We start from the raw sequence: 121,454 nt of genomic DNA on the forward strand, positions 1-121,454 counted from the left end.
TAGGGGCAAGAGATATGGTGTAGATGTATCAGTTCAGGCTGGGAACCATACAGTCAGCTGTTCAATACAGTTTGATCAGTGTGGTTTTCTGTAATGGTCTCCATCTGTGACGAAAAGAAGTTTCATTGATGAGGATTGAGAGCTACACTCGTTGGTGGGTATAAGGATAAATACTTACAATGTTGTCAGGAATTATGCTGCTCTAGCACAGTGATGGTACGAAGTTCTCTTCCAAGATTCATGACCTCACTAGCCCCAGGTGGTTGGCTAGGTCTCCAGTACCAGCCATGATTTCCCTCTTATTGAGCAGGCCTTAAGTCCAACTAGACAGCTGTTGGTTACTGCCAAGATACGAGAGCCTACAACTCAGGGTCAACACGCCATACTTCTCGTTATTGTGGATCATAGGCTTTATGGCTGGGCAGGATTGTTGGTTGCTTTCCTCCTTCTAGCGTCGTGAATGCTAAATTTCAGGAGGCCCTTGGGTCAGATCCAGCTCATATCCTCTGACTCTTATGTCTGAGTGTATGTGTCTTTAGCAGTAGGAACTTACCTTCAACCTCTGGGGGACAACCAAAGGCAACAGCAATACCCCGTTTAGGAAGTCTCTTGAGCTCCCCTCACCAATTTGAAAGAGCTTCTCATGCTGAGAATTGGGATTTTTTGTTAATTACTCTATTGTCAGTCCAGGTGGGAGAATTTCAGTTGTCCATACTCTTGTCTAGGGGTGGGGCCCTGTGACTGGGAAAGTAATTTTTGTATAAACTATCTGGAGTGTATTTTAGATGAATGAAGGAACCTAGGAAAGATCCAATTCACTACTCTCTCTCTCTCTCTCTCTCTCTCTCTCTCTCTCTCTCTCTCTCTCTGTGTATGTGTGTGTGTTTATGTACACATGAGAATGGTAGAGACTAACACATCAGGTGTCTTTTTTCTATTTTTAAGATTTATTTATTTATTATATATGAGTACACTGTAGCTGTCCTCAGACACACCAGAAGAGAGCATCAGATCCCATTACAGATGGTTGTGAGCCACCATGTGGTTGCTAGGAATTGAACTCAGGACCTCTGGAAGAGCAGTCAGTGCTCTTAACCCTCTTAACCGCTAAGCCATCTCTCCAGCCCCAGGTGTCTTTTTCAATTGTATCCATATTACTTTTTCAGACAGACTCTTACTAAACCTGGAGCTTGTGGATTTTACTAGACTGGCTAGCAAGCAAGCCCCTGTGTCCTCCTCCCTCTGCCTCCCCAGAGCTGAGATTATAGGCGCAAGCTATGGTGCCACACTTTGTAAGTGACTGTTAAAGTTCAATTCAGATCTTCACGTCACCCTTGCTCCAGGTCATCCTTTTTGAACTAAGTCAGGCTACCATGACTGCATTTCCTAGAGCCATCTGGTCAACCTCACATCCACGGAGTAGAGAGCAGAGAATACTCCTCAGAGAAAAGGAAGCTGAGTTCAGGTGAGTTCCAGTCTGAATCCCAGATTAAGAAAGTTCAAGGACAGTGCTTCAAAGTATGGGATTTTAGAGGGATAGGGCTGGGGCAGAGGCCCCTCATACCTTTACATCGACAACAATATATGTTACCGTCATCAAGAAAATGTTTCTTTCAACATTCTTTGCTTAGTGCTCATTAGATTTTAGGAAATGCATGTTTATTAAACTGGACAACTGAGAAGAACTGAAATAAACTATTTCTTTAACCAGCAGTATGAAGAACGTCATCTCCTCTAATTATCTGAGTACTTAGCTCTGGACAGTTTTCATATTTTTCAATTAGATAGACAAGAGCTTTTCATACCTGCAAATTCTGCTTCTGGCATACTCTTCCACCTAGCAGATCAAATTCTCCCTAGGAGAGTACTTTCCTCACTTCCACACTTCTATTTCTGAGAAATGTCTTATTTCTATGTTGCAACAGAGCATCCATCCACCCTTCACACTTACCAGCCCAGGGCAAATGTTACTTTCCTGTCGTGCATGTTGAATATCTTCCACACACAAACCTCTGGGTGGCTCTCCATAGAGTTACTCCGTTTTCAGACAGGGCATACAGCCCTGTTCTCTGTGCTGTGGCACTAAGTAGATTTTGCACTTCTGCCCTCACTCAAAGTTGCTTTGCCCATTGGTGTCTAGAGGTCGGATCCCACCAGCAAGCAAGCAGAGTAGCAATCCCTGCCCCAACCATTCACCTCTCCCACCATGTTGATTTCGTTTCCCCCGTTTTCCAGTTTGCTGCTGTTGACAGTGATTTTGCCTGTCTCTGAAATGTCCTTGCCAACCCTTGCTGCCACCTCAAATGATGTACTAGCCTGGTTGCAATACCACCTTTTCCAAGAAACTCATTTTGAAATTTCCTTTGACAGAAAATTTTGAGATTGGGGTGTTTTTTATTTGCTTGTTTGCTTTTATGTTTGTTTTGCTTTGGTTTTTCCTGGAATAAGAAAAAGAAATAAAAATATTTCTTCAACCCAGGTTTCTTATTTTAAGTCAGTTATACAAAACAATGGATTATATTGTGGAACTTTTACGTATCCCTTGTCATTCATCCCCTTCCCCTCCCTCTGTGGTTCTCTTCTTCTTTCCCAATGACTGCTACCGTGTCACATGCATTTGTATTCCGTTCCACACACACATCCTCGCTTAAGCTCCCTTCTTCCTCTCTTACGCTCCTCATTCCAGTTTCATGACTTACACTCAGACCCAACCCATTCACACGCATTAAAATCTGGCATCCACATATGAGAGAAAACATACGGTGTTTATCTTTATAATATGGTTTATTTCACTTCATATAATGACCTCAGGCTTCATTCATTTTATTGCAAATGTCATGATTTCTTTTTTTTTCTCCTACGTTTAAAAGAAATTAAATAGTTTCATGGGCCCCTGTGCTGGCTAGTTTTTGTGTCCACTCAACACAAGCTAGAGTCATCTGAGAGGAGGGAATCTCCCTTGGGAAAATGGGCTATAGGAAAGCATTAGGGGAGTCACCCCTAAACTGGTAGCCCTGAGTTCTATAAGAAAGCAGGCTGAGCAAGCCATGAGGAGTAAGCTAATAAGCAGCACCCTTCCAAGGCTTCTGCCTCAGCTCCTGCCACCAGGTTCTGTCTTGAATCCCTTACCTAACGTCCATCAGTGATGGAATTGTGAAGTGGATATGTAAGTAAAATAAAGCCCTTCCTCCCCAAGCTGTTTTTGGTCATGATGTTTCATTACAGAAATAGTCACCCTAAAACATATCCCTAAATATATCGTGGATTCTAGACATCCTACCTAATCAATAATCAGTTCTATAGTTTTACACAAAACAAATAGTTGGCCTGGTTGTCGCCAGTGGCGATCAAAATACAAATTGTCTGGGTTTGAGACCTAACTGGCCTGGTCAGACTACTATGGATGTCACTGTGACTCAGTTTCCTCATCTGTAAATTAGAGAGAGTATTGGAACCTTTCCCTCTCTTTTTTTTTTTCCAGAGCTGAGGACCGAACCCAGGGCCTTGTGCTTGCTAGGCAAGCGCTCTACCACGGAGCTAAATCCCCAACCCTATTATAACCTTTCTTACAGGGCTAAAACTATTCTTAAATGGGCTAAAATGTTCTGAGACCAATGACTGACACCTAACCCTATATATGTTTACTATTACTCTTATTATTAATTGTTGTTGATACTATTAAATGCTCAACCAATATTATATTGAATACAATGAGTAAAACAATGAAAATTCTTCTTATGCCAAGATAGTAATTTTAATAATATTAAGGTCCTATAAATAAATGCTTAAACTCTGCATGTATTATTTATACTTTTGAGAAAAGAGGAGGATTTAAAAAAAATCATCTCTGGGAGATGAGTCATCTCCTTCACAGTGCATGAAGGTCTCAAGTGGGCATGTAGCACACCTAGCCCAGCTTTCCAAACAGTGAAATCAATTCTTTCAAAGGCATAGCTTTCTGCCCACTTGTGTGAACGTAGGCAGAAAGCTTACTCATTTATCTCATTCTGCCGTTGACCACATCAAGTTTTTAAATATTGTCTTCCAGCAACTTCTGTCCACCTTGCCCTGTTTCCACATGTTTGAAGCCATTGAGAAACAGGACCTGAGTGTGGAACCATGCCTGGCCATGTCTCCTCCAACTCATCCTGTTCAGCTTTCAGAGTCTCCTGTCAACCTTCATTTTCTCTGGCAATCATGTGCCCCCACACGCAAAACTTTTACCACCTACAACCTTGAAAAGCATGTAATTTTCTTCAAGTCACTGACAAGTTCTTGCCTGGGGCTGGGTCAGGGCAACTGTTTAAGGAGTGTTTCTGGGTTGAATACTCTTTGGATGGAGCTTTATATATTAGTAGAAAATATCAAGAAATTTACTTAGGGCCAGAAAGATGACTCAGCGGTTAAAAGCATGTATTGGTCTTGCAGAGGGCCCAGGTTATGTTCCAAGAACTCCAGTTTCAGGGACTCCAGAGCTCTCTTCTGGTCTCTGCTGGCACACACACACACACACACACACACACACACACACACACACACACACAGAAAGAGAGAGAGAGAGAGAGAGAGAGAGAGAGAGAGAGAATGAGGGAGAGAGAAAGTATAGGCAAAACACTTGTTTACATAAAAATAAATCTGGAAAGAAAAATCAAATTACTTGTGGGCATGTTTCTGAGTGTGCACATTTGTATGTGTGTGCATGAGCAGTCCAGAGGTTGATGTCAGGTGAATTATTATTATTATGTTATTATTGCTTTCCACTTGATCTTTTGAGCCAGGGTCTCACTCGTTGTGGAGTTCATCCATTCAGTAAGACTAGCCAGACAGCTCCAGGGATCCTCCTGTCTCCAGCTCTCCAGTGCTATTATGATTATTTGCGCAATGCCACACCCAGATTTCTATGTGGGTGCTGGAGATGCAAGCTCAAATCCTCATGCTCTCGAAACAAGCAAATATATATATATATATATATATATATAGATATAGATATAGATATAGATATAGATAGATAGATAGATAGATAGATAGATAGATAGATAGATAGATAGAGAGAGTTTTATTCTCACCGAACTCAGTAAAGTTTTAGATTTATTTATTTTTCTGTTTTAGAAACTTTCATCTCTGTGAAACACATTCCCTTGGAGAACCTCTGGACACGGAGCCATGCTGAATCTATGGAGGGCAGAGGAAGTCCACCACATGAGCTCTGGGGAGTGAACTCGGGGTGTCAGCTTTGTAGTCAGTGCCTTTAACTGACCTATCTTATTAAACTTTTAAAGTTCGTTTTCTTACAGGTGGAAAGAAATGTGTCCATTCACTCATTTAATGTTTTGATTATCATATATGTGTGTGTGTGTGTGTGTGTGTGTGTGTGTGTGTGTGTGTGTGTGTATAATCATTACACAGATCACAGACCACAACAAGCCACATGAACTCCAAAGGATTGATAGCACAGTGATCAGCTCTGAGATAACCCAAATGCTCTGAAAGGAAAGAACTAAAATATTCAAGTCCAATAATTGGGGAGAAGCAGACAAAAAGACTTAAGATGTGGGCGGAGCTGAAGGAAACAAAAGATGGGCGTGGTAGTTCACAACAAAGGACTGCTCCAGGCTTGGGTGGGGAAGAGAACAACCCTGGAGTAAGGCAGGCTCCACCCCGCATTTGGCAATACCAATCTTCAGCCTGGCAAAGAGGAAGGGGGTCAGGTGTGATAAACATGCCGGGTGATTAGCACTGTGTGTCAACTTGGCTGGGCATGGGAGCCAGATTTCCCATAAACACTGGATTTGGAATTGTTGCCAATATTTATGAGTGCGATTAATATTTATTCCATTTGTAGATGTATTTATTTTATGCATAAATGTTTTGCCTGCATTTATGCATGTGGTACCCTCAGAGGTTGGAGGTAACTGGAACTGAGTTAGAGATGATTGTGAACCACCATCTGGGTGCTGGGAATTGATCTTGGGTCCTCTGCACGAGGAGAGAGCACTCTTTACCATCGCTGAGTGCTGTGTTAATACTTAAATCAGTACGTTTGAGTAAAGCAAATGACTCTATAGTGTAGATGATTGGATAATCAACTGGAAGCCTCAGAGGAAGAAGCAGTTCCTGCAAGGAGGCACCATCACCATCCATTTTCCGAATCTTTAGTAGCCTGCCCTGCAGAAATCAGACTTCCGGGATTCACATTTTCAAGAGGCAATAACTGCAACCCATAGGGGAATGCCGAGGCAAGGAGGTAGGAGGGTAAGGGGAGCACCCTCATAGAAGCAGGAGGAGGAAGGACGGGATGAGGGTTTCCGGAGGGGAAACCGAGAAAGGGGATAACATTTGAAATGTAAAAAATAAAATATCCTATAAAAATTTTTTCCTGGTTTCTCTCTTCCTCTAGTCTACCAAGTCCTCCCTTTCTTTCTCCTCCCCTCTTACCGCTCCCAGCATCCCTCTTCTTCGTCCTCACCTCACCTCTTCTGTCTCTATCCCTCCCTTCCAAACCCCTCTTCTCTCCCCTCTCCTCTCGTCATCTCCCTCTATTAAACAGATATTAAGGACTTCCCCTGGCCTCGCCCCGATTTTCTAGTTTCTGGCTAATGTCCATCACTTGAAGTCAACTGAAAGGGGGCGGGTGAGTACTGACCACAGGGGCCAGCAGCCCCAGGAGCAGGGGCACATCTGGCAGCATGGGCAGCCGATCTGGAGGGTTGACTCAGGATTGCCAAACAGCGAGATCAACTTTTCCAAGAGGCATTTGTACAATACAACCCTAACCACTCTAGTTACTCCCGGTCTACGAACTTTTTGTCTCAAATGAAAAGCGGGAATAGTCCCGCACAACCGTACCTTTCTCATTACCCCTCCACCCGGTCCCGGGAGGGTGGGGGCCTTCTCTCTCACTTTTCCCTGTATGTTTCCAAAGAAATCCCACAAGATTCTGGAATTCTCTACAAAGGGGGCAAGGTTTTTCACGGGGCTGTGTCTCACTACACAGCGCTCTGCCCCATCTGCCTATTTTGTCCTTTGCCCCATCCATTAGCAAAGCATTGCGGGTTTCGATCAAACCCACAGTCACTGCTTTGTGAAGTCCATGAGGTCTATTGTTTGATGGCCCTAGAGACACCCCCACCCTCACCCCAGCTTTTCTCTATTACTGTTCTGTGTTTTTGTTACTCCACAGAACCCCAAAACTCCAGCGGTGTGTACACCCACCCACTTTCCCCTCTGCACCATTAGCATCCCAGGAACAGAGGCGCTACGTGACCCCTGTGCTTCTCTCCAGTCCTTCTCAGAGCTAAGCAAGTGCGGTTGGAACACACGTGACCTGTGAAAACTCTCGGGATTCTCGAGGATGCAGACTTGATGCTCTTTGTGGAACAGTGGGAAACAACGACAGTTTTCCAAGCTCACTTCGGACTACGCCCTCATTTAGGAACAGCATAGATTCTTGAACAACATAGGAAATGTACTAAGATTTTTTTTTTTTGGGTGGTGGTGGTGGCGAGTACCTGGTTTCAACCTCACTCATACCAACTACCCACAGCATGTCCAAATTACTGTGGACAGTGTTCTTATCTGCCTCGGTGAGAGCAAAGAGCAATTCAGCAGGGGACAAGGCTCTGTTATATGGGTGCCAATGTCTGGACAAGCTGTTCCAAAGCCTTTTCAATACGACTACATCACTTGTATACTGGAGACTCAGCTCATGGAGCGTCCTTCCTGAAAGGATTGCGTTTGACCACAGATGTTTATGTGTGTTTTGAGGAATCTGAGGGGACCATAAACATGTTTATTTAGTCCATTTTGAAGTGTATCACTGTTATTGTTGTTGTTGTTGTTGCTGTTGTTGTTGTTATTATTATTATTATTAATTATTATTTTAGAGCAGTGGGAAGGAAGAGGCTATTTCAATTTACAGGTTGCGATCTATCACTGAGGGGAGCCAGAGCAGGGACTCCAGCAGGACCCTGAAGCAGAAAGCGTGGATGAACATTGCCGGCGCATTCTCATGCTCATGATTATAACACTTTGAAACAAACAAAAACCAAATAGGGTCTCACCTAGTAACCTGTATGCATTTTTATCTTACCCACCTTGACACCTACTCCTAACTCCTCCCAGATTTATACCTGTCTCCTCCTCCTCCTTCCCCTCCTCCACCTCTCCTTCCCCCTCCTCCCCCCTCCTCCTTCGCTTCCTCCTCCTCCTCCTTCTCTGCTCTTCTCCCCCCCCCAGAGCACCCAGGGCCTTGTGCTTGCTAGGCAAGCGCTCTACCACTGACACTGAGCCAAATCCCCAAGCCCTTCTCTGCTCTTCTTAAATAATCAATCCATTGAGTGTGATTTGTACTGCCCATAGCTGCCCACATACTCCTAGTTGTGAGACCATTGACTGAATGGCTGCTTTAACAAGGCCCACATTCTTAAATAAAACTGATTCTCCTTCCACTAGAATCCACCTGACCAGAGCTTCTCAGTTAGGGGTGAGTGCTTGCTGGTGAACCCCTCCCTCCCCCACCCATCACAGAATACCGATTTGGCGCATTCTTGTTTGGGTTTCCCTTTAAGTAAAGCAATAATGTTCAAATTTTCACAGCAGTCTCCAGGATCTCCCCACATAAATGCTGAAAGATTGAGTTTCAAGCCAAAATTCTGGGCAAACTCCCAAAATCCACCAAAAACAAACCTCTCATGGATTGCTCAGGAGAGCTGGGGCCAAGAAGAGGCTGGCCAATACGGTTACACAAGAAGGAAAGGGATCTCCAGCAAGTACAATCTCAAAAGATTATTCACCTCTGAGCACGTTGCATCCATTTGAAGCCTGCAAGATGTTCTTTGGAAGATACTTACTTATCGACTTGTGGGCAGGAGGCATAGAGCTGACTGATTAAAAAACAAAATGACAACTTGATAAGGTATATCCCCCACCTTCAAGGGGCCCACCAGGCACAAGGGTGTCCAGTTCCTTACAAGGAAAGATGTCCTGGACAGGGCTGACAGATTGGTAGAAGTGGGGAGATCTGAGGTGTGAAGATTAATGGGTAGAGCTGGGAAGGTGTTTTGAGATCCCTGTGACCAAAGTGTAACCATCCTAAGCAGACGGAGACCATGCCTGTGGAAGTAGGCTCACTGGGACAAGTGACCAGAAAGGTGTTTCTCAGAATATGGCTTTTGGGTCATATACTAAGAGTCTTGAAGGCTTCCGTGAACTTTAGTCAGGAGACTTCAGAAGGACATGTGAGAATCTGAGAGAAGGCATGAGTGATTCCACTGTGCTTGGCACCGGTGATTCTTGGGAGGGATGATGTGATGAGTCAATTCAAGAATTTAAAAATAATTTGAGGACAAATAACTCTTTTGTGCTTTCAACTTTTCTTCTTCGACACATTGCTTAGGCTTAGCGAGACGTTACACATTAACAAGTCCACGGGGCTGCATAGCCACACCCTTTCCCCAGAATGTTCAATTCCTGGCTGCATTAGGAGATAACCTCTACTATTGTGATATCTGCTGATTCTTGTAGGCAGCTGACTTGACACTTTTGCCCCTGCTAATAAGGTTGAGTGTGAAGTATTTACCAGGGCTGTCTAAAATCGTGCAAAGTGAGCTCAAGTCTCAAAATGTTTGGTACTTTTCGGTCTCATGGTTTTATGGAAGGGAACCTTGTCCTCGGGAAATAAGATGGCTCCAAAGATTCATCTTTTAAAAATTCCATCTATGCACTACTGCTAAAGAGTTGGAAACAGCCAAGCTCTCCAGAAAGAGAGGGGCAAACAAGTTATGCAGCCAGTGAAACTTCATAGAAGAATATCTAATAATGTAGGGAAATGTGTTAAATTAAGGTGCAGATCATAAAACAGATAATTTCATTAAAACTAAAGGAGAATTCATAGAAAAAGAGCCTGCATGTTCTTTTGTTTGATGGATATTAGGAATAACTTTTAATCTTTTGGACTTTTTTTTCTATTTTGTTTTTTGAGACAGGGTCTCTCTAGATACTCCTGGCTGTCCTGAAACTCACTATGTAGACCAGGCCTGCCTCAAAGTTACATTGACCTGCCTGCCTCTACTTCCCAAGTGCTGGGATCAAAAGAGTACACCACTATGCCTGGTCGATGGCCTTTCTTATATTTAATAAATCTTCTACAGTGAAGATGAACAGGTGAAATTGAATAGCAAATATTTTTGAAAAAAATAGTATTCTTGGTAGATGAGGGAAAATGGTATTTGAAAATTACTTTTATGCAAGAGTGTTAAAATGCAGTTCAGAACCATCCCTAAGGTCACAGCATGAGGTCAGAGTCTAGATGTGAATGAGGTGACTAGCACAGATAAACTCTAGGCTCCTTCAAAATTCCAAGGCAACAAATCACATTATCTGTCACTTTGGGTGACCACATAGCACCGGGCATGGAAAGAGTCTGATTCCCCATCACAGGGCAAATGATTCTCAATCCCATGCCTGCCTCTCCTTGAAGCTAATGAAGTGTTTCTCATGCATGGCTCATCTCACGCCTTCTCTATTGGTTGGGACCATTCTAGTTTTGAGTGACAACCAGAGGAGAGAAATAAGAATCCAGTAAATGAATTCTTAAAAGGAATATCACTAATCTTATTGGGCAAAGGATAGAAATTAGTATGAGCTCTTGCCTTTCCAGAGAAGCAGACTTCACTTGATTCCACTCAAAATTTATCTCACGCCACATTATTTCATTTATGTTGGCCATTTTGTCTAGTTACAGAAGCCCGGAGGCCACACCTTCCTGGTTTCAGCCTCCACTGAGGGGGTCATCCCCTTAATGATGTTTTCACAAAAGTCCCAAGATTGTTTTCTTAGCTCCCATTTATAGCACTGGGATTTGGGTTTAGGATGTGCCAGCTGCCTGCCTTGCTCCTGAGGCTGTCAATGATTACAGTGGATGGTCTAGCCTTTGCCGGAAGACATAACCTGAACCAAGAGTAGACACACTAATGCTTTCCTGAAGGAAACCCAAGTCATGCCACTGGGAAAGGAGGACACGGATTCCACAGAAGAAAAAAGTGCCAGCTAAGCTTCCACACGCAGCCCTAGCACCTTGCGTATGTGTGCCGTCAGCCGGTAAGAACCTGCTGAATGAACGAAGGACCAAAGAAAACCACTACCCTTCCTCCATGCGGAAATGGAAATCTCATGCAGTTATGAGAAGGTAACATGAAACTCATGTTACCTTCCTCCACATCTCCTCTGTCTGTCTGTCTCTGTCTGTCTCTCTGTTTCTGTGTCTCTCTGTCTGTCTCTGCCCCACCCCCTTTCCTTCACTCTCTTCTGACAGGATCTTACCATCTAGCCCAAGCTAGACTCAAACTCACAGTCCTCCTGCCTCAGCCTCTCCAGTACTAGGATTACAGACGTAAGTCACCGTGTCCTAAATACTCACAGAAATTTGAACGTGTTTTGGGGAAATCACTTTTCCTACTCCTACATAAGGGGAAATACATATTTATTTTGTGTGTCCCGTGAGAATGTGTACTGGGTTAATAGGAGTGAGCCTCCCTGTTCTGACCCATGCACTGTCATTAGCTGAGCTATATTTGATCTTTGAAAGATGACTGTATGCTTCTGGGTTTGGTATGTGAAAACCATTCAATTCAACCTTTGGTTACTTGATTGTAAAACCCAGAGAAGGCCAGGGCAGCAGGAATTCCATTGCACACCTCTCTGCTGGTGAGATAAAGGAACAATATGTGGTGTGGGTTTCCTTTTTGTTTAAATTTTCCTTATAGTTACATTTTATATTATGTTTTTGTTTCACGTATTTGATACGAGCACACACAAGATATTTAAACAGCATAAAAGAGTATGTCTTCTTTATGGAAGCAACAGCTGCTGACCGTGTTTTGTGTATCTTTGTGGAGATCTGCAAAGCAAATATAAACACGGGGGTATTTGCTTATCATGGCAGCCTCCTTCCCTTTTCCTGTCTTTCCTGTGTGTTGCTTTTATTCCCACCTCGCAGCATGTCCCAGCGTCTGTCCAGTATTAGAACAATGTTCTACTGTGAAGATGTACCAAAATGGCCTTAACCACTTCTCTACCAGTAAATAGTTAACTGATGCAGAATGTGTGTGCGTGTGTGTGTGCGTGTGTGTGTATATGTGCATGTGTGTGTGCGAGTGTATGTGTGTGTGTGCATGTGTGTGTATGTACATGTGTGTGCGTGTGTGTGTGCGTGTGCGTGTGTGTGCACATGCATACTATGGCATAAATTTGGAGGTTTAGAAGACAATTTTGTGGAGTTGGTTTTCTCCTTCAATCTTCATGCAGGCTCTAGGGGGTAGCATTCAGGTCCTCAGGTTTGTGAGGCAAACACCTTTACTCACTGAGTCAACCCACTGGTCTAGAACAGTCTCTTACTCCAGAAGACAGTGAGGAGGAGGAGAAGGAGGAGGTTATATTCTTGCCTCTCACCATTGCTACTGTTGAGAGTCAACTCCGAAGCCCTGGGTCCAGTTTGGTTCAAATGTGCTCTTTCCCAGCCACCATGACCTCTGGCCTGGCTATCATGATCTGTGTACCGAGTGACAGGCTAGGTGGAGCAGACCTGGGAAGGTTTCCAGAAGAGCAGCTATGGGAAAGGCCACCACAGGAGCCGGCAAGCAGAATTGGGTGCTAGATGGATGCTGCCATGGGGAATTCTGCTCTTCTCTCCTTTTCTCCTCGGTCAACAAAGCAGCTTAGATTTGGGTACTTGGACATGGTGAACACATGTTGAGAAGGTCTTTCATGAGGATTTCCTAAGTGCTCTGCTAAAGAGCTTTATGTATCTCACGGAGGAGAACCAGCATCTACACATCTAACTGGCAAGAATTCTACATGAGTGCTTAAAACAAAAGAGAAAGGAAGTGTGGGGATGTCTTACTTGTCACTGGATGAGCCTAGGACGAACAGCCGATACAGCCCCACGTGAGAGCAGCCTCACTTGTGGGCTGAAACCTTCAGAAAGACTACAGAGGTGATTATCAAGGTTCAACTCCCCCAAAATTTATTTCTGCCAGAGCTATGAGAGTGTTCAGAGAGGAAGGCAATGCGTATAATGAACAAGGCACTGAAGGAGCAGGGTCTGAGGAAACTGTATTTAGCATTGTCTGCATCGAACTCCATACTTGGAATGTACTCGCCTTCAAACTTGAAGAATTTTCAAGGTTATGATTGACAATGTATGGATTCCATCCTTAGAAATCACTTCTACCATGATCCACATTAGACCTGAACCCCTCTGTATCTCACCTGAGCTTGCCTGAGGCTCACAGCGGTAAAGTGGATGCCAAGATTCATAAGCCACAAATAAACAGCCAGCATAGACTTCAAAGCCATGAAGTTGGCACAGCCTCAGTCAGTGCTCAGCCAACGCACTTCATGGCTTCCTCATTCATGGCCCTGTTACCTATATTCCTAGGAGCATGAGCTAGGACTGGGTGGCTGATGGCCATCTTTAACCAGGACTCTGGTTTGTCTCAGAACTTTCAGAGAAAACCAGAACAGACCAAGGCCACTCATATTGGTAGGTTAACATTTGGTGGTTTTCAAAGACCCTGAGCTCCACCTTTTCTTTAATTGTTTTTCTTTTCTTTATTCTAGATCCTTCACCTGATATTCCATGAAAGGTCCTTGTCCTGAGTTATAGCCCGGGGAATAAAGCCCCAAAGGCTCAATGGTATCTTGGTTATATAAACCCTCTTAGATATAAGACCAATCCATCTGCAGTGAACTTTGAATTCTTGGAGTCTTGATTGAAGTCATGAACTCTGAAAACTAAGATGTTAATAAAGCCAAGATCACATGGTTTACGGACCCAGCTTACCATTTCCTGGAGGTTATAAACTGCAGTGAGGCAAGCGAAGCCAGGGGCTGGTTACAACAGCTTTTCCCAGGAGAGGAGAAATTGAAGCAGGTAAGAAATAGTGACAGAAAGCTCTCCAAAGAATCAGTACAAACGGCCAATGAGCGCAAGAAAAGATACTTAACATCAATAATCAGGAGGTGAAAAAAGCACAAGGTACCAAGTCACGGTCACTGGGAGATTCATAATAGATTTTTTAAAAGCCAACGGTGACGAGTAAGGCTGCAGAGAATTGGAATCTTCCCACACTGACTGATGGGACTGGCAGCTTGCTCAACCACCTTGAGAAATGGTCAGTTGTCCCTTAAATGGTTAAACACAGATGTTATGCTCTCCCCAGTGCGCTGTCTCTCAGCTCTGAGAGTAAACTCCTGTTGTTGGAGGTACATGAAAACATAAATCATCAAAGACTTCCCAACCTATCTTTTTTGCATAGTCACCTAAGCTCCTCCTTCACTTATACAGAATTACTCTTCTACACATGATTGCAAGTTGGTGATCTTCTTATTCTGCTTAAAATGTTTAAATCAGACTGCCTGCACAGAGGCCGGGCCAAAGCCACGATGAACGTGGGCTGAGAAGCCAGCCTCTGCATTTAAATCTTGGGGTGTCCTTCACTTAGTCCCCTCACCTCTCTGTACCTCATTCTCCTCCCTCACAGAGTGGGACAGCAGCGTAGCCTACAGAGGGCTTAAACCCACGAATAAAGCACCCACAGGAGTGCCCAGTGATCAGACTGCCAGCTTCACTGTCTGAATTGGCCAACTCTGCCTTAGGCCCAGAACAGCGAATCCTAAGAACTCACTGTCAAGAGCTTGGGAATTTGTATCAGTAAAAGAACACAAGCACTGGGGCCTTGGTGAGTTCCTTTGGTGCATTTTCAATACTTCATGAAGCACTGACCCCTCAAGACAATACTGCTACAGACGCTGTGTATCTCCTTCAGTCTATAAAGTTTATTCTTACTAAGCATGAACTGAGACAGCGGATTGGGCTGGACATTTGTGGGACAAGTGTCACGGGAGCGGCCGGATATTTTCTGATCAGAATTAAGATCTGCTGCACACAATTAAAGTCAAGAACCTGTGGCTATACCAGAGGAGAGCCTGTTATTATTATTCTGCTAAATGGATATAGTACTGAAGCGTCTCCTAATGACCTACTCTAGCCATACCCATAGGTTAGTGTATCTTTCAACCTTTGTCAGAGACGCTTCTTGTGGTAGATGGCAATTAACACAGAGAGACCCATAACTGCTTAAATAGGAGGCTGTAAAGTGCTCAGCCCTGAATAGAATATCAGACTCTTCCGTGCAAGGCTCAAGGATTTCCACACAGACAGGGCTTGGCAGGCTGTAAGGGGCAGAGGCAGCAGATGGTCACAAAGAAACAATGCCTTCAAAACACAACACATCAGTTGCTCATGGGAACTCACGGTGGTTAGAATAGCTGCACGAGACCTGGGTCAACTCCAGCCAGAGAAAATCCCAGTGTGGAGCAGGAAAGAGGATATGACACCCTACCTGAAACTGAGGTGCTACTGGCAATTGCTAACTTCTGGGAGTCAGAGTAAGTGTTTAAGGATAGACCTGATAAGTCAACCATGCTCCAGACTAGACCTCAAACCCAAGAGTATTTGAGCGCACAAATTACTACATTTTTTCTCAACACAGGATACAAAAGTGGGGAGGGAACCTGGGAAGGGTGGGGGAGACAGGATGAACCTGATCAAGATACATTGTATGAAGTTCTCAATGAATTAAAAAATATATTTAAAACAATAACTCTGATTCATAACTCAGAAAAATGTGTGGTGATTCTCCCAGAAGAAAAGAAAGAAAGAAAAGGTCTACATTCTCAGTCTAAGCGTTTAATATCTGGATCTCCTCAGGGACCATGCAAATAAAATTGCAAGCAATGCAGGTATGGCAGAGTGGAGATAGAAGTTTTCTCGAGAGGCAGAGGGAAGTTACTGGTTGAGCTTTTAACAGAGGGGAGGCTGTTCTTGGTCTGACGATATCACTGATTTGATGGACTGCTCACCATTATCAAAATGTCCCGAGGGAAGCAGAAGGGCCATTCAGTGGTGACAGCTGGAGTCAAAATGAAAGCCCAGGCCCCACTGAGTCCCAGCTGAGCCATTTGTACCTGGGCATTCCAAACTTGAGGAAGGTAACCACTCGGAGCCATTCACACTGTCTGCAAAGGGGACAGATTAACATCCTGTTTATTTCCTGTAATATATTCAGATACTTATCTATATCAGAAAGAGTGATCTGACACAAACATTTATAATCTCTGTTTATGTAGGTCAGCGTTCCAGACATGACTTAGCTGGACCTCCATGCCTCAAAGCTGTGTCTGGATCAGGGGACAGATATTGCACGTTAAGGATTTGGTGATATGTGACATTTTGTCTCAGGGACTGACTAAGGGAAGCTCTACTCCCAAACTCTCTGGTGTGGCTAGTGACAGGTCTCAGGCGTCACTGGTGGTAGGTACAGGGATCTGTTCCTTCCCAGGTAGGTCTCATTATAAGGCGGCTCAGAACACTGCAGCCAAAGAAGGAGAGGTGGTGAGAAAGAAGAGAAGTAACTAGGAAGAGTGAAGTCTGGGTGACAGGAGTCTGTCTCTTTGTGACCTAATCTTGTCTCATTACCATCCTTAGAAAGCCAGCCATCAATCCAGCCCATTCCCAAGGTGACACAGCAGGAAATGAGAACAATATGTTGTCTCCCATATTCACAACTTTTTGCCCTTTCTGATCTCTGGCACCAGTCCCGGAAAAGAGCCCTCGGGGTTAAAAGTTCCTGGCAGCAGTTGTCTCCTCTCAAAAATTAAAGACAGCTGACAATGACCTGCCGTGCATCGTTCTGGAACTGTTCTGTTCTTGGCATGTTAAGTCGGCAACTTAACTCGTGGATAGAGTTTTTGTTGTTTCAAGAAAGGTTTTGTTGGCCAATGAGAGGGCTCAGTGGATAAAGGCCAAAACTAACTAAATTCAATCTCAGGAACCTACATGGTGGCAGAGAATCAACTTCCGCAAATTGTTCTCTGACCTCCACATGTGTGTGTATCCATACACGCTCGAAGTCCAAAAAGAAAGAAAGAATCTGGAGGGATGGCTCAGTCGTTAAGAACAAGTACTGTTCTTGCAAAGGACCCCAGTTTCCTTCCCAGCACCCCACATCAGCTGGCTCACAACTCCCTGGAACTCCACGGGGTTCCTTGGGCTCTAGCAGTATGGAAACACATATAACATGGCTTAAAAATAACAAAAATAGGCTGGACGTGTGGTGAGTGCCTTTCACCTCGGCGCTCAGGAGGCAGAGGCAGGTAGATCTCTAAGAGTTCAGGGCAATAGAAAGAACATGTCACAAAAAAACCCCTAAAAGTCATCATAATAATAAACCTTTTCTAAAAAGAGAGGAAAAGATAATTTTATGGGATAATGCATATTAATTTAAAGATGTGTTTGTAGGATGTAACATTAAGAAAGCAAACTGAAGGCATTCTTCCTGTTTGAAGGTTATCTTTGTTTCTTTATTACTGTTGTTGTTGGGGAAGGGTTGGAGCCCAGGGTTTTGCACTCGCTCAGCCAGCCCTTTACTACTGAGCTACATGGTTCCCGCCCACAAAGAAGTTGTCTGTGACCTGGATGAGCAAGTGAAGGTCTCACAGGGCAGAAGCTGGAAGAAGGTTCTCTTTAATGAGTGCAATTTGCATAAAGGTGAGTAGTAGTTTAATTGATCTGTTGATAATAAATTGTTGGGGACAGGAGTGGAGGATTCCCATTTGCGAAATCGTGTCTGGATTATGCCTGTCAGTCAGCTATGGATTAAAGAAGCTGTCAGAAATTAGGGAAAATATATCACCTGGCTGTGTGGCAGTTACAGTAATATAAATATCTGACAAGATTTATATATTGGGATCTGACTGACAGGTGACAGCTTATCCTGCTAATCCCAGGCCTGACTTGGTAAGACAGAAAACTACAGGCAGTGACAATTGGTGAAATCTGAGCGTGGTGAAGTCCTGAGGACTTGGTGGTGCAGATGTGGGGCAGGGAGCTACCTAGTATTAGGGAAGAGGACACAACACAACAAAACCTTTCCTCTACTTTTTTAGGTTTAGAGGGTGAGTCTTGGAGTCAGACTAGCTAGAAGGAGGGAGAGGAGGAGGAGAAGGAGAAGGATAAAGATAGAAGGTTTGTTCCACCCGAACATTAGTGAAAATGTCTTTCTAGAAAAATGAGGGAAACTTTCCCAGTAGCAATTAGGTGGGAGGTGTTCTACACTATATTAAATGGAAAGGAAAACTGACTGAAGGAAAAAAGTCACTTGAATAGGATTTATCTGTGCAGATTGATTTTGGTGCCCATTTAGCATCATTAATGTTGGGGTACTCTTGTTTTCTTGGTGTAGAAGAGAGGAGGGGGACCCTTTCACAAGCAAAAATATGTTACCTGTACAAAAAGCGATGTAGCCACTGCTCGTAGGTAGCAAGAGAGAGAGCTGGTAGTTTCCTGCAAAACTAGATGAAAGCTATTGTCCGACAACCTGGAAAATTCTGTATTACAGAGGGTCTGCAAATTTTGAGGAGAGCTCAAGTCATATCTATTCTATGCCATAGGCTATCTTCTAACTGGCCCTGGGACTTCCTTGGGCTGTGGTCCCTGACCACTGTTGAGGGAACAGGAAAGAGAACAGAAAGACAGAATATAGGTCTTCTGCTTCTGAGACTAGGATTCTTTTTGGTACATAACTTTTTAGAAGTTCTAGCCTACCTTTGTATCATCTCTCAAAGAGAAGGGCCGTGTCCAGGCAACCACTCCCCAAAACAACTTACCTCACTGCCCCACTTGCCTCTGACACTTACACCACTGATTCTCCGGGTGCTGTGATAGTTATGCTTACAAAGGGAGAGAAAGACTTGTTACTTTGCTAACTAATGAGGTTTAGTAGAGTAAACATACAGAGTTCTTCTCAAAATCTGTAGCAGCCTTCTACAACTAGAACAATAGTGTTTGTTGGTAATTCCACAAAGATGGCTTCTGTGTGAGTGTAAGAAACCCGAATAGAGACACAAGGCAGAGGAAGCTTGCTCTTCTTAAATGCATGTAAAATGATCAGGCCATTATAATTATTAACATTTTAAATCGGATGCCCTATACAATTTGAGGAAGCATGGCAGAGAGCCGGGTAAAGGTGGCGACACATAATTGGTCAAGAACGGGAACAATTTGAAAGGCTGCAGGTTGCAGAACCACACTGCATCTCCCTCAGGACCTATGGTCTGCTGTGACAAAGACTTGGTATCAACTCAGTTGCTGCTGGGGATGGCGCCTGACAGCTAGAATTGTGTGTCATGGGGAAGGCACCACAAGCCATATAGAAGAATGCAGTATTAATAAATAAACAACATTAGAAAAACCGCTATGGCTCACAGAGGATAAAAGGAGAATTCAGTAACAAGAGAAACCACAGAAATATACCACATGAATGACCAGTGGGCCACTGAAGAAATCAAGGAGGGAAAAGTCAGAGAACCAAATGAAAAATGTGTTCTTCTTGCTCTATGAGCTCCAGGCATGCACATGGGGAACATACAAAGATGGGGAAAACACAATATACACAAAAGAAAAATAAATAAATTTTAAAAATGTAAGTGTAAGACAGTAGATAAATACACTAAGGGTAGGAATTACACAACCATCTCAGATACAGAAAAGGCTTTTCGACAAACATCTGTATTCTTTTATTTTAAAAGCCCTAAAGAAATTAGGAATAGAATGTACCTCAACATAATAAAGACTATGTATGACAAACATATAGCCAACTTTATACTGATTGGGGAAAAATTGAAAACTTTTCCAATTAAATCAGAAGTGAGACAAGGATATTTCAACTCTTTTTTTTTTTTGACATTTTCAAAAATTTTTTAGTTCTTCTCTTGTATATTACATCCAGCAGTTTCCCCTCACCTCACACCCCTACTTCTCTTCCCCAAGCACCTCCTCCCGTCCACCACCTCCCTTCTGAGGAGAGCAGGCCTCCCAGGGACGCCAACCAAATATTACATAACAAAGTTAGAAGAAGACAAAGCACATGCCAAAACATGACGGCTGGACAAGCAACCCGGTAAGGGGAAAAGAGTCTCTCAAGTAGGCAAGAGTCAGGGACAGCCTCCACTGCCACTGTGAAGATTTCCACAAGAACATTAAGCCATAAGCTATATGCATAGGACCTGGGTTAGACAGGCTCCATTTTCTCTCAAGTTCCTCTGAGTCCAAGCCAGTTGATTTGAGGGCTGTGTTCTCCTGGTATACTACCCTCCATCCCTCTCCTCCACCTAATGCCTTGCAGTGGGACTCTGCATCTGCACCCACAGTTGCTGGATAAAGTCTCCTAGTCTCTCTGATGACCACGATGCTAGGCTCCAATCCCAGCACACTCTTCAGGTAAGAAAAAATATAGGTCAAATGTTTTATGACTGGGTTGGTGTTCAATCACTCCACTTGAAGCCTTGCCCTGGCTACAGAAAATGACTGGACAGGATCTATGTCCCCCATTATGAGGAGCCTTTGCTAAGGTTACTCTTGTGGATTTCATGGAGTATCCATTGCTCTAGGTTTCCGCCTGCCTCTGAAATGCCCCCCAATGCCAGCCGTTTCTCCCAGTATTCTCCCCCTGACCCCGCCACTTGATTCCTCCTGTTCCCAACCACACCTGTCCCCAGTCCACCCCATTGATTCTATTTCCCCTTCCCAGGGAGATCCTCACATCATTCCTTAAGCCCTCCTTGTTCCTTAGACTCTCTGGGTTTGTGAACTGTAACATGATTGTCTTTTACTTTACAGCCAACATCCTTTATCGGTGGGCACACACTGTGTTTGTCTTTTGAGTCTTGGTTACCTCATCCAGTATAATTTTTTTCGACTTTCATCCATTTGCCTGCAAATTTCATGATGTCATTGTTTTTTAACAGCGGAGTAATATTCCATTGTGTAGATGTACCACATTTTCTTTATCTAGTCTTCAGTTGAGGGACATCTAGGTTGTTTCCAGTTTCTGGCTCTTATGGGAAAAAAGATGCGACGAACATGGCTGAGCAAGTGTCCTTGTGATGGGATGCAGCATCTTTTGTGTACATGCTCTGAAGACGTATAGTTGGGTCTTGAGGTAGGCCAATTTCTAATTTTCTGAGAAACCGCCAGATTGACTTCCAAAGTGGCTGCCTAAGCGCACACTCCCTCCCACCAGCAGTGGCAGGGTGGTCCCTCTTGTTCTCATCAGCACAAGCTGTCACTTGAGATTTTTTGATCTTAGCCACTCTGACAGGCAGACTCTCAGTGTCATTTTGATTTGTATTTCCCTAATAGCTAAGGATGCTGAGCAGTTCTTTAAGTGCTTCTTGGCCATGTAAGATTCCTCTGTTGAGTATTCTCTGTTTAGATCAGTACCACATTTTTTTTAAATTGGATTATTTAGTTTGTTGATGTCTAGTTTCTTGAGTTCTCTATATATTTTAGATACTAGCCCTCTGTCAGAGGTAGAGTTGGTGAGGTCTTTTCCCATTCTATAGGTTGCCATTTTGTCCATGGCTTTACAGAAGCTTTTCAGTTTCACGAAGTCCCATTTATTAAGTATTGATCTTAGTGCCTGAGCTGTTGGTGCTCTGTTCAGGACGTTGTCTTCTGTGCCAATGCACTCAAGACTATTCCCCCACATTCTCTTCTTTCAGTGTACGCGGTTTTATGTTGAAGTCTTTGATCCCCTTGAACTTGAGTTTTGGGTAGGGTGATAGACATAGATCTATTTGCATTCTTCTACATGCCAGACATCCAGTTAGACCTGAATCATTTTCAACTCTTGTTCAATATAATACTTCAAATCTTAGCCAGAGCAAGCAAGAAGGAAAAATAATAAATTAGATAAAAATAGGAGAAGTTAAGTGATCCCTATGAGCTCATGACATGATCCCATACTCTAAAGACCCTAAAGATTTCATAACAAAACTCTTAGCTATAATAATCATTTCAAGAAGTATAAAATCAACTCAGAAAAATCAATAGTCTTCCTATGTACCAGTAATGAACTTGACAAGAATGAAATGGTGAGGGGAGGTTCCTGATTCAAAGATTTACAAAATCCTTGAGAAGATTCCCTGGAATAAATATAAATAAACATGGAGGTAAAATATTTCTACAATGAAAATTTTAAAATGCAAAGAGCCAGGTTTGATGGCATAAGCCTTTGATCCCAGCATGTAGGGGGCAGGGGCAAACCCCTCTGAGTTCAAAGCCAGCCTGGTCTATACAGTAAGTTTCAGGACAGTCGGGGCTATATTGAGAAAATCTGTCTCAAAAAAACATCAAAATAAATAAATGTAAGATTCAGAATTATTAAACAAACAAACAAAGCTATGAAGAAAGAATTGAGGAGAGACTGGAGTGTGGAAAGATTTCCTGTGCTCTAATGGCTACATTACAAAAAATGACCTATCCATTTAATTCAATATTCGTTAAGTTTCCAATGATACTCCTCACAGAACTAGAATGAAGATCTCAAAATCCATATGAATCACAAAAGACACCAAGTAGCAAGAGTAGATGGAGAATGTTGGAAGTATCACAATACCAGCCTCAAATTACACCACAGAGCTACCGTAACACCACCAGCATAAAGGCAGACAGACACATGAACCATCGAAACAGGACTGAGGAAAAACCCAGGCATCTGCTGCTTTTTATTTTTTGTTTGCTTGTTTTGTTGTTGTTGTTGTTGTTGTTTTTAATTAAAACACTCAATTGGAGGAAAGACAGCCACCGCAGCAATAGTTGAAAGACTAAACTCGATCCCTTTCTCAGCTCATACAAAAGTACGCTCAAAGTTGGTCAAGGACCTTGAGACCTTAAGCCCCGGCGTTGCCAGAGGGAAACAGGAAGAATACCCTAAGGTGCAGGCATAAGCAAGGACCTTCTGAAAAGGGCTCTCCTGCCTCAGGAAATAACTCTAAGAACCGACAAGTAGAATTACACGTAACTTAGAAGCATCTGCAGAGCAAAGGAAGAGACAGCTTAAGGAGTGGGAAGAAGTCTCTGCGGACTCATCATCTAACTGAGGACTAACATGTAGACTCTGGAAAGAACTTGAAAAACTAAATATGAAAAGCACCCATTAATAATGGGCCAGTGAACTGAACAGACGGTTCTCACAGGAGGAGATACGAGTGTCAGTAAATACTTCGGAGATAAAAGTTCAACATCTTTCTATGTCACGAGAGTGGGGCTATTTGAGTAGAGAAGAACTGAGCGGGACATGGGAAGATACAAACTAGGTATGCACAGGAGGCACCGCCATTCTCACAATATTAATTCTTCCTCTCCATGAGCATGGGAGGCCTTGTGGCTTCAGATTTTTTCTTCACCATTTTAACTTCTCATTGTGGGGGGTCTTTCACTTCCTCGATTACATTTATTTTTAGGCATATATAATGATAAACGTGTGAAAATGTCTTAGTGAAATCATTATTTTGTATGCAGGACTACAAATTAAAAATGCTAAAAGCATCAATGTTTTAAAAACCATTAATGGGTTTTTTGAACTTTCTTTTTCCTTTCCCACCATTCAAGCAAGAACATTCTGGTCTCAGAGTGGTAAACAAAGAAAGTAGGGTCTCCTTGTGATGGTGTTATGAATTTAAAGCTCTCCGGGGACTCAGACTAAACAAAGCACTTGGAGAGAGAGCTCCCAGCCAAATGAAAAAGTCCTCATGTTAATTGGGCCTCAATGACCTTGTGGAAGAACATCAGGGTGAGAGTCAGGAATGCATGCTTTTGTAAGCACCCTCAGGAATTTCTGTACGCGCTATGGTTAGAGAGAACCGGTGGCTACCTTTGTGGTTCCCAGCTGGCGCACAGCAGAATCATCCCAGAGTGTGGCATATTCTATGGCAACACTCCCCACCCCCCATCCAGACAGCTGTGCATCTGGGGAAGGTAAAACCCAAGCAACAGGATTGTTTTGGGGTTTCCTTGCTTGTTTTAAGCTTCTGGGGGAATCACAATGATCAGTATATTGTATTCCTAGGAATAAACCTGACTGATGTCAACCTTATTCAGATCTCACCTCCACCCAGATTCCTCTCACTGATCTCTTGCTTCCTTATAGCCACTCTTTGGCCTTTATGTCACGAAGGTGGCTCTCCTTATATGCTCATGTTGAAATCTAGATTCTTCATGATTCTTGGTTCCTATCAAATAAGCCTGTTAAATTTCGTGTCATTAAAAATCCAGCGAGTACAGGAGAGACCGCCACTTCTGCTCACATTCCTGGCCCACGAGGAACCTGCCTAGTGCCCTCTGGATACAGGAATATAGGAGCTGTCAGTAGCAGGACCCTTCCGGTTTCTGCCTGTGCCGAGAGCCAAAGGCAGTCACCAGGAGCTCTGACACACCTGAGAGCAGAGGTAAGACCAACTATTCTGCTCCAAGTGACCTGCCTGGTGGCCTCAGGACACGCAAAGGCAGAAGTCATCTGGGACAGGACTCTTCCGGTTTCTGCCTGCACCCAGAGCCGAACCGGTCCCACAGCTCTCTATAGCCAAATCCTGTGTGGGAGATAACTGGACTCTCAGAAGTGGGGACAATCCTGAGAGCTCAGAGGAGACAGCCACTTCTGCTCACATTCCTGGCCCAAGAGAAACCTGCCTAGTGCCGGCTGAATACAGGAACTTAGGAGCAGTCCGTGGCAGGAAACTTCTGGTTTCTGCCTGTGCTTAGAGCCAAAAGCCAGTATCCTGGAGCTCTGACACACATGAGAGCAGAGGTAAGACCAACTATTCTGCTCTAAGCAATCCTCCTGGAGGCTTTAGGTCACACAAAACCCAGGAGCATATCTCTGTTCCTAGATATGCTGAAGGAAAACAGATCTATAGGAGAGCTGACACACAGGCTTACAGGAGGGTCAAACCACTGTCAGAGACAGCAAGACAAGCTAACACCACAGACAACCTGATGGCGAGAGGCAAGTGCAGGAACCTAAGCAACAGAAACCAAGACTACTTGGCATCGTCAGAGCCCAGTTCTCCCACCAAAGCCAATATTGGATATCCAAACACACTGGAAAAACAAGATTTGGATTTAAAAATCACATCTCATAATGATGATAGAGGACTTTAAGAAGGACATAAATAACTCCCTTAAACAAATGCAGGACAACACAGGTAAACAAGTAGAAGCTCTTAAAGAGAACCACAAAAATCCCTTAAAGAGTTACAGGAGAACATAACCAAACAGGTGAAAGAATTGAACAAACCCATCCAAGATTTAAAAATGGAAATAGAAACAATAAAGAAAGCACAGAGGGAGACAACCCTGGAGATAGAAAACCTAGGAAAGAGATCAGGAGTCATAGATGTGAGCATCACCAACAGAATACAAGAGATAGAAGAGAGAATCTCAGGGACAGAAAATACCATAGAAAACATCAACACAACTGTCAAAGATAATGTAAAGTGCAAAAAGCTCCTAGCCCAAAAACATCTAGGAAATTCAGGACAGAATGAGAAGACCAAATCTAAGGATAATAGGTATAGAAGAAAGCGAAGACTCAAAAATTAAAGTGCCAATAAATATCTTCAACAAAATTATAGAAGAAAACTTCCCCAACCTAAAGAAATAGATGCCCATAAACATACAAGAAGCCTACAGAACTCCAAATAGATTGGATCAGAAAAGAAATTCCTCCCATCACATAATAGTCAAAACACCAAATGCACAAAACAAAGAAAGAATATTAAAAGCAGTAAGGGGGAAAGGTCAAGTAACATATAAAAGCAGACCTATTGGAATTACACCAGACTTCTCACCAGAGACTATGAAGGCCAGAAGATCCTGGGCAGATGTCATACAGACCCTAGAGAACACAAATGCCAGCCCAGGCTACTATATCCAGCAAAACTCTCAACTAACATAAATGGAGAACCAAGATATTCTATGACAAAACCATATTTACACGATATCTTTCTACAAATCCAGCCCAACAAAGGATAATAAATGGAAAACTCCAACATAAGGAGGGAAACTACACCCTAAAAAAAAAGCAAGAAAGTAATCTCCTTGCAACAAAACCAAAAGAAGAGAGAAACACAAACATAATTCCACGTCTAACAACAAAAATAACAGGAAACAACAATAACAATTCCTTTATATCTCTTAACATCAATGGACCCAATTCCCCTCCAAAAAAGACATAGACTAACAGACTGGATACATAAAGAGAACCCAGCATTTTACTGTATGCAGGAAACACACTTCAGTGACAAAGACAAACACTATCTCAACAATAAAAGAACTTCTGGGGGAATCACCATACCTGACCTCAAACTTTATTACAGAGCAATAGTGATTAAAAAAAAACAAAGACAAAAACAAAAAAACGGTATGGTATTGGTATAGACACAGGCAGATAGATCAATGGAATAGAATTGAAGACCCAGAAATGAACCCACATAACTATAGTCACTTGATTCTTGACAAAGGAGTTAAAACCATCCAATGGAAAAAAGATAGCATTTTCAACATATGGTACTGGTTCAACTGGAGGTCAGCATGTAGAAGAATGCAAATTGATCCATTCTTATTGCCCTGTACAAACTTTAAGTCCAAGTAGATCAAGGATCTCCACATCAAACCAGATACACTCAAACTAATAGAATTGACAAATGGGACCTCATAAAACTGCAAAGCTTCTGTAAGGCAAAGGACACTGTTGTTAGGACAAAATGGCAACCAACAGATTGGGAAAAGATCTTTACCAATCCTACATCTGATAGAGGGCTAATATCCAAAATATATAAAGAACTCAAGAAGTTAGACTCCAGAGAGCCAAATAACCCTATTAAAAAATAGGGTACAGAGCTAAACTAAGAATTCTCAGCTGAGGAATTTCGAATGGCTGAGAAGTACCTAAAGAAATGCTCAATGTCCTTAGTCATCAGGGAAATGCAAATCAAAACAACCCTGAGATTCTATCTCACACTAGTCAGAATGGCTAAGATCAGAAACTCAAGGATACCACATGACTATAGTTTTGTGTTTAATATTAAGAGACTGAAACATTGCATGAAAACTAAGAAGTGAATTTGATAAAATTTTAAATGACTGTGAGTTATTCTTCCAGAGCACCTAAGAGCATTTTAACAATATTAATACATATATAGAGCTATATTTCTTTTGAGAAAATGTATAGGATTACGTAAAGCCTTATAATACAGGAACCTAAAGGATATGGTCTTGTATTAAAGAAAGATAAGACTTGTCATGGTGGTGAAAGCCCACAAACCTAGCACTAGTGAGATCTGGGCAGGAGGATTGAGAGTTCGAGGCCAGCCTGAGCTACTTGAGAGCCTGTCTCTAAAGACATTCTATCTTTCCACTATTCAAGATAAATTTCTTCTTCAACACTTGGATTTCTTCAAAAGTCATATTTTGACATATTTGTTCAATTTTAGTCTAGCATTTCCCCCTTTCTTTTTTCTTCATTTCTTTGGAATGTAAGCCCCAAAAGGTCTATATTTAATAAATTATTTAAATGAACAGTCAAGTAATTTAACAACTCAAGTCTAATCGAATATTTTTCAATTGTTTAAAGTCCTAAGTGTAACAAGCTAAGTGCTTTGCCGCACTGCTAAGCATCCTTTCAAGGAATCTGTTTGAGGCTAAGAGATTCAATCAGTTAATGAGCGGACGCCATTTGTTTATCTGACAGTTGACAAATACAGATCTTGTCACCACAGTTCTTTGAAACATGGAATTTCTATAATGATCTGTTTGTATTTTATGTGACGTTTGGACATGATAAGAAGTATACTTGTTTTATTTTGCTCTGTGTGTGTGTGTGTGTGTGTGTGTGTGTGTGTGTGTGTGTGTGTGTGTGTGTGTGTATGCACTTGACACTGCACATACACAAAGGCCAGAGGATGACTTGGAGTAGTTGGTTCTATCCTTCCACTATGTGAGCTCTGGGGAATCGAACTCTGGTCCTGGGACCTTGGAGCACGTATCTTTACCCACTGAACCATCTCTCTACATTAATACAAGGACTGCATAATACCTGTTGCCTGAGATAGGGAGAAGAGCATTCCTTCTGCCTGGGAGACATATATATATATGGAGGAGCTGGTGAGTGGCGAGGTCCACTGTTGGTGTTCCCCATCTAGTTTTTCTCTGTAGTCTGTACTGAACCATTAGTAACAGGCTTGATTTCTTCAGAAAGAAGACTGAGGAACAGGAAGATAGGAAGTGATCGTCTCACAGAGCCACAACTGTCAGTCGGGAGATGGTATGTCACATGTACTGCAGCCTCCTTCTACTCGAAAACTCAGATCAAATGAACGTCTTTCAAACGTCTGTGGCCATTGCCCTAGTTTTTAGTTTTTTGCTGTTGAGCTGCATCTGTTTCTCCAAATACCCACGCATTCCAGTTCTTCTGGCCTTAAACTTTCCACTCTCCCCTTCAGCCTCTCGATTAGACAGAATGACAAACCTGTGGCACTAGGCCCAACTAGACCGGCTCTTAAGAAATTCTCCTGAGGGCTGGGGAAACAGCTCAGCAGTTAAAGCTTAAGAAGCTCAGAGCAGATCTCCCAAAGACCCAAGAAAATAATGGGTGGGCATGGTCGTCTACCTGTAACTCCAGTCTCAGTGTGCAGGCACAGATTCCCAGAGCAAGCTGGCTATTGAGACTAGCTGGATTGGAGAGTTCTAAGACTGGTTGAGAGACCCTAATGTAAAGAATTATATGGAAGAACAATTGAAGAAGATTCTCCACATCAACCTTGAGCCTCCATGTGCTTGTGTGCACACACAAACATGTATGTACACCTTATGTACATATCATGAGAAGAAGAAAAAAATGTATTTTCTTGGAGACACACACACACACACACACACACACACACACACACACACGCCCTTCACTCACCAGACTTTGGATACCACAGGACAGTTAATTCCGATCTCTGGGCCTGCCAAGCATCCCACCATCCCAGTGAAGACCAGTCACACAGCAGACACAGTCCAATGAGCGTGAAAAGGAAACACACACAGATTCATGTTGCTGTCTGATTGGAACAGCATGTTCTCCCTTCCAGCCTTCTCTCCTCTCCTGTCGTGTCTTCTAAAATCAGCAGCAGAGATCTTGGTAAGCTGCTGAACATACCATACGATTTCATGCATCTCCCTGCCTTTGATTCCTCAGAGTTTTCATACCACCCACTTTGGAGGAGAGAGAACTCATAAAGCTCTACCAGATCTTAAAGTTCCGGGTCATGTTTAATCTTCCTCAAGGCAACTTTGGCAATCAGTTCCCACTGTCCTTTGTGCTTCTGCAGAATTAGCTGTAGGCCTGACGGAAAGACAGATAAAGATACAGTGCTATCTCTCGAAGGAATCAAGGTGGTTGTTGCCTCTTAGACTGATTTTTAAATGTTTCTTTTTAGTTTTTAAAGGTATCTTTTATTGGTATCAGCTTACTTAGGGATGGGGTGCAGGTGAGGTGGTAGGAGGGCATCTGTTTCCCTGGAGCTAGAGTCACAGGAGACCGCCTGACACGGGCACTGGAAACTAAACTCTAACTGCCCCGGACAGCAGCAAGCACTCTTACGTGCAGACCCACCTTTTCAGGTCCAAATGCTCTTAACTCTAAGCTCCAGTTTACAAGACTCCAAGCTGGAAATTATTGTAAATATCTAATGGGGGTTGGTATGTAAATTCCCATCAGAAGACCCCACACCATGATAGAAGCCTATAGCCCTGCATCAAAACCTTTTTGACATATATATGCTTTAAGTCAAAGTAGAACAGTTAAGGCATGCCTTCATCATTTTTTATTGGTTCCAAACATGCATTAGTTGAAATGACAAGATTAAAGAGGATCTATTTTGTGTCTTGCTGTTGCCTGTATCTGGGAAGACTGTTCAGAAGGTACAGGACACGACTTCTTAATGAATGGAATGCTACATATGTAAGGAGTTTCAACAATTCAGTTTTTTTTTTCCTCAAACACTTACTCATTACAGCCACTAGGGGGCACCGCGGTTGAATTCCTTTGTCCTGACCATGCATGGGTGGTGCCTCCCTGTTAGATCCTTGATTAAAATATGAGAAGCACCCCTAAAATGTATTGGGGAACCTGTGACACCAAAACTGGAATTCTTGTGTTCTCCCCGTTGGTTTCGATTAAGTTGACAGATTCCAATTTCTCTAAACAATAAGAGGCTCAATCTTTTTAGGTTTACTCAAACCTCACTGATTTCTAGAAAGAAAAGAACGTGGGCAAAGTTGGACCCCCGGGTGAATGCTGTGAGTGGTCTGGAGGATTGTAAATGGGTACCACGTGGCTCAGAGTGATGAACACAGACTTGGGGAGAATGTTAGCATAGGAGCTGTGAAGAACGCCACCTACTGCTCAGCCTGCCCTTAGACGTTTGCTTTCTGGTTTACTTTTCTTTGCCATCTTCCCACGCAGAAGGGACACTAGTAAATAACTCTTCAGATGTAAAGAAAATCGAGTGTCTTCTAGAAGTAAATTAGGTGTGGAAGAAATGATTCATCCCACGCCTAAACTTCTCCAGCCCTGTCATAGAAAGGCGGTGGAATGGTTGAAGAAGCAGACCTTGCAGGTCTTCTCGGGTCCTTTGAGGGCTCTGTTCTATAGGCCTGTTTGTGTCCTCAGACAGGGAGACAGGGTACTGGAAAGCCAGTGACTGCTCCCAAAGGTGCCGGTCAACGTAGCTTCTCTCTGGCTTACTCATCCTTGACATGTGGATCTTTCCAGAGAGTGGCATCCCATAAAACCTAAAGGCCATAATCCTCTTCAGCTGGCATGGTTTCTTCCTCGGGGCCCACCCCACGGGCAGAAGGGCTGCTGTAGGGAAATGTCTGAGATAAACGGTGAGGCTTTCTGCCCTCTCGTTGCCCATCCTCTCAGTCTGGCCCCCGCAGACTTGACTTTTTGATGATATGTAGCAGTTAAGTCCTCCTCTGGTCAGTTTGTGATGTTGTGGGTCAGAAAGGACAGTGACCACCATGTCATGCGCATAGGGCAGTTAATTGATGAGCTTAAGGTTTTCCTTTTTCTTGCTGTAGTGATGCTGGGGGGCGGGGTCACACTTTGCACTAACAGGCGACGTTGGGATCCTCCTCGCTTGGAATATAATCTGGTGAAGCCCCAAATACCTCGATGACCTTATATACCAAATGAAGAGAAAGAACGGACTGCCTGAAGCCAGACTACGATGGCAGCACATGAGGAATAAGGCAGGGTTCACTGAGGTGCGGAGTAAGCATCCTAAAGGTTTAAGTGAAGTCTGGGCTCTGGTGCTGAGGTCCACATCAGCAAGCCTGATGGCCTCAAATGCGCTCGCCTTTAACTCAGTACCCGCTAGGGTCCCAGAGACTCTTGCGGGGTGTGAAATGTGGTGGGAGGTGACGAGTGCTCCAGCGGCCGAGGGCAGAACTGAGTGTCAGGCTTGTCCTGGACCTGAGCTGGCGGAGCGCCGGCGGGGAACCCCGCCCAGGCGGCTGCCGGGTCCCCGGGGCTGGGCGCTGCTGGCGGAGCCGACGGGGCGGAGAGGAGTGCGACGGGAGGAGGAGTAGGAGAAGGGGGCCGGTCAAGGGAAGTGCGACGTGTCTGAGGAGCCTTTTTATACCTCCTTCCCTGGAGCCGGGCAGCCACCGCCGCCATCCACGTCTCTGCACCCTGGACCCGGGCTCCGTCCCAGCCGCAGCATGTCGGAGATCAAGAAGCAGAAGACGGTAGGCTGCCAGCCGCCCGCCCGGCCCTCCCCTCCCTCCTACCCTGCCGAGCCTCAGTGGGTCCCGCCCTCCCCGGGAGGCTCCCGCGCGGGACCCGGAGCCGAGAGGGAAGACACGGGTGTCCCGGGACGTGCAGGGACGTGGACGCTAAGTCTGCGTCCCCCTCTCTGGGCCACCCTCCGAGCGCCTCTCGCTGTGCGGTGCCACTGGGCACCTCTGATCCGTAGGAGTCCTGCCCTCCTGAGCCTTCTCGAGTTTGCGAAGTGGCTCCTAACCAGAACCAGGACAGGATAGGAAAGTCCCTTCTTCCTCCAGTCTTTCCACCACCCGCCCTGTCTTCCACAGGACCTCCGCGCACGCAGAGTGGGTGGTGGTCTGAGCTGACTCTGCTTCTGCCAGATCTGATCGCCGGCCACACGTTAGCGACAGACACCGGGGTTCTTCTAACCTTAGGACCTTTCTTGGAGTGGATTTTAATGGTAGACTTTCATAGAACTGCAATTAGCTAGGAAATTGCATTTCCATACAAGGTAGATTTTTAACCCTGTAGCCTGGTTCTCTCTCTGTTGACATGTGGTGGGGGGCAGAGTGGAGGGCGGGGGGGGGGGGGCGGGGTGAGGGAAAAGGCATCATTTGATAAGTGGAGAGTTTACAGACGCAATCCCCTTTTAATGGGGAAGATTAGGGTAATTAATGTATCTTTCCTCATAATAACCCTGGCTCTTAACAAAATTTATATTCTTAAAAATGTCCAACTATATTCCAAGAAAAGTGTGGGGGTGGGGGTGAGCAGTAATCATAGACTCTGAGTTAGGAGGAGCCTTACAGACAGCATTTGGGTCCCCTCAGATGTGGTCTACAAGCCATAATTAAAATCCCACCCAGCTAACCGGCTGCTGAACACTGGGCTCTAACCACCACACTGCGTTCCTCAAATGATTGTGGGGGGTGAGTAAATGGGAAGTCCTCTCCAATGATTAAACATAGACTCGGCACATAGTAGGTGTTCTATAAATGGTTTTCATGCTACTCATTAGTGTACTTTGAAGCATACCGTGCTGGTGAAGGGCAGAGAAGAAGCGGAAAAGGAGGGAGAGTGGAGGAGTCATGCGGGAACTGGAGGTGTGGCGATCGATCGGAAAATACAGGTCATCTGTGTCCTTGGTGGGGGCGTCATACTGGACCAGCGGGAGAGTCCAGGAGGAAAGTGGCATCACTCTGGGATGGGACAGCAGTTGGAATCTAGCTGCCGCCTCTGACAGGGCAATTTCAAAGTAGAGGGAGTCTCGGTAGTGTATGTTGTGATGAGTTTTATTGATTATCACATGGATTCCTGTTCCATATGATCAAGCTCTGTTAGTGCTAGGTGGCGCTTCCTGCAGTGGCCCGCAGTTTTTGTTTTGTTTTGTTTTTTTAATGGCGGTGGCATGTTCGTCTCACCTCCTCATCTGCATCAAGAACTTCCAGTGCCTCAGAGGAACTTTGTGAAGTATCAGTCAGCAAGTGACCTCTCCTCATGCCTCCGGTTAGAAAGAATCTGTGAAGTACAGACAGGACTGAGGGCAGGGCCTTAAAGGTCCACCCTGGGAGGCTGCACCATCAGCAGTGAAGAATCTGATCACCAGAGTTTGGGTTTTATGCTTACTCACTTTGACATTTTTAACTTCTGTTTCTATTACTGTTGTTGCTGCTCCCCTCCTCCTCTTCCTCCTCCTCTCCTTTCTCCCTCCCCTCCCCCTCCCCCTTCCTTCTTTTTCTGAGACAGTGATTTCCTGATACCCTAAAGAGCTAACTGAAGCAGGACTTCCAAATATTTCCTTAGCCTAAAAATTATTTTCCAACAACCATCCCAAGTTCCCAAAAGGCCAAGGGCTTGCTGTTAGTCCTCTAACAGGCTGACTTTGAGTGCACACGAAATCTCTCAAACTGTGTTAACTCAAACTGGGTTTTGACACCTTACAGAACAGAACAAACCTCCCCATACACGTGACCTCTGAACTCATCAGTTACTTAAGAAGTGAGTCTTGCCCATCTCCGAAGGCAGCCTAGGTAAGGGCTTTCGTCACAGACTTGAAGAGACAGACCCTTATTTGTTAGCTAAGGGCTTTATGCTGCTTTCCGCCTGGTTAATTCACCTAGCAGCCACTGAGAAACTTCAGGTGCTTGCAGACTGGACCCCCTTCAGTGCTTGATGATGGTGAGTGTGAAACCCAGGCTGGAAGACGTGGGTTGATGACTAGGAAGGCTGTAACCAAGCAGCCCAAATAGTGCATTAGCAAATTGTTGTCAGCAACTCTTTTTTTTTTTTTCTCAAGGCTTCGCCTATTTACTGGGTGAATACAGCCTTTTACCTTATGCCATTCTAGAACCAGTAACTCATAAAGCCTAAATGACAGGGTGCACCAAAATGATTCATCAGCTCTAGGAGGAAAAAGAGCGGTCTTTTAATAAAGGGAGGTAGTGCACCCGTTCTGTGTTAGCCATGGAGACGGAAGAAACAGCTGTTGGTCACATCACTCTTCTACCCCTGACTTAACTCAGTCCTGGCTAATCTCCATCCCCATCCCCTGTATACACAGATACCTGGAGTAGGAAAGGCAGGCTGTCTGAGAGGCCAGCAAAGAAGGGAAGGCCAAGTCAGGGCCTCTTTTCCTGCACTGTTTGCTGGGTTAGCATTTTCCAGACCCACGGTTGATGTTCTGGTGTTGTGGAGACAGCCAAGTTAAAAACTATGACTGAGACATCACGACCTTTTTCTGAAGGATGAAATAAGTCAGTGTGGGGAGTGCATGGAAGGGGTCCTGAAACCCCAAAGTCGCCCTGTGGCTAGAGCAGTGGTCTTCGTTTTCATTAGTCTAAAAATTCTGCACAGTGGTGCTCCACTTTCTTGGAAGAAACTGCCTTTTAAACTCATCTGAAGACACTGCCTAAGTCAAGACGTGAATGAGTAGATGAGGCATCTCTAATGGCGGGGGAAAGCCAGCCCTTGCTAGAACTGTGCACTCAAATGCACAGGACTTCCCCTCTCATCCCCCACAACACCCTTCACCTTGGAACATAACTGAACCTCATCCAGGTGAGGAAAACTGTTGGCAGAGCACGGTTTAACTCCAGGTTGGCTGAACAGGTAAAACGAATTCTCATGCCCCTCTGCGCCTGCTTCAGGAAGTGTCTCTTGCTCATTGTCTTCTCGAGTGTAAAATGGGATGAGTGACTTAACCACTCTGAACATTTGAGACTCCCTCTTACTGCGTAGCCCAGGCTGGTCCAAAGCTCCCCATCTCCTTGCCTCCACTTCCTGAAGGCTGGGATGACAGGCTCATGCCACCTTCATGTTGACTCACCATTCTGTTGTGGTTTGGCATAAGTAAGGAGAAGGCAGTGGGTTCCTGGAGGTGGAGTGAATGACACTTGACAGAATGTTTAATAAGAGAAAACAAACACGGAATTGTGGAGGTGACAGTTTGAATAGTCACCGTGAGAACCTGAATAGACGATACGGGTTAATAATTACTACAAACACACTTCAGTAACTAAACGTTGTACTACTGATATTTCTGCTAGCACTGCGGTGAGCACAGGCAGTCCGTGTGAAACTAAATATTGGTCTTACGTTCACCCACCCTTCCTATCCCTTTGACTATTTCCAGATGTACCTTAAAAATCAATGTTTTCCAGTTCGTGCTATGATTCCCAGTAATAGGCCACCTGTTTGGGCCTTTCACAAAGTTAGGGGTGTTTACCCTTGAGGTAAGATCCTTGAGGAAGGGTTCTGTTGCATGGCTTTGTGGTTTTCTTCAGGAGTAATTGGGCTTAGCTCAGCCATAAGACCTTCGGGGAATAAGATTCCGAGAAAGGAACCAGTGATATCAACTTTAATCCTAAGAGACTTCTGTTCATTTCAAAATCTACCACTGGACGGTAATGGGTACTCATTAGACCTTGTGTTTGGACATCTTTGGAGAACTCACAAAAGAAAGGCAAATTCAGCTCCAATCTGATGGCGGGTCAACAGACTTGCTGCCTAGACGATTCCTTCCTGTGACACCGTAAGAGCGCATGCGTCACTGCCTGCCACAGAGGAAGCGCCCAAGACCTGTAGAATGAATGACTGAACTCGGAATTACAAAACTCACCAGTCCCTCCACTTAAGACGTGTGGTTTTATAGAATCCATAATTGACGCTTTTTTGTCCTTATATGTGTGTTTGCTTATTTTTGATCAAGGATTTCTCATTCCTGCCCCCTAAAAAAAAAAATATTTCCAGAGATACGCTGCAGCCGAGCGGCCCTTATCAGGAAGGACTCGCTTTGGGTCCTGGCTGCACTCCGTATCTGGGCTCATTAAGCCCAAACCTCACTCTTTTGGAAAATACCACCCAAGTGGTATGAATTTGAGTTTGAACCTAAGACCCTCCTAGTGGATACAGCGTTTAAAGCAGTTCTATCCACCCTAACACACCCTTCAAACAACGCAGTTAGTGTACTCGGAGGGCTAGACAGTGGGCTTGCTCTGGTCCACACTGGATACAACTCTACTGCTACAATCACTTCAAATATATTCCTGTCTGCACACATGCCCCATAAGGATAAAAGTGCCCCTGACACCTGCTCTCTGGGGTCCCACTTTGTTCCAGATTTCAGCCTTGTAGTTTTTTTCCCCTGTTTTAGGTGATTATCAGAGAAGTTAGTACTCATCACTGTAGGAGACCAGGCCCCTTGTCTCTTCTCAGTTCCTATCATCACTAACATGCCAAGTCCTACCTGTATCTGACCATGCCTTGTGTCAGTCTTAAAATGAACAAAAGATTTGTTGGGTTCTTATTTCTGTGGAGATGTGTTTTCCCGTGTGAATATACGCCACATGTATGTGCAGTCCAGAGAATGTCAGGGCCCCTGGAACTGGTGTGTTACAGGCAGTTGTGAGCTGCACAGTGTGTCAGGAACCAAACTCCTCTCTCTGTAAGAGCAGCAAGTGCTCTTAACCAGTGAGCCATGTCCCCAGCACCCCTGTGTCGTTTTTAAAAGGGCATAATCCATGAACAAGAGAACTTGAGTCAGATGAGTCATCAGAAGTAGGAAATTAAATTCTCTTTTCCTCTACAAAGATGGGGTGGGGGTCGTTCACGTGACCTTTAGTGGCCTTAATTCTTAGAGCTGTGCTTTCTCTGCATACCCTCTGGTTCTCACCTGAGAGAGGTCCCTTCAGTTTCAACACCTCTCCTCCCTAGCCTGCAATGTTCTTGTGTTGTTCTGATGTAGCCCTGGGACTCTGGGGAAAGCAGGTAGAGCCAGGTACGATCTTTGACATTTCCACACGAGGCTCAAGAGTGCGGGTGGCAATCCCTGCTCCACTGTGGCCTTGCTGGGACTTTGAGGAGTCCTGGGAATGGCTGAGGTTCACCTAGGACTCTTCCCTTTGAGATCATGAACTCAACTCCCTCACCCCTCATCCCATAGCTCGATGAAGAGGACCCCAAGCACACTCCTTCCCTGGTTTACTCTGACCTCTAAGCTCTCCTTGCCTCCCTCCCAATAAAGTTTAAACAAAACCTTCCCAGAAGGCAGAATTGTTTGTCATAGGCCTAGGATCTGTGACAAATTGTTTCTTCTGTCATGTTCCTGCTTTGTAATAATTATTTTCCCCCAAGTAAGGATAAATAGGTACCCAACATAAAAGTTTTTTCTCTCTCTCTGCAAGAGCACAAGGTGTGTAACCAGGCCCTGGTGGTACCTGGTGTGAGAAGCATGCCCCTTTGGCTGTGACAGCTCTTCCTGTGTTTGTGAATTTTACTTGCTGAACAATAATCAGTATTGCGAAAGTGACTACAGTTTAAACATAGTAAACTCAATCTGTCTAGTACAAATATTAATGTTGGTAATAAAAAGATATAGCCTATGGTCTGCTATAAAATGTTCCTAAAGCAGCTATCTAAATGTTTTCTATAAAATGCTGCTTCATACATAACATACATTTCTATGCTGGATTAATATTAGCTTTAAATAATTGGTTAATATATCTGCTTTACATAGTTTATTATTAAAATTTCAATTTTGCCAGGCACGGTGATACACACTTTTAAACCCAGCACCCAGGCAGTTCTCTGTGAGTTCCAGCCTAGCCAGGGCTACTACACAGAGAAGCCCTGTCTCAAAGAAAAAAGGTTTTTGTCAACTAAGCAACTACATTAAGCACAATAACATGACAATTACTTTCTTTAACCTGGATCTTGTAGATTCTGTTTCAATTCTTTCCAAACTTACTGATTTTTAAACACCTATGAGAAAAATCAGAGATTTTTGTCCCCTCTGCCTCTTATGCCCTGCTTCAATCACGGTCAATGTATGGACAACTGATATACCCCTCCAGTTTCCAAAGCGACTGGCATCTTATGGTGCAAGTGATAGGGTCAGAGAGGCAGAAGATGATCTGTTAAGAGTGTGTACTGCCTTTCCAGAGGACCCAAGCTCAGTCCAGCACCCACATCAAGTGGCTCACTCCAGCTCCATGACACCCAGTGCTTTCCTCTGCTCTGTGGACAGCCATGCTCATGTGGCAAACACATAAAATCAAAATAACATTATTTTGAAACAGACATTGGTGATTTCCTTCATTTTCATATTGTACCTAGCATTTAAAACCCTGAACAGGTTTTTACATCCCTTGCTAACAATTCCTGGGTATGTGGCTCCCTTCTCACCTCCCAAGGCCTTTCTTTATGCTGTCCCTCTGAAGTTCCGGTTAAGATTCTCGTTGATATATTTGTCTGTCGACTATGCAAATGTGTATTGAATGAAAGCCAGGATCTCCTTTTGCCACAGTTGAATCCACTGAATCCCTATCTTCCTTATTTATAGAGTTCAGTCCATTCAAACAGTCTAAGTCTATTTTAAACACAGCATTTGCTTTTTTCTAAATGATGTGCCTGCACCCGCCCCACCCACAACCTTTATGCTCTTTAAGTCTTCTGTCCCATAAGCCTTGCCATGGCCTTGTACCAAAAGCAATAAAGTCTCCAAGTGGCTTTCCTTATTTATTTAATCCTTTCTTCTACCAAGTTAACTCTTACGAGTGTGATATTGAGGATTGAATCCAGTACCCCGTGCGGGGCAAGGAAACGGAAACTCTGCTACTAAGCGATATCACTGTCTCTCACTGTCTTTTCTCACTTTTTGAGCAAGAGTCTTAATAATGTTAGGCTGTCTTTCTAAAAAAAACTTAGGTTATCTATACTTTAAAAGTGTGTGTGTGTGTGTGTGTGTGTGTGTGTGTGTGTGTGTGTTTCAAAGAATAGTAACATTGCAGAAAACTAAGAGTCTATCTCTCTAATGCCTTGTACTACAGCTGAGTCATTGTACAGACACTGAAAGTTTTGCTAGGCCCGGGAGCCATCCTCCTGGCTGACAACTTGGTAACACCACTGATTATGGAGCATATACCTTATCATATGTCCTTTGAAAATGGCCCTACCCTTTCCCTGCTACTTGGTCTTGACTTCTGGTCCCCAAGAAACGTTTTCCATAAATAAGATAAATATTCCCTCCTAGTAGCTTTATCAGTGAGTCACAGCACACTGTCTACTCTAGGTTAGCACTGTGTTCTAATAGTCTCCAGATAGAAATACAGACCAAGAGGCAGTATTTGAAAGATGTCGCTTGGCAATTCCAAAGTATTCTAGTCAGTTAAACCCTCTCAAGCAATTGAATGGCCTTTTTAAAAAAAAAAATCTAAAAAGAGATATTAGGACCGGTGGTAAAATTCCGTTGCTAGAGTGCTTGCCAAGCATTTGGAAGCCCAGGGTTAGACGCCAATGGGTGCTGCATAAACCGGACTTGGTGTTTAGAAGCTAGCAATCGCAGCATTTAGGAGCTGGGGGCAGGAAAGTTCAAGCTCAATTCACAGCTACCAGGTGACGTCAGCCTGGGATACATGGACCCTGTCAGGGAGGGAAGGAGGGGGCAAGGGCAGAGGGTGCGAGAGAATTGTCCCATGGGCAGCACAGATCAGATCATACTAGGCAAAAGACGGACCCCGTTCAGTTACACGCTAAACCCCGAGTTCCCTGTTATCTGCAAATCCATCCGTTGGTGGTGTTTCTCAAGATCATGAAGCACCAGGAAGTCGATGACAGCGGTCACAAGGCTGCTGGGTAAATCTGCTTAGCTCACCGAGTCCCCAAAGAACATTTTCCCCCTCGTTTACAGCACTAATTACAGCTCTCAGTCCATTGGGTCCCTATTACCACAGTGTTTTGAGCAGTGACTAAAAAATAAGGGAAAAAAAATCACATTCACCCCTTGACAAATAAAACCCAGATAGTCAAACACAGTTACGTGAAATCTGCCTGTTTTGTTATAAAATTCTCCTGTGCTGTGATTTTTTTTTTAACCAGTGTTTGTCAAGTACTTATTTGCCTGGTACCCATACTGGGTCATCCTACACATGAGCTCATTTAGTCCTTCCCAGGTCACCAGCGAATGTGTGAACAGTCTGCTGGGAGCTTACTCAGCTAAAGTGAGTCTTTAGAGAGGCGCTCACAGGAGCAGCTGAACGCTTGGTAGCTCTCCATAATTAAGATGTTGATTTCACAGAGGGAGCCAGGCTTATCGCCAAGTGGCAAACCCAGTTGGCTCAGGTAACTAACGATATATTACGACCTCATTTGTACAATATTTTGGCAGCCGTCTATCAGTAATATCTCAAGACAATAATAATGGATTCAAATTAGAGGCATTCCTCAGCATTTAAAAAAAAAGTAAATGGCACAAGCAAGTGGTTATATTCTGTTCCCACTGTCAGACACATCCTCTCTCAGGATGATAGAAGTGAATACATTTCCCTCATGTGGGCAGTAGTTTTTATACCTTAGCCTTGCTACCTTGCCAGTGTTCAGTGAATACACAGACTGGTTTGTTTCCATGGAAGCTGGCAATATGTGAAGCAAGTTGTAAGCATAATTTGTAGAAACTAGAAACTACACCACCAGTAGATTTTATTTATTTATTTATTTATTTATTTATTTATTTATTTATTTATTTATTTATTTTGCAAAGTAAGAATTTGACCCAACTAGAACGTGAGGCTTAAGTGTGTGGGCCACCAGATCTCTTTCCCTTTCATTGCAAGTCAATGAAGAGTGAGTAGAGCCATGGCTTATTAAAGGCCTCTCATGTCATGTTTGGAAGAAATATGGGGGCGGGGGGATCATTTTCTTCTAGCATAGCACAGGGAAGTCGAAGTGGTTTGTCAATCCCAGGTCAGCATTGCAAGGCTGCATGCTAAGAAGGTCTGGGTTCCTGTTCCTAGAAGTCTGCTGTGGAAGAGCATGGAGTCCATGCTTGTTGTGCAGGACAACAATGGCTGGATCTATTCATGGAGTAAAAGTGGAGTTTTCACTTGGGAAGATCTGCTCTATTTAAACTAAAAGGAGAGTGATCATAAACAGTGACTTTCTCTTCCCATGACTTCACAATGGAAATGTGGCTACACACACACACACACACACACACACACACACACACACGCACACACACACACACACATACTCACAGATATACACATACACACACACACATACACATGCACACACACAGACACACATGTACACAGACATACAGATATACACAGACATACAGATATACACAGACATACACACACACACAGACACACATGCACACACACATACACACACAGACATACTCACAGACCTACACAGACATACACACAGACATACACACACATACACACACATGCACACACACATACATACACACAGACATACACAAACATACACACACATACAAACACACATACATACACACAATGCACATACACACACATACACTCACAGACACACATGCACACACACATACACACACAGACATACTCACAGACATACACAGACACACACACTCATAGACACACACATAAGCACACACCTGTCTTCTTTCATACTTTCCTCAGTGTTGAAATAAAGTGTTATAAACATCCCTTGTGTAATTAATTCTCCCAAGAACATAAACTCCCTGGGGATTCAGAAGGGTACACTGTAAATCTGACAGGGTTCGGTAAATAGAAAAAGCACTTTTCTAGAAAGTGCCCAAGCTCTTCCTCCAGGTACTCTGAGGAGGAGTTGGCATTCTCGGACTCATTTGCTCCGTTTTCAGCCAGCCTCCCCACCTCCCGGTTAATAGGGTAGATATAAAAGACACTATAACTGTGAGAAAGGAGACTATTTGGCTGTTTAAACACATGTTTTAATTTTATCTCTGTAGGTGCAGATTAACGAAGTGAAGACATTTAAAGGATGGGGTCGCACTGGAAATTATTTTCCTTGAGGGCTATTTAGAGAGTTGTATAAACTTTAGAAGATGTGGATTTGAGCAAATGCCATTAATAGGCAATAGTACCAGCATGGATAAGGCCTGTGGCTAGGGTTAGTAACAGTAGTCTTTGGACTCAAACCCAACATTTCACCTCAATAGCACAAGGCCTTATTGTTCCAGTGAATGAATGAGCGTACTCAGGAGAGAGTGTCCCTAGAAATAACGACTGCAACTTACATGTAACTCTAGACTTTGACTTGTTCATTATGTAAGTGCTTCACAGTTGTGCATTCACGGGTTACGAGATCCCAAAGGCCAACAAGCTCTGAGCCTGTTCTGGGATGTGCTAGAGGTTACACTGGCATTCTCCTGGCTCAGCAAAGAATTTTAATCTTGTGTGGTTCAAGGAGCCTATGTCATATACACAGCCTGACGCTCAGACCCAATTGAAAAACAAAACAAACCAAAAAAACCTTAAGAAAATACACAGAGGTAACAGCACAGCCTACAGTGGTACAGCAGCAGGGTGAGTGTTGGGGGCCACAAGGATCCCTATTGAGCTCTGTGTGGAGGGAGTCACACATTTCAGGAACCTCAATTTGATGTGTACACTGTAGGTGACAGTGTAACTGTTACCTTGAATTAGAGCAGGGTTCCTCTGGTGTATGTGATCCTTCATTTCCACACTTGCTAAGACTTTATGCAATTTACTAATTGTCCCAGCAACAGTTCACTGTAAGCATCTCCAGACCTAGATGAAGACACTGAAATATAAAAAGTTGTCACCCAGTAGATCGTGGAAGAAGCCAAGCCTTCACTTCCTCTCAGAGCAGAGAGAAGCTGTAGCTATCTGAACAATATTCAGAAGGAAGGACTCTAAGTTCATTGTGAACTGGACCATGAAATGGCCTCATTTTCTCTTAGAAGGCCTAGTGTTACAATCTGTTATAAACACGTGAATCGGTTCCCCCAGTTATGCATGTTTTTATGCAGATCAAATGCAGTCCCTCACTTCTCTTGGAAACCTAGGTATTGTTTCTCTGTCTTTAGAAGAGAAGATGTAAGGGAAAGTTTTAAAGGGGGTGGGGACTTCCTACACAATTCATGGTGTATGAAACATGTAAGAAAGTCAAATTTCAGAGTCCGTAAATAAACCTCACCAGAGCCCAGGGTGCTTACTTCACAATCACCAACCACAGCTACCACGCCCCACAGTTTGCCAAAATTCCTGCCAAGCTTGGATGTGAGCTTTTGGAGACCTCAAACATTTTGCCACCTCCTGCTGTGGGCTGTTAGGGTGTCCATCTTCAGTTTGGAGGAAGAGGTCTACCGGGCCATTAGCGCTCAGCTGGAGGCATCTGCATTTGGAGAGTTGAGAGCTGAACTGGGCATCACCATGGCACTGAATGGCTTGCTATTTTGCCATTGCTTGGGGTTTTTTGTTTGTTTGTTTGTTTGTTTTAATTATATATATATATATATACATACATATATATCTTTAAATTGTTTTTGTGAAACATTTTCCTATTTCTTTTTCTTTTTTTCTTTTTTCTTTTTTTCTTTTTTGGGAGCTGAGGACCGAACCCAGGGCCTTGCGCTTGCTAGGCAAGCGCTCTACCACTGAGCTAAATCCCCAACCCCCTATTTCTTACTAGTATTGCTACGCTTCATTATTTGCAATATTCTCTTTGTAAAGATCTGTGGTATTCTGTCTTTAATTTGTGGGAGGCGTGCAGTGCTTTGCCATGCGTGGAGGCCAGAAGACAGCTTGTGGGAGTTAGTTCATGCCTTCCCCCATGTGTATCCAGGGACTTGAACTCGTGTCCTTAGGCTTGGTAGCAGACACCTTTGCCAACTGAGCCATTTTGCAAACACACTTCATGAAGTCAGTCTTTCTGTAAAGATCCATAAAGATCCATAGGAGGAATTTCTATCTTAATGCAGAGGCTAATATTTTCCTAAATTCTCTGAGTATTCAGGTTTTCGATTCTAGATGCATGGCCAACGGCTGCCCAGAACTGAAGATGTGGACTACCTCTTTTTTGTGTGTTTGTGATCGTTAGTATTCCATTTTATGTCTCTGGCTTACTTTCTCTAAGCTTCTCCCTTCCGATTCATGAGCTTTCACCATGCATTTTAAAGGAACTATGCAGAACACTAAATGTGCAAAAATGAATTATAAACACATTTGTATTTTAATTCAAATAATACATGTATTTGAATCTTTGAGGCAGAGCTTTGCAGAGGCTTTCGTTGCTGTCCTGTGTCTAAGAGCTCTTTGCTTTCTGTGTTCTCTTTGAGCCTGGCCCAGGCCTGTATTCATCTGCAGGACCAGAGCCCAGTAGGTAAAGTTACTGAGTACTGAGGGTTTTCTGGCTGAGTCTCCCACCTTCTCCCAGGCCTTTCAAGAGGGCTCATGACACAGGTCAGAGGTTCCTCGATTAACTCCAGAAAGTTCAAAGTTGCAAACGTAAAAGGGGACAACAGATTTTATACCTATAATTGAAATTTAGCCCATTATAATCAGAGACAGCAAACTATAGCAGTGTTACTAGTATTTATAACCATGTTGCCAACAGAAACCCATGGGTGTTTTCACATCATATATAGGGTTACAGATAATAACAGAGTATCTGAGCTCTTTATCACCACAAAGTAAAGATTGTTGCTAAGCTCTCTATAAGCAGTTAGATCTTGTCAATAATGTTGATAGGTAAGTATATTTATTACCCAGCTGTAACTTAAATGCTTTGACATTGTAACTCAGTCTTTGTTGCAATCCTGTGTGTTTTATGCACTTAGAAACATTTTTTCCTGGGCTGGAGAGATGGCTCAGCTGTTAATGGCTAGGCTCACAACCAAAAATATTTTTTCCGTAAGAAGGGGTCCTAGGCTGACAAAGTTTTATTTATTTATCCATTTATTTTTGGCTTTGTATTTTATTCAGGCAGGGCCTTATTTCATCTTCCAGGCTAGCTTCAAGCTAATGAGATTCTCCTGCCTTGGTACCCTTCCCTTGCAAACGCTACATTACAGACATAGGCCACCACTCCCAATTCCCAAAGAGATTTCTGATTCAAAAATGAATGCAAACAGGTAAGCACACACATACTTTATACATAGTTTCAGGGGTTCACAGAGCTCCCTGTTGAGGCCAGTCTCTGGGAACTGCATTTTAACACTTGCTCGACTTACTACGTCATGGTGGTAGGTCGTATGAAGTAGAGTTTTGTTTACTTTTTTAAAAATTATTTTACATGTGTAGATGTATTGCCTGCAGATACTCCTGTGTGCCACATGCATGAGGTTCCTGCGGTGGCCAGAAGAGGGCGTTGGAGGCCCTGGAACTGGTGTTAAAAGTGGTTTGAGCACCATGTGCGCGCTGGAAATCAAAATTGGGTACCCTGGAAGAGAAGCCAGTGCTCTTAACCACTGAGCCATCTCTCCAGGCCCTCGTTTACTTTTTTAAGCCCCCATTCACATGATTCCCTTACAGGAACTGACTTACTCCGCCCTCAGAGTCGCTGCTGGTGGTGGTACTCACTGAGGACTACCCCTTTAGTACAATAACGCCCTTGGCCTGTATCTTGTGATGCTCAGTATTTTCCCATCACTTCACAACTGAATTATAATTTTATATTAAAAGTCTCTCTGTTTTGGATTTCCCAATACGCTATGCATCTATTTCTTCCCTCTGCCATTGGTAAGAGTTACAAATGCTAGCACACGCATGCTAGCACGGATCGGTCACCTGAGACCATTCATGTCATTCTGCGCCCGTACTCATGCAGTCAAGTCTATTTATTACTCGTGTACGAAGAAGCTGAGGTTTATCTGGGAACATAATAGCACACTGTTGTGTGTTATTGTCTTGAGGTCAGAAAGTGCATCTACCTGATGGGTTTTTGCACTTTCTTCTATCTGTTCATTGTACTGGCTGTCAGATTGAGTCTTTTACTTTGTTGAGACCCGGCTGAGAGCAAAGAGATTGGTTCCTGTGTTTCTCAATCCTACCAAGCCTGGATCCCATTCCAGGAGCATCTGACAGAACTGGTCTGTGTTGGGACAATTCGACAGTCTTTAAAAGCTGATAAGGAAGTTCCTCAGTCTGGCCTGGCTTTGTTTCTCTTAGAGAAAGGAAGCTCTGGAGTACACCAGGGCCTGGCTAGGTGGTAGCTTTCTGTGCTATGGAATGCCTTCTCATTCCCTTCCCAGATCTCTCGGGTCGCTCACCACATTCCTCACGGAAGATGTAAAACTAAACACCCAGCTAGATCATTCCCTGGTTGCCTCTTCTTGTGCTGCCTTACGGTGACCAGAGGCGTCCTTTCTGCATCGGCTGTCCTTGAATCTTTCTCTGTAAATTTTCTCTATTCTGCTGTGACAGTTAGAAGTGACTTAAGTGAGTAACTGGGACCATTTATTTTTTTTTTCTTTTAAAGATTTATTCATTTATTATATATAAGTACACTGTAGCTGTCTTCAGATACACCAGAAGAGGGCACCAGATCTCTTTACAGATGGTTGTGAGCCACCATGTGGTTGCTGGGAATTGAACTCATGACCTCTGGAAGAGCAGTCAGGTGCTCTTAACCGCTGAGCCATCTCTCCAGCCCACTGGGACCATTTATAATGGAACATGGAGGATCTCACTATCAACCGGTCAGTGTTAGGATGGGAATAAATCTAGAAGAATTCTCATAGCACATCTGGCAGGTTGAAATGAGAAAGATCCCACAGAAAGGCGCTTCTGGAGGCAAGCTTGTCTCCCCTCTGTGAGATAGTTTAGTACTGGCATTTCCAAGGGGGGAAATGTGTAAGCACCTCAAGGGCAGAAATATTACTCACTTATGCCTGGTACCTCTCATCTAAAATTACTTACAGTGGATAAAATTAACGTATAATCCTTGGACCTTCTCATCCAAATTAATAGGTATCTGGCATTACTTTAACTGATCATGGTTGTTAACTTTGTCTTCTGAGGTGTAAAAATTAATGTTACCTTATATGGCTGGGATCTTCGAAAAGATTATTGACTCTCAGTGCACGAATAAAAACAAAAGGCAGGTATTTAGCGTAGGTATTTAGGCTTACTCAGATTAGATAATTCAAGTTTGTAACAGTTTTTGTTTAAAAACGTTTGTGTGTGTGTGTGTCTGTGTCTGTGTCTGTGTCTGTGTGTGTGTGTGTGTGTGTGTGTGTGTGTGTGTGTGTGTAGACACATTGCAGGCCAGAAGAGGTGCCACGCCTTGGAGCTGGAGTTACAGGTTGCACCCTGCCACCCAAGGCCAGAGCTAGGCATTGAGCTCAGGTCCTCTGGAAGAACAGCAAGCACCTTTTTTGCATTCTTGTTTTATTTATGTATCGATTTACTTTTACACTCCAAATTTTATTCCCCTCCCAGTCCACCCCCACCCCAGAGCACCATACCCCATAGTTCCTCCTTGTTCCCCCTCTCCCCATCTCCACAAGGATGCTCCCCCCACCAACCCCATTAGACCTCTAAACTCCCTGGGGCCCCCAGTCTCTTGAGGGTTAGGTGCATCTTCTCTGACTGAACCCAGACTCGGGAGTCCTCTGCTGTACATGTGTTGGGGGCCACATCTCAGCCACTGTATGCTGCCTGGTTGGTGATCCAGTGTCTAAGAGATCTCAGGGGTCCAGGTTAATTGAGACTGCTGGTCCTCCCTACAGGGTTGCCCTCCTCCTCAGCTCCCTCCAGCTTTTCCCTAATTCAGAGGGGTCAGCAGCTTCTGTTCGTTGGTTGGGTGCACACATCTGCATCTGACTCTTTCAGCTGCTTGTTGGGTCTTTTAGAGAACGGTCTTGATAGGTGCCTTTTTGTGAACACTGCATAGCTTCAAAAAAGGTTACAGGTCTTAGGGCCTCCCCTTGAGCTGGATCCCACTTCGAGTCTGTCACTGGCCCTTCTTTTCCTCAGGCTCTTCTCCATTTCTATCCCTGCATTTTTTTCAGAAGGTAAGAATTATGGGTCAGAGTTTTGACTGTGGGATAGCAACCCCATCCCTCACTTGATGCCCTGTCTTTCTTCTGGAGGTGGGTTCAATAAGTTCCCTCTCCCCACTGTAGGGCCTTTCATCTATGGTCAACCTCCCTTTGAGTCCTGAGAGTCTCTCACTCACCAGGTCTCTGGTACATTCTAGAGTGTCTTCCCAACCACCACCACCCCCCCCCCCCAGGTCACCTGTTTCCATTCTTTCCGCTGGCCCTCAGGGCTTCTTCTAATGCTGTGCCAAGTCTCAAGCTCCTTATATCAGTTCCCAATGCTGAGTTTCCTCTCTCTATGATTATTTGCATGTTGGGGGGGCACCTTCCTTACCTTCTTCCTTTCCTATTATTTTGAAGTGAATTTAGTTACACTATTTTGAAAAACAAATACGTGTATGAAAGGTAAAATCTGTGCTTTCTCTTTTGTTTTCCTATGTAAGTCTCTGAATGTAAAATGAATGTCAGAATACTTTGGGGTCAGATGAGAGAGATGAAACAGCTGGGTACACAGGAGCGAGGGTAGACATAAAGAGAAGGCACTTCCTTGCCAAGTCCCTTTACAACCCTGTGTGGAAAGAAGCAGAACTGATAACTAAGTGAGTTGCCTCCCCGGGGAAGTTCTGTCTCCTCTCGGTCATCTACCTTGTTGTGAGCAATATAATTCCACATTTTTGCACAGTAGACGTTCTTTGTGGAGTTTTCTCCTGGAAGACTGAGCAGACAGCTCCATGTAGAGACACTCACCCACCGGGTGCTCCAGTTCAGTCTTCAGCGAGTACGAGAAAAAGAAAGTTAGCCCTGGAAGATTATCTGTCTTCACAGGATAACCGCATTCTTTATATAATGTTAATACTGTGTGTGCGCACACACGTGGTGAATTGGACTTTGAGTCATGCTATATCTTAGTACATAGGTCAGTGGCAACCAAAAGATGAAGGTTAAAAGAAAAATCCATTTAGCTGAGGAAAAAAACTGTTTTGAAGAAATGCTGCACCTCATTAAATGAGGTCAAGCATTTCAAGAATTGATTTTAAAATGAAGTTTGCTCTAAGAAAACGACAACAACCACAAAAGTACTAAAATAAATAACACAGAACTGAAGAAAACTGATCTATAGTCTCAGAATGGCTATGCCCTACACTCAGATACCATAGCATGTTTTTAATATGAAACTATTTTAGAAGCCAGTGCGATGGCTCGGCACAAGGGCTCTTGCTGCCAAACTGGACAATGGGAATCTCGTGCTTGGGACGGACATTTTGAAAGACCACCGACTCCCACAAACTGTGCTCTGGCACTCATAAAAACTGATGAGTGAAATAAAAAATATTTTAAATACTAAAATTTTAAAACAGAAAAAAAGCAAAAGATAGGGACCCTGAGAAATAATAAGCAGCTCCTAGAAGATATGGGCTGTTTCCAAAATATCAAACGTCCTTATAAGCCAATGCTTCTAAAGTATGCAAAGTAATGTATAAAGTGCAGGAAGAATGCAAATATCAGAGTGTGATGTCACACAGCCACTCGAGGCTCGAAGGAGGGACAGTCACTGCCAGTTTTCAAGGAGCCCAGACCACACTGAACACTCCCGTCTCAAAAGCAAATAAAAAACCATATATACATTTTTAATTAAGGAAAATCAAAGCTTTAGAAAAGAAAATTAAAAAGTGTCTCTAAATGTATGAAAAATATTGAACCTTACTATAAGAAATGACGCTAAAAGTAAGAGGTTTGCTTTTTGTTTCTCAGTGGACAAAGGTAAAAGCTTTTAGGCAGCGTGTGGTATAGGAGGGGCTGTGGGGGAACATCGGGACTCACTCCTAGCAGAGCTGTACTGACACAGCCTCTACAGAGATTTGGCAAAGCCCATCACAATTTAACTTTGTGTGTGTGTGTGTGTGTGTGTGTGTGTGTGTGTGTGTGTGTGTGCTCCTTAAGCTAGCAACTCAAATCCTGGCACATAGAGATCTTGCAAGCAAGTGGCTTACGGTTGTCATTGTGCGATTATGAAGGCACAGGGACATAGCTGAAGTCCTATAACGACAAAACGTTGGAAGCAAGGTAAAACGTCAACGAATAGGATGATTGAACCATCCGTATACTGTGCTGCTGTAATAACACGCGCACGGTGAGAATTGATTAAAAATGATTCAGTGGGCTAATATATCAGTGTTGGAGACTCTCCAAGCACATTTAGGAGAATCTAAAATGAAACCTACTGTCAAGTAACATTTTAGACAAAAAAAAAAAAAAAAAGAAAAGAAAAAGACATAAATCCATATGCTATCTCTCAAAAGATAAGGATGAAACTAACCATATTATTACTTCCAGCAGAGAGCAGTGTGGGTAGATAAACTGTTCAAGGAAAATAATTTAAAAATGTAGAGAAAGTAAACTTACACATCTAAATAGCTTTGACATACAATGTATCTATACGGATATTGGAGAGGCCAAGACAAAGGTTATGTACGCAGTCAGGAATGTGGAGAGTCCTCGGGATTTTCTTTTAAAATTTTGTTCTTTGCCAGTTTTTGCATGTATATGAACAGGCTGACTACCCTCCCCTAGTCATCTAGCTTCCTCCCACCTCAGTCAATCCAGACTGACTCCCTGTCGCTTTTGGAGACTATCGATTTTGGTTTTGTTTTGCGACCCCATTTAGTGCAGCCGGGGCCATTTCTGAGACCGTTAGGATTGTCTGTTGGAGACTGATGGGGTCTCCAGTGGGTTTGTAACTGAAGAGGTTCTCCCTTTCCCTCAGTTAGTTTAGCGAGGATAAGGCAGGGAGCTGAGACTTTCCCCCTTTACAACGAACTTGCTGTACTTTCCTGGATGATAGCGGACCACGGGAACTTTCTGGATCAGAAGCACGGGGCTTTGCTGCTCATGGCCTGGCAAGCATTCTGATCACCTACACGCGTGTCGTTTCTTCATTCCCAGCCTCCCTAGAGGCAAATGGACCGTAAAGTTCACATGCCATAAACACTGAGCTCATTTCGGGAGAGAAGCCACAAATACAGCCTCATCCTGAAACTGGTTCTGGAAAAACAGACTAGATACCAGTTAGCCCCGTTCACAAGATGTGCAGGGACACGATATGCCTGTGAGAACCATTTGTCCATCTCTAATTTATGAACGATAGCTCGCTCACATGCAGAGTTCTCAAAACATAGGCGAGGCTTAAGGGCTAAAAGTAACTCTTGGTGCCTTAAGGTTCTTAGCTGAGTAGTATGGGGTGTGTGTTGATTTGTTATTGATTAGATTATTAGCCCTGGATCTTGCATCTCTAACTCAGTTGGGGTGAAAGGTCACAAACTCCATTTTCCTATCTGGCCCACTGTTGTAAGGGCAAGTTATTGATCAACTGAGATCAAGAATGTAAATGAATCAGAACGCCCCTAATTAGTACTAACAAGTACTAACATTTAACCACAGCCGTCGGAAGGTCACCTTGGCACTCCCCAAAGGGGCTTAATTAGGCTCCCAGGTTTGGGAAGTGGCACTCCCCAAAGGGGCTTAATTAGGCTCCCAGGTTTGGGAAGTGTTTTCTTTCTCACCAGAGTGAGTCTCTCACGTTTGTTCTCTAACTCAGTGTCACACTGAAATCTGTTTGGAGCCTGTGCTTTTCCAGTCAGAGCTGAGCTGGAATCGGAGGTTCAGCCTTGGCTTTGGCACCTGGCTAAGTGTGAGGCAAGAACAAGCTTTCATTCATCAGCGGAGCACAGTGGGTTTCTGTTTCAGTTTGGGGTGGGCCAGTAGGACCTGTGGTGGGTCTACTAAAGGATGAATTGACACCCTGTTAGGAAGGTGTTAAGTCCCTCCTGGGTCACCTTGACATGCCCCATTTTTGTAGCACCATTGACCCACATTTCATGGCTTTTTATTTCAAGGTAATATACATGAATAAAAAAACTGTAAACCTAAAGGATACTGTTCAGGAGATTTTCATGAGGTGAGCATGCTTGTATAACCAGCACCCAGGTGAGGAAACAGGGTACCTCCTACCTCCCTAGTGCTTCCCTCCTGCTCAGCCGTGGCTGCTTTCAGGCCTCTCAGACAGAATTGAGCTTTGCAGACACTCCTGGGCACGTCTCCCTTAGCTTCATATCGCACCTATGAAAGTGTGTCACACACACTGCTTGTGGGTGGTCAGACTCTCTTCATTCCTGTTACTGGTCCTCAGCTGGACTGATTTTGTCCCATGTCAAATGGGATGGAGATGTTGATGCTTGGATTTTATGGCCTTCACATCTGAGCTGGGGAAGAGGTCACTTCTGACCATCCGACAACACAAGCAAGAATTGTCAGGCAGAAAACACAACCGGCATTTGGCTGGAGACGCAAGTCAGTAGTCTTCCATGCCGTGGATATTTTTCTACTTCTTTACCTGTGTATTTCTCAGAGCTCCTGGCTTGTGCACTCAGGAGCACTGTGAAATCCAGACACAGCTTTGCTATTCCTGAATGCATGCTTACACAAAAATTAAAGAGACTACCAAGTAACCAGGTGCCATGGTGGGTGCACACCTGTAATCCCAGCACTTGGGAGGCAGAGGACAGAATAGTCACCAGAAGGGGGCTAGCGTGGGTCATATAATGAGATCTCTATCTCAAAACGGAAGAGTGTCCGGCAAGAGGTTGTAATGTCAAGAACAAGTGTCCGGGTGAAAAGAAACTGTCATGTGTGATCTCAGTCATACTCAACATTTCAGAGTTTTCGGATGGTTACGAGAATTTTGAAGAGATTCTAAATGAGCAAGTCTCACAGCTTTTCCTCAAAGAATGAAGAAGCCTCTCCAACCCACACGCATATGCCCATGTTTGTGGTATGTTCATGTTCATGTGGGTATACATGTATGCATGTACATGTGGAGGCCAGAAGTAAGACAGATCTCTCACTGAACCCAGAGATCACTGGTTTGGCTAGACTGGCTGGCCAGCAAGTCCTAGGGGTTCTCCTGCCTCTGCCTCCCCAGGATCACCTGACAGGCATGTGCCACCATGTATGGTTATTTGTATATGAATGCTAAAAAATGAACAAGAACTTTACCAATGGAGACATTTCTCCAGTCTCTAAGATGACAGTCACCACTTGAATGTGCAGTACATGCTCATGTATGTACATGTTGACTCACATGCGTGTAAAAGCCAGAGTTTAGCATCCAGTGTCTTCCTCAGTGGCTCTCCATCTTAGTTTTTGAGACAGTGTCTTAGTGCACATAAGCACACCCACTGGACTCCAGTCACTCGCTAGAGCGTCAGAGATTCTCCGGCCTTTGCCTCCTAGCCCAGGGGTGACAGGCACTGCCATAGCAGACGTTTTATGAAGGTGCTGGGGAGTCAAGCTTCGGTCCTTGTGCTTGTGTAGCAATCACTTTACCACTGGAGTTCTCTCCCCAATACCGAAGGGACTTTCTTAAAGATGCCTTCGCTGGGGAGGGTCATTTTCATACCATAAATCTACTCATTTTAACTAGAAAATCCAAAGATACCTAGACAAGCTGCAGAATTGTGCAGCCTTGGCTCAATTTTAGATCCTGTTCACACTCGAGTCCCCAGGGCCTTGTACGATTGTTCCCCTCCCTGCCCCGAGACCCAAGAAACTGCCAGTGCTTTCATCTCTGGGTGTCTTCCTTTCCCGTTAGTGGAATGGTGGAGTATGTGGTCTTCTGTGTCTGTCTTAGAGTGTCTTCAACGCTCAGCACACGGAACCAGGTGCCAGGAGTCACCTTATATGGTGGTGTGGATTCCATTGTGTAGACAGACTGTCTTTGGTCCAGTTACAGGTTGATAGACATTTGTGCTGTTTCCACTATGAGTTGTTGTGAGGAAAGAGAATCAAGGATTTGGGAGCAGAGCTTAATGCTGACAAAGCCCTCTCATTTGCCCCATGCCTTCTACTCTCTTCCCCTACCAAGCAAACACAGGGTTACCAAGAGGAAAGTCAGAAGTGATTTGTGAAGCATTGACGTCAATAACCTTTATTTAAACTATAGATTGAAATCTTAGTAATCAAATCCATCATCTTTCAGTTTAAAAGTGAAGTGGTCCTTCACTGCCATTCACAAACCTCTTCCTGGTTTTTGTTTGTTTGTTTTTGGTTGGTTGGTTGGTTGGTTGGCTGGCTGGTTGGTTGGTTGTTTGGTTGGCTAGCTGGCTGGCTGGTTGGTTGGTTGGTTGGTTGGTTGGCTAGCTGGCTGGTTGGTTAGTTAGTTGGCTGGCTGGCTGGCTGGTTGGTTGGTTGGTTGGTTGGCTAGCTGGCTGGTTGGTTGGTTGGTTGGTTGGTTGGCTGGTTGGTTGGCTGGCTGGTTGGTTGGTTGGCTGGTTGGTTGGTTGGCTGGCTGGTTGGTTGGTTGGTTGGTTGGTTCGTTGGTTGGTTGGTTGGCTGTCTGGATGGTTGGTTGGTTGGCTGGCTGGCTGGCTGGTTGGTTGGTTGGTTGGTTGGTGGTTGGCTGGTTGGTTGGTTGGCTGGTTGGTTGGCTGGTTTTGTTTTGTTTTGTTTTTGTAGTGACCGATAGAAGAGTAGGCTCTAAAGTTTCTGAACGTTAATAACGTGCCATCTCATACAAGTCAGCAGCCAACTGCATTGCTTCACCTTAAAAAGCTGGCATGCAACTTTACCCTTCAGGTTTCAGCTATTCAACTGTGTTCACTATCTATTCAGTGTCTCCACTACATGCATATTCCATCAAGCACTCAGAAAAACTTGGCTTCCATGTAAATAATGGAGAGGAGGACTTAGTGTAAATGCCTCTTGTTTCTTAAATGATATTTTGATCTGGCCTATTCAGTGGAATTTAGGTTGATATTTTGATCAATAAACTGCCTTATCCATTGCAGAATAAAAAGAAGAAAGAAGGAGATGAGAGTTGGGGAATGAAAACACTGATTATCTTATCTGTTTCCATTTTGGCATTTGTCTAAGAAAACAAAATCTGTGCTTCAGGTCAGCTGGGATAGCCTGATCCTCAGTTTACAGAAACGCAAAGGGTAGCTCTCTCTCTCCATTTTCTCCAGTCTTGCACCACAACCTGTCACACTAGCACTGCTGAAGTGGTAACAGAATAACAAATTCGAGGCTAATCTGGGCTACACAGTGAGTTCAACAAAGGCTAGTACTACCCAGCATGGTGGTGTTGAGATTTTTTTTCAAGTTAAAAAAAAAAGTTCTTTCTGGGAAGATTTCCTACCTCAAGTCCATTGGAATTATTGTTTAGGATTAAGACCTTAAAATCACTTTATTAGACAAAAAAAAGTGAAATATGACCCTTAAAAATGTTTCAAAAAGGGAAGAAAATGCTCACCACAAACAAGCCTGAAAAAGTGAAGAAAATTCCCACCTCTGGTGTCAAGCCATCTGCCTCAAATGAAGATGTGGACAGTATGGATTTTAGAAGTGGGTGGTGACGTTTCTCTTTGTCCTCCCCCAGTAGGTGGCTGGAAGGAACCATTATAAGAGTGTGTAGGAAGTTGTTGGCAACTTGAGACATTCTGAAATGGAGCTGAACCTATAAAAGAGAAGCATCTAGAAGCTTAGCCTCGCCATTCAGGATTGAAAGCAAAAAGAGCTTGAAGCTCCTAGATATCATTTGTGCTTCTTCTCTTGGGGTCTGAGGATAGGGCAGGTAGGTGTGTAGCTGTTCATAAGGAACCTAGACCCATACCCACATGAGCCCACAAGTATGCTTCAGTGGTCTCACAGTAAATGCCAGGGACTATGCCTTGGTCCACCAGGCTTCTGTCACCAGCCTAGGAGTGGTGTTCAGTGTGCCTTTGCAGTAGAGAGCTAGGCGACTACTCTGTGTGCCTGCAGAATTGTGGTTGAAAACGTTTTGTCTCTGGTGTGGATTGTCGAAGGTTTAAACCCAGGGTGTCATTACAAGCTATTTTAAGCTTCTTCCATTTATTCAGATGCAATGGCTTTTGTCTATTATATGCCAGTGGAGGAGAATAAAGTTGAGCTGTAGCCTGCACAGCCTTTTGGGTCTTATTTATAACCATAGTTACGACCATCATACATAAGTCCATGTTAAAAGTACATGTGTCACAATGTCAACCAACCAGGACCTCCAAGGACTAAGTCACTACACAAAGACCATACAGGGGCTGACTCTGGGCTCCAACCTCATAGGTAGCAATGAATAGCCTAGTAAGAGCACCAGTGGAAGGGGAAGCCCTTGGTCTTGCCAAGACTGAAGCCCCATTGACCGTGATTGTTGGGGGGAGGGCGGTAATGGGGGGAGGATGGGGAGGGGAACACCCATATAGAAGGGGAAGGGAAGGGGTTAGGGGGGATGTTGACCTGGAAACTGGGAAAGGGAATAACAATTGAAATGTAAATAAGAAATACCCAATTTAATAAAGATGGAGGGAAAAAAAGTGTGCGTCAGTACATTGAGCAACTAGAGTTGTTCAGATGTTTAATTGTATGATCAATGAAGACTGAAGCCAGGGTACTTGGTTAATCCTGTTTGAGTGTGTTGTTGCTGCTGCTATCTTTAATGCTCTAGTCCTCACCTTTAGAAGCCCGGTTTGTGTCTGCAATTGGAGGAGTGAGTCTGTAAAAAGTTTCCTCTTGTTAGCTGTTAGACAGTAGGCATTGTGGTTCTAGCCTTAATGGTAAGCACATTTTTCATGTTGGAGTCTAGCCTCCTAAGACCACCCCAGAATCCCGAGGGAGCAGTTGTCACATCCCCATGACATGTCCCATTCACGGTCTAATGCAGTCAGATACTCAGGGGATCTGCCCATGGTTTGAACTCTATGGATAACTTGCTTAGGCTGTTCATGAGGTGCAGATAAATGGAATCTTACAGTATTGTTGTAGTGACGCATCTGTCCTTAACAGTCGTGTTCTTTGGCTATTGTCACCTCTGCGCAGGATTCCATAGACAGCATGGTTTATTTCTGTAGCCTTTGTTGATTGATGGTTGGGTCCTCGCTGTTATTCCATCCTTTCTGCTTGTTTCTTTGTTTCGATTTGTGTGGTTGATTTTGGGGGGTATTTCACCAGGTCTTACTCTGTCAATCAAACTGACCTCAAACTTACAGCAATCCTTCTGTCTCAGCTTCCTGGGTGTTAAGACTAGAGGAATGAGATAAAAGGATTCAAGCATGAAGTTTTGCTGGCTCAATAGACAGAGAAATCCAGCTCTTACAAACTCATGTCTAACCTTGTGTTTTAATTAGGGTTTTACTGCTGTGAACAGATACCATGACCAAAGCAACTCTTATAAGGACAACATTTAGTTGGGGCTGGCTTACAGGTTCAGAGACTCAGTCCATTATCATCAAGGCAGGAACATGGCAGCATCCAGGCAGGCATAGTACACGAGGAGCTGAGAGTTCTACATCTTCATCTGAAGGCTGCTAGCAGAATACTGACTTCCAAGGAGCTAGGGTGAGGGTCTTAAAGCCCAGGCCCACAGTGACACACATACTCAAACAGGGTCACACCTATTCCAACAGGGCCACACCTTCTAAAAGTGCCACTCTCTGGGCCAAGCACATACAAACCACCACACCTTGTCACTAAAGCCTTGTCCTGAAGTCAAGCTTTGGGTTTAGGGAAGGGCTCCCGAGTGGCTCCACTCGTTCAACCAACATGACTGAATCCTGAGAAGTCCTTTGCAGATGGACTCAGGAAAGATGTCCCATTTTCAAAGCATAGCTGAAAATTGGACCAGCCCCGACAGGAGACCGGCATGTCTTCAGGCCGTGGTATCTTTGCTCCTTCTGTTTGGTTCTGTCTTTACCACATGGAGAATGAAGAAACCTAAGGACATTTTTGTCTTGCTTCAGCTTGTTCTGTTGATCAAGGAATCCCCTCAACCCACGTGGCACACTTGTTTTAATGTTTTTAGGAAAAGAAATACCAAGTCCATATTTTGTTTTGTTTTGCTTTGTTTGTAAAATCTTCACAAAAGCATGGGTTTTTTTTCTTTCTGTTTTTTTTTTTTTTTTTTTTTTTTTTGCCATTTCATCCAGAGGCACACTCAGGTGGGGAAGGCTCTGGGGTATAAGTGAAGGGCTATGAACATGTCACCATCTGTTCCATTCACCGTATGACATGAGGTCCTCCGTTCTTGTGTCTTTCCCCAGGCATTTCAGGAAGTTTTCTAATTCTGTCAGTGTCCTGTTGGCTTGGTGTGATGACAAGAATTCATGGGGCACCCCAATGCCTCCACCTGTCAGGAGTCCACACCTTATCCTACCGAAACCACAAGCTTGCTAGGCACCCCAGAGTGTATCATGGTCCTTACTTCCTGATCTAGAAAATAAGGAGTAATTTATTCCTTATGGATTCCAGGATAGAATTTTTTAAAAAAATCAATAACAGAGGTGATTAGGTATACATGAGTAGGTAAGCTTTAATTATTGTCCTTCTCCAAGCAGTTTATTGGGAGTGTGCAGGCTGACCTACGTAGGACATTGTCCTTTCCTTCCACACTAGAATCTGTGAGTCGTGCCAGCCAGAAGGGGAATGGCAGGTTTCCAAAAAAAAAAAAAAAAAAAAAAAAAAAAGATGGGGGAGGGGAGCCTCTGCTCATTGGTTGACAGAGGGGGAGGGTGCTGCGGTAGAAAGTCTGAATTCAGGGTTCTGGAGTGTGAGGTTGCCTTCTCTTCCCCAGTCCCATTCACACCCCACTCACAGACCTTCACAGACGCCACAGCCCATTCATTCACCTCCAGGCAACAAAGCCAGTTTGTAACTAATTCCAAGGCCGTGGGGTAGAAGCTGAGTAGTCTCAATATCAGACATCACTTCTGAGGAAGTTACCTAAACTCTGAAGAATTATCATGTCTGTGATTTCAAAACGGACCATGGAAGAGTAAGCTCTTGAGGCCAGGTGTATCACTCTCCTACAATGGTGCTGTCGCCGTTTAAAGCGGTCAGGAGATTGATCAGCATCAGTAGAGACAGACTTTGCTCTGAAATCCGTTCCTAAAAAGAATTTTATCAGTGGCATGACAGCGCAGGTGAGCGAGGCCAGAGGGAACAACTCCAGTGTCCAGAGGGCGTGTGTATTGAACGGAATGAGCACAAGTAAGGTTAACCCTTACTTGGATGCTAGATAAGACACCAGAATATCCGGCTGGAGAGATGGCTCAACGGTTAAGAGCACTGACTGCTCCTCCAGAGGACCTGCATTCAATCTCCACATGGTGGCTCACAAGTGTTTGTATCTCCAGTGCCAGGGGCATCTGGCATCCTCATTCAAACACACATGCTACCAAAACACCAAGCACATAAAATAAAAGTAAATACAATTTTAGAGGAAAAGAGAGAGAGAGATACAGGAATGTCTGGTTAAATTTGAATTTCAGATTAATAGTTTCATTCATATTAACTGTGTCCAGACAGATGACATATTAAACATATTTTAATAGGATGATTTTATCCAGATGTCTGATGTTTCGCCGCTATATTCTTAACAGTTTTTGTTGAGGACTTCCTGCTGGTATAATAGAAAGAATCAGAAGTGGCCTTAGGGGCTGTGTGTCTGAGCTGCTTTCTGAAGCTCCAGACCACAATTCTTAGTAAAACAGCTGGTGCTTAATAATTTGTATGCTTTTAATTTTAAAGGAATAGAATAGCTTAAAATAGTGTGACTTATTACAATATTATTAGTATGATTTTTTTTTATTAACTTGAGTATTTCTTATATACATTTCGAGTGTTATTCCCTTTCCCGGTTTCCAGGCAAACATTCCCCTCCCCCCTCCCCTTCCTTATGGGTGTTCCCCTCCCCACCCTCCCCCCATTGCCACCCTCCTCCCAATAGTCTAGTTCACTGGGGGTTCAGTCTTAGCAGGACCCATGGCTTCCCCTTCCACTGGTGCTCTTACTAGGATATTCATTGCTACCTATGAGGTCAGAGTCCAAGGTCAGTCCATGTATAGTCTTTAGGTAGTGGATTAGTCCCTGGAAGCTCTGGTTGCTTGGCATTGTTGTACATATGGGGTCTCGAGCCCCTTTAAGCTCTTCCAGTTCTTTCTCTGATTCCTTCAACGGGGGTCCTATTCTCAGTTCAGTGGTTTACTGCTGGCATTCGCCTCTGTACTTGCTGTATTATGGCTGTGTCTCTCAGGAGCGATCTACATCGGGCTCCTGTCGGCCTGCACTTCTTTGCTTCATCCATCTTGTCTAATTGAGTGGCTGTATATGCATGGGCCACATGTGGGGCAGGCTCTGAAGGTGTTCCTTCAGTCTCTGTTTTAATCTTTGCCTCTCTATTCCCTGCCTTGCCTCTCTTGTTCCCCTTTTAAAGAAGGAGTGAAGCATTCACATTTTGATCATCCGTCTTGAGTTTCATTTATTCAAGGGATCTAGGGTAATTCAAGCATTTGGGCTAATAGCCACTTATCAATGAGTGCATACCATGTGTGTCTTTCTGTGATTGGGTTAGCTCACTCAGGATGATATTTTCCAGTTCCAACGATTTGCCTACATGAATTTCATAAAGTCATTGTTTTTGATAGCTGAGTAATATTCCATTGTGTAGATGTACCACATTTTCTGTATCCATTCCTCTGTTGAAGGGCATCTGGGTTCTTTCCATTTTCTGGCTATTATAAATAAGGCTGCTATAAACATAGTGGAGCATGTGTCTTTTTTATATGTTGGGGCATCTTTTGGGTATATGCCCAAGAGAGGTATAGCTGGATCCTCAGGCAGTTCAATGTCCAATTTTCTGAGGAACCTCGAGACTGATTTCCAGAATGGTTGTATCAGTCTGCAATCCCACCAACAATGGAGGAGTGTTCCTCTTTCTCCACATCCTCTCCAGCATCTGCTGTCACCTGAGTTTTTGATCTTAGCCATTCTCACTGGTGTGAGGTGAAATCTCAGGGTTGTTTTGATTTGCATTTCCCTTATGACTAAAGATGTTGAACATTTCTTTAGGTGTTTCTCAGCCATTCGGCATTCCTCAGCTGTGAATTCTTTGTTTAGCTCTGAGCCCCATTTTTTAATAGGGTTATTTGTTTCCCTGCGGTCTAACTTCTTGAGTTCTTTGTATATTTTGGATATAAGGCCTCTATCTGTTATAGGATTGGTAAAGATCTTTTCCCAATCTGTTGGTTGCCGTTTTGTCCTAACCACAGTGTCCTTTGCCTTACAGAAGCTTTGCAGTTTTATGAGATCCCATTTGTCGATTCTTGATCTTACAGCATAAGCCATTGGTGTTTTGTTCAGGAAATTTTTTCCAGTGCCCATGTGTTCCAGATGTTTCCCTAGTTTTTCTTCTATTAGTTTGAGTGTATCTGGTTTGATGTGGAGGTCCTTGATCCACTTGGACTTAAGCTTTGTACAGGGTGATAAGCATGGATCGATCTGCATTCTTCTACATGTTGCCCTCCAGTTGAACCAGCACCATTTGCTGAAAATGCTATCTTTTTTCCATTGGATGGTTTTGGCTCCTTTGTCAAAAATCAAGTGACCATAGGTGTGTGGGTTCATTTCTGGGTCTTCAATTCTATTCCATTGGTCTATCTGTCTGTCTCTGTACCAATACCATGCAGTTTTTATCACTATTGCTCTGTAATACTGCTTGAGTTCAGGGATAGTGATTCCCCCTGAAGTCCTTTTATTGTTGAGGATAGCTTTAGCTATCCTGGGTTTTTTGTTATTCCAGATGAATTTGCAAATTGTTCTGTCTAACTCTTTGAAGAATTGGATTGGTATTTTGATGGGGATTGCATTGAATCTGTAGATTGCTTTTGGTAAAATGGCCATTTTTACTATATTAATCCTGCCAATCCATGAGCATGGGAGATCTTTCCATCTTCTGAGGTCTTCTTCAATTTCTTTCCTCAGTGTCTTGAAGTTCTTATTGTACAGATCTTTTACTTGCTTGGTTAAAGTCACACCGAGGTACTTTATATTATTTGGGTCTATTATGAAGGGTGTCGTTTTCCTAATTTCTTTCTCGGCTTCTTTCTCTTTTGTATAGAGGAAGGCAACTGATTTATTTGAGTTAATTTTATACCCAGCCACTTTGCTGAAGTTGTCTATCACCTTTAGTAGTTCTCTGGTGGAACTTTTGGGATCACTTAAATATACTATCATGTCATCTGCAAATAGTGATATTTTGACCTCTTCTTTTCCGATCTGTATCCCTTTGATCTCCTTTTGTTGTCTGATTGCTCTGGCTAGAACTTCAAGAACTATATTGAATAAGTAGGGAGAGAGTGGGCAGCCTTGTCTAGTCCCTGATTTTAGTGGGATTGCTTCAAGTTTCTCTCCATTTAGTTTAATGTTAGCAACTGGTTTGCTGTATATGGCTTTTACTATGTTTAGGTATGGGCCTTGAATTCCTATTCTTTCCAGGACTTTTATCATGAAGGGGTGTTGAATTTTGTCAAATGCTTTCTCAGCATCTAATGAAATGATCATGTGGTTTTGTTCTTTCAGTTTGTTTATATAATGGATCACGTTGATGGTTTTCCGTATATTAAACCATCCCTGCATGCCTGGGATGAAGCCTACTTGATCATGGTGGATGATTGTTTTGATGTGCTCTTGAATTCGGTTTGCCAGAATTTTATTGAGTATTTTTGCGTCGATATTCATAAGGGAAATTGGTCTAAAGTTCTCTTTCTTTGTTGTGTCTTTGTGTGGTTTAGGTATAAGAGTAATTGTGGCTTCATAGAAGGAATTCGGTAGGGCTCCATCTGTTTCAATTTTGTGGAATAGTTTGGATAATATTGGTATGAGGTCTTCTATGAAGGTTTGATAGAATTCTGCACTAAACCCGTCTGGACCTGGGCTCTTTTTGGTTGGGAGACCTTTAATGACTGCTTCTATTTCCTTAGGAGTTATGGGGTTGTTTAACTGGTTTATCTGTTCCTGATTTAACTTCGATACCTGGTATCTGTCTAGGAAATTGTCCATTTCCTGAAGATTTTCAAATTTTGTTGAATATAGGTTTTTATAGTAAGATCTGATGATTTTTTGAATTTCCTCTGAATCTGTAGTTATGTCTCCCTTTTCATTTCTGATTTTGTTAATTTGGACGCACTCTCTGTGTCCTCTCATTAGTCTGGCTAAGGGTTTATCTATCTTGTTGATTTTCTCAAAGAACCAACTTTTGGTTCTGTTGATTCTTTCTATGGTCCTTTTTGTTTCTACTTGGTTGATTTCAGCTCTGAGTTTGATTATTTCCTGCCTTCTACTCCTCCTGGGTGTATTTGCTTCTTTTTGTTCTAGAGCTTTTAGGTGTGCTGTCAAGCTGCTGACATATGCTCTTTCCTGTTTCTTTTGCAGGCACTCAGCGCTATGAGTTTTCCTCTTAGCACAGCTTTCATTGTGTCCCATAAGTTTGAGTATGTTGTATCTTCATTTTCATTAAATTCTAAAAAGTTTTTAATTTCTTTCTTTATTTCTTCCTTGACCAGGTTGTCATTGAGTAGAGCATTGTTCAATTTCCACGTATATGTGGGCATTCTTCCCTTATTGTTATTGAAGACCAGTTTTAGGCCATGGTGGTCCGATAGCACGCATGGGATTATTTCTATCTTTCTGTACCTGTTGAGGCCCGTTTTTTGACCAATTATATGGTCAATTTTGGAGAAAGTACCATGAGGAGCTGAGAAGAAGGTATATCCTTTTGCTTTAGGATAGAATGTTCTATAAATATCCGTTAAGTCCATTTGGCTCATGACTTCTCTTAGTCTGTCGACATCACTATTTAATTTCTGTTTCCATGATCTGTCCATTGATGAGAGTGGGGTGTTGAAATCTCCCACTATTATTGTGTGAGGTGCAATGTGTGTTTTGAGCTTTAGTAAGGTTTCTTTTACGTATGTAGGTGCCCTTGTATTTGGGGCATAGATATTTAGGATTGAGAGTTCATCTTGGTGGATTTTTCCTTTGATGAATATGAAGTGTCCTTCCTTATCTTTTTTGATGACTTTTAGTTGAAAATTGATTTTATTTGATATTAGAATGGCTACTCCAGCTTGCTTCTTCTGACCATTTGCTTGGAAAGTTGTTTTCCAGCCTTTCACTCTGAGGTAGTGTCTGTCTTTGTCTCTGAGGTGTGTTTCCTGTAGGCAGCAGAATACAGGGTCCTCGTTGCGTATCCAGTTTGTTAATCTATGTCTTTTTATTGGGGAGTTGAGGCCATTGATATTGAGAGATATTAAGGAATAGTGATTATTGTTTCCCTTTATATTCATATTTGGATGTGAGGTTATGTTTGTGTGCTTTCATTCTCTTTGTTTTGTTGCCAAGACGATTAGTTTCTTGCTTCTTCTAGGGTATAGCTTGCCTCCTTATGTTGGGCTTTACCATTTATTATCCTTTGTAGTGCTGGATTTGTAGAAAGATATTGTGTAAATTTGGTTTTGTCATGGAATATCTTGGTTTCTCCATCAATGTTAATTGAGAGTTTTGCTGGATACAGTAACCTGGGCTGGCATTTGTGTTCTCTTAGGGTCTGTATGACATCAGTCCAGGATCTTCTGGCCTTCATAGTTTCTGGCGAAAAGTCTGGTGTGATTCTGATAGGTCTCCCTTTATATGTTACTTGACCTTTTTCCCTTACTGCTTTTAATATTCTTTCTTTATTTTGTGCGTTTGGTGTTTTGACAATGATGTGACGGGAGGTGTTTCTTTTCTGGTCCAATCTATTTGGAGTTCTGTAGGCTTCTTGTATGTCTATGGGTATCTCTTTTTTTAGGTTAGGGAAGTTTTCTTCTATGATTTTGTTGAAGATATTTACTGGTCCTTTGAGCTGGGAGTCTTCACTCTCTTCTATACCTATTATCCTTAGGTTTGATCTTCTCATTGAGTCCTGGATTTCCTGTATGTTTTGGACCAGTAGCTTTTTCCGCTTTACATTATCTTTGACAGTTGAGTCAATGATTTCTATGGAATCTTCTGCTCCTGAGATTCTCTCTTCCATCTCTTGTATTCTGTTGGTGAAGCTTGTATCTACAGCTCCTTGTCTCTTCTTTTGGTTTTCTATATCCAGGGTTGTTTCCATGTGTTCTTTCTTGATTGGTTCTATTTCCATTTTTAATTCCTTCAACTGTTTGATTGTGTTTTCCTGGAATTCTTTCAGGGATTTTTGCGATTCCTCTCTGTAGGCTTCTACTTGTTTATTAATGTTTTCCTGTGTTTCCCTAAGTGTGTTCATGTCTTTCTTGAAGTCCTCCAGCATCATGATCAAATATGATTTTGAAACTAGATCTTGCTTTTCTGGTGTGTTTGGATATTCCATGTTTGTTTTGGTGGGAGAATTGGGCTCCAATGATGGCATGTAGTCTTGGTTTCTGTTGCTTGGGTTCCTGCGCTTGCCTCTCGCCATCAGATTATCTCTAGTGTTACTTTGTTCTGCTATTTCTGACCGTGGCTAGACTGTCCTATAAGCCTGTGTGTCAGGAGTGCTGTAGACCTGTTTTCCTGTTTTCTTTCAGCCAGTTATGGGGACAGAGTGTTCTGCTTTCGGGCGTGTAGTTTTTCCTCTCTACAGGTCTTCAGCTGTTCCTGTGGGCCTGTGTCTTGAGTTCACCAGGCAGGTTTCTTGCAGGGGAAAAGTTGGTCCTACCTGTGGTTCCAAGGCTCAAGTTTGCTCGTGGGGTACTGCCTAAGTCCTCTCCGCGGCGGCAGCAACCGGGAAGATCTGCGCCGCTCTTTCCGGGAGCCTCCGTGCACCAGGGTTCCAGATGACGTTTGGTGTTTTCCTCTGGCGTCTGGATGTGCACAGAGTGCAGTCTCTTCTGGTTTCCCAGGCGTGTCTGCCTCTCTGAAGGTTTAGCTCTCCCTCCCCCGGGATTTGGGTGCAGAGAACTGTTTATCCGGTCTGTTTCTTTCAGGTTCTGGAGGTGTCTAAGGCAGGTGTCCTGCCGCTCCTGGGCCCTCCCCCACGGGAGCCCAGAGGCCTTATACAGTTTCCTCTTGGGCCAGGGAAGTGGGCAGGGGTGAGCAGTGTTGGTGGTCTCTTCCGCTCTGCAGCCTCAGGAGTGCCCACCTGACCAGGCGGTTGGGTCTCTCTCTCACCGGGTCTGGGAGCAGAGAGCTGCTGCGGGCCGGGATCCTCCTTGCTTTTCAGTTTTATGAGATCCCATTTGTCGATTCTTGATCTTAGAGCATAAGCCATTGGTGTTTTGTTCAGGAAATTTTTTCCAGTGCCCATGTGTTCCAGATGCTTCCCTAGTTTTTCTTCTATTAGTTTGAGTGTGTCTGGTTTGATGTGGAGGTCCTTGATCCACTTGGACTTAAGCTTTGTACAGGGTGATAAGCATGGATCGATCTGCATTCTTCGACATGTTGACCTCCAGTTGAACCAGCACCATTTGCTGAAAATGCTATCTTTTTTCCTTTGTCAAAAATCAAGTGACCATAGGTGTGTGGGCTCATTTCTGGGTCTTCAATTCTATTCCATTGGTCTATCTGTCTGTCTCTGTACCAATACCATGCAGTTTTTATCACTATTGCTCTGTAATACTGCTTGAGTTCAGGGACAGTGATTCCCCCTGAAGTCCTTTTATTGTTGAGGATAGTTTTAGCTATCCTGGGTTTTTTGTTATTCCAGATGAATTTGCAAATTGTTCTGTCTAACTCTTTGAAGAATTGGATTGGTATTTTGATGGGGATTGCATTGAATCTGTAGATTGCTTTTGGTAAAATGGTCATTTTTACTATACTAATCCTGCCAATCCATGAGCATGGGAGATCTTTCCATCTTCTGAGGTCTTCTTCAATTTCTTTCTTCAGTGTCTTGAAGTTCTTATTGTACAAATCTTTTACTTACTTGGTTAAAGTCACACCGAGGTACTTTATATTATTTGGGTCTATTATGAAGGGTGTCATTTCCCTAATTTCTTTCTCAGCTTGTTTCTCTTTTGTGTAGAGGAAGGCTATTGATTTATTTGAGTTAATTTTATACCCAGCCACTTTGCTGAAGTTGTCTATCACCTTTAGTAGTTCTCTGGTGGAACTTTTGGGATCACTTAAATATACTATCATATCATCTGCAAATAGTGATATTTTGACTTCTTCTTTTCCGATCTGTATCCCCTTGACCTCCTTTTGTTGTCTGATTGCTCTGGCTAGAACTTCAAGAACTATATTGAATAAGTAGGGAGAGAGTGGGCAGCCTTGTCTAGTCCCTGATTTTAGTGGGATTGCTTCAAGTTTCTCTCCATTTAGTTTAATGGTAGCAACTGGTTTGCTGTATATGGCTTTTACTATGTTTAGGTATGGGCCTTGAATTCCTATTCTTTCCAGGACTTTTATCATGAAGGGGTGTTGAATTTTGTCAAATGCTTTCTCAGCATCTAATGAAATGATCATGTGGTTTTGTTCTTTCAGTTTGTTTATATAATGGATCACGTTGATGGTTTTCCGTATATTAAACCATCCCTGCATGCCTGGGATGAAGCCTACTTGATCATGGTGGATGATTGTTTTGATGTGCTCTTGAATTCGGTTTGCCAGAATTTTATTGAGTATTTTTGCGTCGATATTCATAAGGGAAATTGGTCTGAAGTTCTCTTTCTTTGTTGTGTCTTTGTGTGGTTTAGGTGTAAGAGTAATTGTGGCTTCATAGAAGGAATTCGGTAGTGATTCATCTGTTTCAATTTTGTGGAATAGTTTGGATAATATTGGTATGAGGTCTTCTATGAAGGTCTGATAGAATTCTGCACTAAACCCGTCTGGACCTGGGCTCTTTTTGGTTGGGAGACCTTTAATAACTGCTTCTATTGCCTTAGGCATTATGGGGTTGTTTAACTGGTTTATCTGTTCCTGATTTAACTTCGGTACCTGGTATCTGTCTAGGAAATTGTCCATTTCCTGCAGATTTTCAAGTTTTGTTGAATATAGGCTTTTATAGTAAGATCTGATGATTTTTTGAATTTCCTCTGAATCTGTAGTTATGTCTCCCTTTTCATTTCTGATTTTTTTAATTTGGACACACTCTCTGTGTCCTCTCATTAGTCTGGCTAAGGGTTTATCTATCTTGTTGATTTTCTCAAAGAACCAACTTTTGGTTCTGTTGATTCTTTCTATGGTCCTTTTTGTTTCTACTTGGTTGATTTCAGCTCTGAGTTTGATTATTTCCTGCCTTCTACTCCTCCTGGGTGTATTTGCTTCTTTTTGTTCTAGAGCTTTTAGGTGTGCTGTCAAGCTGCTGACATATGCTCTTTCCTGTTTCTTTCTGCAGGCACTCAGCGCTATGAGTTTTCCTCTTAGCACAGCTTTCATTGTGTCCCATAAGTTTGGGTATGTTGTACCTTCATTTTCATTAAATTCTAAAAAGTCTTTAATTTCTTTCCTTATTTCTTCCTTGACCAGGTTATCATTGAGTAGAGCATTGTTCGATTTCCACGTATATGTGGGCATTCTTCCCTTATTGTTATTGAAGACCAGTTTTAGGCCGTGGTGGTCCGATAGCACTCATGGGATTATTTCTATCTTTCTGTACCTGTTGAGGCCCGTTTTTTGACCAATTATATGGTCAATTTTGGAGAAAGTACCGTGAGGAGCTGAGAAGAAGGTATATCCTTTTGCTTTAGGATAGAATGTTCTATAAATATCTGTTAAGTCCATTTGGCTCATGACTTCTCTTAGTCTGTCTACGTCTCTGTTTAATTTCTGTTTCCATGATCTGTCCATTGATGAGAGTGGGGTGTTGAAGTCTCCTACTATTATTGTGTGAGGTGCAATGTGTGTTTTGAGCTTTAGTAAGGTTTCTTTTACGTATGTAGGTGCCCTTGTATTTGGGGCATAGATATTTAGGATTGAGAGTTCATCTTGGTGGATCTTTCCTTTGATGAATATGAAGTGTCCTTCCTTATCTTTTTTGATGACTTTTAGTTGAAAATTGACTTTATTTGATATTAGGATGGCTACTCCAGCTTGCTTCTTCTGACCATTTGCTTGGAAAGTTGTTTTCCAGCCTTTCACTCTGAGGTAGTGTCTGTCTTTGTCTCTGAGGTATGTTTCCTGTAGGCAGCAGAATGCAGGGTCCTCGTTGCGTATCCAGTTTGTTAATCTATGTCTTTTTATTGGGGAGTTGAGGCCATTGATGTTGAGAGATATTAAGGAATAGTGATTATTGCTTCCTGTTATATTCATATTTGGATGTGAGGTTATGTTTGTGTGCTTTTCTTCTCTTTGTTTTGTTGCCAAGACGATTAGTTTCTTGCTTCTTCTAGGGTATAGCTTGCCTCCTTATGTTGGGCTTTACCATTTATTATCCTTTGTAGTGCTGGATTTGTAGAAAGATATTGTGTAAATTTGGTTTTGTCATGGAATACCTTGGTTTCTCCATCTATGTTAATTGAGAGTTTTGCAGGATACAGTAACCTGGGCTGGCATTTGTGTTCTCTTAGGGTCTGTATGACATCAGTCCAGGATCTTCTGGCCTTCATAGTTTCTGGCGAAAAGTCTGGTGTGATTCTGATAGGTCTGTCTTTATATGTTACTTGACCTTTTTCCCTTACTGCTTTTAATATTCTTTCTTTATTTTGTGCATTTGGTGTTTTGACTATTATGTGACGGGAGGTGTTTCTTTTCTGGTCCAATCTATTTGAAGTTCTGTAGGGTTCTTGTATACCTATGGGTATCTCTTTTTTTAGGTTAGGGAAGTTTTCTTCTATGATTTTGTTGAAGATATTTACTGGTCCTTTGAGCTGGGAGTCTTCACTCTTTTCTATACCTATTATCCTTAGGTTTGATCTTCTCATTGAGTCCTGGATTTCCTGTATGTTTTGGACCAGTAGCTTTTTCCTCTTTACATTATCTTTGACAGTTGAGTCAATGATTTCTATGGAATCTTCTGCTCCTGAGATTCTCTCTTCCATCTCTTGTATTCTGTTGGTGAAGCTTGTATCTACAGCTCCTTGTCTCTTCTTTTGGTTTTCTATATCCAGGGTTGTTTCCATGTGTTCTTTCTTGATTGGTTCTATTTCCATTTTTAATTCCTTCAACTGTTTGATTGTGTTTTCCTGGAATTCTTTCAGGGATTTTTGCGATTCCTCTCTGTAGGCTTCTACTTGTTCTCTAAGGGAGTTCTTCACGTCTTTCTTGAAGTCCTCCAGCATCATGATCAAATATGATTTTGAAACTAGATCTTGCTTTTCTGGTGTGTTTGGATATTCCATGTTTGTTTGGTGGGAGAATTTGGCTCCAATGATGCCATGTAGTCTTGGTTTCTGTTGCTTGGGTTCCTGTGCTTGCCTCTCGCCATCAGATTATCTCTAGTGTTACTTTGTTCTGCTATTTCTGACAGTGGCTAGACTGTCCTATAAGCCTGTGTGTCAGGAGTGCTGTAGACCTGTTTTTCTGTTTTCTTTCAGCCAGTTATGGGGACAGAGTGTTCTGCTTTCGGGCGTTTAGTTTTTCCTCTCTACAGGTCTTCAGCTTTTCCTGTGGGCCTGTGTCTTGAGTTCACCAGGCAGGTCACTTGCAGCAGAAAAGTTGGTCTTACCTGCGGTCCCGAGGCTCAAGTTTGCTTGTGGGGTGTTGCTTATGAGCTCTCCGCGGCGGCAGCAACCAGGAAGATCTGCGCCGCCCTTTCCGGGAGCTTCCGTGCACCAGGGTTCCAGATGGCGTTTGGTGTTTTCCTCTGGCGTCCGAGATGTGTGTGCAGAGTGCAGTCTCTTCTGGTTTCCCAGGCGTGTCTGCCTCTCTGAAGGTTTAGCTCTCCCTCCCATGGGATTTGGGTGCAGAGAACTGTTTATCCGGTCTGTTCCTTCAGATTATGGCGGTGTCTCAGGTGCAGCGGTCCTCCTGCTCCTGGGCCCTCCCCCACGGGAACCCAGAGGCCGTATACAGTTTCCTCTTGGGCCAGGGACGTGGGCAGGGGTGGGCAGTGTTGGTGGTCTCCTCCGCTCTGCAGCCTCAGGAGTGCCCACCTGACCAGGCGGTGAGGTTTCTCTCCCACGGGGTCTGGGAGCAGAGAGCTGCTGCGGGCCAGGATCCGTGGGTTTGGGGCTCCCGGTAAACACAGGAAGTGCCCGGTCCTAGAGGAATTCTGCCTCTGTGTGTCCCAAGTTCACCAGGCAGGTCACTTGCAGCAGAAAAGTTGGTCTTACCTGTGGTCCCAAGGCTCAAGTTCGCTCTCGGGGTGCTGCCCACGAGCTCTCTGCGGCAGCAGCAACCAGGAAGATCTGCCTAGTATGATATTTTTAATAGTATAGAACTATTGAAAATAAGATATATTGATAGTACACCAAGTTATAAACACCAACATATATATATGTATATATATATGTATGTATATATATATATATATATACATACATATAGCAGGAAATACTAAAATCACGCTACAGCTGGCGGGCCTGTCCTGTTCTCATCTCAGCAGACTCTGACGGGATCCGAAATCTCTCCACCCAAGTCGTTAAGTTCCCATGGTGGGTCCCTGCCACGCCAACCCCACACATCCAAATTCACCAGGTTAGCTGGTTTACACTTTTTGAAAACCCAGCTCTGCCGCAGTATCTTTCTCTCTGTAACCCAGCTAAGTCCCGGCATGAAGGAAAATACCACACAAACTTAGTTTAAAATCAACAGGTTACACAATCGCTGGGCACAACTAACATCCTAATTTGTAAGCCATTCTACGTTAAATCCTCTGGTGGTGAATCCTGGCGAATACACCATCTAATGGGGGGCCTCTTGTTTGTTACATCTTGTCCTCCCAGTCCCCACCCCCATCCCCACCCCAACCCCTTGTCCAAAAGCAAGTTCTCCTTTCCTGCCTCCTCTTTTCCACCCCCTGACCCGGAAGTCATGCCAACTCCTCACCCAGTGATTGGTCCCCTGAAGTCTTTATTCATTAGGGGAAGGTTCTGCCACATATACATGAAAAGATAATGTAACTAGTAGTATATTTAGAGTCATAACTGGTTAGCGTACTTAATAAATTAGATCATGTAATTAAAAAGAATTTAATTACTAAACAGGCCATGCCTGCTTAAGTAAGAAGTGGTGAACAGCCAAGATTAAGTAGTGGTTAAACAATAATAGGCTTATCACAACTTAATATATTCTTCTCTTAAGTTTAAATTTTGTTTGCTATTATTTATTTGATATACACACTAATTTTTACAGCAGCTTGATTGAAATATAATTACTATACAAATATTTTGATATTAGATGTGTTTCTTTTGCTGAGTTTGGAATATAGAAGTTGGCTCTACAGGTTTTTAGCCATAAACTATATTCAAATCCATAGCTATCCTTTAAAATACTTTAAAATATTTCTTAGTCTGGAGAAACATCTCAAACATTCAGGACCTGGAGTCTGTCCTCAGCAGCCACCTGTGAGCTTACAACTCTCTTCTGGCCTCCTCAGACACCACATGGTACACTTCATACAGACAAAACACTCATACACATAAAATAAAAATAAATATATCTTTAAAAATAAAATGTCGATTTTTAAGAATTTTATATATGTATACAATGAAATATGACCATATCTACCCCTCACCTCCCCCTCCAACTCCTCCCATATTGCCCCAACATACCCCCTCCCAACTCGTAAGTTTTATTTATATGTGTGTGTGCATAAGTGTAGATGTGTGTGTGTGTGTGTGTGTGTGTGTGTGTGTAAGGGGCACATCTGGAAGCCAACAGAGAGCAATGGACTCCCTGGAGCCACAGTTCCAGGTGTTTGAGGGACGCCTGTCTTATCTATGAGAGCACGCTGGGACTGCAGGATGCCTGCCTTGTCAGAGGATGCTGGGATCTGAACTCTAGGCCTGGTTACTGTACAGCAGGTGCTTTTCACTGCTGAGACATTTTCCCGGCCCTCTATTTGGTAAGTCCGAAGGACTATTGCGTTCCGGGCACATGAACTGGAAGGCGGATGTGAGCAGAGAAACCCCTGAAAGCAGACAGGTATGTCAGGAAGCAACTGTTTGTGACCTACGTTTGGCACATTAGCCAGTGTTTGTTAGCACTGCGCTTGCCTGAGCACTGAAACCCTCTGAGATGCTTCGTTATGGTGAATAAGACCTTCCTACAGTCCTCGGACTCTGCTTCTCCCCAGCTGTTAGAGTGTCTTGGTGAGGGCCCTAGGAATCTGTATTTCCCAAGAGGAGGAATTAGGTAAGGTGGAGAAATGATCCGTCAGGCCAAACCCCTGTGGGGTTAGAAGATGTCATCGTGCAGTGTATTGGTGGTGCTTAGCTGTGATGCATGAGCCGTGATGAGTCGGGGAAGAAGAGGATATTCCAAGCAAGAAGAATCCTGGCAAAGGTTCAGAAAGGAATATCTTGTTCTAGACGTCAATAGAAGGACCGAGCATGGGGCCATATACCCACAGTCCCATCACTGGAGGCTGAAGCGGGATTAGTCCCAGTCTGAGGCAAGTCTAGGGTGCTTAGACAACAAACAGATGGGGGAAGGGTGATAGGACAGAGGCTGTAATCTTTAGCTCGTGTCCCAAAATGAAGTCTACAGACATTGTTCTGAAAGCCAACGGTCTATTGTTGGATTTGAAGCAAGGGAAATCTCTTACGTTGCCAGTAAATGATAATGATGAGAGACACAAAATCCAGTTTGAAAGGTGTCAGGGCAGCTCCCAGGAACAACTGACTAACAGGGGCAGAATGATAAGAGTTAGCGATAAGCTGATAGCTTTGAAAAGGAGAGTGAAATGTGTCAGGATGACTCCTCCTCGGATGATAAGCAGCCGTTTGAGAATGGGAGAGGCACTAAGACAAGAGGATGAATTCCATCTTGATTGTGCTGTTTCCGTGGAGAGGAGCACGAATGCTGGGCATTTGTATATCTAACGATACTGATTTGGGATTTCTAGCATCCTGGTGGTAGGCATTGTCTTGGGATCAGGTGAGATCAATGAGTGCCCACTGGAAGTTCTGCAGAAACCAGGACAGAGAGAGCCCTGCTATAAAAGAGGCTGGGTGTCTTATAAAGAACAGAAATCAAATTAGATCTGCGCTAAAGAGTCCTTTCTGGGATCTGAGACTTGGAATCCACGAGCAGAATTAGGTAATGGCAGGAAAGAGATAGGTGGAAGTGAGAATAGATGCCCCTCAGGTCTGACCTTTAACAAAGAGGAAGGGAAAATCCGTGATTCAGCACACAACTGGAAACCTTAATAACGGTCCAGTCCCAGACGCTGTGATAATTAGGGAAAACCCTGCATTTGAACTACTGGAATTGGGGGTAGCTTTTTAAGCATTAGTGAAAGAGCCTCTTAAAGCCTGGCTTGTGGAGACGTAACATGGGTGCAGATGGGATCTGTGTGCTGTGAAAACAGAAGCCGAGCAATATATCTACCCACCCCTCCTCGAGGAAAAGCATGTATAATCTGAGGTACTGGGAAGAAAACCAACCCATCACGGGCTTATCCGAATCATTAGGAGTTCTTGGCTATCACCATCTGAAGTTCCCACTGAGGTGGACGTTTATGGTTTTTTTTAAAAACTCGTTTGTGTTGTGTGATGTTTTGCTGAAACGGACGCTTGAGAGGGTACGTGATGATTAAAAAGGCGACGACTAGAACCCCACAGACAGGGAAAGGACACTCTTGCATCGTGATTTTGTTGGTCTTCAATGGTCTTCACTTCACATCGAGAAACCTGCCGAAGAGCTTGTGGTATTCCGGCTGATTCCAGCTGCTTTCGATAACTCAACCAATTCCTGCCAACCCGAAATAAAATAGGCTTTGAAGAACTCCAAGCCTAACATACACGCTACACAAAACACAACGCAGTGAGCATACCCGAGCGCTGTTCTCTGTGCTAATAGCCAGAAGAGTGTTTAGTCTTCCTGGATAGGGTTAGCTTGAAATGTCTTAGGTGGTACATCTGTGTTTCAGTTTGTTTTTTTATTCTTTAATCTTTTCTTTCAGTCCAGACTTTATCCCCCCCCACTGTTCCACATCTCATACCCCCCCATCACCCCTGTCCCCACCCCCCACCCCACCAGGCCTCCCCACTCTCTGGGGCCTCAAGTCTCTTAAGGCTCAGATGCATCTTCTCTGACTGAGTCCAAACCCTAAAACTTCCCATTTGATCGCAACTTTTGCTTAATAAATTCTAGATTTGGACCATTTCTACATTGTGCAATCACTTTTTTGAGCAACGGTTTTGATCTGATGTTTAAGTGAGTTGTCAGCTTTTTTGTCCCAGCTGTCAGCAGTGGTGTTTTATTTCTCACAATTCAAAAGTGTTTTAACACTTTTTCAGGAATATGCCTAGCTTGATAAATAGTGCTCTCTGAAGGCCCAGATGTCAATGTCTGTTCTACAACTGTGGCTCCATAAGGAGGTGGAAGATGTTGATTGGAAGCAGTTAGGTCATTCAGAGGTGTGCCCAAGCAGATACTGGGACCTTGGTCCCTTCTCTCTGCTTCCTGGACATCATAGAGTGAACAAACATACTTGTTATGTTTTGTACCGATATGGTCCGATGCCACAACCACAAATACCGTGGAGGACCAACTCTAACATCCAAGTAAACCCCTTCCTAATAAGACACATCTCAGGAATGTATCCTAACAGAAACCTGAGGGACATAGTCAGTGAATACACTTTATGTGAAAACTGTGCCTGTGAACTCAGACTGAACGGGGTCCCTTGTCAACTTCGTTTATCTTTGGGCTTTTTACCCACAACCGTTTAGAACCAGATTGTCCCCTGTATAAACTCCTCACACACACATGCACACACACACACACACACACACACACACACACATGCACACACACACACACACACACACACACACACACACACACACACACACACACTGTTCTAAAATTAGTGACTCGCCAGGTGATAGAGCTCACATCTTTAAATCCCAGAACTCAAAAGGCAGAGGCAGGCAGATCTCTGTGAGTTTGAGAACAGGCCTGGTCTACTGAGTGAGTTCCAGGACAGTCAGAGCTACACAGAGAAACTGCCTCGAAAACAAACAAAACAAACAAGCAAAAAACAAAAACTAGTGACTCTTATTCACTTAAAACTTCCCTGTCCCCCAGTAACTACAAGATTGGAGCTGACCGTTAAGTATCCAGTGGGTAGTAACCGTACCAAGGGGGAGCGAATGGCCTTGGTGCTAAGCTGCTACCAAGCATGCTTTGGGTGAAGTCCCCGGGGGTGACCACAGCAGACGAAGACTCTGAAGGAAAAGGTGAATCGCTTACTGAGGAGAATTTGTAAGGAGAGGTACACCTGTGGTAGCTGTTCAGAAGCTGCTAGGCCTGCGCTAGGGACATTCCCTTTTCTCTTAAGGAAACAAAGACTAGATGTGCCTGGTTAAAGGCAACCAGCACTTCACCACGTGAGGGATTCCGAGCTCAGGGAAATGGCTCCTCTAGTGTCAGGGTTAGTGTCAGGGTTATCAGCTGTGGGTGTGCTTAGCGATTGCTTTGTTGGCTATTGTTCTATTGGTTGAAATTTACCTCAGACCTTGCTTTTCCCTGTATATCGGGAATCCCGGAAAGCTTCATACTCCTTAGTCACAAAAAATCTTTAGATTTAAAAAACATATTACTTCCACATTTAATGCTGAAAAATCAGAATATAGAAATAAGAGAGAAAATTGTCTGACTTCCTAAACACCTAGATGATTCCTACTAGCATTTTGTCATTAAGTTTCCAGACTTCTCTGTAGCCGTATACATATGTTTAAAATGTGAGCTTAAAAGAGCCGGGGAGATGGCTCAGTGGTTAAGAGCCCTTGCTGCTCCTTCAGAGGACTCAAAATCAGTTTCTAGCACCCACACCAGGTGCTTACAATCTCCCGTGTAACTCCAGCTCCAGAGGGATCCAGCACCTCCCTTTGGCCTTCAGGGACAAACCCTTTCCCATTTGTGCCTACAGCGTGACGCAGGTACGGGTGGAAATGCACTGACGTCACGCGGGGGGGGAGGGGTGCGGTCATCGGGTTAATTCACAAGCCAATTTGTGGTTTCTAATTTTCTGATTTAAATGACGTTGCTACGAATAAATAGTTTGGAACAAGAATCACATTTCCTGCTTTGTGGTTGTAGCGATTCTTTAAAGCCAGGGTCGTAGCAGAGAAAAGCGTCAGAAGGACGCTTCCATGTTCTCAGGAACACGTTCCAGCAAGAGAGCAACAAGAGTGTGGTGAAATACCTGTGCCGGTCAAGTTCAAAAGCCAGTGGGTGGTTTTCCAGGGATGCTGTGGGGTTCGTTTGCACTGTGCAGGGTGAGCTGGGGTGAAGGGAGAAGTCGGATGCACTCGCTCGCTGCTTATACATTAGGAAACTTACCACCGCAGTTTCTGGATGGCTCATCCCACGGGCAACCTCCCCTTTGTGAGGGACGTGTGACGCCAGCTTGGCTCTGGGACTGCCACACTCCACCGCGAGTATGCTGAAGTCTTTCCCCCAGGTTACTCTCTTTTGGTCAGCCTCTCTGCCTTGATCGAAGGCTCCTCACCCAAAGTTCAGAAGTTTCTCTGCTCTCCCTTTTTAGCACCGCCAATGGGAGGAAGGGGAGTATCCGTAGAGGGACAGGACGACTAGGTTGTGTGATGTGACCTGAATTCTGAGGAGTTCATGAAGTTGAACTTGGGCAAAGGCCTCCTCCTACTCTTCCGGTAACAAAGTACCACTCCGAGAGCACCCAAACAAGGGCAGTACATTGGGCAAAACAAGGTGCCTTTAAACTGGGGTGGGTCAGCTTGGAGTGCTTCCTGGGTGAGCTTTTGTAATCAGACCTGGTCGTCTGTGTGAAATTCTTGATTCCTTATAAGATGTGGTCTTGTCTCCTGTCTGATGTGACCAAGAGTCCTACTGTCCCAGATCTGCCCCAGAGAGAACTCACATCCCCAGAATCTCTTAGTGAATTAGACTATCATCACGTCTCCACATGGTTCTCACTAAATTCAACAGCCTACCCCATGTCTGGGTATCAACCACAGGAGGGGAGCATCTCATTATTAAGGGAAGTGGATGGAAGTTCAGGGTTGTTAATAACTCGCTTAGGGTCACAGCACAAGGAGACTCTGAAGCCACCTTCCAATCCAGGTTTGCTTGACTCTAGTTCCAACTTTTTTTTTTTTTTTTTTTTTTTTTTTTTTTTTGCTTATTGAAAGGAAATTTTCTTGGCCGGGACTTTTCTTTTGAAAGAGTTTTTTTTGAGAACCAATATAAAAGCATGTCACCAGCTAGGTGACAGTGTTAGACAGGCACCAAGGGCAAGACTGTGTTCCCTGTACACACAAGGAGGCAAACAGGGGCTCTCTTTGTATGTGTGTGTGTGTGTGTGTGTGTGTGTGTGTGTAGTCTGTGTCTGTGACTCTGTGTGTGTGTCTGTGTCTGTGTCTCTGTGTGTATGGGTCTCTGTGTGTGTCTTTGTCTATGTGTATGTCCGTGTGTGTATCTGTGTCTGTCTGTGTGTGTGTCTGTGTGTGTGTGTCTGTGTGTGTGTGTAAGTGTATGTATGTGTGTGTCTGTGTGTGTCTGTGTGTGTGTGAGTATATGTGTGTGTGTCTGTGTGTGTCTGTGTGTGTGTCTATGTGTGTGTAAGTGTATGTGTGTGTAAGTGTATGTGTGTGTGTGTGTCTGTGTGTGTGTGTCTGTGTGTGTGTCTGTGTGTGTGAGTGTCTGTGTGTGTGTCTGTGTGTATGTGTCTGTGTGTGTGTGTGTGTGTGTGTGTGTGTGTGTGTGTGTTCCTTTTCCAGACCAGAGATTTTCTTTCCAAAGCTTGGAACACCACATGCTCTTCACAAAACTACAAGGCTTCCAGTGAGGAAGGAGCCCCCTTAGTTACCCCACTCCTCTGCAGTTCAAATATCACCCAAAAATCTATTCTATTTTATGTATTTGCCTTTGTAAAACACCAAGATTGATTTTGAAATAAGCAAAATGTTCTACTGAACCTAAAGAGCTCAGTGCCTGGCCACATGAAGTTTTGCTTAAACTTTGCTATAATGAAAAAAAATGTATAAAACCCACAATTAAAACACAGCTATAGGAGCTGAGAGATGGCTCTGTGGTTAAGAGCACTGGCTACTCTTGCAGAGAGGCTCTGGGTCCAGTTGCCAACCAACGCCTACATAAATTAAAGGGCTCGCAACCTTTAATTTCATTTCCAGGGATCTTGCGTTCTCTTCTGGCCTCTCAAGGTACTACATACATGTGGTGCCAATACAGACAAGTGCGCACACATACACGTAAGGGAGAATATTTTTAATTCTCCTTTTGAAAAGCCAGGTATTGCTTGTGGGGGAATAGCAAGTTGTAAGCCACACTGGACTGCACAGCAAGCTTCAAAGCCACCTTCAGCAATATCAGATGAATTGGAGGGACTTACCCAGCATGTGTGAGGCCCTTGGCTCAAGCTTCGCCACTGTTAATTATATAAATGAGCAAACGCAGTAAATGAGTAACTAGCTGGTTTTAAATGAAAAGCTTCTGGAGACGGCATTGGTATCGTGTCAGAGCACCTACAGAAGATTAACAGAATGCGAGCTGATTCTGGATTTCTGCTTACGTGCCGAGAAAAAAATAGCCAGAAAGAGACAAAGCAAACTGGGGGTGGGGGGTGGGAGTGGGGCATTGCACTGTAGTCTAATGTCCTGTGGTTAGAAGCTAAGTCCTCTTCCATAGACACATTAGCACCCAAGAAGGGGTTCCTCTGTCTGAAATCTTACATACTTTTTGTTTCGTTGTCTTTAAAGCACACAGCTAGAAAGTACATTTTATGTATCATGAAATGCACACCCTAAGCCTGCCTTCAATGGAGAAGACATAAAGACCTACCGGGCCTTTATCAATACAGAAGTATCATAGTCACCACGGGCAGCGTGGCTGATTTGTTTCCCATCTCTTGTGACTTCCTATTAAGGGAATCACACGGATGTCATTTCCTATAAGAATATATGAATGGCGCCTAAGACCATTCATTCCATTCATGTTGAACACATCAGCCATCTATTCATTTTGGAATCTGAAGAGTGTTCCACTTTTTAACCCTTCTGCCCTTTGACCTGAGTTTTCGTCAGGGGTATTTGTTGTTGTTGTTGTTTTATTATTATTACTATTATTATTATTATTATTATTATTATTATTATTATACAATCATTTCCAGTGTGCTCTTCTCTCCTTAGGGAAGTAAAGATACTTCAGTTTTTTTCCCCACTCATCTTTCTACCCAAATTGATGTCAAGGATTCTGCTAGCTTAGTGCCTAGGATTTGTCTTAGTACAGAGCAGGAACCAAAAGAGTCAACGAAGGATCTCGTGAACAGCCTTCCAGTCCTGATCATTTAGACATGGTGATCTCAGTTTAGTGACATAGCAAAGATGGGGCAAGGAGATGTGAACACTGTCTTTGACTTACAGAGTGACTGGCGCTCCCTCTCGTGTAACCCTGTCTAGCCCATAGTGGACTGGAACTGTATCTACCCCTGCCAAGTTCTGACTAGATTGTCTGATGGGGCATTAGGACATCCACTTTAGAAGATTCGGTAGCTAACCTGGCTGATACCCCCTTTCTCGCTCTGGGTCTTGGGGCCTCCTTCCCTTTTGCCCACCTCAGACACCTCGGCTTTGCTCGTTCCTGCCAACCGCTCACAGAGGTGGGCTCTGCCACATTGGCAGGCCTGCTCCCAGTGGGTTCCCCATTGCCATCGCTTCAAGGGTGTTGAGGAGGCTCCTCCTTCTCTCTAGCTTTTGACGGGAATGGTTACTATCCAATGTCTGCAGCCTCCTGTGCTGGGGTCTGCACTGAATCCTAGCCAGTAGCACCCATGTTTGGTATGGACAGAACACAATCACTTCATTATCCCATGTCAACCCTGAGACAGCTCTACCTGTAGCCCCCTTTGGATCTTTAGTTTCTAAGGGGTGTAGGCATGATGTTTTTGTGTACTGTGTGAAGGTTATCCTTGTGTTTTTCAAATGTTGATTTCTCTTCCCTCGTATTTTGTTTCTATCTAACACAACACTGTAATGCTTATATCAAGAATCTCCTGGCTCAGGTTTGTGTAAACAATTGTTACCGTTCATCTCTGTCTTGCCAATAAATGCTGATCACCCAATGGCTGTGCAGAAGAGAGAATAGGACGGAAGCTTCTGCCAGCCAGGGGGAAGGTATACACACACACACACACACACACACACACACACACACACACACACACACACACAGAGAGAGAGAGAGAGAGAGAGAGGGAGAGGGAGGGAGGGAGGGAGAGAGAGAGAGAGAGAGAGAGAGAGAGAGAGAGAGAGAGGGAGGGAGAGAGAGAGAGAGAATTTCAGGTCTGTCAGGAGAATGAAGAGATTGGCCCGAGGAGAGGGTCCAAAAAGACACCATGAGAAAAAAATCTGAAGGCCTAAGAGCCAGATCAATAATAACATGCAAATATCACGGGATGGGGGCGGGAGGTAGCTGGATTAGTTTAGGGAGTTATCATCAGTCATTTAATTGCCCAGTATTGGAGTGCAGCTTGGAATAAACCTTTGTTCCTCTGCATGGTTACTTGCAAAGGTAAAGAAATAACAGTTGATGGATTAATTTACTATTTAAACTTATATTAAAAAATCATTAATTTTACAAAAGGGAGACACAGAAAAGAGGCGACTTGATTTGCTCTGCATATAAATGCTGCCCCTGCATCATCCAGAGTTTTTTAGGATCCTCTGGGCCTTCCTCAAAAACTTTGGTGCTTTCTCCACTCTAAATGTATGTTCAGCTCATAGAGGGGCTGGGAGGGTGGCTCATGGGCAAAGTGCTTGACATGCAAACTTGAGGAACAAAGTTTGGATCCCCAGTGCCAACACTGAAAAACTGGGTATCCCTTGCCAAGGCTCAGAGGACATTGCCAAAGGGGAAGCAGAAAGAATGAGATGCAGGAGGACTGGGAGGACAGATGCTAGAGGTGTGGGAGGACAGGTGCAGGAGGACTGGAAAGACAGGTGCTGGAGGACTGGAAGAACAGGTACAGGAGGACTAGGAGGACAGGTACAGGAGGACTGGGAGAACAGGTACAGGAGGACTAGGAGGACAGGTACAGGAGGACTGGGAGGACAGGTATAGGAGGACTAGAAGGACAGGTTTGGGAGAGCTGGGAGGACAGGTGTGGGAGGACTGGGAGAACAGGTGTGGGAGGACGGGGAGGACAGGTGCAGGATGACTGGGAAGACAGGTGTGGGAGGACTGAGAGGACAGGTGCAGGAGGACTGGGAGGACAGGTGTGGGAGGACTGGGAGGACAGGTGTGGGAGGGCTGGGAGGACAGGTACAGGATAAGGCAAAAGGTAATAGAGGAACACACTCAACATAGATCTGTGTCCTTCACCCATACATACGTTCACACACACACACACACACACACACACACACATACAAAGAGACAGAGATAGGGAGACACAGACACCAAGAGAATAGATTTTTACAGTTCAGAAATGACTACATTACAGGCATATATGGGTAGTCCAAAGTCTGTTGATTTACTAGGTTATATTTTATCAACGTCCATCCCAAACTGTGCTGGATCACTGTTCCTTTTATTATTCATCAAACATTGTACCTGTTGATTGATCAGAATTTATGGCAAAGATCTGATAGGCTATTACCAGGCTAGGCTGCTGTTATAACACACATGCAGATGTATGATGTGTGAATTGATACATTTTCATTTCTGTTGGGGTCTTGAAATGTTACAGTGTTCACGTGCTGGCCTTGGGAAAGTAGAAAAAACACAAAGTCGAATTCTAGTGAGGCAGTGGTCAGTGTGCTTAGAGACCAAACTCTTACCCATGGCTGAGTAGGGAGGAGTCTTATTGGTTTGCTTTTGTATCTTTGTGAGACATTATACACTATAGCACAGGATGATCTGAAAAGTCATTATAAGCCCAGGCTGCCCTTAAATTCCAGGAAACCCTCCTGCCTCAGCCTCCAAAGTGTTGGAATCACAGGTGTGAGTCACTACGCCTCATTTTGACTTTATTTAAGCATTTCCCATGCCACCTGGCTTCACGGGGACAGGATGGGTCAACCGGCCCCACTGTAATTCATTCCCCTTGCTGCAGGGGTATTAGGTTGTTCTGTGTTTAAGGCCACAGACTATGAGGAGAACTTGCATTTATAGAAGCAGACATTTCCCTCCGCCTCCTATAGAAGGTATGCAATTTTAACTGCCACGGAATCAGAGCTATGACAGCATCTAAATAGTCCAATTTGAAGAGTCAGAAAGGAGCATGGAGGTTTGGAGACAGGGTTTGTCTCTAAACTAGTAAAACTGATAGCTGGTACTCTGTTTTCCTGTTCTAGAAAAGGGGATGTAGTTAGGGAAGGCCAGAGCCATAATTCTATTACTTATGTAGCAGATTGTGTTGTATGGGTTAATGCATACAATATAATTCTATATTAATTACATTGGGGAAACAAAAACTCTCCTGGCTCATGTGTAGATAAATGAGAGGGATAAAGAAAGATCAAATACTTGGAAAGGAGGGTAGGACTTTTCCAAAAACATTTTATAGGCACTGTTGTATACTGCAACTCTGTGATTTAAAGTTAAAATGAGCGTATATGCTCCATGTAATGCATACACATTTTATTAATCAAATGTTATGCTCGATCTTACCTTGTTTTGCAGGACCAGCAAAAATCCACCAATGTGGTCTACCAGGCCCATCATGTGAGCAGGAACAAGAGAGGACAGGTGGTTGGAACCAGAGGAGGATTCAGAGGATGTACCGTGTGGCTAACAGGTATAAACATACACACACACACACACACACACACACACACACACACACACACACACACACACACACGCACGCACACACGTGCACACAGAGACAAATTTTTTAAGGAACTTTTTTTAAAATAGAAACCTGATATGTGACATTATTTCAAGGAACTCAGGGTTTATTTGACTGGTTCAAAGAGTGGAGTGGCGAGCCATGTAGACACCCGCCTGTTGGTCATCACTCTCTAACCAGTGAGAACCAGCGTCTGACAAGCTGAGAGAGGCCACTAGCCGTCAATTACCCTTCTTTGGCAGCACGAAATGAGACAAGCAGATTGTGACACCTTTCAACTCCAAGGAGCTTCTCCTGTTCACCACTAAACGAATTTCCTGCCACGACAAAGGGGCTTTTGCTAATTGGGCAGGGAATATTTGGCAGCCTGTCGGGCTGTGGATGTTTAGAGCTGGCTCTCTGATGTTTTGATGTTCTGGAGGCCTATTCCACTAGCAAAGTTAAGAATCTGTGTGAGAAAGATTGCTAGAAATCTCATCTTGGTCAAGGGTTGTCTTTTGCCTGTAGAAACAACTTTCTATCTCTGAGATGACACAGTGAATGTTCCCTTTCCTGTTCTTTTGGACCCAGGAGTTCCAAAGCTGGAGATTAGCAATGAACTTGCAGTTACGCTAAGGTCCCTGATAGCCCAGGTCAGAGCCCTAACCTGATAGATGCAGTTGATATAGCCCGGATTCAGGAAGGGAAGCCCAGGTTCGCTTTGTAGACAGGACTTTCTGCTTATTGGGTCTGAGAGAGGCATTCGTGCTATTTTCTGCTCACTCAGCAAAGGTCTAACCTGAGAGCAGCTAGGAAGAATGTGGCACTGGAGGACTTCCCTGCAGTTCCTCCTGCTTGTTTCCTAGTTGTCCAGTTGCACTGTTTCTGCAGCCCAGGTTGGCCCAGAACTCACGATCCTGCTGCTTACGCCTTCCAGTGCTGGGACTCTAGGGCGTGGTACACACCCGGGTTGGCTTGTTTGTTGTTTTCTGTTGCTATTCTTGATTTTTCCTGGTGCGGGTGGTTTCCTGGTTTTATTCACAGCTGGGATTTGCATCAAAACAACTTTATCCGTCCTCTAACAAGAGGCCAGACAATGCACACGGAGCCCCAAGTGCCAATATGACAGACTTGCCTGGTGGGACACCCGCAGTGTTCCCCTGCTCCTTCTGTGAGATGGGGGTTTTAGTAGCAGACACATCTGGATTCCCCAGGCTCCTGCTTGCCTTCCCCAGCTCTTTATTGGGGGAAGTTCACTCTAGGGTTGAGACACTCACATAAAGTTCATGTTCTCTAATGTACACTCTTTTGAAAAAGGAATGCCTGGTAGGTTGGAGATGGGGGAAGTGTAAAGGGTTTATTTCCTCCGACTTTTCTTCTCTTCATCTTTCCCAAATTTACTTTTCTGCTGTGGTTCAGAGGTTTGATATCAGCCATGTAGACCAAAAGAAATCCATTACTCCAGAGGCTCAGATTTGAGAACCCAGTTCACCCCCATTAGTAGGTGGCTTTCCGCAAGTTGTTTAACTCCCTGAGCCCAATACCCTGGTTTATAAAGTGCTCATGCATATTGGACACTGACTGATGGGTGTTGTAGACAGAGGTAAATGAAATATAGCATCAATACACTCAGCCCAGGGCTTGGCCCCTGCTAAGACCACACTACTCCACACTGTCCCACAGGATAGCCAACACCCAGCTCCATGGGGACTGAGGCGAGGCCTTTGTTCTCCAACAGCTGAGGCAAATGGAAGGAAATGTAATTTCATTATTCTGAAGCAAGAGTTCACACCAGAGAGTCAAGGTTCCTATTTTTCATTGCCTACAAGCTGACATAAATTCTAAGAGGAATTCTGAGTTGAACTCTGTTCCTGAGTTCAAAAGAAACTGTGGTGATTTGGTAAAGATTTTCAGAACCTTCTGTGTCAGAGTCAAGAGTGCGACTTTAAAAATGAGACCAAAACTGAACTGAGAACGGGACCCCCATTGAAGGAATCAGAGAAAGAACTGGAAGAGCTTGAAGGGGCTTGAGACCCCATATGAACAACAATGCCAACCAACCAGAGCTTCCAGGGACTAAGCCACTACCCAAAGAGTATACATGGACTGACCCTGGACTCCAACCTCATAGGTAGCAATGAATAGCCTAGTAAGGGCACCAGTAGAAGGGGAAGCCCTTGGTCCTGCCAAGACTGAACCCCCAGTGAACGTGATTGTTGGGGGGAGGGCAGTAATGGGGGGGGGAAGGGGAAGGGAACACCCATAGAGAAGGGGAGGGGGTGGGGTTAGGGGGATGTTGGCCCGGAAACCGGGAAAGGGGATAACAATCGAAATGTAAATAAGAAATACTCAAGTTAATAAAGATGGGGGGAAAAATGAGACCAAAAACCTAGGGACTATTTCTCTTCCTCTGCTACCAGAAGAGGTCAGCTGTCACCGCAGCTTTGATTTCTCCAGAGCAGTCAGCGTCTCATTTGTATAAACAACTTTCTAATCTTTAAGATGTTTGTGGGCAAAACAGCACATGGTCTACGACCCCAGGTCTCCCTATTTACAAACCCCAGTTGCTCACAAAAACCTTTCAAACTGTAAAACAAATGCAAGTCCTCAGGCTTTGTACTCCCTTTAGATTTTAATGGTCTTCATTTAAGCCTACAATATTCTCATAAGAGCTTAGCTATATATAAAGAGCTTAGCTATATATATATATATATATATATATATATATATATATATATATATATATAAAGGTGTCAGGTTACCTCACCGTTTTTCATCTTTTGAGGACTTCGGGTTTTTTGGTTTTTTTTTTTTTTTAAGATTTATTTTATTGCTTATTTTTTTGCCTGTGAGTTCACTGTCACTCTCTTCAGATGCACCAGAAGAGGGCATCGGATCCCATTACAGATGGTTGTGAGCCACCATGTTGTTGCTGGGAATTGAACTCGGGACTTCAGGAAGAGCAGTCAGTGCTCTTAACCCTCTTAACCGCTGAGCCATCTCTCCAGCCCAGAACTTTGGTTTCTTGAGAGACCAGCCCCATGCTCCTGATCGTGCTGTCCCCACCTCGCCAGCACTGGCTTGCAGACACGCACCTCTGTTCCTGAGTTGGTCATTTTTATCCTAAGTCTGCCTTGCCTGTTCTCAACAGGTCTCTCCGGCGCTGGAAAAACAACCATAAGCTTCGCTTTGGAGGAGTACCTTGTGTCTCATGCCATCCCGTGTTACTCCCTGGATGGAGACAATGTCCGTCATGGCCTTAACAAGAACCTGGGATTCTCTGCCGGGGACCGAGAAGAGAATATCCGTCGAATTGCAGAGGTGGCCAAGCTCTTTGCTGATGCTGGCCTAGTGTGCATTACCAGTTTTATTTCTCCATTTGCAAAGGTAAAAGATTTGGCTCAGGGCAGGAGCTCACAGGCTCATGTCCTCCCTGGGCTGTGGCCCTCAGCCAGTGGAGCAGGGGAGATCGAGAGCCACTAGACTTTCACTTTCCCATCCATTGCCCCCTCTCCTCACAGGGTCCTCTCATTTCCTCTATTGGCTATGTAAAGAGAGTTGCATCAGTGCCAGAAGCTAGTGCCCCAGTTGACAGGAAGCTGCTATGGGTGACAGTCACCAAGGCCATGTGGTCAGAGTTGAAAGAGTTGAGCAAGAACTCCACAGCCTGTAATTTCACTTGTCTGAACAGGAATGTTTAGCTGGCCCAAACAGAGCAGTCCAGTGCACAACACTGGCTTCTGTGGGCTTAGAGGGGACAGCGCTGACCGGAGTATCCCTGCTCTGGTCTAAAGCAGGACGTTTCTAGCAAAGTCTTCCTGTGTTAAGAGCTCAGCCCTTGCTAAGGGGGAGTTGTGTTCTGTAGCTCTCTCTAGAAGGTCTTCAGGCAGTGTGCTTATGAGAGGAACATCTCTGGGCTTGCTGAAAGGACTCTGCCAAGCACATAGCTCCTTTTACCCCAAGGGTATTAACTTTTGCCATGAAGACTCTCATTAGGAAATTTTGCCCTAGTCCATTTCCCCTTATAACAAAATACCAGACCTGATGATTTATAAAGATTAGGGGTTTATTTGGCTCATGACTCTGGAGGCTGCAGAACCCAAGAGCATGGTGTCGGAACCTTTGTCTGATAAGAGCCTCAAGGTGCATTGTATGCAAAAAAGAGCAAGTGCTCAGGCTCACTGGGGCCTGTGCCCCCCACCCCCTTCTCCAAGCTATCCTTGGATCCTTTGATCCTGCGTCTACTTCCCTGGTGCTGGGTTTATGGGCATACCCCTCCCCCCTTACTCTCTTTTATATTTTTAAACACACAATCTTTCAGGATCGTGAGAATGCCCGCAAAATCCACGAATCAGCAGGACTCCCCTTCTTTGAGATCTTTGTAGATGCACCTTTAAATATCTGTGAAAGCCGAGATGTAAAAGGACTCTACAAACGCGCTCGGGCAGGAGAGATTAAAGGTACGGCACCTTGGACAGTTACGGACCCTGCCAGCCTTCTGATTCTGTCTTTGGAAACATGTCTGAGGCTACACGCTCTGTGTCCCGGCTGCAGAAATCACACACTTTCCAAAGCTTGGTGTGTTCAGAATGGCCAAGGCTTTACTAAAATGTGGGGATTATCTTTGAAGAATTGTCAACTCAGGCAAAAGGAGTGACATTGAGAGAAAGAAGACATACGTGCAACCAGATTTAGGAATGGTCTCGTTGGATCTCTTCCTTCCTTTCCTTTTGTATTCTAGTCAGCAGTAGAAGGCTTGGTTTCTGCCACATCATTACTAACATGAGTCTTTCCCTACTGAAAACACAGCTCTATCTTTCTTATCCACAGCAAGGGTTCCAGGATGGAAGTCTTAAGTTTTCAGTCATCAATCACATTGTCAGCTTAACACATTCTTGCGTTCTATGCTCTGCCCCCTTGGCTGACAGCCATCTTCCACGGGCACAGATATGATTTCGATCTCATGCTCTGCAGGGTTTACAGGCATCGATTCCAATTATGAGAAACCCGAGACTCCAGAGTGTGTGCTGAAGACCAACTTGTCCTCAGTGAGCGACTGTGTGCAGCAGGTGGTGGAGCTTCTGCAAGAGCAGGTAGGCGGGTGGTTCCTGCTCGTGTGTGCAGTGTATGCATGCACGCTCACGCCTGTGTGTGTTTAAAGGTAGCCTGAATTCCTTTCTTAAAACTGTCCCTTACCAATCTCATTTGTAACGATCGCCAACTCCATTTCCCTGCAGAGCATTGTTCCCCACACCACCATCAAAGGCATCCATGAACTCTTTGTGCCGGAAAACAAAATTGATCAAATCCGAGCTGAGTTAGAGACTCTCCCATCACTACCAATTACCAAGGTAAGAATACAGACTGGTCAGAGACTCAGGCTTTAAAACTACCGTGAGTGTGTGTGTGTGTGTGTGTGTGTGTGTGTGTGTGTGTGTGTGTGTTGTACTATACTGCATGAGTGGAGTCAGGACAACATGTAGTAGTCAGTTTCCTTCTTCCTTTCACCATGTATGGGGATTGAACTCAAGTCATCAGGCTTGGCGGCAAGCTCTTTCAGCCACTGAGCCGTTTTGCAGGCCCAACAATTCCTTCGACCATAAGACATATTGAGTAAAGGTGAGTCTGTGAAGACCTTCCCCACGCCCTCACCTCCTCTCTGAGGAAACATCTCACAAAGGCTAGGTAGGGAGGCTGATGGAAGTAGGAGCAACTGGATTTGCATAGTACAATTTGCATAGCTCCCCCCACCTTCATTCAGGCTGAGACAGAGGCAGATGCCAGGGATCGTTTATCAGCAATGGTTGAAAAACTTTGTCCAGAATGTGAATGCTTCTTAGGCAATTGGGGAAGTATACAAGGGGTGAAAACGCTGATCTAAAACAGTAAGAGCTTTTCTGCTGTGTGTCTGTGATATGTGTACATCCATGAAACCTCAGGAAGGGTCCTGGCTGGATGCTACTATAGACGAAAAGCTGTTACTGTGAAAAACAGGATCTTGGGGCTAGAACTGATTATCACCTCTGTAAAATGACAGCCACCACAGGCTAGAATAAAATAACCAACAGGTCAAAGATAAGTCTGTTGAGATAGTTTATAGCTGCGGTCAGCTCACTCCTACAAGGTGTTCTACGCGGATCCTCTTGGATAAAGCCGCCATCAGCACGTGTGTCCTCAGAGACCCATATCTGAGATGCAAAGCCATATGAGAGACCAAGGCCAAGTGTGGAGACTCTAAGTGAGCAAAAACAAGTAGTTCTTCAAGAAGCTTCCTTTGCACATTGCGCCCGACCCACATCAGGAAGACTCCAACCTGAGGAAAGACAGAGGCAGCCAGTTGCACTGATTTAATTGGCTGGAAGACGTGAGATACAACCCTCGATAGTGACTTGCTCATAGCATTTTTATGGATCAGTCTTACTGTGCAGAAAGACTTGATCATGTCTCTTTTGCTATTTTTTAATTCGTTATAAATTTGGAGATTTAATAAGACGGGCTAGTAGGGTACTCGCTTTCAGTAATTAGGACCTCACAAATGATTTATAAATGGAGACCCCTGATTTTGTAAGATCAACCCAAGCTCCCCTATACTCCGGACAGACAAGTGAGTACATCAAAGCAAGTGCTGTGAGAGTTCCAGCAACAGAATGGTCTGAGGGGCAGAGAACGTCTAGACCTAACGAGTGGTCCTTCAGGCTGTACAGATGACAGGACAGGTTTCAGAGCAGTGACCTGTGTGCTGAGTTTCCAAACATCCAACAGAGCTTCAAGGGCAGCCAAGAAGATGAAACACAGCCCTTACCATCCTCTCAGCTGAAAGTGCCTGTGTGTTCATACCACACATTGCCTTGTAGTGTTGGTAAGTTGCTCCCAACTGGGGAGCGAAAGGAGATGAGCATCCCTCCGTGACTCTGGCCACTGAGAGGTTTTCATACCATGAGAGTAACATTGACCTTTTTTGATCTTAGAGTCAATGGCTTGCTCAAGTCAGTCAAATGACCAGTCAGTGCATCTAATGAAAACGGACAATAAAACCAATATTTTGTGAGTGGACAAAAAAAAGTAAATTTTTAATTCTCTTGCACATTGTGGAAACGGATACAGCTGAAAATATTTAAATAATCTCAATTTGGAGTCGTATAATTGCTCCCTTATAGGCTCTCTAGCCTTGTATACACATATCTAGCCCCTGAATGAGAGGTTCATAAAGCATGTGGGACCACTTAGAACACAGGCGTTCTTCCTTCCTCCTCCTGACAACCGAGGAAAAGAGATGGAGACCTACCCTGGGCCTGACGCCTGAGAGAGAGCCGTGATGAACACACTCTCTTGTTTTCTGTGTTTTCCAGCTGGATCTGCAGTGGGTGCAGATTCTGAGCGAAGGCTGGGCCACTCCGCTCAAAGGCTTTATGAGGGAAAAGGAGTACTTGCAAACTCTGCACTTCGACACCCTACTAGACGGTACGTCTCATGCTGTCTCTTACTGCTTATCCCATGAGAGATACGAGTTTGCGTGTGGACAGGACCACTAGCCTCTGGCTTGAAGATCCCAGCGCAGCAGTATTTCAATTGTTTACTATGTGTCCCTTCTATTACGTCTGCTTCTACTTTTAGGGTTTTTGTTTTTCATTCTCAAAGGATTTATCATTTACATCCACGTTGCTGAGAAATGAAGGCTTTGCTTGTACACAAAGCCAAGAAACCATTACAACTCTGAGTTCCCATGTTCCTTGCTGGGTCCGAAATTCAGAAGCACCATTTGGGCAGCCAGGAGGTTAGATCCCATCACAGTTTAGTGATTCACAAGGACCTCCCTTCCTCTACTTTTGCTCCCATGACATGGTGTCACAGTCCTGTCCCCGCTTTCCTCGGTGGCTGCTTGAGTCCTCACACGACAGATGAAGATGGTTTCATCCTCTGAACCCTGACAGGGAATGTGATGGTGACTTCTAGGCCACAGGCTAATGACTTTGGTAAAACACAGACCTGGCCCAGGTCGGAAGCAAGGCCTAGTCAGCATTCCAGGCTGTTCTCTAAGAATTTCCTTCCTGGAGTCCCCTGAGGTCCTCAGACGTGGATTTTCTATTTCAAGACTGTGATGAAGTAGCTGCCAGGTGGGGAAGATGTTCTTTAGAATCACACTGAGTGTATAATCCCGGCAAGGCAAGAAAAGACCAAATCAGATGCTCTGTCTTTGAAAAGATACTCTGGGACTTACACAGCTGCCTAGGGAATGGCCTAGAAGCAGAATTCTAAGACAGACCAGAACACACCTTTATCCCTCTGCTGTAACCAAGCATGCCCCAGAACCAAAGCCTTTGTTTCTCAGATTATGTAACATTCCAAAAGCACACTTTATATAAGCCTAGCTTGCTGTAGCAGACACTGTTTCATTTGATTTTTATAAAATCCCCAAAAATTACCCACTTCTCAGAGGAGGACACTGAGCTCAGGATCAATGGCTTGCTTCCGTTTTAAAGACAATAAGTGATGCCCCACAAGCACAGTTGAAACTCCTGTCTGGCGCCCCATCCACACCAGGCTGCTCTCCAGGTGCCCTTTCCAATGGGCTACATGAAGGTCAGGATACCCAAACAAGGAAATACGACATTTACCTTGATATCTCGTTTTTGACACATGCTAGACACAGCTGCATCAAGGACATGTTGGACTCAGCGGTCAGCCATGTCAGAGAGGTTGACTGTGAGTGAGTATCCAGGCTGTGACCACAGGGAAACCATGTTGAAGGAAGAGGATTCATTCCAAAGAGTGTCTTACCCAGGAATAGTTCCAGAAAGAAAAAAAAAATGCCCGAATGGCAGACAGGGCTGCTGGGGTCAGTGAGATAAAGGATCTTTAGCCTGAGATCCTGAACTGTAGGGAAGAAAAGAAGCCTCTTATACCTTCTGTTTGGGGAAGGAATGAGAGGAAATGTGCCAGGGTTGAGGTGGGTGGCTTTTGCTAGATCCTTAAGAGAGTCTGTGAGTTCAAAAGATGAAGAATTCCAGACAGGGATCATCCTTCTGGATGGTTTGGGTGCCAGCTCTCCACTTTCTCTCATATTGGTTCCTCTTCATTCCCTAACCTGATGGCTTTCCCATCACTACTAGAGTCGCCAAGCTCCAAGCCCCTCCCTGCTTGTTTAGTCTCAGTTCTTTCCAAAACCTAAACACCAGTGTTTGTAGGAATCCCTGGCGTGTGTTTCCTGTGTCACCACATCCAGTCCAAAGCTACATGCTACTGACTGTGTGGATCTCTGTGCTCAACAGTCGTTCGGACACCAATATTCCCAGCACCAGCGTCTGAGAATAGGAAAATGCCCACTCCCTTTGTGTCAGCCTCAGATGAGGACGCCCTGGGAGGTCGCTAATGGTTTGCACCAATACTTTCAAAATCCACATGGCTCGCTCTATCCCAAGGCTGCAGCACAGCTATGGTAAAGACTATGTTCAAGGCTGGATGTTTGTGCAGTTTCTATAACCCCATGTAGGCCATTTCTGGGACTTTCTATTCTTTCTATTCTGGGACTCACTTTATTCTTAAAGAAATCCTCTGAGTCTCTGCAACTGCTCTCCAACCAGAGCCCAGTGCACTCGCAGAGCCCAAGATTCAAAGATCTGCATGACTCCCAAAGACTCCTCAGAGTTTTTTTGTGAATTAACTGATTAAAAACAGAGCAGTGGGCTCAGTGGTTGCGACCACTGACTTCCAGAGATCCCACTTCCTAGCACCCACGTGGCAGCTCAAAACCCTCTGTTAACTGCAGTTCCAGGGACTCTGACACCCTCTTCTGGCCTTCGAGGGTACTGCACACATGTGGTGCACATACCTGAAGGCAAAGCATTCGTATACAGAAGGTAGAATTTTTTTAAAAAATTAAAATAATAGAGGGCACAGGCTATAATTCAAGCCAATTTGGAGGATGGAGGAGAAGGATCACATGTTTAAAGACAGCCTTGACAAGTTGGTGAGACCCTACCTCAAAATAAAAGGGGGAAACAGGGCCGGTGACATAGCTCTGTGGTAGTGCACTTGCCTAGCGTTGGTGAGGCTGTGGGTTCAAGTCTTTGTACTGAACAAGGAGATCATGGATATTAGACTCTCGGGCTCTTAGTTTGGTTTAGCCTAGCTAGAGGTACAATATACCAGTGGGAAGGAGGGTGAGCTGTGAAGCCAAACTGTTCTGAATGTATCTGGCAGTGATCGGCTGTAAACTTACCTGATAAGTCAACTCACTGGCGTCAGACCTCTGACCTGCCTGGTGGTGATAGTAAGGATGGTACCCACCTCATTGGGATGTTGAATGTTGAAGAAAACGTCCCGTGCAATAGTAACGTCCCATGCATGTTAGCTATTACCAGAAACAAAGCCTTGCTGCAGACCATTAGAAGGGCTGGGAGACCTGAGATAACTTATCAGCTTGAGTCAGCCCAGAGAAGGTCATTAGCCAGCCACAGCTCCTTACTGAGCATGCGCATACCAGGCTTCCTCTAGCTTCCGTGGACAGAGAGGTCCTGAAAACACAGTGAGCTTGTAGAGCAGGCAGGACGGCTTCTATGGCCCCATGGCAGAAGTGTCTTCTTGCCACATGCCACATCACTTTAAACCAATGCAGTCTGAATTCCCCAGGCTGTGACATCTGGGGGAGGCTGCTTGAGCCCACTACACTTCCCACACCATGGTCTCCTTGAAGCCCAGGCCTGGTGTGATGGCTTTTAAACTGAGAAACACCTAAGCTCCAGAAAGTGACACATCAGATTATATATATATATGAATATATATCTCAGAAGGCATGATACCATTCATATAGATATGACTTCATCTTTGACAGTTCATGAAGGTCTGAGTCACCATCATCGACACTGAAATATTCGTGTAGCCATAGCCACACAGCCACACGGCCACATGGCTACGTCTTTCCACCTTCAACTGTGAGTCTCTTGGTTACTTACAATCTGCAAGCAACAGATGCCATTCTCACTCTGCCTCCTGTGAAGTATTTTGCTAGTTTTAATTTTTTAAAAGGTTTACATTTTACCCTGGTTCTAAAAATATAATTCAATCTACTTAGCACAAAAATGAAAGGGAAATATAACAGTATAAGAACAAAGTCCCTGCAAAGCATCCAGGCTTGTGGTATTTATGGGTCTCTATGTTCACATCAATGTCTTCTCTTACTTTCTCACTGGAAATATAGTTTCAGGGTTGTCACAGGCCCCCCTAGCATAAATGTCCCACATGCTGTTGAGTGTCCCACCAGTGCTTGCTAAGCACCCATGACTAGAGTTTGAAATAGGTTAACCTATTTAACCTGAATGAAGATGTTTTGGTCTTTATAAAGTATGAAGTGTTGAGAAAGTCAGAAATCTCAGCTGAAACTTGTACCAACACTTGTGTTTATTTTCCTGGGCAAGCTGTCAGGTCCTCTAAACCTCAGGGCTTCTACATTCTACAGTTGTTTCTGTCTACACTTTCTCCCAAAACCTGGTTTGGAAAGCATTTAGCAGGATTGCTGAAATTAAAAGTGTGACTAACGTGTGTTATAATTATTTCAAACAGATAATCCGTTGAAAAATGTTTTTAGAGTACACTGAATAATATTACACAAAAGTGGTATTAGCATATATTTGGTGTCCTGTGCCTGTTTTTAAAAATAGCATTAGAAGAAACTGAAAATATGTGCATGTTTCATATGTGAAGTGTCATAGTAGGAATTTGTTCCTTGACATTGTTACTTCAAGATTGTCATGGTGGAGAGCTGAAAACATGTTTCTTGTGTTTATATTTCTCTAGGCGTGATCCTCCGTGGTATGTACTTCACTTTCCAAGTGGTTAAATTATTGTAATTAGATATGTCACATTAATTTTTTGAAAAAATTAAGGATATAATTTTTTAAAAAATCCAAATTAACCAGTTGGAATTGCTTGGTTCATAATCCAACCAGTTACAGTAAAATCATACCACATGGTTCTGTTTATTCAAGTACAAACAGGAAATTTCTGGGTCAGATGAAACTATTATTTGTAATGTTGAGTTTGGCTGACATCAGCAAACGTGTTTCTAAGTTACCATTGCACACTCTGTTCCTGAGTTCTTTTGATTTTATGATTGTCTAATGAGTTCTGGTTCCCTTTTAGTTTCAGAAATTTGAAATTAAAATTTTCTGTCACACTTATAAAGACCTTTATACTCAGTAAAGAAATCCATTTTAGATTTAATTTCAAGTAAATGTATCTGGTTGGATTGTGGACAGTCATTCCTTGTTTGTTTGCAAGTCTGATTATGCATGGACTTAATTGCAAGCTATCGCAATTGATGGTTACAGGTCTAAAAATAAATACACACTTACCGGGACTATAAATTTCTACATTATACCAGAATGAGGTTAAAATTCCAAACATATCATTTGTCTTAGAGATCATTTTTATCGTTTTTTTTTTTCCTTTAAAAAGCCAAATTATGGGGGCTGGGGATTTAGCTCAGTGGTAGAGCGCTTACCTAGGAAGCGCAAGGCCCTGGGTTCGGTCCCCAGCTCCGAAAAAAAAGAACCAAAAAAAAAAAAAAAAGCCAAATTATGCAATGAAGGTTAATTTTATTTTTTTGGAAAGGAAATGTCTATGCAACCAGTAAGCAGATCTGTGATGCTAAAGAGAAAAGGCCTGACCGTTGTTTAAAGCAAAAGAAAAATTATTCAGTTAGACAGGAAGTTATGTGTTGGGTTTCCCATGGTTAAAACAACAAAACTCTTCCAAAAAAAAAAAAAAAAAAAAAAAAAACCTGAGAGAAAGAACAATGCAGTCAATCAAGGCAACTCTCAACAGAGCTGAGACTCATGAAGGGAAAGCCCGAAGGCTCAAGGATTGTCTGAAGCCACAAAGGATGCTCGGCATAGCTCAGTTATAGCAAGGGTTTCTGTACACAAACAAACGAGAGGGCCTGGAGAGATGGCTCAGTGGTTAAATGCTTGTGTAGCTCTTGCAGACGACCGACGCTTGGTTCCTAGCAACCATGTGGCAGCTCGCAACCATCTATAACTCCAGCTCCAGGGAAGCTGACCCCCTCATCTGGCCTCCATGAACACTGCACATACATGATATACAGACATAACTGCAGACAAAACACCCATGCACATAGAATTAAAAAAATACGGTTTTTTTTTTTAGTAGAGAAGAAACTGTAGACAATTCAGTGGTTAAGAGCATGTTTTGGGGGTTGGAGAGATGGCTCAGAGGTTAAGAGCACCGGCTGCTCTTCCAGAGGATCCGAGTTCAATTCCCAGCAACCACATGGTGGCTCACAACCATCTGTAATGGGTTCCAATGCCCTCTTCGATGGAGCATCCCTGAATGTGTTGCTCCCTGTAAACTCCCCCTTTCCTAGCAGACTTAGTTGTGGTGCATCACAGACTTCTATTAATACGTACTTTACAGCGTGTTTCCCCAGCAACCTGGGGAGGTACACACTGCTACCGAGAAAGCCCCACATTGAGTTTGGTGTTCTCTGAAAGGGGCTGGGTGCTTCTGCCTCTAGTGATCTTTCAAACAGAGTTACTTTAGCAACGAAATCTCCCTGTGTGCTGTCTAATTTGCAATCTGTAAAGGCATCTACTGCTTACTGCGGCAGGCTCAGAGTCGGTCTTTCTAACTTGAGAGAGTTGGGGAGGACCAAGGTATGCCTGCAACTGGGTTTCGTAGCTGCTAAGGAGTTTCATGTCCCACTCGAGAACAACACAGATCTTTACCTGTCAGAAGCATCCTAAAGTAGCTGACATCTTGGGAATTCATGAACTTACATTTTCTCGCACCCACAAACTCTGCCCCTGAAGGGCGTCCTCGTTGGTCCTCCCATTCACTTCCAAACCCCGATCTCACTCTGAGCCTTTCGTGTTATGCATCAGACCAAGGCCCTTATTTTTTATCTGTGAGTAGTTAGAACGTTGAGCATGCGTACAAAAGGGAGATGAAAGGAGGTCGTCTTATAATTTTCACACTATCTGGCATCATTAAGAAATGAGAAAAGGGCTGGAGAGATGGCTCAGCCGTTAAAGGCTAGGCTCACAACCAAATATATAAGAAATGAGAAAAAATAAAAGAAATACAAGAAAAGAAAAAAGAAAGAAAAAGTAAAAAGTGGGGGGGGTGGCTAGAGAGATGCCTCAGTGGTTAAGAGCACTGACTGCTCTTCCAGAGGTCCTGAGTTCTATTCCCAGCAACCACATGGTGGCTCGCAACCATCTGCAATGGGTGTGCATGAAGACAGTGTACTTATATATAATAAATAAATAATTTTAAAAAAAGAAATGAGAGCCAGGTTTTTAAAGTTTCAAAGTGGAAAGCAATTACATCTTTTTAACCATTTTATTTAAAAACTCTTCAAAATGTTCACACTTAGTTTGGGGAAGTGGGGTGGGAATGGAGTTTGAAACAGTCTCAGATAGCCCAGGCTAGCCTCAAACTCACTATTATAGTCTAGGATGCTCTGAAGTCCTGATCTCTACCCCCAGTGCTGGGCTTACAAGCAAGCATGGTTACTACATATTAAAACATAATAAAACAACAACAACAGACCCTTAGCTGGGCCTGGTGATACAGGCCTGTGCTCCCAGCACTTAAGAAGGTCTATCAGCAGCTCAAAGTCATCCTTGCCTGTTAGTTCTAGGGCAGACTGGGCTACAAGAAACTCTATCTCAAAAACAACAACAAAATAAACCTCGAAATTTTTAAAGCTTCTTATTCACTCACACAACACATGAGAATTGTTTGGTTTGTACTGCAGTGGTACCCTGCGTGCCTAGCATGTGAAAGGCCTTGTAGACTTGACAATCTACAGCTTCACTAATACAAACAAACAAATATACATACAGAAACACACAAACACATAAATATACACAAACATACACATACACACATATGCATACATATACACATGTACACACGTACACATATGCACACACGTTCACATACACATACATATACACACATACACATATGCGCACACACATGCACACATACATATATGCACACATGTACGTGTACACACACATATGCACATATACATACATATACAAACACACCACATACACACACACACATTTACACACCCCTCATAAGGAAACTCAAAACACTTCTGTAGTGTCTATAGTGAGAGACCTCTATGGATCTGAATTTTTTAAACTTATTTTTAAATTATTCGTCCATGTATGAGCATGTGCACATGAGTACAGTTGCCCACAGAGGCCAGAGGCATCTGATTACCCTTACCTGGAGCTGGAGCTGTAAGCATCCTGAGGTGCCTGATAGGGTCCTCTGCACGGGCAGGATGTACTCTTAGTTGTTGAACCATCTCTGCAGCACCCTACAGTTTTGGTTTGGTCTGTTTGTTTTGAGACAGAGTAACTAATACTCTACATTTACCAGAGAAACAACTGCGAGAAAGGGGGGGAGAGGAAGGGGGGAGGGGGGAGGAAGAGGGAGAGGGGAGAGTGCTTGCGTGCATGCGCATGCACATTTTGGTTGGCTCATGTGACTATGGAGCCTAGCAGGTTTAAAATCTGAAAGGCCAGGGAGAGGTGCAATTTCAGTGCAACGTCATTTTGCTACCCGAATTGATTCTTCTGGGGAAATCCCCTCCCACCCCCAGGCCTCCCACCCCCAGGCCTTTCACTGATTGGTGAGATCCACTGATTTAAATATAAATGTCATGGAAAAGTAATATCCACACAAACACTGGAAATATTTGCTCAAATGTCTGGGTACCAGGGCCCAGCCACACTGGCACAGACAGTTAACTGCCAGTCCTTCTGTCCGGCATTTACAAAGCTGTTGGCATGTTATGAAGATGTAGCTTCTGTGCTATATACAGAGGATTGGCAGCAGCTTCCTCTGCACTTCTGTTAAAGTGAGAAACTCAGAAGAGGTGAGAAGGCCCTACTCTCTAGAGAAAGCATTGCTTAGAGGAGTTTTCATGTTCTTTTTAAAGATTTATTTGTTTTTATTATACATAGATGTCAGCGCACATGACTGCAATGCCTATAGGTGCCAAAAGGGGGCATCCGACCGTCATGAAATGGAGTTTCAGCTGGTTGTGAGCTGTTGTGTCGGTGCTGGGAACCAAGTCTGTTTCCTCTGCAAAAACAGGAAGTGCTCCTAACCATGAAACAACTCTCCAAGCCCTATGCCCACGTGTTCTGAGAGATGGTTCTTATGGTAGCTGGGCTAGCAAGACTGCTATCCCCAGATAAGTGAGCTTAATAATCCCGTAACGACATATGAAGATAGAGCTGCATGGGACTGGATTGGCCATCAAGGGGCCGTTTGCCTGGGGCGTGAACTCTGATTTTGTTCCTTTTTCTTTCACTTCAGTTATGTGGGTAATGCCAAACACTGACACAGGTCCACTTCCAAGAACAAGTGCAGCTTTCAGTTTGGCCAGTCTTTATTTTGTTTCATTGGTTTTTAAAGACTAAGCTTTGGGCTGGAGAGATGACTCAGTGGTATAAGAATATTTGCTGTGGGTTGGGGATTTAGCTCAGTGGTAGAGCGCTTGCCTAGCAAGTGCAAGGCCCTGGGTTGGGTCTCCAGCTCCGAAAAAAAGAAAAAAAAAAAAGAATATTTGCTGCTCTTCCAGAAGACCCAATTTCAGGGCTAAGTATCCATGTTAGGGGGCTCACACCTGTCTATCACTCTAGCTCCTGGGAATCTGAAGCCCTCTTCTAATCTCTGCGTGCACGCAAGTACACACACACACACACACACACACCACACACACCACACACACACACACACACACACCACATTCACACACCACACACACACATACCACACACATACATACCACACACACCACACCACACACACACACCACACACACCACACACACCACACACACACTCACACACACACCATACACACACTCACACACACACCACACACACACCACACACACACTCACACACACACCACACACACTACACACACACTCACACACACACCACACACACACACCACACACCACACACATTCACACACCACACACACACACACATTCACACACCACACACACACCACACACACACACACACACCACACACACACACACACACCACACACACACACACATTCACACACCACACACACACCACACACACACACACACACACACACACACACACACACACACACTCCTAAGTAAATAAGTAAATAACCTTAACAACAACAAAAGACTTCACTCTTCATACTGCAGTAAGATTAGCACCAAGGTTTTAAAGAGCAATTCAGCCGAGGTATCCCCATTGTCCTCAACCTAGGTCACTTACTGAGACAATTTACCCCAGGAATTGGTCAAGGAATTCCTCAGTCTTAAAGAAGCCAGAACATCAGCCTGTCTTCATTGGCCTTGGGTCCTGATGCCCCAGAAGAGGCTTTAGAAGGAGGACTGTACACATTTTAGCCATCCCTGAAGAATGCCTCACCTCGACTGTGATTCTCATGCCTCTTGGGGGTCTTCCTACAGATGGAGTCATCAACATGAGCATTCCCATCGTACTGCCTGTTTCTGGGGATGACAAGGCACGGCTCGAAGGCTGCAGCAAGTTTGCCTTGATGTACGAAGGCCGGAGGGTAGCTCTCTTACAAGACCCTGAATTCTATGAGCATAGGAAAGAGGAGCGTTGTTCTCGTGTGTGGGGAACAGCCAGTGCAAAACACCCCCATATCAAAGTAAGTATAAAACCTTGACAGGGACTTTTAAAAGACGTTTGTGTGTTTGTTTTGTGTAGGTTTGGGGGTTAGGGGGAGGTATACTTGTGTGTATAGGTGTGTAATTGTACCTGTCAGAGGTCAGGGGACAACCTTGGGTGTCATTATTTTAGGTTTGTGCCTTCAACTTTCTGTTTGAGACAGGGTCTCTCAAAGGCATGGAGCTTTCCCAGACAGGCTAGACTAACTTGCCAGCGAGCTTTCTACTGTTTTCCTGTCTCACCTCAACATCACGAGACAACAGGCATGTGCCCGGGCACCTGGCTTCCTACATGCATTCTAGGGGTCAGAACTCCGATCCTCATACTTATGAGGTAAACATTTTACTAACTGAACCATCTTTCCAAGTGAAAATTCAGTTTATTTTTATTTCTGTATGTGTACATATGTGGCATACACTCATGAGTATGCGCATGCGCACGAGAATGTCTATGCATGTACAAATGCACGTGGAGGCCAGAACATGACATAGGGTATTTTCCTCAACTGCTTCCCACTTGATTTTTTGAGTCAGTGTCTCTTACTGAACCTGGAGCTCACCAGTTTGGTTAAGCTAGCTGGCCAGGACCTGACCATCTCTGCCTCCCAGGTCTGGGAGGACAAGCATGTGTCTGTGCACCCAGATTTTTTTTTAAAGATTTATTTATTTTATTTATTTTAGTACACTGTAGCTGTCTTCAGACACACCAGATTCCATTACAGATGGTTGTGAGCCACCATGTGGTTGCTGGGAACTGAACTCAGGAGCAGTCAGTGCTCTTAACCGCTGAGCCATCTCTCCAGCTGCCGCACACAGATTTTTACATGCATTCTGGGGATCCAAACTCAGGTCCTTCCTCATGTCATGTTTATGTAGCAAGACCTTTATTGCCCAAGCCATTTCCCCAAATTCATGGTTGAGTAAAGAAAAAAAAATTTTCTGAAGCCAGGTATGATGGTAAAACCCATAATCCCCAACACTACCGAGTGAGAGGCAAGATCAGAGGCCAACATCAGTTAAATAGCTAGTTTGCTAGTTTGAGGCTAGGTTTGGTTACAGAAGACTCTGTCCAAAACCAAAACAAGCCTCACCCCCAAGCCCCCAAAAGTGCATAAGGACCACATGTAATGAACCCAAGCAACCCCTGAAAAGAACTCAGAGTTCATGTTCTATGGCCAGGGAATGGGGGTCACTGACATCTTTCCATAAACATAAACCAGTACACATCGTGCTTAAGTTCCAAGAAGATACTACATTGTCACCAGAGGCTGTTCATCTGACTAGGGTGAATTCTCCTCCCTAAAGCCAAATCGGATTCCTCAGCAACTTCTCGTGGCAGATGGGAATGCAATGGTGGTGAGGAGCTATTAAGGGGTCACTGGATATAGGTCACTTCCTGTACAATTCTGTGAAACTGAATGCAAACCCATTCTTCATCAGAGACACAGGCATCAGGGTGGAGGTGAAGAGGGATTCAACTTATCTAATCTGACTTCAATTCCCCAGCTTGGTTAGCTTTCAAGCTCTCGGGGAACACCATGAGCAGTCAAGCCCCAGAGGGCTCTCAAGGACCTTGTGATAGACAAAGCACACTGTCCTTTGTTTGTGTTTTGGCAAAACAACGAGGCCAAAATATATTGAACAGCATTTCTAGCCCTATGACCTTGAAGAAAGTTACATTTTTTTTTTCCAGTTGGGAAATGTTACAAGATAGGAAAGACATTCTCAAGGCCTGGTTAGTGGCCCCTGGGGCCTTCTTAATCGGATCAGAAAAGCTCGGGAGGCAAAGGAAGCAGCTCTTCCACTTACTGGACACAACCGTCGGCCTTTAAGATAAACATCTCTTTCTGCACAGGCAGGTCAAAGTCATCTGAGAAGTTCTCACTCCAAGTCTAGCAGAAGGTCTTTGAGATAGCTGCCCCAGGATTATTGCATTCTGGTCTTCAATTACATTTCTGACCATTGCTTTTATGATTGTAATCACAAAGGTTTGGGACCTTATCTTCCTTTGGTGGCCTGAAGAGTAAAGGCCTGTCATTATCTCTGCTCAAAGATTTCTCCTCTTTGGGTTTAACATCTTAACACCCATGAGACCTACACCAAAGACATAAAAAGAACGATAACGCCTAGAGGAACTTGAGTGACTATTTATTTTTTCATCTCGTCTTGTAATATATGTCAGCAGTTGTAGTCAGTTTCTTAGAAGCCAAGGAGACTGGAGGTGTGCCCTACGTCTGTATTGTACAACAATGATTCTACACTATTGGTCATTAGAGGAGATAATGGTAAAAACATAAGTCATAGATAACCAGAGAGAAAGCATTCACCACATATACATTACACTGGGGTTTCCTAAAAGCATATTCAGCAAGGAAACAACACACGAGTTGTATTGGGTGAAAGAATTCTTATTTAATACCCTGAAACTCATACTAATAATTTAACATAGTTTTTTTTAGAACACAAAATTGCTTAATAGTTTTATTCACAAAAGGGACTGTGGCCCTTGTGTTTTCAAATGGCATGCCTCTGTTCCACAGCTCCACAACTATGGGCACTCCTGAGCTGGCTTAGTGTTCTACTGTTGTGAAGAGACACCATGACCACAGCAGTTCTTATAAAGAAAAGCATTCATTGGGGCTGACTTACAGTTTCAGAGGTTTAGACGTTGTTGTCATGGTGGGGAGAATGGCAACATGCAGGCAGACATGGTGCTGGAGAACTTGAGAGTTCTCCATCCAGATCAATCTGCAGGTAGCAAGGAGAGAGACATTGGACCTGGCTTGAACTTTTGAAACTCCAAAGCCCACCCCAGCGACATACCTTCCTCCAACAAGGCCACACCTCATAATCCCTGTCAAGTAGCCCCACTCCTTAATGACCAAACATTCAAATATATACATTTTTAAAGGGGCCACTCCTATTTCAAATCCCCACATGCCCCTTCTACTCAAGAAGTCTCAGAGGCACAAAGTATGGAACCATATGGCATAATCTCAGGGTCACTATGAGGAACAGCTAGAATGTGTGGAAGTAATACTTAGAGGAATCCCAAGAGCTTACCCACAGTGCTCTGTTTTACCAACCAATAATTTTTCTCACAATTCCCTAATCAAGTAAGTAAAAACGATCACTCTCGCTTTAAAGATGTAGAAGTCAGGAGAGCAAAGTACGTCTTCCCAGTGAAAGGCGGGAGCAGAGGTTTTTGTAGTCCTTGTCTCCACATGAAGACCAGATAGACAGCAAGATCTGCCAGTCATAATGGCTCACACTGTGGTTCTAGCACCAGAAAGGCAGCAGCATGAGGAGCTCATCACGGGCCACATCCCAAGACTCTATCTCAAAGAACTCAGACTAGGGTTCCCAGATTCTGGCTTGATTGGCTTGGTGGGTCCTGACGCTGCCCAAGATTTGCACATGCTCTGAGGGTTGGTTACGAAACGATTGAGAGCTTTATCTAGACATGGCCTCGAAGTGCTTCGGCCTCTTCATGTCAACCTCTCCCTAGGTTTAATCTTCCTCATATCTCCTACCTGGAAGCTCCGTATGCATCCACTCACCTACAGGTCATCGTGACGTTTTCTCCTACTCTTTCCTATTCCATTATCAAGTTCTGGCAGCCTTTCCAAGTATTATTCAAATATATTAGTTCACTCCTGTTCCAGTTTGGGCCAGATTTTACACCCATTGTTTCTTGTTTATATGTCCCTAATCCACTGTGGATTCTTTAGCCAGAGTAAACTGTTCAACCTTTATTTGGTCTCCCTTTCGCCAAGATTTTACCTGTGGGTGCCTGTGGCACTGGCGCCCACACATTTCTCCTCTAAGACATCCCACAGCTGGTCATTACGTCACACTAGTTCCTTCCACTCCCACAGCATCACCTTATTTCTTCCTTTCTGAAGTCAATCCTACCTTGACTCCTAGGTATGACTCAGTGGCCTAATACCTAGAGCAGGCAATACTGAGGGTGATGCTCAAATATCACTGATGAGAGCCAGTGGATGTGGTGGGAAAGAAAGCTTTGTTTTCTCAAGTTGCAGATTTGGATCCTGACTGGTTCAATAGCTGTGTGCACCTCGGCCTTGCCACTTCCTTTCTCCAACGTGGCCTTCTTATCTGAAAGCAAAGTCATTTAAACTTGCAAGATCTTCAAGTCCCTTTAATACTGCCAAGTGTCTCAACCCACAGGCTTCCAATAATGACACAGAGACTTATATTTATTTATGAATGCTTAGGGCTGTAGCTTAGGATTCTTCTCAACTAGCTTATATAACATAACTAACCCATTTATTTCAATCTATGTTCTGCGACATGGGCTGTTACCTCTCTTTCAGTCCTTCCTCCTGTTTCTTCCCCCATGTCCTTCCATGCCTGATTCTTTCCCAGAGTTCCTATCTCTGCCCAGTTGTTCCTCCGTTGATCTCCTGCCCTGCTATAGGCCATTGACTCTTTATTAAACCAATCAGAAGGCAATGGAGAAGGCAGGTGATGCTTCATAAAAATAACAATACCCAAGTCCAGACAGTACTCAGCCCTCTGCTGGTACAAAACCCAACATTTGAAATAATACAATGACGACCTTTACACAGTGCACAAGAATAATACCCCAACACTTTAAGTCTTAATCAGATGGCTGGGAAAGGAGTAAGTAATTCTAAGCTATAATAACATCCTGGACCTTCCTTCCTGGGATCTGGACACAGTCTAGGGATGGTCAGAGAACCTTAGACACATGGCTATCTTAAGAGTTGTTCACCCCACTCCAGAAATGACAGGAGGACAGATAGCAGACCTGCTTTTACTCTGGGCGATCAAAGTCACTTCAGTGCCAGCTTCGGCAGTCCAGTGTAGGGTTGACCCTTAGAGTCCAGAGTGTTATGGAACTCCTAGGGATTTGGGTCAACTTTTCCAAGTTGTCTTTAAGCAGTGAGGACAAAGTCGCATATGGTACTAGTGTTTGAAATGTTTGCCCGAGGACAGAGTTCAGACAGGAGGCCATGAAACAGAGTCAAATCCATTGCACAATTACCTCCAGGGTTTCTCAGACTCAGCACGGTGTTATTTTTGTTGTTATGAAGGCCACACAGGATGCCTAGCTGCAAGCTTTGGTTGCACTAGATTCCAGATGGAACACATGCTTTCCTTTCACTTGTGACAGTCAAATTGGCTGGAGATATCAGACGTGACAAAAATCATACGAGTCTAACCTTTCCTCCTCTGAATCCCTGTGGGATGCAGACCCAGTACCTGCCTGCGGGGAAGCTGAGTCAGAGCCACACTGCTACCTTCTCTCGCTCAGTGCTTCACGAGCCACCTTTCTCGAACCCTCTTCCTCCCTCTACTGACGTCTTAGGTTGTCCTCGCCTGGAGGAAAACATACACTGTTTGTCTTCTTGTGACTTCATTCACTTTCTGTCCTCGGGGTTATCTTCGTTATGATAACCTTTCTGCGACTGTCTTACTTTGTCAGGATTATCTGTGAGGAAGCATTGAGCAAGATTTCTTTCACACCAAAGGCTGACTCGTGTTCCATGCCGTATGTGTCTACGGGTATTGTACCTCTGGTAGACATTCGGATTGCCATGAACACTGGTGTGCAAATCTCCCTTCAGGATGTAGGGCTGCTGGATCAAAAGATTGGACTGTCCTAACTTGTTTATTTTTTTTTAATGACTTTGGGTGAGTTTTTGAGGCATGCGTGTGTGTGGACATTAGAGAACAACTTGCTGGAGTTGGTTCTACAAGGTGGGTGCCAGGTATTGAACTCAGGGCATCCATCATACTTGAATTCGCGCCTTTACACACAGAGATGTCTCACTAGCTCTGCCATTTTAATTGTGTGCTATTCTCCTTATCGTTGGATTGGAGGAGTTTTCTGTTCTTTTGAGATATGATATCACTTTGTAGCCCAGGCTGTCCTCAAACTCCAATCTCCTGCCTTGGCTCCCTGAGTGTCGGTGTTATAGACATGTACCATGACACCCAGGTTGCAGAAGTGTCCCCTCATGGTGTAATATGATTTAGAACAGTCACCTTGTAGAGAGATTTTTGCCCTGTTATCTTTTAGTTCAAAGAAACTTTTCTGTTCATGGTAGTCCCAGATTTCTACTTTTGCTTTTGTAGTCTGTGCTTTGGGTGACAAACTCAAGAAACCACTGCCAACCCTGACCGCATGAAGCTCTGTTCCCTTCATTTTCTTAAGCATTTTATAATTTTAATCCATTCTACATGGGATACATGTCCATTTCTTCTCTCTGTATGTGTCTAGTTTCCTCAACATTGGTTTAACAGGTGGTCTTTTTCTCAGAGTTGTCTTGACATCCTTTTCAGAGACTTTTGAGAAAATGGAGTTTTAGTGAACTGTCTGTCCTGCACCGGATACAGGGTGTTAGCTCCACTTTGTTGCTCACTGGCTTCTCTTTCATTTCTAAGTTGGGTCTAAACGAAGGAGGCTGCAGCCGGAGGTAATTTCCATAGAAAATGTGCTAAACGATAATTACCTGGTAGGAAAACAGAACAAAACTTATCCTGAAGGTTTCTCCTTTGAAGTTCTTTTGAGAACCTACAATATTCTGGATGATGTATTAGGAATGTGCCAGCAGAGGTTTTCAAAGCATGGTCCACGGAGGTCCAGCAGCACTCAGTGACTTCGCGGAAAACTCCAGGGACAGTGCCATGTAACCGTGTTAGGGCTTTTTCCAGTGTTGCCATTAGCATGACTGGTACAAAGCAATAAAGGGCAAACTGCTGGTGCTTCATCCAGCTTTTAGAATTGTACTAAGGGGGTTGGGGATCTAGCTCAGTGGTAGAGCACTTGGCTAGGAAGCGCAAGGCCCTGGGTTCGGTCCCCAGCTCCGAAGAAAAAGAACAAAAAAAAAAAAAAAAAAAAAAGAATTGTACTAAGAAACCACCATCTTCACTGGAGGATGTTCTTTATGATGCTGTAAAACAAACAAACAAACAAACAAACAAACAAGCCCTATGTCCATATTGGGGTTTTTTTCCCCCACAACTTCCTCCAAACAGAGAAGTGCAAAAATTAGTTCTGCTCCAAACAGCAAAACTCAATGGCTGGTGTAAGGAAGAATTCTTGTCAAGTTTGTTTGAGCATTGGGAAAAACAGCTATGCTGCCCCACCACACACACACACACACACACACACACACACACACACACACACACACTTTGAAACACCATTGAAACACTAATGTCATGAATGTGGCTTTACAAATATTTAACAAGTGGGACTTTTTTCCCCTTGTTTTTTTTTTTTTTTCCTCAAATGACCAAAGCTCAGTCACTCCAAGAAAAACAAGGAAGAATATTAGTTGCCAATGATTAACTTTGGGGTTTCAAACAAAAATGGTCACTGTGAGTGTGGCAGCAAGCTACATTTAAATTCCTAAACCATAATGTCAACCTTTGAAGACGGACAAGCTCAGTGACCCGACAGTTGCTAGTCAACTACCATCTTATGATAAAAAAACAAAAACAAACAAACAAACAAAAAAACCAAAAACAACAACAACAAAAAAACCCTTAGGTAAAGCATTCATTCAAGAACAATGGAGTTTTAGTAGAACAGAGTATGAAAAGTGCAAAATGTTCTAGATTCCACAGTTCGGTTGCCTTTAAGAAACTAGCATAAGGAAGGGGAGGGGGGAGGGGGATGTTTGCCCGGAAACCGGGAAAGGGAATAACACTCGAAATGTATATAAGAAATACTCAAGTTAATAAAAAAAAAAAAAAAAAAAAAAAAAAGAAACTAGCATAGGATGCTTATTGGCCTGGTTTTTATTAGTTTATTGGGTTTCTAGCTCCCACCCTTCCAACCCTTACTCTACCCTAATCCCTTCAAGGACCCCAACACTAGGTAGGTGAGAAAGGCAGGCCTCTTTAGGCTACTTCCTGCTGCATGGGGTTCTTTGGGGAATTCCAATCTTCGTCTCGTCAATTTCTTCGTTCCAATTTCTTGTCAAATAGCAACGGGAACCAGGAGCAGCAGGAAGGAGCAGGAACTGCCTTCTTCTCCTTTAGAGCACTTCACATCCCTTTCAGGCTCTGGTATTTATTTCCTCTCCAGAGTCCCCAGAATTAAACAATCTGCAGCTGGCAAGAACTATCACAGCCCTCCTAATGCACAGGACCATCATAGTTAATGGCTGTGGACAAACTAGAGCAGCCCCATATCCCATACCTGGCATTAAAATAAAAACATATTAAGACAACTGGGTTTTTACAGAAACCAAAATTCTTACAGAGGCTGGAGAGATGGCTCAGTTGGTAAAGTGGCTGCTTTTTGATCCATCTTTTGTACCCCTATTCTAGAGCCACACATGGCAACGCTTGGCTGTAATCCCAGCATGAAGGAAGCAGAGAGAGGAACATCTCTGGGTCTTGCTGGCCAGCTAGTCTAGCTAAATCGACAAGGTCCAAGTTAAATGAAAAGACTGTCTCAAAAATAAGGTAGGGATGGCAAGATTGTCCAGTGGGTATATATAGACACTTGCATCAAAGCCTAACAACCTGAATTCAATCCCTGGAACCCATATAGTAGGAGAGACCAGGTGCCTGCAAGTTGTCCTCTAAGACACACACACATACACACACACACACACACACACACACACACACCACACACACACACACATACACCACACACACCACACACCACACACACACACACACACACATACACACTTTGTAGTTTACAAAATAGTGATAGTACTCAAGGAAGACACCTGATGCCGACCTCTGAACTTTATGTGTACACACATCACATATGGTACACAAAACTGCATGTACTCGCAAAAGGGAAATGTGCTTAAAAGCTTAACATGGTAGTAAATGCCTATAATATCCCCCAGAAAGCTCAAGTGAGAGGATCCTAAGTGGGGGACATGCCTGGGCTTCACAGTAAGACGCTATGGAAATAGAGGGGGAAGGAGCCAGTATAGGTTGTCGTATCAAAGACTATCCACAATCACAAAAAAAGGCTCTTCAAGTCCTCTTGCTCCTAGCTATGCACCTCCTGTTGTGCTCTCTTTTTACACGTCAGCCAAAACTCACTGGCTCGGATTCAATGCAGTAGCTATGAAAACCTAGCTGTCTTCTGCTAAGTCAGACTTACACAGAAGCGAATGGTAAAAGTAACGCCATCCTTCCTATCTGGAGGGCAGGGTGGAGTGGAGAAGAGTATTTAGTTTTAACAAGAAACAGGTTCATTACTACTTCTGAATGAACTTTCTCAGCTTTAATTTCTAATATGCTAGTTAATGATATAACCCATATAAATAAAAAGTTTGGGGGGCAGTCTAACTTTTAAGAAGTATTTATTTGAATGGTAGAGACTGACACATCAGGTGTCTTTTTTCTATTTTTAAGATTTATTTATTTATTATATATAAGTACACTGTAGCTGTCTTCAGACACACCAGAAGAGGGCATCAGATCCCATTACAGATGGTTGAGAGCCACCATGTGCTTGCTGGGATTTGAACTTAGGACCTCTGGAAGAGCAGTCAGTGCTCTTAACCGCTGAGCCATCTCTCCAGCCCCCGGTCTGTAACTTTTGTGTTATGTGAATTTGCTGCTGGAACTCAATGAAGGTTTTGTCCGTGCTCCCGTTCTGCCATCTCCCTAGCAATTTTCGTGAAGACCACAGGAAGTTAAGAAATTAAAAGTTTGATAAGTACCATTTGAAATGTGACCGAACAGTAACTCAAGATGGGTCAAAAAGGAAAACAGGAGGGCTGGGGACAAGTCTAGCCGTATAGAGCTGCACACACATGAGGAACCATGCTTAATCCCCTCAGAGCCCAGGTGAAATATTCAAGTGCAGTGGTCAGGAAGGTTAAAGACAGGCAGTAATTCCACTGCCAGAGAGGTAAAAACAGGCAGATCCCAGGGGCTCACTGGCCAGGCAGTCTTGCCAAATTTACAAGCTACATGTTCAGTGAGAAATCCTGTGTTAAAAAATAACGAAGGGCTATTGAAGAAGTTTCACACACACGCACACTTCAAATAAAATTAAAATAATATTAACTCTAATGATTTCCCTTGTAGATGGTGATGGAAGGTGGGGACTGGCTTGTTGGTGGAGACCTTCAGGTGCTAGAGAGAATACGGTGGAATGATGGGCTGGACCAGTACCGCCTGACGCCTCTAGAGCTCAAACAGAAGTGTAAAGACATGGATGCTGGTACGTAACAGATTCTAGCGCATCTGTCAATACTCCTTAGTGCTCTGGTCAAAAAGTTTAAGTGTATTGGGAATTGGATTTTTTTTCCTTTTTTCCCCCATTTATGGGCTGGCATTGAATTCATTAAATAGCCAATGGTAACCTTGAATTCTTGATTGGACTTCTGCTCCCAAATGCTGACATTGCAGACATCACTGCCACTCCTGACTGAATTATATACATGAATGAAGCTAGCCAGGCTTGCTGTCCATAGATCATACTGCTGCCAGGGGCCATATCAATGTGAGTGACCTGTGCCGCCACCTGAGAACGTGGTAACGTCTGAGTCTATGCTGCCTCATGGAGTCATGTTGATGTCTGTGGACCGTGCTGCTGCCAGAAGCCCTGGTCATGTATGTGGTCCAGGTTGGCTCCAAGGGCCTTGTCTGCGTCCATAGTCCTGATGCAGCTGGGAGCCATGTTCGTGGTCTGAGAGCTGCTGACAGAAACCATGTGGAAGGCCATGCTCTGTGCTCCAGCCGACTGTAAGGAACAAGGAAGTCTTTTGCAGTGATGTTGATGACTGCAGATGTAGTTGACAAAGAGGGACATGGAAGCCTTCTGTGACAACCCTACCCCCACCCCAGTCCTCACTCCCATCCCCCAAAAGAGTAGTAGCCTAAACAGGAAGCCATTGAAGAGAACTCTTTTTTTTTTTAAAGATTTATTTATTCATTCCATATCAGTAAACTGTAGCTGTCCTCAGACACACCAGAAGAGAGCATCAGATCCCATTACAAATGGTTGTGAGCCACCATGTGGTTGCTGGGATTTGAACTCAGGACCTCTGGAAGAGCAGTCAGTGCTCTTAACCGCTGAGCCATTGAGCCATTTCTCCAACTCTTAGAGTCTGATAAGGATGCTGAGTTGTAGCTCTCCACAACTGATGGCGTCTGGCAGGGGCGTGGGAGGGGAGCACTCAGTTCTATTTAAGGGGCAGGCCACTGAGCGTTTGGCCATGTCCCAAAGAATACACAGGCAAAACAAACCGGTCTTTTTTTTTTTTTTTAATATTTATTTCTTGAGGGGAAAGGTCAGGAGGAGGGTGCACATGGGGAGGACTAGAAAATGAGTGTGAGGGGGATGTATGATGTGAAATTTCCAAAGAAACAATAAAAATATCATGTTAAAAAAAAGTATCACTATGTTGGAAAAAAAAGTATCTTACTTATAATTAGATATGGGGGTATGTATGTATAGGTGCCTGTGGGGTCAGATCCCCCAGAGCCAGAGTTCTAGGCACTTTGTGAGCTGTCTGACTCGGGTGCTGTGAGTCAAACTTGGGTCCTCTGAAAGAGTATTACCATTCTTAATCTTGGAGTCATCTCTCCCCAAGTGATGCGATCTGCCGGTTCGTCTGGATCACAGCTGTGCTACACTTCCACACCGGAACACTATGCCGCAGCTTAACACATGCAGGTGCAGAGTAATTCTTAAGTATCTGTTAGTACAAAAGCACGGGCTGGAGGGATGGTTCAGCGGTTAAGGTCAACGACTGCTCTTCCAGAGGTCCTGAGTTCAATTCCCAGCAACCACATGGTGGCTCACAACCATCTGTAATGGGATTTGATGCCCTCTTCTGGTGTGTCTGAAGGGAGCGACACTGTACTCATAGACATAAAATAAAAATAAACATAAAAAAGGTGCAAAAGCATTTGCAAAGCAATATATATAGCACAGACATATGTTGGAAAACAAGAAAGTTGGAAAAAAACAAACTAACAAAAAAAAAATTAACCTACTTCTGTCTATAGAAGAACAAAGGACTCTGAGAGCACCAGATGCCAGTGACCCTTCTTGGGGATGGTGGGACAAGAAAGGAAACCCTTCACATTTTGTTCTGTACATTTTAAGAGAGAAGTAGTGATAGGAAGCAATGATTTTCATTGTCCATTTTGGGCTTTTATATATTTCCTAAGTGTCCTACAATGGAAATATATTGATTACATTTTAGAACTAGAAAAAAGGATACAGACTTCATGAGTCCATCACGAGTGCCATTGTTTCCAGGACTTGAGGAGAAGGTGCGGTTGTCTTTCATCTGTAGACTGTAGCCCCATTCACATTCCTATGTGCTCTATATGCAGGCTCTCATAAAGGCGAGCCCGCGGCAGGTACAAGGGAGCAGGTGAATGCTGACGTCTAGGGCGTCAGGAAAGGTGTAGACAGCACGTTTTGATTCCTGAGTCGTGCTTTCTCCTATGTGGCTTCCTGCCTTTGCATCCCATTCTGTCTAAGCATCTGAGCTAGCAGCCCCGGCCTATTCTCCCATTATCAAAAGGTTCAAGACTGAATGAAGGAACTGAGTAATATTCCGGTTCATCTTCCCGTCGGCTCTTAGGGACAAGCCATATTGCTTACTCCGAACCTTGGCTCTCCTTTCCTAGATGCCGTGTTTGCATTCCAGTTACGCAATCCTGTCCACAACGGCCACGCTCTGCTGATGCAAGACACCCGGCGCAGGCTCCTGGAGAGGGGCTACAAGCACCCGGTCCTCCTGCTGCACCCTCTCGGGGGCTGGACCAAGGACGATGACGTACCTCTCGACTGGAGGATGAAACAGCATGCGGCTGTGCTGGAGGAAGGGATCCTGGATCCCAAGTCGACTATTGTCGCCATCTTCCCATCTCCTATGTTATACGCTGGGCCTACAGAGGTGAGCGATTGTCTGAGCTGGGCCAAACGCTAAGAACACCGGCTAAAGTGTATTAGACATGTAAATTCGTCTTGGGAAACAGTTCTTAATGAGAACATTCTACCTTCCCCACCCCAGCTTAACCTTTTCGAGTTTGTATTTGTAAAGATGCTAGAAGCATCAAGTCTGTCATGTATAAACACATTGCTTAGAGAGTGTGGAGGCTGGCGTGTGACTGAGGTAGGTAGATAGCACAGCTCACCTGAGTCACACGGCAAGTAGCATCTTACCCGTATTACCTTTCTATTGCTGTGATAAAACACCACGGCCAGGGCAACCTGAGTTCATGTGGCCTTACGGTTGCAGCAGGACGGTAAGTCTATCGTAGCAGGGAAGTCTGGCAGCAAGCGGCAGGCTTGAGGGCAGGAGCAGGAAGCTAAGCGAACACCCTTTACCACAGCGTGATCAGAGCAGAGAGCAAAGTGGAAGTAGGTGAAGCTTTTAAACTCACAGCTCCCCCTAGTGGCAGACTTCTGTCGGCAAGATTGTACCGCCTAAACCTCCCTGACAGCGGCCCCAACTTGGGACCAAGTGTTTAAATGTCTGAGACTCTTACCTAGGAAGCGCAAGGCCCTGGGTTCGATCCCCAGCTCCGAAAAAAAGAACCAAAAAAAAAAAAAAAAAAATGTCTGAGACTAAGGGCAACAACGTTTCTCATGTCGCCACTAAACTAAGCTGACAATTTCTTAGTTCCGATTGTTCTACTCTGACTCACCAGGACCCAGGAATTGTTTAGAAGGTAATGCAGTAATTAGTTCATTGTTGGCAGTCAGATGATCACTTAGAATCTGTAGTTCACACGGCCCTTTGTAACAGTAGGTACAAAGTACAAACAGTAAGTACACCAAATTCTTAACTGCTTGCTTTATTAAGAGAGACTCCCATAGCTCGTGACTTTAAAACTCCTGTCCTATCCAATACGACCCAGCTTGAACAGTGCTCGAGGCTTAGACCCAAGGACTTCCTCACGACTTTTAAAGTGACCTGCCCCTTTCAATCAGTTCAAAAGCAGAATTAAAAGGCTCAGCATAGAGAGGAACCTGTGGACTTGGCCCATGACCACCATGCTCCCTATGTGGTATTTTCCAGGTCCAGTGGCACTGCAGGTGCCGAATGATTGCAGGGGCCAATTTCTACATCGTGGGTAGGGATCCTGCAGGAATGCCTCACCCTGAGACAAAGAAAGACCTATACGAACCTACCCATGGCGGTAAGGTCTTGAGCATGGCCCCTGGCCTCACCTCTGTGGAAATCATTCCATTCCGAGTGGCTGCCTACAATAAAATTAAGAAGGCCATGGACTTTTATGATCCGGCAAGGTAAGTGTCTAGAGGAAAAAGAGTTGACATGACAATTGTCCTGATGAGGCAAAACTTGACCCTCTGGACAAAGTCTCCAGCCTACATGCTTCCAACTGGAAAGACACTATCCTGAGTTAGACCTGCTCTTGCAAATGCTGTGTCCCCCGACATTGTTAGCCGAGTCCTCTGCATGTAGGTGTTGATCCATAAACATCTCTCTTTGGTCTGATGGCTATAGCTGACTCATAGAATACTTGCCTAGCATGTGAATAGCACTGGGTTTGATCTCCAGCAACCTCACAGAAGGCTCTTGAGCTGGGCATAGTAACACATGTCTATAGTCACAGCACAAGGGAGCCAGAGGCGGCATGATCAAAATGACAATGTCATCTTTGGCTACATCAAGCTGTAGGCCATGCCAGGCAAGATGAAACAGTAGCACAATTGTCCCTTCCCATAGCTATGCCTTATGTATGCACTGCGAGTGCCTAGCATTTTAAGTGAAAGGACATAGGCAGACACAATTGTCCCTTCCCATAGCTATGCCTTATGTATGCACTGTGAGTGCCTAGCATTTTAAGTGAAAGGACATAGGCAGACACAATTGTCCCTTCCCATAGATATGCATTTTAAGTGAAAGGACATAGGCAGACACAATTTTCAGTGAGAGTTTATGGCACATTCCTGGCCTATACAAGTGCACACAAGATAATCTCTGGCATCAAGATATAAAAGAACGGGTGCAGGGGGCTGGGGATTTAGCTCAGTGGTAGAGCGCTTACCTAGGAAGCGCAAGGCCCTGGGTTCGGTCCCCAGCTCCGAAAAAAAGAACCAAAAAAAAAAAAAAAAAAAAAAAAAAAAAGAACGGGTGCACAAGAATCACAGCATGGACACCTGCCTTTATTCTTCCTTTGCTCTATAAGATTCAGAGCTGAAGACTGAGGACTGTCTATTTTAAAGCATTTAGCTTTTAAAAAAAAAGCATTTAGCGGGAAAAAAACAAACAAAAAAACCAAAGAACTAAAGATTAGCAACCTAGCCCCAGGGATCTTTAAAGCGGCTGTCGCTTACCTCTGCTGAACTCTCTGTTGCTGTACTTACAGGCACGATGAGTTTGACTTCATCTCAGGAACTCGTATGAGGAAGCTCGCCCGGGAAGGAGAAGATCCCCCAGATGGCTTCATGGCCCCCAAAGCATGGAAAGTGTTGACAGATTATTACAGGTCTCTGGAGAAGATCAACTAGGTGCTCCCGGCTCTGGTTTCTTTCTCAAGTGCTCTATGACGATTTTTTTCTATTTTTGTGATTAGCGGCTCTGTATCCAATTGCTTCTTGATGACTTTTTAAAGTTAGTATTTTGCAATGAAGTAAAAAGTTGTGTCTATAATTTAAAACCAACTTCATTATGTCTATGAAACTCACACTGGAGACTAAGTCTTAGGTGAAAACATTGTTGTACATTCCAGAATGAAAGCACTTGTATACTACTTCATCTCAGCATATATGTCTCAGATTTCTTAAAAATGTGACTACATGTCTAGCTGACTTGCCCAGGACAGAATCATACTTTCTGGCTTACTTTTGCCAGCCTGGAATTCTAATGTCACCAAACACACACACACACACACACACACACACACACACACAGACACACACACACACACACACACACACACACACACACAGAGTCATCTTGAAGGAAATGTTTCATATCAGGACTTATTACTTCGTGACTACACATGGCCTCACTGCCCAATGTATGAGATGAAGATGAATGAAACTGGAAGGAAAATATGTGTGAAGATGCGAACTAAATCTTAAAGATGTCTGTAACGTACGTCTGCCATGAAAATAGAAAGAGACGTGCTAGTGGCCGTCTATGAATAGTAACTCCAGTGGGAAGGCACTTTTCAAAAGCATGGTATGTATGCTTTGGTCAAAAGATTTCTCCCAGGGACTAAACCATCAGGGTTACATTGTAGACTACTTTCCCCAGACTTGCTGTGGTCATAGTTATCTTAGAGGCACCTATTTGATCGCTGTAGTCAAAACCAACCCACATACTAAACTAATGAGAAGCTAAAACCTGATTTCTGTAGAAAAGATAAAGTCCAAACATCTTCATCCTAGATAAAATCTCCATTCTTCCATATCAGCTTTGAGAGCTGCTGAGCACTGTAATACACCACACTGACATTAGCAAATACTCCTGACACTCAAAGGCTGCCCGGACTACCACCCTCCTAAGCTAGGTCCCTTCCTCCCCACAACACAGGAACAGGTTCTGATTCCTTGAAGCTACTTAATGAAGCTCTCCTTGAGGATGCTAAAAGCAACCACCTTGGAGACAGAAGGTTCAGGGCATCCTAAACTCTTGATGTTACAAGTTTCCAGAATGGACCTGTTCGACGTCCTTTGACGGTTTATTTTCTAAGAGGGAATTTTGATATTTTATGCATGGTTCACTGTTGCCCAGGGATACGTAAAAGAAAAAATACCTTTACATACAGGTGTCTTTGGAAGAGACCACAGACTGAAGAGAAACTGATTTTTTTCATACTGCCACGTTTTTAGAATACTAGTAAGAGCTCTTTTGAGAGTAAGTTACATACCGTGACCACAGCGAGTGAGTCTTCAACTGTTAGTGCCTGTGCTCACTTAGGCCGGAGCTACTCATTGCTGCCTTTAAAACTGTGTGTTCACTGAAAACACGACAGGGCTGCAGTGCCTTACCAAATGGAGTGAGATTCTAAAGACAGTAAAGTGCCTTTCTGCTCTAACAGTTGGTGTGACTGTTTCAGTGTCCCGCTGATACTTGTTCTTCAATAAATCTCTCAAAGACCAGGTTGGTGCTTTTTTGACTTGTACTGCTCAATAGCGCCTTTAGGGTGGTGTCATAACAATGTCTGACTGGAGAGCAGTAAAGACTCTCTGTGGGGCCCCCTTATTCACTTCATTTTCACACTTGACTTTCAGATGTAAATGACTCATGGTCTTAGCTGGATGTCTGCTTCTCAGAGGTGACTGGCTTACTTATGCCCCTCTGCCCAGAATTTCACTGCAAGACACTCTAAGGTGATGAAGCCAAAACCTTTGATCTTATAGGTACAGATCTTATTTTCAGACCTTCCTTAGCAGTCCGTGTTCTGTGTGCCTGAGGCAGTACATTTCCACTCTCACCCTCGGGGGCTTTACACACACAGCTCTTGCTTCTTCCTGAGTGCCTGACTACCATCTAATGGCATCATGCAAGTTCTTTGCTACTGATCTTCACCACAAATATTAGCAGTGTAATAGCCAACGAGCTAAGTCGTTGCTCAACAGGGAGACTGCTTGCCTAGCATGCACAAAGTTCTCGCTTTGATGCCCAGCACTTTATAAATTTGGCACAGTGGCACATACTTGTTTATTCCAGCATTTGGGGGGTGGAGGCAGGCAGATCAGAAGTCCAAATGTTTCCAAGGCTACGGAGTTTGAGACCAATCTGGGCTGCATGAGATCCAGTCTCAGTAAATAGATAGGTAGATAGATAGATAGATAGATAGATAGATAGATAGATAGATAGATAGATATAGATAGATAAAATGGTATCGTTTGTAGTTCCTTTTTGTTTTAGCCCCAGATTGGTAGCTCCTATTATCAATTAGCAAGGCACAGTAGGTCAAAAAATAACTACATACATGTATTACTCTTGAGGAAGTATGAACAAATCCTGGAAAGGCATACTTAAATCAATTGGTCAGACCTTACATCAGTATTTATCAGGTCACAGTATTTCTTTCTAACTCATCTGTCCTGCAAGAAACAAATCTTGGTTCCTCAAGAACAGCAAATCTGCACTTCCCCTCCACCACTTCCTACTAGGCATCTGAGTCCAGCAAGCATTTACATTTGGCCTAACTGTCCTTCCATGCAAGAAACCAATGAATCTGACAAGTTAGCTGTTCTTGTGCCTAAAGGGTTAAGGGAACCATGCAGCTTTTGAATGGCTCAAATTTCCATTGCCTACTAGTAGAGAAGGACTACAGGGATACTGAAAGAGTTCCCACTGATCTCTCCCAACCCTGGCATCCATCCACGGAGTTCCTTGGTGAATACTGTTACTGGGTCACACACAGAACACAGCCATCAAATAAAGAGGTCATTCAAAATAGTTCACTATATGCATACTAAATTTGGCTTAAATTGTTATTTTACTTAATTATTTAAAATAAATGGGTTGCTTGTTAGATTTGAACCTTTTAGCCAGGTCCTAGGGGTGAAAACTATTTCATTATAAGGCTAGCAAATCAGAGTGGAAAACAAAACAAAAAACCAAAATCAAACAAACCAAACCAAAGCTCTTCATTTGGAGAGAAGCAAGCCTTTCAGAGGTGAACGTGGCCTTTCCTTGGCAGTGTGAGTGCAGAGTAGAATGGTGGGAATGCAGTTTGGAGCTCTGTGCTTACTTGACAGACTTTGCAAGGATGAGGCTAATTCAGGAAGGACTTTAGACCACAGTGTATTTACTGGGACAAACTGCAACCAGAAGCACGCCACGCCTATAAAAACAAACTGCTGGGCTACAACCCCACTACTTTGCACTTTGTCAAGAACATGCCAGGAGGAGGTCCAGACGCCTTGTATATTCTCAAGATGCCTGGACTCCACCTCTCAGAATTAAAAACAAGTGCAAGCTGCAAACATCTGACGGTGTAGCCCAAACTCCTCCTGGCTCAGACAAGGTGAAAAGGCTGGTGTACCGTGAGCAGGCGCTTGGGCAAACCAGCCAACTTGTTCAGTGCGGCTGAACTAGGAGGAACAGGCAGCAATCTGCCCTTTACTCTGTCAGAGGGGGAAGGGCTTGTACTCACTGGAAACAAAATCCTATAGTGTTTCACTTTCCACAGCTCTCTTCTATCAGCCAGGGAGTATAAAAACATCGATAACTAAGTTATTTTACCTAGGCAGAGCAGGGCATAGTAAACAGCACTCCGAGTAAAAGAACTTAACAGGATCACACACAATCCTTGGAAGCCTGTCCACAGGAACGAATCCCTTCTCACTCTCGCATGTCTAGTGGGTTTCTCTGTGGCATTACACAATCAGCTGGCTAACTGCCACTCGTTTGCCCAACACTTTCCCCGTAAGATGGTTTAGAATGAACTACTAACCTTTTGTTCTTAAGTCTTATTGTCTCCAATAAGCCCCTCTACTCAATGCCATTTATTTTAATATCAAGGAGTTCTCAGAGCAATGGGCTAAAGGAAGAGGTCGTAAAGCCCAATGGCAGAATAAAAGAAGGCCCTGAGCAATCTTTGCTAAAAATAAAACCCATTTGGAGCTCACTATTTAGAAGCCTGGTTCTTCAGCTCCCTCTGATGCCGTGTGTTCCACCTATTTCAAATAAATTATTTTTTAGGTGATCTACAGTTGGCTGCTGCCAACACAATCCTAGCTGGGTAGTCTTTATAAGGCTGACTATGACCGAGACATGCCTGTGAATAGGTATAATGACATGCAATTTGCAAAGCACGTTTTCTGAAATCTATGCATCTTTAAAACAATGTGGTCGGTACTGTTTCTTGGTTACAAACTTCCATGTCAATTATCAATTTTTTGGTGTTTGCTTTAGAACTGAGCCATCATGCTGAGTACTGTGGTACTAAGTAGACGGATGCATGAGTTTCAGGACAACCTGGAAGACGCTCTCTCAAAAACAAACACCTGAACTGTCAAGGCTTACAAACCCA

General features: G+C 43.9%; 1 protein-coding gene across 2 annotated transcripts; it reads left to right on the forward strand.

The window, feature by feature from the left end:
• The first annotated feature begins 31,613 nt into the window (after positions 1 to 31,613).
• On the forward strand, positions 31,614 to 118,566 carry Papss2 (3'-phosphoadenosine 5'-phosphosulfate synthase 2). Of its 2 annotated transcripts, XM_087551519.1 has the most exons (13): positions 31,614 to 31,699; positions 83,599 to 83,713; positions 86,898 to 87,133; positions 88,068 to 88,206; positions 88,721 to 88,839; positions 88,984 to 89,097; positions 91,096 to 91,207; positions 95,540 to 95,554; positions 101,259 to 101,464; positions 111,552 to 111,687; positions 114,114 to 114,382; positions 115,511 to 115,740; positions 116,826 to 118,566. In XM_087551519.1, the coding sequence occupies exons 1-13, from the start codon at positions 31,673 to 31,675 to the stop codon at positions 116,965 to 116,967; spliced, it is 1,860 nt and encodes a 619-aa protein (XP_087407645.1). In that variant the 5' UTR covers positions 31,614 to 31,672; the 3' UTR covers positions 116,968 to 118,566.
• The last annotated feature ends 2,888 nt before the right edge of the window (positions 118,567 to 121,454 follow it).

The sequence above is a fragment of the Rattus norvegicus genome, chromosome 1, assembly GCF_021556685.1.
Source record: "Rattus norvegicus strain SHRSP/BbbUtx chromosome 1, alternate assembly SHRSP_T2T, whole genome shotgun sequence".
NCBI lineage: Eukaryota > Metazoa > Chordata > Mammalia > Rodentia > Muridae > Rattus > Rattus norvegicus.

Excerpts from the sequence above, each read along its gene's own strand:
- Papss2 (XM_087551519.1), top strand. The coding sequence starts at position 31,673 with ATGTCGGAGATCAAGAAGCAGAAGACG. Across the intron at positions 88,207-88,720 it reads TCGGGCAGGAGAGATTAAAG|GGTTTACAGGCATCGATTCC; the intron begins GTACGGCACCTT and ends CATGCTCTGCAG. Across the intron at positions 101,465-111,551 it reads CAAAACACCCCCATATCAAA|ATGGTGATGGAAGGTGGGGA; the intron begins GTAAGTATAAAA and ends TTTCCCTTGTAG.